This window comes from Ranitomeya imitator, chromosome 1 (assembly GCF_032444005.1).
Source record: "Ranitomeya imitator isolate aRanImi1 chromosome 1, aRanImi1.pri, whole genome shotgun sequence".
In the NCBI taxonomy this organism is placed as follows: domain Eukaryota; kingdom Metazoa; phylum Chordata; class Amphibia; order Anura; family Dendrobatidae; genus Ranitomeya; species Ranitomeya imitator.
In genome coordinates, this window is record NC_091282.1 from 170780786 (window position 1) to 170924964 (window position 144179).

The 144179-nt window shown below is 44.4% G+C and overlaps 1 long non-coding RNA gene across 1 annotated transcript; it reads left to right on the forward strand.

Moving 5' to 3' along the window:
• The first annotated feature begins 223 nt into the window (after positions 1-223).
• On the forward strand, positions 224-77463 carry LOC138665086 (uncharacterized). Its single transcript, XR_011318425.1, has 3 exons — positions 224-374; positions 64168-64261; positions 77280-77463. It is a non-coding gene; the product is annotated as an uncharacterized lncRNA (long non-coding RNA).
• Positions 77464-144179: the final 66716 nt, after the last annotated feature.

Below are 144179 nucleotides of genomic sequence, written 5' to 3' on the forward strand. Positions count from 1 at the left end.
CTGTATGTCATGGACACTCTATAGGGGGCTTCCCTTACTCCAGAGAGCTGGTGTGGACCCTGCAGATGAGTGTGCAGGCACAGACCCCCTTATAGCTAACACCTCAGCCTAGAAACCTGTACAAGTGTGGGCTTCCCTTACCCAAGATGGCCACCACTGCTCCATGTGCTTAGTGCGCAGGTGCAGACCGTCTCCAGTCAGATGACCAGGGCTGACATCAGCAACCAAGTAACACCTCTCCCCTCCCGGAGAACTCCATGGAGTCAGCGTGTCTACACTGGTCTGGTTTATTACACGCAGATAAAGCATGCGTTTTCTTGATCAGAGAACTGCTGATCCTTGTGCTTCCACAGTATCACTGAGTCCCAAGTATGGTGAGTCATTAGCTTACAATGATCGGAACGTGCAGATGGGATAATTGGCACCAAGTGTGGATACAATGGATTTCTGAGGCTACCTATGTAATAGTCACATTGCAGACACTTGTTATAAACATTATACACATGCAGCGATGCGGTGTATGATAGATTGGGATTTATGACTTTGTCGTTCATAACCGTGTGTGTCTGTGTATATATATATATATATATATATATATATATATATATATATATATACACACACATATACAGTACATATTGCTTGGGAAAGTCGCAGTTAAGCAGGGCTGAGCTGTCACAGATGGCTGATGAGAGATCCACGTTCTTTTTTCACTATGATTGGAAGTGCAGCTTTGCTTTTTCTTTTTTGCTGTTTGCGGCGTGGCCTGATGAAGCTGCTATGATAATGCTGCCCGCTAGCACAGCGCAGTCACAGTCATCATCACTGTCCCCATTGGGGCTCACAATCTAAATTCCCTATCAGTATGTCTTTGGAGTGAAGCATCTTTATTTATTTATTTTTAGTCTCTGACATCTCTGTGCCGCGTCTAATAATTTGATACATATTTTATGTGTGTGTAGTACTTTCTTTCGAGTCCTGGATGAAACTCACCCATTCAAGTCTATGGGTGCATAAAATAAAAAAAGGTTCCGAGACGGAACAACCAAGTCACGTCCAATTTCAAGTAGCAACCTAAGAAACTGTATTTGATCATGTATATTTTTTTGTTCCAATAGAGAAACCCCTTCAGCCGTGTTTCCAGGTAAAAAAATAGAACTTTATTCCAATGATCAATGTAATCCAAATGTAAGGGTATGTGCACACGATGCAGATTTAGTGCAGAACTGCAGCAGATTTTTCTGCAGCAGAAACGCTGCAGAACTGCACTGTGATTTACAGTACAATGTAAATCAATGTGAAAAAAAAAAGCTGTGCACATGGTGCAGAAAAATCTGCGCAGAAACGCTGCAGATTTCAAAGAAGTGCATGTCACTTCTTTTGTGCAGTTCTACAGCGTTTCTGCACCCCTCCATTATAGAAATCCATTGGTAAAATCTGCACAAAAAACGCACCTGCGGATTCTGCCAGGAGATACAGATTTAGTGCAGATTTTATGCAGAAAATTCTGCACCAAATCTGCATCGTGTGCACACAGTATGTGCACACGTTGCAGATTTGACTCTGGAATTTTCTGTGCAGATTCTGAATTTCTTGGCAGAAAACACAGGTCAGAATCTGCACCTTTTTTTGGTCTGTGCACACGTTGCAGATTTCTTCCTTTTTTTTTACCCCTGCAGATTTCTATTATGGAATGGGTGCAGAAACGCAGCAGTTCTGCACAAAAGAATTGACATGGTCCTTTTTTGAATCTGCTGCGTTTTCTGTGCAGAATTTTCTGCACCATTAGCACAGCATTTTTATTTTGCCATTGATTTACATTGTACTGTTAATCACTTGCAGATCTGCAGCGTTTCTGCGCGGAAAAAAAAGCTGCAGTTCTGCAGGAAATCTGCAACGTGTGCACATACCATAAAGGTACCGTCACACTGAACGATATCGCTAGCGATCCGTGACGTTGCAACGTCCTGGCTAGCGATATCGTTCAGTTTGACACGCAGCAGCGATCAGGATCCTGCTGTGCCATCGTTGGTTGTGCGTGACGCCGATTCAGCGATGTCTTCACTGGTAACCAGGGTAAACATCGGGTTGCTAAGCGCAGGGCCGCGCTTAGTAACCCGATGTTTACCCTGGTTACCAGCGTAAACGTAAAAAAAAAAAAAACACTACATACTTACCTTCCGCTGTCTGTCCTCCGGCGCTGTGCTTCTTTGCACTGTCAGCGCCGGCCAGCCAGAAAGCAGAGCACAGTGGTGACGTCAAACAGCGATGCTGCAGCGATCGGGATTGTTGTCTGGATCGCTGCAGCGTCGCTAAATGTGACAGTACCTTAACATATGAGTGTCGGGCTGTAATCATGGACGGACTGAGACACGCAGGGTCTGGATGCACCTGAGGATGTCCAGTTACATCGGATTTGTGTTCTGTTTTATCACCTGGGACCAGGTATGGACTGGGGCTGAAATTCTGTCCTGGCATTTGAAATCACACAGGCCCATGTTGTCCCCGTCCCCATGAACCAGATGGGTTATATTACTAATATTACCCTGGATGGAGGAAAGGGAGATTTTCTACAAGACCAATATTTTTACTTGATGCCCGTGGCCTGCTGGGGTAAGTGACGGAGTCAGCAACTTTGTGCTCCATCACAACTTTTAACAGTATAGTAACATAGTAACATAGTTAGTAAGGCCGAAAAAAGACATTTGTCCATCCAGTTCAGCCTATATTCCATCATAATAAATACCCAGATCTACGTCCTTCTACAGAACCTAATAATTGTATGATACAATATTGTTCTGCTCCAGGAAGACATCCAGGCCTCTCTTGAACCCCTCGACTGAGTTCGCCATCACCACCTCCTCAGGCAAGCAATTCCAGATTCTCACTGCCCTAACAGTAAAGAATCCTCTTCTATGTTGGTGGAAAAACCTTCTCTCCTCCAGACGCAAAGAATGCCCCCTTGTGCCCGTCACCTTCCTTGGTATAAACAGATCCTCAGCGAGATATTTGTATTGTCCCCTTATATACTTATACATGGTTATTAGATCGCCCCTCAGTCGTCTTTTTTCTAGACTAAATAATCCTAATTTCGCTAATCTATCTGGGTATTGTAGTTCTCCCATCCCCTTTATTAATTTTGTTGCCCTCCTTTGTACTCTCTCTAGTTCCATTATATCCTTCCTGAGCACCGGTGCCCAAAACTGGACACAGTACTCCATGTGCGGTCTAACTAGGGATTTGTACAGAGGCAGTATAATGCTCTCATCATGTGTATCCAGACCTCTTTTAATGCACCCCATGATCCTGTTTGCCTTGGCAGCTGCTGCCTGGCACTGGCTGCTCCAGGTAAGTTTATCATTAACTAGGATCCCCAAGTCCTTCTCCCTGTCAGATTTACCCAGTGGTTTCCCGTTCAGTGTGTAATGGTGATATTGATTCCCTCTTCCCATGTGTATAACCTTACATTTATCATTGTTAAACCTCATCTGCCACCTTTCAGCCCAAGTTTCCAACTTATCCAGATCCATCTGTAGCAGAATACTATCTTCTCTTGTATTAACTGCTTTACATAGTTTGTAACATCTGCAAATATCGATATTTTACTGTGTAAACCTTCTACCAGATCATTAATGAATATGTTGAAGAGAACAGGTCCCAATACTGACCCCTGCGGTACCCCACTGGTCACAGCGACCCAGTTAGAGACTATACCATTTATAACCACCCTCTGCTTTCTATCACTAAGCCAGTTACTAACCCATTTACACACATTTTCCCCCAGACCAAGCATTCTCATTTTGTGTACCAACCTCTTGTGCGGCACGGTATCAAACGCTTTGGAAAAATCGAGATATACCACGTCCAATGACTCACCGTGGTCCAGCCTATAGCTTACCTCTTCATAAAAACTGATTAGATTGGTTTGACAGGAGCGATTTCTCATAAACCCATGCTGATATGGAGTTAAACAGTTATTCTCATTGAGATAATCCAGAATAACATCCCTCAGAAACCCTTCAAATATTTTACCAACAATAGAGGTTAGACTTACTGGCCTATAATTTCCAGGTTCACTTTTAGAGCCCTTTTTGAATATTGGCACCACATTTGCTATGCGCCAGTCCTGCGGAACAGACCCTGTCGCTATAGAGTCACTAAAAATAAGAAATAATGGTTTATCTATTACATTACTTAGTTCTCTTAGTACTCGTGGGTGTATGCCATCCGGACCCGGAGATTTATCTATTTTAATCTTATTTAGCCGGTTTCGCACCTCTTCTTGGGTTAGATTGGTGACCCTTAATATAGGGTTTTCATTGTTTCTTGGGATTTCACCTAGCATTTCATTTTCCACCGTGAATACCGTGGAGAAGAAGGTGTTTAATATGTTAGCTTTTTCCTCGTCATCTACAACCATTCTTTCCTCACTATTTTTTAAGGGGCCTACATTTTCAGTTTTTATTCTTTTACTATTGATATAGTTGAAGAACAGTTTGGGATTAGTTTTACTCTCCTTAGCAATGTGCTTCTCTGTTTCCTTTTTGGCAGCTTTAATTAGTTTTTTAGATAAAGTATTTTTCTCCCTATAGTTTTTTAGAGCTTCAATGGTGCCATCCTGCTTTAGTAGTGCAAATGCTTTCTTTTTACTGTTAATTGCCTGTCTTACTTCTTTGTTTAGCCACATTGGGTTTTTCCTATTTCTAGTCCTTTTATTCCCAAAAGGTATAAACCGCTTACACTGCCTATTTAGGATGTTCTTAAACATTTCCCATTTATTATCTGTATTCTCATTTCTGAGGATATTGTCCCAGTCTACCAGATTAAGGGCATCTCTAAGCTGGTCAAACTTTGCCTTCCTAAAGTTCAATGTTTTTGTGACTCCCTGACAAGTCCACCTAGTGAAAGACAGGTGAAACTGCACAATATTGTGGTCGCTATTTCCTAAATGCCCAACCACCTGCAGATTTGTTATTCTGTCAGGTCTATTAGATAGTATTAGGTCTAAAAGTGCTGCTCCTCTGGTTGGATTCTGCACCAATTGTGAAAGATAATTTTTCTTGGTTATTAGCAGAAACCTGTGTATGAGTGTCTTGAGAACACCGATTCTGTTAACAATGTAGCAGACAAGACAGCCCATGGCCAGACAGGCCCTTCTGGCATTTGCCAGAATTGCCAGATGGCCAGTCCGGCCCTGCCTGGGACCATGGCTGGAAGAGTGTTTCTACTGGATCTGAGCAGTGCCAAGAAGGAGTCGTCTCCTTCCGTGCCGAGGGTTTTGGGCGAGCTGCTTTCTTTCTGCTATTCCATTTTTTTTTTTTTTTTGCTGATGATGTATGAAAACGGATAGCAAATGGATGTCACACGGATGTAAAAAACGTACATACTGATGAAAATAGGATGGAAGTGAGAAAAAAATGATCAGAGTTTTCTGGATGAAACGCAAACAATTTCTCATACCTTTGTCTGCATTGGCCCTTGTTCTGCGTTGTCTCCCAGGATATGTCTTCTGCAGGCCCCCGTATACTGAAATGTTATACACCCTAATGTGCAGCACCTCTACACCTACATATTGGGACCGCTGGGTATCTGCCCTGGTCTGCACCTACCTCTACTCCTATGTGATGGGGATGTGACATGTAAATCAGCTCTCCTCCAAAAAGGAGAAAGCATTCACCTAAAGCCACCTACCGGGGGCCTCCTGTTAGCTGATATCCCATGACCCATTATGGGGCCTTGAAACATGATCTGTTGTTCTAGCCAGAGTCTCGGAGAGAAGACCGTGCTCATCCAGTTTTCTTCCCCTAGTCTGTGCAGGACATTTCCCTGGATGGCTGGGAGAGAAGCCATTGGTGTAGCTTTCAGGTTTAGGGCTTCCTCCCACTTGCGATAAAATCAGATGAATGCAATCCAACTAAAAGTCAGTTTGCATTTGTGCCAATTTAATCCTATGTTTCTATTCTCAATGGCGGTTTTTTTTTTTTTCCTGCTCCGGTCAGATCGCGATCGGATGGAAAAAAAATGCAGCATGCTGCGACTGCATGCAAAATTCAGACTGCACACACCTACATAAGTCTATGGGTGCATGTGTGTAGGGCTATCACCCTAGTGCAGTGCGATTCCCACTGACACTGGCAGCAGAGGAGATGGAAAAATTACTTTCTCCGTCTCCCCTGCATATGTGCTCCTATTCTCTGATGCGAGAAGATCGGAGCACAGAGCACTGAACCTCGCCTCCCGCTCGCAGGAGAGCAGGAGCCGAGGGTCATTAGCATATCGCATCCGATGTGATACGCTAATGTGACTCACGCCATATGTTAGTGCTGTTGTGGGAATGCCAAGAAGACGCAATACTTTGATGCACAACCACTTACCCACCGCAGAGATCCCTGTTAAACCGGTGCTGTATGGCGACCCTGACCACAACACATCCCCTACCAGAGATCACAGTATGCCGCTGCTACATTGCAACCTGATAATTGCCATGACAGCTACATACAAGTGGCTCCTAACTCAAGGTCACTGCGGAGGTCCTAATGACATCTAAGGCTCCCATGGACATTAGACTAATGTAGCCAAATCCGTTGATACAGATGGGTCCTTCCGACACTTTGTGTATGGGGCGCCAACCCACTGATTGTTGGTGGAGATGTTGCTTGGGCATATTTGATTTCATACTTCCAATTTCAGTGTTCTCCTGGAGATAGACCGTCAGTCGGTGGCTTTCTCGTGGAGAACCCTACGAGCACGCCTGTGTATGGGAGAGTCTGCTGAGATTGCTGTCCGCTGAACAATCCGCCAAAGTATCATTCAGCCAGCAGTCACGTAATGTGTATGGCGGCCTTTACACATACAGGTCTCGGGCCAGCTGATAGTGTCATCTCATCACAAATCCCCTAAGGCTAAGTTCACACTTTGCCGATTCCACTGTAGATTTTTCCGCAGTGGAATTCCAAAATCCGCAGTGAAAACCCGTTGCGGTTTTTACTGCGGATTCTTATGCACATTTTCATCTGCAGTTTCCTATTGGAGCAGGTGAAAATCCGCAGAAAAGAAGTGACATGCTGTGGAATGTAATCCGCAGCGTTTCCGCGCGTTTTTTTCTGCAGCATGTGCACAGCGTTTTTTGTGTCCCATAGGTTTACATTGTACTGTAAACTCATGGGAAACTGCTGCGGATCCGCAACGGTCAAATCCGCTGCGGATCCGCAACGGTCAAATCCGCTGCGGATCCGCAGCAAAATCCGCAAAGTGTGAATATAGCCTTATATTCCCTATAACGGAGGCTTTTTCAGATGTCTGTTTACATATTACAGTCATTGTGTTTAGCAGATCAGATCAATTTTCTGACAGATTTCATTCAAATCAAACGTGTATTTCCGTACACCAATATTGGCTTGTTTGGCAGAAATTGATCAGAAATCTATGTATACATGCATTATAAATGAACATGAACGTGTAGTATTTGTCAACCTAACTGTGCAATAATGTAATAATTCTTTTTGCAATCATAATTCATTTTGTAACTCAGGTTAATATTATTATTTTTTTTTTTTTCAACCTGCATGAATTCCTCAGTCTGCGATCACACATTCAGTATTTGGTGAGTATTTTACCTCAGTATTTGTAAACCAGGAGTGGAACAATCAGAGGAAAAGTATAATAGAAATGTGTGCACTGCGTCTTCATTTTTCACCCACTTCATATTTTGTCTTACAAATACTGAGGTAAAATCTCACCAAATACTGAAGGTGTGCACGTGGCCTTACACGTACGTGCGTCTGAATGTGGAACGTCTCCCTCTTTTAGGCTGCAGTGACACACTAGTAAGTTTTCTGTCTGGACGTGCTCCATTGTGTACGTGCTGACTGTATGCAGTGCAGCTGTGTCCATGGCTGGTGTCGTCTGCTGCTCCTCACTTCCTTCCCTATCAGTTTGGTCATGTCACAGGTCTCCCAAGCGTCATCACAAATAATGGTGGGAGTTCCTCTGTGTCGGTGGATCCTCCCTGTTCCATTTCCAGTTAGGAGGAACTGAGGAGTAGAAGGTGTTGTGAATTCTGTGGCAGAGCTCCCTCCTGTGGTCACAAGTGGTACTTCGGCTGATTCTCTCTGTGAGCTTCCGTTGGTGGAGGAAAGTGGTACTGCGGCTTCTGAGTTTCCTTCCTCAGGTGATGTGGTGAAGTCGTTAGGTGCTGCTCTATTTAACTCCACCTAGTGCTTTGATCCTGGCCTCCAGTCAATGTTCTAGTATTGGACCTGTTTCCTCCTGGATCGTTCCTGTGGCCTGCTGCTCTGCATAGCTAAGTTCTGCTTTACTATTTTGTTTGCTTTTTTTTTTCTGTCCAGCTTGTCTATTTGTTGTTCCCTGCTTGCTGGAAGCTCTGAGACGCAGAGGGTGTACCTCCATGCCGTTAGTTCGGTACGGAGGGTCTTTTTGCCCCCTTTGCGTGGTTTTTGTAGGGTTTTGTGTTGACCGTAAAGTTACCTTTCCTATCCTCGCTCTGTTCAGAAAGTCGGGCCTCACTTTGCTAAATCTATTTCATCTCTACGTTTGTCTTTTCATCTTAACTCACAGTCATTATATGTGGGGGCTGCCTTTTCCTTTGGGGTATTTCTCTGAGGCAAGGTAGGCTTATTTTCTATCTTCAGGCTAGCTAGTTTTTCAGGCTGTGCCGAGTTGCATAGGGAGCGTTAGGCGCAATCCACGGCTGCTCTAGTGTGGTTGGAGAGGATTAGGGATTGCGGTCAGCAGAGTTCCCACGTCTCAGAGCTCCTTCTATGTTTTTGGGTTATTGTCAGGTCACTGTATGTGCTCTGACCTCTATGTCCATTGTGGTATTGAATTACCTTATCACAACAAGAAGGATCAGAGGTGAGTGCTTTGTATTAGACGTGTTGTCTTCCATACGTCATATTGCTTCTTTCATGGTTGCGTTGTGTTCTCTAACATCTATGTAAGCTCCTGCGACACTGCTATAAAATCTGTTATTTATCAGTGCTAAAACACTTAAAGGGGGTTTCCACTTTTAGAAAAGTGGTCCCCAAGTGATCAGATACTTGTACAAAGCAGCTCCCCTCCTCTGCTCAATTCTCTATGCCTGCCTGCAGTCGTGCCATCATGTCTACAGTGCACATCACCACTGCAGCCAATCACTGAATTTTAGCTATTTGTGCCTCCTACTTCATCAGAGCCACTCAGTGACTGGCTGCAGTGGTGTGTGGTGTAATCGTGATGTCACTCCTTCAGCCAAAACAGCAGAGGGGAGTAGTCACCATCTGTATTTTTTATTTTACTAGTATCCATTTGTTTGGATATCACATTTCCGGCTGCCGTCACACTAGCAGTATTTGGTCAGTATTTTACATCAGTATTTGTAAGACAAAACCAGGAGTGGAACAAAGAGAAGGAAAAGTATAATAGCAACATATGCACCACTTCTGCATTTATCACCCACTCCTGGTTTTGGCTACAAATACTGATGACCAAATACTGCAGGTGTGACGCATCCTAAAGGTTACAAATCTCCTTTAACAACTTTAGAAATTAAAACAACAATTAATCAATTCCAATTATTCAATAATTCCAACCAACTATTGTGAGAAGCTTGAGGAAAGATATTCCAATCGTTTGACCCAAGTCATTCAGTTTAACGGCAATGGTACCAAATACTAATGAAATGTATGTAAACTTTGGACTTTGCAGTAAGTAATAAAAATGCCTTTATTCTCTTTCATTATTGTGGCATTTGGCAAATATTAATTATGGTAATCCTAATTGACCTAAAACAGGAAAGGTTTATTCTGATTTCATGTCAGATATTGAAAAAAACTTGCATATGTGTCTTTTTATATAGTGTATGTAAACTTCTGGCTTCAACTGTATATATTTTGTTGAACCTACAAATTCTCTTTTTTCCCCATGAAATGCATATTTTACATAATAGCATGTGTAAGACCGGTCAGATGTGAAGAAGGGCATGTGTCTGGTTTATTGTAGTCATCAATATTAAAGGGAACCTGTCACCCCAAAAATCGCGGGTGAGGTAATCCCACCGGCATCAGGGGCTTATCTGCAGCATTCTGTAATGCTGTAGATAAGCCCCCGATGTTGCCTGAAAAGGGAGAAAAAGACGTTATATTATACTCACCCAGGGGCGGTTCCGCTGCTGGTCAGGTCGGATGGGCGTCTCCGGTCCGCTGCGGCGCCTCCTATCTTCTTTCCATGACGTCCTCTTCTGATCTTCAGCCACGGCTCCGGCGCAAGCGTACTTTGCTCTGCCCTCTTGAGGGCAGACAAAGTACTGCAGTGCGCAGGCGCCGGGCCTCTGACTTTTCCGGCGCCTGCGCACTGCAGTACTATCCTCTGCCCTCAAGAGGGCAGAGCAAAGTACGCCTGCGCCGGAGCCGTGGCTGAAGATCAGAAGAGGACGTCATGGAAAGAAGATAGGAGGCGCCGCAGCGGACCAGAGACGCCCATCCGACCTGACCAGCAGCGGGACCGCCCCTGGGTGAGTATAATATAACGTCTTTTTCTCCCTTTTCAGGATACATCGGGGGCTTATCTACAGCATTACAGAATGCTGCAGATAAGCCCCTGATGCCGGTGGGATTACCTCACCCACGATTTTCGGGGTGACAGGTTCCCTTTAAAGACATTCACAATGAACTGTGCAACGTTTCACAAACTTCTCCCCATGAACAATATTGATAAATCTGCCCTGATTCATACCTGCTGTTATGGGGAGATCATTCAGAGAAGATGTTGGCAATGTCCTATTGAACTGTTATGGGTTTTAATTATATTTTTTCACTAGAGGTCTGCTCTATACAGGATAATCTCACTTTGATGATTATGTTGTGTAATGAAGCTGTTTTCTGTTTCTGTCAAATTCATTAGGATATATGACTCAGTCATTCACTTACATTTAGATCAATGGGCAGAGGAAGATTTAATAAACCACTGCGCAATACGCTGCAGAAAAGCATATTCTTGGTGGTTTACATGGAATTGTATTGCAAATAGGTGTTGCTGATCACAATCAAAGAAATATTAAATAAGCATTATTCTATGTCAAGTTCTTGCATATAAAGACCTCGATAAACATGACTTAGCAATGACTATAAATGAATTTGGAGAACAGAAAAATACCTCTTCTGCCAGCGTAAAATGTGTGGCTATAGTATAATAAATGTCATTTACCTATACAGCACATCAGTCTTCCAGTGTATGTTTAATATGAGTCCGTTCTCCAGTCCCATAGGTTTAAAAAGGAAATTTTATTAATGAAACCTCCTAAAGGAGAAGTTGCAAAGGACAAAGTTCCTGAAATGTCACTCACAGACTAATGTAAGAATTATTTTTTTTTTATATTATACATATTGATCAGCCGCTTTGTAGAAATGAAAGTTCCTTTTTCTGTGACTTTCCTCTGGAATAGCAAAAGGCCCTAAACATAAATATAAGAAATACTCCCCCGTCCATCACCATCAATGTTACGGGACTACATCGGCCATTACTGGCCTTTATGGTGCTGCTCCATTCATAAGAAGAATTAGTCCACATGGATTGGAATTGGATGAGAATTTAGCCATTTTTTCTGTTTAGAAATTCACCCATGAAATGGATTTTCCAATTCACATCATGCTGTTTCCGTTTCCAGTTGAGCAAAGGGTTGTTTCAAATTTTTTCTTTAGATTTTAATGGGGAAAAAATCCACAATCAATTCCCCAAGTAATGTTGTGTTGGAGATTTTGTCACGAATTAACTGTGGACAAAGTGCCATAATCTTTTAAAATTGTTTGCTTTAATAGTTAAAGAGGTTGTCCAAGTTTATCATGAACGTCTACAGTCACCTTATGTGACTGCAAACTTGTAAATCCTCACACTGCACGCAGTTCGCGCTCAGAGGATTCCCCGCTGTTGGCGGCGAGACCAAGCGCAGACGGGCAGACTAGACATGCCTTGCTTAATGCCAGTCTATTGAGTGAGGCTGTGCATGTCTTCTTGGAATGTGGCCAGAAGTATGCATATCACGTACTCACAATCACATGACTGCTCAGTCTCGATGCCAACATTGGAGAATCTTCACATTGCGCACTGTACACAATGTGAGGATTCACAAGTGACTGTTGACTTTTGTGATAAACCTGGACAAACCCTTTAACATGTGCCTGAACTTTTAAAAATCTTTTGACATTTTATAGGGATATGTCAGGAGCTTTAAGTGGTTGGAATTTGGGTGCTGAGATTGCCTCTAGCATTTGGAGCAAAGAGGCAGAACTCCTCAGCCAATACTGAGGACAGACTGAACACAAGATCTATAAACCCGTCTTCAGTACAGCTACTGGTGTGCATCTCAGCACCTGGACCCCCACTTATGGCATGCCTCAATGACTTGTCAAAAATGTTGTAAAAGTTGTACAAATGCAGTTACACTTTGTCTCATGGAGACAACTTTTTTTTAGATTGAAGCCAAGCAAACGATAAGATGATTTCTATGGGTTCAGCTTTATCTAATACATGCAACTACACCAATATTATCAATCCTAAATAATTAGAACAAAAAAGCTTATCTAAACCAACACTTAAAAAATAGGCTTTTTATAAAAGGCTAAAAGCATCTTTATTGCAGTATATTAAAAAATAAGACAAAACCATCATATAAGTATGTAACAACAGAGGAATACAAATGTAGGAAAAAGCAATGGGTCTACACGGGGGACAAGTCTTGTACAATACACTGATAGGTCTATTTAGAGTCTGTTATATTATATAAATACCTTACAATGAAAGTGTCATATTAGTGCAAAATGTCATGACATCTAATGGGCTAAATGATAAGAAGCCCATATAATATTAGGTTTCTTAATTCATACCACACAGTAAAGACATAATGTCATATTGGTACATGTAATGAGCGATATAGTAAGAAGCTCATGTAGTAATAGGCTTAATCAATGTAAAAATACCCTGATCGTTTTGTACAATTACATCTTACACCCATATAGGTAATATAGGACTGAAATATGGCACACATGAACATATGGATGTTACCTAAAGGAGAATGCTGCAAGGAACAGTGAGGCTGTAAGTCTGTCTGCGTTCCCCTCACACCCAACCAGTGCAATGTTTAGGTAACATCCACATTTATATGAACTTGAGTTGCATACCTTAGGGGATGGGTGCATGAGCGGAGAGGCAGCCTCTTTGGGGGGTCCTCATTCAGTGTGGTACCAGTGCAGAGCGTTTTTGACTGCACTCGCATACTGATACCATTGGACTTACGTGCGCTATATGTGGGGATATTGCATTTAATGTCAGCGGTGTGGTTTACTATATAGCAGCCTTTCAGAAGTGTATTGCACCTCCAGTGTAAAGCGTTATATATTTTTTTATTGCTATGGTTACCACTGCCATTTCTGTCCACACTTTTATCGTCTGATATTTCTCCAGATCTACATCAGCTAGCGTCACCTTCCTCCCCCTCTCCAACCTTTTTGATCTATATATTAATTTGCTGTGCATCACTCCCCTCTTTTTTGGAGACTTTGTTCTCTGTCTTTTCAATTGTTTTTATATATTGATATTTAATAACCTGACTCCTTGTTTTATTATTCGAGTTAGAATTGTTGGACCATCATTGATAATGTATAATGCACTCCCCGTAGGCCTATATATAGTATAATGCACTCCTTATAGGCCTCTACATATAGTAGAATACACTCCCCATAGACCTATATTTAGTATAATGCACTCCTTATAGGCCTCTAGATATAGTACAATGCACTCCCCATAGGCCTTTATAGAGTATAATGCACTCCACATACAGTAGGCCTCTATAGAGTATAATGCAGTCCCCATAGGCCTCTATACAGTATAATGCACTCCCCATCTGCCTCTATAGAGTATAATGCAGTCCCCATAGGCCTCCATGCAATATAGTGTACTCCCCATCTGCCTATATATAGTATAATGCACTCCCCAAATGCCTACGTATAGTATAATGCACTATAATGAACTATCGCTTTGTACATATGTACGTATATTTATATAAATATTTATATATGTTTCTATATTTATTTAGACTGAATATATATGTATGTGCAGCGCCCCAGAGATCTGGTCGTTGCAGTATGACACTCTGCCACTAAGGGGAGTGGCGGTACCTCTGATGGCACTGAAGGAATTCTCCTGACCAGGTATCACCAGAACACATTACACTTCACACTCCGGCCACTAGGGGGAGCAAAAGGCTTTATTTATTGGGCCACTCCTCACACTGGTAAAACTAGGGGCTGGGGAGGAAGTTAGTCAGAAGCTGACTGGGTTGGATTCAGGCAACATCCCGTGGCAGGGGGTGTTGCAGGGAGAAGACACAGGGGGGTCCCTGTCAGGCGTGGGAACCTGGCAGGTGCCTAGCGAACAGAACAGAACGTTACGGAGCCGCGTCTGCACCTCCTGCGGCAGCATCCTAAGAAAGAGATAAGAAGGGAAGGATATTGTGGAACAGTGTAAACGAGATCAAGCACAAAGGAGAGCCAGTAAGGGTCGTGCCGTGAGACCGAGGCAACATCTTACTGAGGCATGTAGCCGGTGGCCGGAACACCGCGGGAGTAACTGACTTCAGGCCTTACTTCGAACTCCGCAGGATAGTTAATTATAGGTTGGCTGTCTACCTTAAATTTCCTAAGAAGGCATAGGGGGCAACATTGGGAGAGGGGCGTCTCTAGGGTTCCGGAAGACCTCCAAGCCTTCCCGTCATACGGGTGCGTCCTAGCCAAAACATATCTGGGGGACGAGAAAATAGTAACATCTGGAACTAAAGAGAGAGAGAGAGAGCTGTAGAGAACGACGAACGAGAACAGCAGTTGTGAGGACTATCCCGAATGCTCAGCAGGGTAGGACTACAACACACAGGCGCTAGTGGTAGGCGACGATTTCCATCTGTAAAGGAAACTCTGGAAGTGCCCATCGGACCGGCCAGTCTCAGAGAGCCCTGTTAAACGTGCTCTGGATTGAGGATCCTGAAGTCTTCAGTAAAGAGGTAAAGAGACTGCAACCTTGTGTCCTCGTTATTGACTGTACCTCACACCATCACCATCTACCCTACTGGGAAGCCCTGGGGATATACTTCACCTGTGGGAAGGTATACCATCCAGCTGCCATTCCATCACCCCAGCGGACCCCACAGCAGCATCGGTCACCCTGATCGAACACCACAGGTGGCGTCACGAACCCCTGACAGACTGTACCACCTTTATTGGACGCCCCTTAGCAGGGTCGCGGACCGGGTCTAGCCACCGTGACAGCCTCAGAACCGAACCAGAGAGGCCCGGTACCGAAACGCGTGGCCCTGTGTCTGGGGGCGATCCATATGTATTATAATTCCTTTTGGACACTTACTATTATTATAGCCCCCTATGCACCTGATATATATTATGCCACTTTGAAGCCACACCTGCCTTTCCTGTATTTGTTTTTCTTTTTCCCCATTTATAATATTTCATGTGTTTTAAAATCTAGGTTTTTTATTGTGTTAAAAATAAAATGTAACATTTTTTAACCAATCTTAAAAAGTGTCAGCTTTGGTGACAGTTATAGATATTGCTTTTTATTGGTATCTATTATTGAGTTCACTTATTGGTGTTGATGTACATATGTACATGTACAGACTAGGACTAGGGAGCAGTATATTCTCCATGCTCGGCCATACAGGCTACATGTATATGTGTTTAATTCTGCTACACAAAATACACATCATGACATTTGCAGAAATTGTTGAATTCTACATACAATTTAGATTACAAAGTAACACAATAATCTGAAGCACATTTTATGCATTTTCTGAATGCTTTATTTATCCCTTTGTTAATTTATGCTGCAGTTCACTGTAGGTGTCATACTCAGAGGTTGCACATTTACACAATTGATGGTTCCCTTACACAATTGAATGGGGCTAGCAACGTCCCAGCTAAATTTATTAAACTGGGGCCTGGTTGCCTTGTTGTTACCTCGTCATTAATAGTTTGTGAACCGATTGTCCGTAGATTTAGTATTTTCTCTTGAGTTTGAGTTGATACGCTTGCAGTCTCCGTTGCTGTCTGCTCAGTTTGGATCGCAGTATCGTTGAGATCGCTCTTTCTTGGCACTGATGGCATTGAAAAATGGTGGAAATTTTGGAAGGGATGAGCTGCTTCAAGATCTAGCCTTTTTAAGTTTCGTTTCTCATAATATTCATGAGTAGTTGATCCATGACACAGCAAATATAGGTGTAAACATATATAATATCCCAACACTGATGCTATTGAGAAACAAAGGATGCCATCGATGAAAGATATAATAAGAATCCCAATAGCAAGTGTTTCAGGAAAAATAAGCCAGCTGCTGGTAGATGAGTCCACCTTCACCCATGGCTCGTGGCAGTAGATGGAGAACACAAACAGAGAGATGATGGCCAGGCATGTTGTGCCTAAGAAAGCGGTCACAATGGAATTATAGTAAAACCAAATATTTCTGCCTCCTAGACAGGTATTAAAAATTCGGGAATGGTGATCGAAGTTAAAGACATCTTTTCCACAAATGTTACAAAATCGAATCTTCTCTTTATAAAATGTCACAGGTATTATGTGGCAGTGAATCTTCTTTGGTTTAGTTTCCTTGGCCTCCTTTACACTGACTGCCTCCTTAGGATCTACACAAGAGGAGTCAGTAGAAATTGTAAGGGTATGGAAAACAAAATGTAGAGCGAATAAGATGCCTAGAATTCCGCTACAGGCAGATTGCCAGGTGCATGGCAGTATGGGAAGAATAAAGCCAAAAGCCGTGATACCCAAATATAAGTATAGAACCCAACTGGCAATTTGGAAGGGATGCCATGGCCACTGTAGTCCGTCCTCACGCTTTCTGCGTTGGTGATCCACTTTTGAAGTTGGCATTACTTATGTGTCAATATTTCTTTGAATTTGCTGAAGAAAACCGCATCCTTGCACTTCTCACATAAAGCTTGGCTCTAAAACACGTCTGTCTTGTATAGATGAAACAGAATGTCTGGGAACTGTCACACGACTAATAGCACATCCTATTGTGAGGTCACAGGATTCTAATGGAACCTTCCGACCTGTATATGGCACCATAGTGCAGCCACTATTAGTCTGTAATGGGATGGTGTATATAGATCTACTGTATATTCCTCACTAGATACAACTATCTAGTACACTAAAATGCAAACCTTATTACATCGGTCCTACATACACCTCTATGCAGGAGCTCCCATAACATTTAGTTTCAATAACTTTTTATTTTCAATAACATAGCAATTGAACAACAGATTCCCTTACAAGGGAGTTCAATAAGCTTAAATTTAAACAAAGAGGAAAAACCATACATATATTAACTCAAATTCGAAAATACAGATATGACGAGACAAGAACATGGGGGACATAAAAGAGGGAAAATGGGGAAGGAAATGAGATTCTGCACTTTACTTTATGGTAAGCTGCAGTACATTTACAAGTCAGGACTATTCTTTGCTCCGTTTTGAGTTTCGCCTCCCACCTCCCCGCACCCCACCCAACGTAGGCTCAACCCCAGTGTCATCAGAATCTCTCACAGGATAATGAAGTCTCAAATAGATAAAGTCAAGGTTTGTTCAAGATTCAAGTTCGTGTTAAGATCCATCCACGGTTTCCAAATTTGGTAGAAGGCCTCCCACAAATCTTCCCTAGTTGCATGTATACGTTCATATAAGAGGATTGTATTCATTTTATCTCTAACTGATTGGACAGAGAGAAATGGCGACCTCCTGTTGGTAGCTATATGTAGCTTAGCGGCCATAAGCAGCTGGCCTATCAACCTGTGGAATTTGTTAGAAAAGCCTGGGTACTTGGCTCCCAAAAGGAATGTGGCCGGATCAAGTTGTATTGCCCCGCCATACATTTTTTCAATTATTAATCCTACTTCCCGCCACATAGTTGAGGCTATCGGACATTCCCACCAAATATGCTTCATATCTCCCACTGCGCCACATCCTCTAAAGCATTTATCTGAAATGTTGGGGTATATAGTGTGGAGTTTACTTGGGACTTGGTATGTTCTGTGTAGGACTTTAATGGATGTTTCTGCCAGGGATGCTTGATGACTATCCCTGGAAACTGTGTCACAGCATCGCCTCCAATTTTCCAAAGTTAATTGAATACCCAGGTCTTCCTCCCACTGTTTCATATAATGTAATTTTTCGACTCCATGTGCCGCATTGAGAGATTTGTATAGCAGAGAAATAGTTCCCCTTCCCAGTGGGTCGTCCATACACCTCTGTTCAAAGCCAGTCGCGTGAAAAGGGATTTTATGTTGTAGAAACTGTTCCGCAAAATGGAAAACCTGATAGATACGAAAGGTTTCGTTAATGGATGGATTGTATTTACGGAGGAATTCTTGTCTAGATAAAATTATATTAAAGGGTGAGCAGAGGTGTTTTAGAGTGGTAATTCCATTAACTTTCCACCAAGCAAAAGAACGTGGGTCAAGTCCTGGTGGGAACATGGGGTTACAGAAGAGGGGGGTCAGTGGGGAGGACTTAGATTGGAGATCAAATTTAAACCTTTCCTTCCTCCAAAGGATCAGGGAATGTGCTGTGAAAGGTGCTGTAATGTGTAAGCCTTTTGGTAGTTTTTGTGTGGACCACATAAGGCCAGGCAAGGAAAACGGAAGTAAGAAGGACGATTCCAGGCCAACCCATCTCGGAGCATGGTTGGCAGCGCAGGCATTAGTCAATTGGGCCAACTGAGCCAACTTGTAATACAGTGTGAAGTTGGGCATGGAAAGCCCCCCTAACCTTCTGTGTATGAACATTGTTCTTTGACGGATTCTGGGTTTTTTTCCCTGCCAAATAAATTTTGAAATCATAGAGTGAATCTCGTGTAAAGTCTTATGGGGCAACGGAATGGGGAGAGAGCGGAATAAGTACAGAAATCTGGGCAGGGAGACCATTTTAATTGAATGCAATCTGCCCAACCAGGTCAACTTCATGGCAGACCATCTAGTTAAGTCAGCTCGGAGGTTTTTTATTAACGGGAGATAGTTCCACTTGAATAAGGTCGACCTATGAGAGGTGAGATTGACTCCGAGGTAAGTTATATAATGTTCATTTTTTGTAAATTTAAACTGGGAAATAATATTTGTTTGCATGTCCATAGTGGTGTTAAGAAATAGAGCTTCGGATTTGTCAACATTAATTTTGAGTCCTGAGATCGACTCAAATCTACGTAGGACTGAAAACAAATTTGGGAGAGTGGTAAGTGGACTGGACAAAGTCAGCAATAAATCATCCGCAAATAAGCTTGCCTTATATTGTGCGCCAAGTCCTACAGGCCCAAGTATGTTCGGGTTAAGCCTTATTGCCTCAGCTAGTGGCTCCATGGCCATGGCAAACAGGGCTGGAGAAAGTGGGCAGCCCTGCCTCGTCCCCCTTTGTATGTTGATAGGAGTAGGTCTAGTTGACGGGAGTTTCAAATAAGCTGTAGGGCTGTCATACAGTAGTTGGAGGCATGAAATAAGGGTGCGAGGGATGCCAAATCTGGATAGGACTTCAAATAGGTAGGGCCATGAGACCGAGTCGAAAGCTTTCTCTATGTCTAAAGCTAATAGTAGCAGGGGTTGTTTGTGGAAGTTTGCCGAATGTATAATATTTAGATTTCTCCTAATATTGTCGGGGCCTTGTCTATTAGGTATGAACCCCACTTGGTCATGGTGAATAAGGGTAGGTAATAATTTGTTGAGTCTAGTAGTAATGATGGATGTAAAGAGTTTGAGGTCAACATTTAACAACGATATAGGTCTATAATTCTTGGGAAGGAGATGGTCCTTCTTTGGTTTTGGGATTATCGTCACATGGGCAATATAGAATTCAGGGGGCATCTGGGTGCCATTTAGTAGAGCATTACAGTAATTTTTAATGTGTGGTGTGAGGATGTTTGTAAATTTCTTGTAATATAGTGCCGTGAGGCCGTCGGGTCCGGGGGCTTTGTTTTTCTTTAGGTTTTTAATTACTGCAGAGATTTCGTCTTCAGATATTGGCGTATGGAGTTGATCTACAGTGGAGATGGGAATTTTAGGTATTTTTAATTCATCTAGGAAAGAGGATAGGGATTGTGGTGAGGATATCTGTGGGGAGGTATATAGTTTCTGATAGTAGTCTCGGAATGTTTCGTATACTATATCCGGGTGTGCGGAAATTCTGCCTTTGGAATCTTTGATGGAGGTGACATTATTTAAGAATTCTTTGCTTCTGAGCCTACGTGCCAACATGCCAGATGGTTTATTTGCGTATTTATAAAAAGTTGACTTAGTCCATGTTAACGCTCTCTCTGTTTTATTTGTAAGAATAGTATCTAATTGTAGCTTAGTATCTCTGATTTGCTTAATCAAAAAGAGGGAAGTGGTGGCTTGGTTAGCAAGTTCAAGTTTCATAAGTTTGGTCTCTAAGCGTGTTTGTAATTCAGATCTTTGTTTCTTTTTATTGGATGCAATTTTGATTAGTGAGCCGGTAATGAATTTTTTGTGTGCCATCCACACTAGTCCAGGGGAAGTGTCGTCAGTGGAATTGGTCTGGAAGTATAGTCCCAACTCTTCTTTAATTTTTGAGAGAGCAGTGGGGTCAGAGAGTAAGGATTCGTTCAGTCTCCATTTGAATAATTTAGAGGTGGTGACATTGAGTTTAAATGTTGATAGGACAACATCGTGATCAGACCATGATGATGGAATATGACGAGAGAATAGGACCGATGGGATCGTTCTTGCTGTAGTTAGGTGTAGGTCTATTCGCGAATAGGACTGATGTACAGGTGAGAAGTATGTGTAACCCTTTACAGGACCATTTAATTCCCTCCACACATCGACCAGGCAGTTTTCTTTCATTAGATGTTGGATTTTCTTTTTGTCAGCCTTTGTTATGTCCGAGCGCTTCTGAGCGCTGCTATCTAATTTAGGATTAATGGTAAAGTTAAAGTCGCCGCACCAGATAAGGTGGTCATACGTAAGAGTGACTAGTTTTGATGTAATTAGCTGAAAGACCGACCTTTGGGAAGCTGCGGGTAAATAGCTATTAACAATGCAAATTGTCTGGTTTCGTGATGTTCCAAGAGTAATGAGAAATCTGCCCTCAAGGTCCGAATGTGTGCTGATGAGTTGAAATGGGAAGTTATTTCTAATGAAAGTGGCAACACCTCTCGTTTTTTTATCCCAGCTCGACATATAGTGTTGTAAATAATTGGCATCAAAATGTTTAGGGTGGGAAGAGGTGGAAAAATGGGTCTCCTGGAGACAGATAATGTCCGGTACGTGTTTCGAGTAATCAAGAAAGGCTTTCTTACGTTTTATGGGCGAGTTGAATCCTCGGACATTATGAGAAATAACATTACACATTTTTCAGTGAATATTTACCGCTGAAGAATGAGGAGGCCCGAGCGGGGTCCAGATCTGTGTCCTCGATTAGCGGTTGTTGAGTGCAGTGATAATCTCTGTGGGAAAACAATAGGAAGAAAACAGACTGGGGGGAGACAAAGACAAACATAGCAATTAATATTAACAAACAGATATCAAATCCGAAAAATATGGCGATCTGGTTTACCATATTAGGTGGAGTACCAGGTGTCGCCAAGTTTAGGCAGCATGTTGTAAACCCGACATTTAGGCCCTTGATAGAAAGATAGGTGCAAAGAGGAGGGAAGAGAGAAAGAGTGAAGGGGAAAAAAAAAAAAGGGGGGGGGGAGGAAGGAAGGGAGGGGAAAAAAAGGGGGGAGAAGGAAAGGGGGGAAGGAAGAGGGGAGGGGAGGAATGGAGGGAGGGGAGGGAGGAAGGGAGAGGGGGGGAAAGGTGGGGGGAGGAAGGGAGAGGGGGGATGGGATAGGGAAGGAGGAAGGGGGGAAGGGGAAAGGGGGGGAAGGAGAAGGAGAGGGGGGGAAGGGGGGAACTGCAGAATGGGAATTGTTGGGGAGAGAAGGGAGAGCAGGGGGGAATCAGAGAGCGGTAGGGTAGGGAAGAAATAGGGTTGATTAAAGATGTAGGAATCTGATGGACCTCTTGCGTTAAAGCCAGAATAGTTTATCTATGTAAACGATCAGTATACAATTACTAATTCTGGAGGGCTAAAAGGAGAGACGGCAAGGAACTATCATCCCCTTCCCCCCAACTCCAGGAGCATTCAGGGTGAACAATAACAACCCACTTCGCCTCCCAGGAAACAAGGCAGATGATCTTGTAAGTTAGACACATCAAACGATCCGTGCGTTTTGGCTCCTCGTTCTGGGGGTGTTCTGCCATTCTTTTGATGGTCTTGGTTTTCTCTGTGGCATGGCTGAAGTCTCTATGGAGATCGGGATCCCAGCTTTAATCATGGCCTGTTTCCCTTCTTCTAGTGTACGGCAAGTGTATAGTTGAGAGTTGTATGTAAAGATGAGGGCGAAGGGGAAGCTCCATCTGTATTTAATCTGTGCCGTCTGCAAAGCTGTTGTTACTGGTTTGAGGGATCTCCTCCTGGCGAGTGTGGTTGACGCGATATCCGCACTGATATGTACTGAAGATGGCAGTCCCGGCAGATCAGGATTATCTCGTGCAGCATTCAGGATTAGATCTCGTGCCTCCTCATAGTGTAGTTTTAGGATCACATCCCTGGGCACATCATTATTGCGCGGCCTGCCCAGGGCTCTATGGATTCTGGTGATATGCAGCATAGACTGTTCTGTGTCAGGGAGTAGCGCAGTGAAAAGAGCGGTAGCAGTGTCTTTGAGTGCTACAATATTTTCGGGGAGTCCCCTGATCCACAGATTACCCCGACGTGATCTGTTCTCATAATCTTCGCATCGGAGTTCTAGCTCTGCGACACGCTCTGCATGTAGTTTGAGGGTTTCATGATCTTCTTCTAAGGCGTCTGCAGTGGCATCCATCTTTTCCTCCAGGGCCACCGTACGCTGCATAATGTCCTGTATCTGGGAGGAGATCTTCTGCATAGCTGAGGTAAGTTCTGACCGGAAAGTCTCTTGTAAGGACTTGGTAAGAGCTGCGGTAGAGACCGTTGTCTCCATGTGGGGACCGGTCTCGACCTGGTCTATAATATCTCCCGCGCTCCCTGCAGAGGCCGAGAGGAAAGAAGTCGTAGTAGCCATCTTGGAGGTGCCGCCGTTCTGAAAAAGATCCGCGATGTTACGGCCCGGTGGTTGTGCCGTGCCTCCTTTCTTAGGCATCGCCAGGAAGAGGGTCACCTGAGAGTGTAGTGAGTCCAATTGTGGTGCGTTTGGCGTAGCTCAGGTGCTAGTTAGGGCCTAAATAGGTAGGTCGGGTAGCGGAGATCAGCGAGACATGACTGTCACCGCCGAAGACCGCACATGCCGCTCCCATAACATTTAGAATAAGTGAATGCAATTATATAATATGCAGCTATTGTTTTTGCAGTCCCCCATAAATATTCAGTGAGGCTGAGGTCAGGTGAGATCCATAACATTCAGGACTCACTGGAAAGCTTGGACCCGTGTCTTAGGTTATTATCCTGTTGCAGTATGAGTCCTTTGTCATCAGGTTCAGGTCAATTGGCCCCAGATCTCCAATTCAGGAATGCAAAAATACCCATAGACTTGAGAATTCCCACCATCATATTTTGGTCTTCTGTAATATTAATCTTTCTACTTCTGCCATAATTGTCAGCATTATTAAGTAGGACTTTTGTTTTTTCATCGATTCACTGTGAAATGTTCATATGACTAAGCTCATGCCATAGATCTCACCTTGGTAGGTTCTGCGGAAGGGACTAATCATTCCATAAGGGTGAAATTTGGCTCTGCCCTCATCACAAGGTGAGCGGGACTGTTGAGGTCATTTCTACCAATATCACACGGTCCACGTGCATGAGCAGCACGTATCGCCTACATGGCCGAATCATTGATTAATTATATAATTTAAAGGTATCAAATCATATTATCAACTAATTAGATAACTGACTTGTCCAGAATGTCCATGTGTCAAATCAGCTAAATTAAACAGTCCCAGCATTGTGAGTGACATTTTATGAAATCTCATCGACTACAGGTGAGTCGAACCCTCATCGATCTGGTACTGATAACCTATCCTGTGATTGGGTCATCCAATACCAATGTTGGAACAACCCCTTTAAGAAAATCTGACAATTCTTGTCACAATATGCAAGTGTGAGTAGTTAAGTAAAGCAAAAAACTTTTTTGTTTTTAATTAAAGTTTAATTGAAAAAAAAAAGTCTCATATGCACACTATGGGCCTGATTCGTCAAGACCGGAGTTGTAAACATCAATCTTTAGGAGGCGATGTGCTGAAGTCTGACGCTCCTGATTCATGAAGAGGTGGACGTGTGGCCTTCACTTCAGAGTGTGTTTCACCACAAATCCTACTCCAGTCCCTACTAGAGTAAGATTTGTGGTGTAGTGAACACCGCCTCTCATCCTGATGTTTGACAAGCAGTGGTCGCCGCGCCAGTCTTGCACCAACTCTGCCAACTTTATCAGAGCTGGGCAAAAATGGCGAGAAAACACCAAAATTCGCAAAATATTAGCACAGTTTTAAGTTAGGCCAAAATTATGCAACTCTTCAAAGCTTCTCATGCCAGAATATTGGAGTAAAAGCTTTCATGATTCGGGCCCTGTATATATATATATATATATATATATATATATATATATATATATATATATATACAACAACCATAATCCTCTATGGGGTATACCAGGCAGAGGATAAGAAGTGAAAAGAACAAGAGTAAACATTAAAATAACTATTTATTGGTACAAAAAAATAAAAAACAAAGGGGACACAAAAAGACATAAATGGGACCTCTAAGTGGTAAAGGGAGAGAAGAGCCAATCAAATAAATAAGGGATGTTACAAAATGGTATATATGCCGCATGAAATGGATCCCCCTCCAAGGCAGAGTATAAATATTCTGTAGAATACAAGTGTGGCTGTAAAAAAATATAGCTGACTGAAGTGACAGGTAAAATAAACCGCCTTACAGAGCTATCATATACATAGTGTGTATAGTGAAAGAAACCCAAAGAGCTGAGCGGTGGTGAGGGGTATTTCCAGAGTACAGAGAGCCGCTGGTGCTTGACAAGCTACTCAAGAGGCTAATGCAGAAATCCCTATTAGTAACAGCATCAGTGGTTGGAAAAGGTAGATGGCAATAAATAAGGTGGATATTATTACCTGTGCAGAGCCGCGGAGGAGATAGGGGCAGTGCCCTGGGATCAAGCAGGCATATAGCGGTATGTGGCTGTGCTCTCCCGACGCCCGACGAGCGCCGTTTCGCAAGGATGCTTCTTCCGGGGGCGGGTACAGGAGTTCGGGGAAGATGGGTGTTTTTATGAGCGGTGGAGCGTGCTGATAGGAGGAAAAGAGCATAGAGGCGGGGCTGTCTAAGCCAATGTGAGCGCTGGCATCAGGAGACGCCCCCTGTTGCTAAGAGGACCTCCGGAAATGCGCTCCTGTGGCACGCAGTGGAACGCACTGCGGTCACATGCTGGAGCGCTTCCGGAGGTCAGAGGGGGCTCTGTATCTCCCGACGCATGCGCATCTAGGCGACAGACGAAAACCACAGCGCCGGAGCACAAGCAGGAAAAGGTAGAGGAGGATGCAAACGCCCATAAAGAGGCGGGCGGCGCCATATACTATGATGCGATGAGTCCGGTCACTCATGGGGATGAGTGAGTGGCATAATACGTAGGAGGGAAATCACAAAAGGAGAGAGGAGGAGGGTCCTGGCCAAAGGGAAGAGAGAGAGAAAAATAAATAAACAGAGAAGAGAAAATAGAGGGCGTATGCAGAAGAGTGGCTTAATGGATGGGAATTACCGATGTGCCGTATCTCTGCCTAGGAATACACCTACTGTATAAGGGCGAAAATCTCACAAGTGGAGAACTAAACAGGGGGGGGGGGGATAGGAGAGTGGGGAGGTGAGGGTTATTATTCTTAAGAGCTAGACGCATCTGTTCTGACGATCAGGCCTTTGAACAGCAATCAGTAGATCTGACACAAAGATTTCTCAATAGAGGCTATAGCAAACGCTCTATCAGGAAAGGCTATAGAAGGGCCAAAAGAACGCCCAGGGAACATCTCCTCTACTCCTTACCCAACAAACGCAAAGAGAATTCCACCAACCAAATTAGGTTTATCTCTACCTTCAATAACCAGTGGGAGGACATGAAAATGATTTTCAAAAAACACTGGAAAATCCTCATTGTGGACCCAACCATACAAAAAATCCTTCCCCCTACACCGTCTCTTGTAGCCAAAAGGAGCCGCAACCTGAGGGATCTATTAGTGCATAGTCACTACAATCCCACTTCCCTTAAATCCAACTCTGCACCAAAAGGCTTTTTTCCATGCGGTACCTGCAAAGTGTGTCAGAACACAAAAAAATCCTTTTCCTTTTCCAACTCTGATAAATCAAGGACTTTTGAAATTAGGGAACATCTAACCTGTTCGTCCCAGGGGATTATATACCACGCTACGTGTCCCTGTGATTTGATATACGTGGGCTTAACATCTCGGGAATTTAAAATACGTATCCGCGAGCATGTCCGTGACATTGAAAAGGCTAAAAACATTGAAGATTTCTCTGTCCTAAAAACCCTGCAACGTCATTTTAAAACTCACCACAACTCTAACCCCAAGGGTTTAATTTTCAAAGCCATAGCTCAAGTTAAATTAGGTATAAGAGGTGGTGACCTGGGCAGATCCCTTGCCCAGTTGGAGAGCAAGTGGATATATCGCCTAGGCACCATCACACCCCATGGCCTAAATGAAAGCTTTGGTTTCAATTCCTTTTTGTAATAATCATCATGTAACTGTAGTCTTTAAACAGGTTGTTTTCTTTAGATGTTTTTAGGTGTTTTTAGGTGTCTTTTATGCATGTATTTTATTATATGGGCCCTTCTTCTTTTATTCCCCTCTCCCTTCCCCTTCCCTCCCCCTCCTCTTCTTCCCCCCCCCTTCCCTTACCCTCGCCTCTTTTCCTTCCCTAATTACCGTCTTCCCCTATACACATATTAATCTCTTATTATCTCACCATTCAAGGTTCCCATACTTACCGTTACTACTTTTGGGCTTGATACTCGGGATTGGCTCTTCGGATGGTGGGGCTGCCAGGCAGGACAATTCGGTTGCACATGCGCCAATGGAGGCTTCTAATTGGAGAAGAGGAGAAGAAAAGATGTTGAGTGAAGCACGAGCAAGGAGAGAGAAAACAAGGGAGAAAATATGGACTTTTGCATTTGCACCTTTTCTAATGATATTCCCCTTCCCTCCCCTCCTTCCCCCCCCCCCCTGTTTTCTTCCCCCTCCCTCTCTCCCCTTTTTTATCATTTTATGAATATTTTTCCATTTATGACATCACATTGTAGCACTTAAGCACTTTCTGAGGTATCCTGTACCTTTTTAGATTACTTCCCAGGGACCAACTTCGATCCGCAACATCTCGTACCTCTTTCCCAGTACCTTTATTACCTTTGTGGCCGCTATTAATTTTACTACTTATTTTAATATTTATTATCATCCGTCATACTGTTATGTGCTTCCCCTTTCCTCCCCCTTCCTATTTTTAAATGTTATTCCATTATTAATTCTATTCGCAGCACTTCAGCACTTTCTGATATATTCTATACACTTTGAATTTTGATATTCCTTTGTAAGGACAAATTCTTGCCCTTAATGCCTTTGAACTCTTTATTGTATCCTCTCCACCTTTGAGACTATTAATTATTTCAAATATCACTACATATTCATTAATTCTCTTACCGATATGCTTCTTCTGCACTTTAGCACTGCACTCCACTTTACCTCTTATTATTTTATTATATTCCATTAGTCTTCTATCCCGGGTTACTAATGTCAGTATTGTTTTACCCATTACCCTTACTTTATCTTCTATTTCTGATGGTGCGTCTCATCCTCCCCTTTGCGCTAAATGTAGCCTCAAATGCCCCTGTGATCCCTGCCATGGGACTTCTTTAAGTCTATTCCCCTCCCCACACCTTCCCTTGGTTACTGCGGCTACTATGATTACAGTCCCTATCACTTTGACAAATATCATCCCCCTCCTTCCCCTCGGTAATAACCCTCACCTCCCCACTCTCCTATCCCCCCCCCCCCCCCCCTGTTTAGTTCTCCACTTGTGAGATTTTCGCCTTTATAGGTGTATTCCTAGGCAGAAATATGGCACATCGGTAATTCCCATCCATTAAGCCACTCTTCTGCATACGCCCTCTATTTTCTCTTCTCTGTTTATTTATTTTTCTCTCTCTCTTCACTTTGGCCAGGGCCCTCCTCCCCTCTCCTTTTGTGATTTCCCTCCTACGTATTATGCCACTCACTCATCCCCATGAGTAACATAGTAACATAGTAACATAGTAACATAGTTAGTAAGGCCGAAAAAAGACATTTGTCCATCCAGTTCAGCCTATATTCCATCATAATAAATCCCCAGATCTACGTCCTTCTACAGAACCTAATAATTGTATGATACAATATTGTTCTGCTCCAGGAAGACATCCAGGCCTCTCTTGAACCCCTCGACTGAGTTCGCCATCACCACCTGCTCAGGCAAGCAATTCCAGATTCTCACTGCCCTAACAGTAAAGAATCCTCTTCTATGTTGGTGGAAAAACCTTCTCTCCTCCAGACGCAAAGAATGCCCCCTTGTGCCCGTCACCTTCCTTGGTATAAACAGATCCTCAGCGAGATATTTGTATTGTCCCCTTATATACTTATACATGGTTATTAGATCGCCCCTCAGTCGTCTTTTTTCTAGACTAAATAATCCTAATTTCGCTAATCTATCTGGGTATTGTAGTTCTCCCATCCCCTTTATTAATTTTGTTGCCCTCCTTTGTACTCTCTCTAGTTCCATTATATCCTTCCTGAGCACCGGTGCCCAAAACTGGACACAGTACTCCATGTGCGGTCTAACTAGGGATTTGTACAGAGGCAGTATAATGCTCTCATCATGTGTATCCAGACCTCTTTTAATGCACCCCATGATCCTGTTTGCCTTGGCAGCTGCTGCCTGGCACTGGCTGCTCCAGGTAAGTTTATCATTAACTAGGATCCCCAAGTCCTTCTCCCTGTCAGATTTACCCAGTGGTTTCCCGTTCAGTGTGTAATGGTGATATTGATTCCCTCTTCCCATGTGTATAACCTTACATTTATCATTGTTAAACCTCATCTGCCACCTTTCAGCCCAAGTTTCCAACTTATCCAGATCCATCTGTAGCAGAATACTATCTTCTCTTGTATTAACTGCTTTACATAGTTTTGTATCATCTGCAAATATCGATATTTTACTGTGTAAACCTTCTACCAGATCATTAATGAATATGTTGAAGAGAACAGGTCCCAATACTGACCCCTGCGGTACCCCACTGGTCACAGCGACCCAGTTAGAGACTATACCATTTATAACCACCCTCTGCTGACCGGACTCATCGCATCATAGTATATGGCGCCGCCCGCCCCTTTATGGGCGTCTGCATCCTCCTCTACCTTTTCCTGCTTGTGCTCCGGCGCTGTGGTTTTCGTCTGTCGCCTAGATGCGCATGCGTCGGGAGATACAGAGCCCCCTCTGACCTCCGGAAGCGCTCCAGCATGTGACCGCAGTGCGTTCCATTGCGTGCCACAGGAGCGCATTTCCGGAGGTCCCCTTAGCAACAGGGGGCGTCTCCTGATGCCGGTGCTCACATTGGCTTAGACAGCCCCACCTCTATGCTCTTTTCCTCCTATCAGCACGCTCCACCGCTCATAAAAACACCCATCTTCCCCGAACTCCTGTACCCGCCCCCGGAAGAAGCATCCTTGCGAAACGGCGCTCGTCGGGCGTCGGGAGAGCACAGCCACATACCGCTATATGCCTGCTTGATCCCAGGGCACTGCCCCTATCTCCTCCGCGGCTCTGCACAGGTAATAATATCCACCTTATTTATTGCCATCTACCTTTTCCAACCACTGATGCTGTTACTAATAGGGATTTCTGCATTAGCCTCTTGAGTAGCTTGTCAAGCACCAGCGGCTCTCTGTACTCTGGAAATACCCCTCACCACCGCTCAGCTCTTTGGGTTTCTTTCACTATACACACTATGTATATGATAGCTCTGTAAGGCGGTTTATTTTACCTGTCACTTCAGTCAGGTATATTTTTTTACAGCCACACTTGTATTCTACAGAATATTTATACTCTGCCTTGGAGGGGGATCCATTTCATGCGGCATATATACCATTTTGTAACATCCCTTATTTGATTGGCTCTTCTCTCCCTTTACCACTTGGAGGTCCCATTTATGTCTTTTTGTGTCCCCTTTGTTTTTTATTTTTTTGTACCAATAAATAGTTATTTTAATGTTTACTCTTGTTCTTTTCACTTCTTAAGGTACCGTCACACTTAGCGACGCTGCAGCGATACCGACAACGATCCGGATCGCTGCAGCGTCGCTGTTTGGTCGCTGGAGACTTGTCACACAGACCGCTCTCCAGCGACGAACGATGCTAGTAACCAGGGTAAACATCGGGTAACTAAGCGCAGGGCCGCGCTTAGTAACCCGATGTTTACCCTGGTTACCATCCTAAAAGTTAAAAAAAAAAACAAACACTGCATACTTACCTACAGCCGTCTGTCCTCCAGCGCTGTGCTCTGCTCTCCTCCTGTACTGGCTGTGAGCACAGCGGCCGGAAAGCAGAGCAGAAGACCAATTAACCAAATCAGCACCCTTCTTGGTCAAATCGGTCAATGGTTTGGCAATGCTAGAAAAATTACAGATGAAGCGACGATAAAAATTAGCAAAGCCCAGGAACTTTTGCAGACTTTTCAGAGATGTCGGCTGAATCCAATCCTGGATGGCTTGGACCTTAACAGGATCCATCTCGATAGTAGAAGGGGTAAAGATGAACCCCAAAAATGAAACTTTCTGCACACCGAAGAGACACTTAGATCCCTTCACAAACAAAGAATTAGCACGCAGGACCTGAAAAACCATTCTGACCTGCTTCACATGAGACTCCCAATCATCTGAGAAGATCAAAATGTCATCCAAGTAAACAATCAGGAATTTATCCAGATACTCACGGAAGATGTCATGCATAAAAGACTGAAACACAGATGGAGCATTGGCAAGTCCGAACGGCATCACTAGATACTCAAAATGACCCTCGGGCGTATTGAATGCAGTTTTCCATTCATCTCCTTGCTTGATTCTCACCAGATTATACGCACCACGAAGATCTATCTTAGTGAACCAACTAGCCCCCTTAATCCGAGCAAACAAGTCAGATAACAATGGCAAGGGATACTGAAATTTAACAGTGATCTTATTAAGAAGGCGGTAATCAATACACGGTCTCAGCGAACCATCCTTCTTGGCTACAAAGAAGAACCCTGCTCCCAGTGGTGATGATGATGGGCGACTATGTCCCTTCTCCAGGGATTCCTTAACATAACTGCGCATAGCGGCGTGTTCGGGCACGGATAAATTAAATAATCGACCTTTAGGGAATTTACTACCAGGAATCAAATTGATAGCACAATCACAATCCCTATGCGGAGGTAGGGCATCGGACTTGGGCTCTTCAAATACATCCTGATAATCAAACAAGAACTCTGGGACCTCAGAAGGGGTGGATGACGAAATCGACAAAAATGGAACATCACCATGTACCCCCTGACAACCCCAGCTGGATACCGACATGGAATTCCAATCCAATACTGGATTATGGGTTTGTAGCCATGGCAACCCCAACACGACTACATCATGCAGATTATGTAGCACCAGAAAGCGAATAACTTCCTGATGTGCAGGAGCCATGCACATGGTCAGCTGGGCCCAGTACTGAGGTTTATTCTTGGCCAAAGGTGTAGCATCAATTCCTCTCAATGGAATAGGACACCGCAAAGGCTCCAAGAAAAACCCACAACGTTTAGCATAATCCAAATCCATCAGATTCAGGGCAGCGCCTGAATCCACAAACGCCATGACAGAAAACGACGACAAAGAGCATATCAAGGTAATGGACAGAAGGAATTTGGACTGTACAGTACCAATGACGGCAGACCTAGCGGACCGCTTAGTGCGCTTAGGACAATCAGAAATAGCATGAGTGGAATCACCACAGTAGAAACACAGCCCATTCAGACGTCTGTATTCCTGCCGTTCAACTCTGGTCATAGTCCTATCGCACTGCATAGGCTCAGGTTTAACCTCAGGCAATACCGCCAAATGGTGCACAGATTTACGCTCGCGCAAGCGTCGACCGATTTGAATGGCCAAAGACAAAGACTCATTCAAACCAGCAGGCATAGGAAAACCCACCATGACATCCTTAAGAGCCTCAGAGAGACCCTTTCTGAACAAAGCTGCCAGCGCAGATTCATTCCACTGAGTGAGTACTGACCATTTCCTAAATTTCTGACAATACACTTCTATATCATCCTGACCCTGGCACAAAGCCAGCAAATTTCTCTCAGCCTGATCCACTGAATTAGGCTCATCGTACAGCAATCCGAGCGCCAGGAAAAACGCATCGACACTACTCAATGCAGGGTCTCCTGGCGCAAGAGAAAATGCCCAGTCTTGAGGGTCGCCGCGCAAAAAAGAAATAATAATCAAAACCTGTTGAATAGGATTACCAGAAGAATGAGGTTTCAAGGCCAGAAATAGCTTACAATTATTTTTGAAACTTAGAAACTTTGTTCTATCTCCAAAAAACAAATCAGGAATAGGAATTCTTGGTTCTAACATAGATTTCCGATCAATAGCATCTTGAATCTTCTGTACATTTAAAACGAGATTATCCATTGAAGAGCACAGACGCTGAATATCCATGTCCACACCTGTGTCCAGAATCACCCAAATGTCTAGAGGAAAAAAAAAAAAGAACACAGAGCAGAGAAAAAAAAAAAATGATGTCAGAACTTTTTCTTTCCCTCTATTGAGAATCATTAGATGGCTCCTTGTACTGTTATGCCTGCTAATGCAAGGTGTAATGAAGGCAATCCAGAGACACAGTGTGCCTAGCAATCAGAGCGCACACAGTGATCTGACAAATACCCAAAAACAAAGAACGAGCTCTGAGACGTGGAAACTCTGTAGACTGCACACCTACCTATCCTAAACACAACTAAAAGCGGCTGTGGATTGCGCCTAGCAACTACCTATGCAACTCGGCACAGCCTAAGAAACTAGCTAGCCTGAAGATAGAAAAATAGGCCTGACTTGCCCCAGAGAAATACCCCAAAGGAAAAGGCAGCCCCCCACATATAATGTCTGTGAGTAAGATGAAAAGACAAAACGTAGGGATGAAATAGATTCAGCAAAGTGGGGCCCGATAATCTTAGACAGAGCGAGGATAGTAAAGCGAACTTTGCAGTCTACAAAAAACCCTAAAGCAAAAACCACGCAAAGGGGGCAAAAAAGAGCCACCGTGCCGAACTAACGGCACGGCGGTACACCCTTTGCTTCTCAGAGCTACCAGCAAAACAAAAGACAAGCTGGACAGAAAAAAAGCAACAAAATAGCAAAAAAGCACTTAGCTATACAGAGCAGCAGGACACAGGAACAAGCAGTAGAAGCTCAGATCCAACACTGGAACATTGACAAGGAGCAGGGATAGCAGCATCAGGCGGAGTTAAGTAACGAAGCAGTTAACGAGCTCACCAGAACACCTGAGGGAAGAAGCTCAGAAGCTGCAGTACCACTTGTGACCACAGGAGTGAATTCAGCCACAGAATTCACAACATGCATCTATTTGAAGAATAAACTCTTTCTTAAAATTTGGGGCCATCAGAACGGGTTGCTTACACAGAGCCTCTTTCATTTCTTGGAAGGCTGACTGTCTCTTCGGACCATTTAACCATTACTGATTTCGTCCCCTTTAGCAGATCAGTCAGAGGCGCAGCCACCGTGGCGAAGTTTGGGATGAACCTCCTGTAATATCCCACGATCCCCAGAAAGGCTTTAACTTGCTTTTTGGAGAGTGGCTTTGGCCATGTTTGAATTGCCTCCACTTTACTGATTTGGGGTTTTATTTCTCCACGACCCATTATATATCCTAGGTACTTAGCTTCTTCCTTACCCAAGGCACACTTCTTTGGGTTTATTGTAAACCCCGCCTCTCTTAGAGCATCAAACACCGTTTGGACTTTTTCCAGATGACTCTCCCAGTCCGGCCTAAAGATGATGATATCATCCAGGTACGCAGCAGCGTATGGCTTATGGGGTGCAAGGACTATGTATGGAAGGTGTTTCCATACAGATGACGCCCCATTGCAGACAATTTGAAAACTTGGGAATCATTTGAGCGGCCATACGCGCCAATATCCACCGCTATAAATTTGTATTCCGCATCTGCAATGGCCAACAGCACAATGGAGAAGTATTTTTTATAGTTGAAATATTCCTAGCCAGAACCAGCCGGTTTCACGATGCGGATATGTTTCCCGTTCACTGCGCCCACGTAATTGGGAAACTGATACACTTGCTGGAATTTCTCGGCTACTTCCAACCAACTCTCCATTGTGGGATGTGGTATAAATTCACCGTGCAAAGAGTCCCACAGTGCACGGCAGATGTGCTTGACAATTCTGGAGATGGTGGAAATCCCAAGTCTGAACTGGAAATGCAGTGAGAGCAGGAATTCTCCAGTTGCATGAAATCTGTGGATAAAAGCAAGGCAAAAATTGCTACAAAATACCAGCAATAACATTATAGTTAGAAGTCAGCTTTAACAGTAGGAGATACAATAAAAATTATTCCTAAAAAGATCACTAAAAACTATTCGAAAAAAAAACACCAGCAACATTAACCCCTTCACCCCAAAGCCTGTTTTTACCTAAGTGACAGGGCCAATTTTTACAATTCTGACTACTGTCACTTTATGAGGTCATAACTCTGAAACGCTTCAACGGATCCTGGTGATTCTGACATTGTTTTCTCGTGACATATTGTACTTTATGATCGTGGTAAAACTTCTTCGATATGATTTGCATTTATTTGTGAAAAAAACAAAAATTTGTCGGAAATGATGAAAATTTAGCAATTTTCAAAATTTAGTTTTTATGCCCTTAAATTAGAGAGTTATATCACATAATATAGTTAATAAACAACATTTCCCACATGTCTGCTTTACATCAGCACAATTTTGGAAACATAATTTTTTTTTGTTAGGGAGTTATAAGGGTTAAAAGTTGACCAGCGATTTCTCATTTTTGCAACAAAATTTGCAAAACCATTTTTTTTACGGACCACCTCACACTTGAAGTGGCTTTGAGGGGTCTATATGACAGAAAATGCCCAAAAGTGACACCATTCTAAAAACTGCACCCCTCAAGGTACTCAAAACCACATTCAAAAGGTTTATTAACCCTTCAGGTGCTTCACAGGAATTTTTTGAATGTTTAAAAAAAATTGAACATTTAACTTTTTTTCACAAAATTTTTACTTCAGGCCCAGATTGTTTCATTTTACCAAGGGTAACAAGAGAAATTGGACCACAAACGTCATTGTACAATTTGTCCTGAGTATGCCGATACCCCATATGTGGGGGTAAACCACTGTTTGGGCACATGGCAGAGTTCGGAAGGGAAGGAGCACCATTTGACTTTTCAATGCAAGATTTGCTGGAATTGAGATCGGAGCCCATGTCACGATTGGAGAGCCCCTGACGTGCCTAAACAGTGGAAACCCCCATAAGTGACACAATTTTGGAAAGTAGACCCTCTAAAGAACTAATCTAGATGTGTGGTGAGCACTTTGAACCTCCAAGTGCTTCACAGAAGTTTATAATGTAGAGCCGTAAAAAAAAATTCATATTAATTTTCACAAAAAATGATCTTTTTGCCCCCAATTTTTTTCCCCAAGGGTAACAGGATAAATTGGACCCCAAAAGTTGTTGTGCAATTTGTCCTGAGTACGCTGATACTCCATATATGGGGATAAACCACTGTTTGAGCGCATGGCAGAGCTCGGAAGGGAAGGAGCGCCATTTGACTTTTCAATGCAAAATTGGCTGGAATTGAGATCGGAACCCATGTCGCATTTGGAGAGCCCCTGACGTGCCTTAACAGTGGAAACCCCCAACAAGTGACCCCATTTTGGAAAGAAGACCCCCTAAGGAACTTATCTAGATGTGTGGTGAGCACTTTTAACCCCCAATTGTTTCACTAAAGTTTAGAATGTAGCGGTGTGAAAATGAAAAAATAATTTTTTCTTTCCACAAAATGATGTTTTAGCCCGCAATTTTTTTTCTCCAAGGGTAACAGGAGAAATTGGACCACAAAAGTTATTGTCCAATTTGTCCTGAGTAAGCTGATACCCCATATGTGTGGGGGAACCACCGTTTGGGCGCACAGGAGAACTCGGAAGGGAAGGAGCACTGTTTTAGTTTTTCAAAGCAGAATTGGCTGGAATTGAGATCGGACGCCATGTCACGTTTGGAGAGCCCCTGATGTCCCGAAACAGTGGAAACTCCCCAATTCTAACTGAAACCCTAATCCAAACACACCCCTAACCCTAATCCCAACGGTAACCCTAACCCCAACCCTAACCCTAGCCCCAACCCCAACCCTAACCCTAGCCCTAACCCTAGTCCTAACCCTAGCCCTAACCCTAATGGGAAAATGGAAATAAATACATTTTTTTACATTTTATTATTTTTCCCTAATTAAGGGGGTGATGAAGGGGGGTTTGATCTACTTTTATAGCGTTTTTTTGGCGGATATTTTGGGTTGGCAGCTGTCACACACTAAAAGACGCTTTTTATTGCAAAAAATAGTTTTTGCATCACCACATTTTGAGAGCTATAATTTATCCATGTTTTGGCCCACAGAGTCATGTGAGATCTTGTTTTTTGCGGGACGAGTTGACGTTTTTATTGGTACCATTTTCGGGCAGATGACATTTTTTGATCGCTTTTTATTCCGATTTTTGTGAGGCGGAATGAACAAAAACCAGCAATTCCTGAAATTCTTTTAGGGGTGGCGTTTATACCGTTCCACGTGTGGTAAAATTGATAAAGCAGCTTTATTCTTCAGGTCAGTACGATTACAGCGATACTTCATTTATGTAATTTTTTTTATGTTTTGGCACTTTTACACAATAAAAACAATTTTATATAAAAAAAATAATTGTTTTTGCATCGCTTTATTCTGAGAGCTATAACTTTTTTATTTTTCTGCTGATGATGCTGTATGGTGGCTTTTTTTTTGCGGGACAAGACGTTTTCAGCAGTACCATGGTTATTTATATCCGTCTTTTGATCGCGTGTTATTCCACTTTTTGTTCGCCTGTATGATAATAAAGCAATGTTTTTTGCCTTTTTTTTTTTTTTTGCGGTGTTCACTGAAGGGGTTAAGTAGTGGGATAGTTTTATACAGCGGGTCGTTACGGACGCGGCGATACCAAATATGTGTACTTTTATTGTTTTTTTTAATTTACATAAATGGATTTACTGGGAAATGTTTTTTTTTTCTTTATTTGGGGATTTTTTTAATTTTTTTTTTATACATTCTATTTTTTTTTTTTACTTTCTACCATTGTCCCAGGGTGGGACATCACTGTATTAGATCAGATCGTTGATCTGACAGGCAAGTTTAGGTGGCTTTCCGGCACCTGCTCTCAGCAACTCTCAGCCGGCACCGGCTAGCCAGGTCATTTCATGACCCGGAAGGAGTCCCGCGGCCATCTTGGATCCGGGGACTCCTTCCGGATCACTGGAGCAACGCGATCTCATTGCGTTTCTCCGGTGGGAGGGCGCAGGGAGCCCCCGTCCCTGCGCGATCCCCCTCTATGCCGCTGTCACTACTGACAGCGGCATCAGAGGGGTTAAATGCCCGCGATCGGCGCTACCGCCGATCGTGGGCATTGCTGCGGGGGTGTCAGCTGTCATATACAGCTGACACCCGCACCCGATCATCGCGGCGCTCAGCGCGAGACCGCGGCGATCGGTGCGCCGTACTAGTACTGCTGCTGGCACAAATGCAGTGCCGGCAGCGCAATACTAGTACGGCGCATGTCGCGAAGGGGTTAAAATGTGCGTAACAGGATGAGATACAATAAAAATGGCTTACTGAAGAGTGACCATCAGACGCTCCGCCGTTGAAATGGAGAATCGGCAATACGTATCACTCCTTCGGATAAGATGTCCAATTCAGTCGACCAATAGATCAAAGTTCTCCGCTTTCATCCGCACATATGAGAAAAATTTCTCTGGGTTTCCTCGTAGCTCTATGTTCAGTGAAGAAATCACCCCACGTGTCATTCTCTGTGCAGTGATGGGGTGGATCCACAAACGCCGTCGGCACAGACGCATTATGCATTGTCTCTCTCGCTCCTTCTCCAGAACAATTGTTTTCAAGCGATTTACCTCCACAGTGAAATCCACGTTGATCTTTACAATATTCGCAATAACGACATCCATCTTGCTCTCAAAACACTTACTCCTCTACAACCTGTCACAGATGAGCTGTAGGAACACTGTATATACAGTTAAGTCTATATATATTTGGACAGACAACATTTTTCTAATTTTGGTTACAGACGTTACCACAATGAATTTTAAACAAAACAATTCAGATGCAGTTGAAGTTCAGACTTTCAGCTTTCATTTGAGGGTATCCACATTAAAATTGGACGAAGGGTTTAGGAGTTTCAGCTCCTTAACATGTGCCACCCTGTTTTTAAAGGGACCAAAAGTGATTGGACAAATGACTCCAAGGCCATTTCATGGACAGGTGCGGGCAATCCCTTCGTTATGTCATTCTCAATTAAGCAGATAAAAGGCCTGGAGTTGATTTGAGGTGTGGTGCTTGCATTTGGAAGGTTTTGCTGTGAAGTAAACATGCGGTCAAAGGAGCTCTCCATGCAGGTGATACAAGCCATCCTTAAGCTGTGAAAACAGAAAAAAACCACTGGTTCTCTTCTGCAGATCTAGCAGTCCTCTGAATGCCGAGTCCTGAATAACTCCACTTACACCAGTTATAGGCAGGTTTCTGTGTACACTGTGCATAGGCAGAAAACTGTCAATCCGTGGTGGTGGGGAGTTATACAAAACTCATGAATATGAAGGACTTCAAGGCAGCAGGATTACTAGTTCTCTAGTCAGAATCTCCTGCTGATAAAATAATGACTTTATTATTTTTATTTATTCTATTAAAACTACAGGAAGCAGCCTACTAAGTGATACATCACTGGAATCAGGGTCTCTGACTCTACATCATGTTGCTCTCCGATTAGGTAGCAAAGAGCTAGTGACAGATTCACTTCAAATAAGAGTCATAACTGGAATGAATGAATAAATAAATACTGTAGATGAAATTACCCCTTTGTCTTTGTCTTTTGAGCTTTTTAAGTCTACCTGTACATTTAGTGGTAGTGCTCCACACAGCAAAACCACACACAAATACTGCAAATTGCAGTTGTGTTTTGCCTGGCTTTTCACCATGTGGTTAGTACGAAGTGTTTCATCTGTACAACCCATGGGTCTAAAGACGTGGTGATTTGAAATAAAAGTGTCGTTTTTCTGCGTGTTTTGGGCACTTGGCACATTACTGCTATGTACAGGTACGCTTGTAGAAGTAATTTATACAATTTGATACAGATTTTTTCAGATTGTAAAAATCCCATGATATTTATAGCAAAGTGTCAGATACGATCACCGTGTGCCTTATTACAGCTGTCCCGAGGGCCGACTGTACCTGTAAATGTCCCCATGAGATACAGAACATATGATTTAGTAATGTTAGCTCATTAGCGGAAGATACCTGAATATCCTTATAGAAGAGGAAATGTGATAATAGATTACGGCTACTTTCACACTGGCGTTGTTTTCAATACGTCGCAATGCGTGGTTTAGGGGAAAAAACGCATCCTGCAAAGTTGTTTGCAGGATGCGTTTTTGCCCCTTAGATTAACATTAGCGACGCATTGACACACGTCGCAACCGTCGTGCGACGGTTGCGCCGTGTTGTGGCGGACCGCAGGGAGCAAAAAACGTTACATGTAACGTTTTTTGCTGCCGACGGACCGCTTTTTCCGACCGCGCATGCGTGGACGGAACTCCGCCCCCACCTTCCCGCACCTCACAATGGGGCAGCGGATGCAGTGAAAATCTGCATCCGCTGCACCCGTTGTGCGGCGCAAACAACGCTAGCGTCGTTGCGTCTGCACGTCGCATCGCATGACGCTAATGTGAAAGTAGCCTAAATCAGAAATTCTGCAATAAAGCTTTTCATTACAATACATACACCAAGTTAAAACCATAAACCCAAACATATAATCTATCTATACATGTACGAGTTTATTTCCTATCGCTTACATAGTATTACAATATTCTGCAGTCCTAAAAATGACAATTTCTGTCTCTGTTCAAGACATGTAACAGCACCATAGATGATAATGGGCATACAAAAAAACAGATACAACACGTACGTACAACACAAATGTCTGAATGAGGCCCTAGTCCAGAGGCGTAGCTAAGGGTTCAGCTCAGGAGGGGGGGGGGGGGCGAAAAATCTGAGTGGGCCCCTAACCGGTAACCCTGATTACAACTCAGGTGGCGCATTCTAGTCGTGGGTATTGGGGAAGATCAGCAGATGACAGAGCTGTAACTGACAAAAATCTCTATGCAATGGCCAAAACTGATATTACCACCACATGGTGACCATATACTGGTAGATACCAGTACTGCAGAATGTACAAGAGTTTACAATACAGTTACAGATAATAACTTACAGGTGACGTTTTTTCTGATAGTCGTTCACTTTGACATCTTACTCAGACCGACATGACAACTTCTCCAGCCAGTACTTGTATGCACAGATTAGAACAGACACATCTGACTTCTCACATTTCCAGCACCATCTCCATCTATCCCCAAACTGAACAAATGCCTCGACGTGCTGTCACCCCAATACTGAGCCGCTGCTGCCGTATGTGTCCCTATTACTGCCCCTGATACCCCAATACTGAGCCACTGCGGCCGTATGTCCCTATTACTGCACCTGATACCCCCATACTGAGCCACTGCTGCCATATGTGTCCCTATTACTGCACCTGACACCCCAATACTGAGCTGCTGCTGCCGTATGTGTCCCTATTACTGCACCTGATACCCCAATACTGAGCCACTGATGCCATATGTGTCCCTATTACTGCACCTGATACCCAAATACTGAGCTGCTGCTGCCGTATGTGTCCCTATTACTGCACCTGATGCCCCAATACTGAGCCACTACTGCCGTATGTGTCCCTATTACTGCACCTGATACCCCAATACTGAGCCGCTGCTGCCGTATGTGTCCCTATTACTGCACCTGATACCCCAATACTGAGCCACTGCTGCCGTATGTGTCCCTATTACTGCCCCTGATACCCCAATACTGAGCCGCTGCTGCCGTATGTGTCCCTATTACTGCATCTGATACCCAAATACTGAGCCACTGCTGCCGTATGTGTCCCTATTACTGCACCTGATACCCCAATACTGAGCCTCTGCTGTATGTGACCCAATTACTGCACCTGATACCCCAATACTGAGCCTCTGCTGCCGTATGTGTCCCTATTACTGCACCGGATACCCCAATACTGAGCCACTGCTGCCGTATGTCCCTATTACTGCACCTGATACCCCAATACTGAGCTGCTGCCGTATGTGACCCTATTACTGCCCCTGATGCCCCAATACTGAGCCTCTGCCGTATGTGTCCCTATTACTGCACCTGATACCCCAATACTGAGCCGCTGCTGTATGTGACCCTATTACTGCACCTGATACCCCAATACTGAGCCGCTGCTGCCGTATGTGTCCCTATTACTGCACCTGATACCCCAATACTGAGCCTCTGCTGCCGTATGTGTCCCTATTACTGCACCTGATACCCCAATACTGAGCCACTGCTGCCATATGTGTCCCTATTACTGCCCCTGATACCCCAATACTGAGCCTGTGCTGCCGTATGTGTCCCTATTACTGCACCTGATACCCCAATACTGAGCCTCTGCTGCCGTATGTGTCCCTATTACTACACCTGATACCCCAATACTGAGCCGCTGCTGCCGTATGTGTCCCTATTACTGCACCTGATACCCCAATACTGAGCCACTGCTGCTGCCGTATGTGTCCCTATTACTGCACCTGATACCCCAATACTGAGCCGCTGCTGTATGTGACCCTATTACTGCATCTGATACCCCAATACTGAGCCTCTGCTGCCGTATGTGTCCCTATTACTGCACCTGATACCCCAATACTGAGCCTCTGCTGCCGTATGTGTCCCTATTACTGCACCTGATGCCCCAATACTGAGCCTCTGCCGTATGTGTCCCTATTACTGCACCTGATACCCCAATACTGAGCCGCTGCTGTATGTGACCCTATTACTGCACCTGATACCCCAATATTGAGCCGCTGCTGCCGTATGTGTCCCTATTACTGCACCTGATACCCCAATACTGAGCCTCTGCTGCCGTATGTGTCCCTATTACTGCACCTGATACCCCAACACTGAGCCACTGCTGCCATATGTGTCCCTATTACTGCCCCTGATACCCCAATACTGAGCCTGTGCTGCCGTATGTGTCCCTATTACTGCACCTGATACCCCAATACTGAGCCTCTGCTGCCGTATGTGTCCCTATTACTGCACCTGATACCCCAATACTGAGCTTCTGCTGCCGTATGTGTCCCTATTACTGCACCTGATACCCCAATACTGAGCCTCTGCTGCCGTATGTGTCCCTATTACTACACCTGATACCCCAATACTGAGCCGCTGCTGCCGTATGTGTCCCTATTACTGCACCTGATACCCCAATACTGAGCCACTGCTGCTGCCGTATGTGTCCCTATTACTGCACCTGATACCCCAATACTGAGCCGCTGCTGTATGTGACCTATTACTGCACCTGATACCCCAATACTGAGCCGCTGCTGCCGTATGTGTCCCTATTACTGCACCTGATACCCCAATACTGAGCCTCTGCTGCCGTATGTGTCCCTATTACTGCACCTGATACCCCAATACTGAGCCTGTGCTGCCGTATGTGTCCCTATTACTGCACCTGATACCCCAATACTGAGCCTCTGCTGCCGTATGTGTCCCTATTACTGCACCTGAGACCCCAATACTGAGCCGCTGCTGCCGTATGTGTCCCTATTACTGCACCTGATAACCCAATACTGAGCCGCTGCTGCCGTATGTGTCCCTATTACTGCCCCTGATACCCCAATACTGAGCCGCTGCTGCCGTTTGTGTCCCTATTACTGCACCTGATAACCCAATACTGAGCCGCTGCTGCCGTATGTGTCCCTATTACTGCCCCTGATAACCCAATACTGAGCCGCTGCTGCCGTATGTGTCCCTATTACTGCCCCTGATACCCCAATACTGAGCCTCTGCTGCCGTATGTGTCCCTATTACTGCACCTGAGACCCCAATACTGAGCCGCTGTTGCCGTATGTGTCCCTATTACTGCACCTGATAACCCAATACTGAGCCGCTGCTGCCGTATGTGTCCCTATTACTACACCTGATACCCCAATACTGAGCCGCTGCTGTATGTGACCCTATTACTGCACCTGATACCCCAATACTGAGCCTCTGCTGCCGTATGTGTCCCTATTACTGCACGCGATGCCCCAATACTGAGCCTCTGCCGTATGTGTCCCTATTACTGCACCTGATACCCAAATACTGAGCCGCTGCTGTATGTGACCCTATTACTGCACCTGATACCCCAATACTGAGCCTCTGCTGCCGTATGTGTCCCTATTACTGCACCTGATACCCCAATACTGAGCCTCTGCTGCCGTATGTGTCCCTATTACTGCACCTGATACCCCAATACTGAGCCTCTGCTGCCGTATGTGTCCCTATTACTGCACCTGATACCCCAATACTGAGCCTCTGCTGCCGTATGTGTCCCTATTACTGCACCTGATATCCAAATACTGAGCCGTTGCTGCCGTATGTGTCCCTATTACTGCACCTGATACCCAAATACTGAGCCACTGCTGCCATATGTGTCCCTATTACTGCACCGGATACCCCAATACTAAGCCGCTGCTGCCGTATGTGTCCCTATTACTGCACCTGATACCCAAATACTGAGCCACTGCTGCCGTATGTGTCCCTATTACTGCACCTGATACCCCAATACTGAGCCGCTGCTGTATGTGACCCTATTACTGCACCTGATACCCCAATACTGAGCCTCTGCTGCCGTATGTGTCCCTATTACTGCACCTGATACCCCAATACTGAGCCTCTGCTGCCGTATGTTGTGTCCCTATTACTGCACCTGATACCCCAATACTGAGCCTCTGCTGCCGTATGTGTCCCTATTACTGCACCTGATACCCCAATACTGAGCCTCTGCTGCCGTATGTGTCCCTATTACTGCACCTGATACCCCAATACTGAGCCTCTGCTACCGTATGTGTTCCTATTACTGCACCTGATACCCCAATACTGAGCCTCTGCTGCCGTATGTGTCCCTATTACTGCACCTGATACCCCAATACTGAGCCTCTGCTGCCGTATGTGTCCCTATTACTGCACCTGATGCCCCAATACTGAGCCTCTGCCGTATGTGTCCCTATTACTGCACCTGATACCCCAATACTGAGCCGCTGCTGTATGTGACCCTATTACTGCACCTGATACCCCAATACTGAGCCTCTGTTGCCGTATGTGTCCCTATTACTGCACCTGATACCCCAATACTGAGCCTCTGCTGCCGTATGTGTCCCTATTACTGCACCTGATACCCCAATACTGAGCCTCTGCTGCCGTATGTGTCCCTATTACTGCACCTGCTGTGTGGTACAAGCGCTGGGATCCTCTTTCTGCCTCATACTAATGCCACCACTGTGCCCTATACATAGAAGGTCTCTTTTGTGCCCTCACAGTAGCTCCCACACTGTATATAGACCCCAGCTTATGACAGCCCCCTCAGTAACTACCTCACTTTATATAGGCCCTGATACTTTATGATGGCCCCCACAGTAGCCTTTAAACTGTACTGTATAATGGCCCTCGCATTAGCTCCAAAAAGGATCTCGGTAGAACCAAAATGTCGCTGAGCCCCAATAGGCTATTACAACACTTTTTTTTAATTTTGTCAATGGTGTTCCGTTTTCATTTTTTTGCAGCTATACATTTTTACAGTTATCTATACACAGTATATATATGAAGGGAAAGGGACATATTGTAATCTGTGCTGCCCTGCAGCCGGGGTCACATCTGTCAGTGCAGGGCATGATATTGACTACTCATGTCAGTCTCTATCTGGGGCAAAAAGAGATTTATGGCGGCTGCATTGAAGTCTTTAACATAGGGTGATGCTCCAGTGATTTCAATTGACAGATACCAATCTGTTTAGTTCAACTAGCCACTATAAAACTACTGTGCTTCAGATAGAAAGACCCCAAACACAAGATAATACATCATCCAGGACTTGTCAGAAGGTGATCAGCTTCCCACCCCCTCCTCACTGCACAGACCACCCCGTCCGTCCGGGTGCAGGCAGAAGCCTGAGCTCCTACTTACAGCACCAGAGTCCTGCACTGTGAGGTCTCTCCTGCAGACACAGCGTGCAATGTGGGGGTGTCTGCAGTTTGACCCCTGCAGCAGAGGTACAGTTCCGGCCAGCAATCAGCATCCCGCTCTATAGAACAGACAGACAGCTGTAGTGCAGGGAGATCGTGTCTACAGTGCAGCTTACATCGGCGTGCTGTGCACACCAATATAGCTAGCATTGGGAGTAGCTCCAGGGGGGCCCCTGCAAGCAGTGGGCCCGGGGCGACCGCACCCTCTGCCCCCCTGGTAGCTACGCTACTGCCCTAGTCTCTAACATCTATGTAAGCTCCTGCGACACTGCTATAAAATCTGTTATTTATCAGTCCTAAAACACTTAAAGGGGGTTTCCACTTTTAGAAAAGTGGTCCCCAAGTCATCATATACTTGTACAAAGCAGCTCCCCTCCTCTGCTCCATTCTCTATGCCTGCCTGCACTCGTGCCATCATGTCTACAGTGCACATCACCACTGCAGCCAATCACTGAATTTTGGCTACTTGTGCCTCCTGTTGTGAATTCTGTGGCTGAATTCACTCCTGTGGTCACAAGTGGTACTGCAGCTTCTGAGCTTCCTCCCTCAGGTGTTCTGGTGAGCTCGTTGGCTGCTGTGTTATTTAACTCCACCTGATTCTGTCTTCCTTGCTCCTTGTCAATGTTCCAGTGTTGGATCTGAGCTTCTGGATCTTTCCTGTGGCCTGCTGCTCTGCTTAGATAAGTGCTTCTTTGCTTTTGTTGCTATTTTTTCTGTCCAGCTTGTCTATATTTTTGCTGGTAGCTCTGAGACGCAAAGGGTGTACCGCCGTGCCGTTAGTTCGGCACGGTGGGTCTTTTTGCCCCCTTTGCGTGGTTTTTTGCTTTAGGGTTTTTTGTAGACTGCAAAGTTCTCTTTGCTATCCTCGCTCTATCTAGAATATCGGGCCTCACTTTGCTGAATCTATTTCATCCCTACGTTTTGTCTTTTCATCTTACTCACAGTCATTATATGTGGGGGGCTGCCTTTTCCTTTGGGGTATTTCTCTGAGGAAAGCCAGGCTTGTATTTCTATCTTCAGGCTAGTCAGTTCCTCAGGCTGTGCCGAGTTGCATAGGTAGTGTCAGGCGCAATCCACAGCTGCCTTTAGTTGTGTTTAGGATAGGTTCAGGTATTGCGGTCTACAGAGATTCCACGTCTCAGAGCTCGTTCTATTGTTTTTGGGTCATTGTCAGATCACTGTATGTGCTCTAATTGCTGGCACACTGTGTCACTGGATTGCCTCCATAACAGCCTCCTACTTCATCAGAGCCACTCAGTGACTGGCTGCAGTGGTGTGTGGTGTAATCGTGATGTCACTCCTTCAGCCAAAACAGCAGAGGGGAGTAGTCACCATCTGTATTTTTTATTTGACTAGTATCCATTTGTTTGGATATCACATTTCCGGCTGCCGTCACACTAGCAGTATTTGGTCAGTATTTTACATCAGTATTTGTAAGACAAAACCAGGAGTGGAACAAAGAGAAGGAAAAGTATAATAGCAACATATGCACCACTTCTGCATTTATCACCCACTCCTGGTTTTGGCTACAAATACTGATGACCAAATACTGCAGGTGTGACGCATCCTAAAGGTTACAAATCTCCTTTTACAACTTTAGAAATTAAAACAACAATTAATCAAGTAGTTTTTGAATCAATACTTTGAAAAAATCATAACGTTAGGCAGAATATGGGACATCAATAAAAAAAGAAGCAGGAAGGATGAGTACAGGTTAGCAAGCTTCAGATTGATGTTTCATGGAATTATATTCCTATATAAAACATACATAAATATACAGTAATTTTTTTTTTTAAATAGTCACAAATAGAAAATTGTCTGAGCATTGTCAGGGTTATCTGAGGTAACTGTAACCAAGAGCTGCACAAATTCATATGATGCTGGAGGAAGCTAGCAGGAGCCATATTTTAGCATATAAAAAGAACCTGACAGCTGATTCAGAGACTGCCTGTTATTGCAGCCATCAATGTTCACACACTCTGAAATGCTGAGATAGTGGAAGGGACCTGTCAATCATGGGAAGTGGGCGGGGAGAAGCTGCCAGGGACCTGCCTCTTGGACTAGTCATCCTACTCACCTTGTCCCTGCCCAGTTTTCTCTGAAACACCACAGCATAGCAGAGTGAACATAAAAGACTGTGATAACGCAGCCCGCCTCTGATTCATGCTGCACATGGTTCAGGTAGGATGAATCTGCTGTCAGTTTCCCTTCAAACTGTGGCTGTAAAAGGCGAAGCAGGGGAATTTGAGCTTTTTATCTGAAGAACAAGTCCTCCGACCATTATTAAGAGAAAAATGTCTGTCTAAAAACATATTCTGTGGTCCCACACACTGAGATGACCCAGCCACTATAACATCATGACAGCATCGTGTCCGAGAAAATAACTGCAGGAAACTCAGGGGTTGGACTCCAGAAGAAAGAGGTAAAGTTATTTTCTGGGATGAAACCCCTTCCAACTGGGACATCTGTAGGAACGAGTCAGCAGAAAAGAGAAGGTGAGCCTGTGTTATGCCAATAGTAAAAACATCTAGAAACCTTTCATGTTTTGGGGCTTTCATCCTTGGGAGGGGCTCACTCCAAATTTTGCCTAAGAATTCTGCCATGAATAAAGAATGGTAAATATCCTCCTAAAACAACTTCTACCAATGATCGAGAAGCAATTTGGTAATGGATATTGTTTTTATCCTGAGTCACAGGGCAAAAGTGATATCTCAGTGGCTCGGTGAACAAAACATTGACATTTTTGGAACCTCCCCAGATTCTATTGAAAACCTGTGAAAATCCTCTGAAAGCTGGAGGAGTGACTGCTCCAGTAAGGAGGGAAATAGGAGAGCAGGGCAGGCCAGACAGGTGCTGGTAGTGGGCGACTCAATTATTAGGGGAACAGATAGGGCAATCTGTCACAAAGACAGGGATCGTCGAACGGTGTGCTGCCCACCTGGCGCTCGAGTCCGACACATCGCTGATCGGGTGGACAGATTATTGGGAGGGGCTGGTGAGGACCCAGCGGTCATGGTGCAGATTGGCACTAATGACAAAGTTAGATTTAGGTGGAAGGTCCTTAACCCCTTCACCCCTGGAGCTTTTTCCGCTTTTTCATTTTCGTTTTTTGCTCCCCTCCTTCCCAGAGCCATAACTTTTTTGTTTTTCTGTCAATATGGCCATGTGAGGGATTATTTTTTGCGGGACGAGATGTACTTTTGAAAGATACCATTGATTTTACCATGCCATGTAACAGAAAACGGGAAAAAAATTCCAAGTGTGATGAAATTGCAAAAAAAGTGCAATCTCACACTTGTTTTTTGTTTGGCTTTTTTGCTAGGTTCACTAAATGCTAAAACTAACCTGCTATTATGATTCTCCAGGTCATTACGAGTTCATAGACACCAAACATGTCTAGGTTATTTTTTTATCTAAGTGGTGAAAAAAAATTCCAAATTTTGCTAAAAAAAAAAAAAAAAAAAAAGCGCAATTTTCCGATACCCGTAGCGCCTCCAATTTTCGTGATCTGGGGTCAGGTGAGGGCTTATTTTTTGCGTGCTGAGCTGGCGTTTTTAATTATACCATTTTGGTATACATACGTTCTTTTGATCACCCGTTATTGCTAAAATATGCAATTTCGTGGCGACCAAAAAAACGCAATTTTGGCATTTTGATTTTTTTTCTCGCTACGTCATTTAGCGGTCAGGTTAATCCTTTGTTTTTATTGATAGATCGGGCGATTCTGAACGCGGTGATACCAAATATGTGTATGTTTGATTTTTTTTTTTAATTGTTTTATTTTGATTGGGGCGAAAGGGGGGTGATTTGAACTTTTATATATTTTTTATTTTTTTATATTTTTAATCACTTTTTTTTTTTAAATTTTGGCATGCTTCAATAGCCTCCATAGGAGGCTAGAAGCATGCATAACTCGATCGGCTCTGCTACATAGAGGTGAAGTACAGATCACCTCTATGTAGCAGAAATGCAGGGTTGCTTTGAACGCCGACCACAGGGTGGCGCTCAAAGCAATCGGCCATCAACAACCATAGAGGTCTCAAGGAGACCTCTGGTTGTTATGGCGATGCACTGCTGACCCCCAATCATGTGACGGGGGTCCGCAGTGCGAGCATCTCCGGCCGCGCGGCCGGGAGCGCTAGTTAAATGCCGCTGTCAGCGCTTGACGGCGGCATTTAACTAGTTAATGGGCGCGGGCGGTTCGCGATTCCGCTCGCGCTCATTGGGCGCACATGTCAGCTGTACAAAACAGCTGACATGTCGCGGCTTTGAGGTGGGCTCACCGCCGGAGCCCACCTCAAAGCAGGGGATCTGCCAGCTGACGTACTATTCCGTCAGCTGGCAGAAAGGGGTTAAAGATGATTTCAGGGAATTAGGCTGCAAGCTGAAAGCAAGGACCTCCAACGTGGTATTTTCCGAAATACTGCCGGTACCACGTGCCACGCCAGAGAGGCAACGGGAGATTAGGGAGGTTAATAAGTGGCTCAAGAATTGGTGTAGGAATGAGGGGTTTGGGTTCCTGCAGAACTGGGCCGACTTCTCAGTTGGCTACAGGCTCTACGCTAGGGACGGGCTGCACCTCAATGGGGAGGGTGCAGCTGTGCTGGGGGAGAGAATGGCTAGAAGGTTGGAGGAGTGTTTAAACTAGGAATTGGGGGGGGAGGGTATTCATTTTATAGGAGGGGAAGATAGTGCAGACAAAGACCTGGGCACAAATAAGGAAGTTGGGGGTGGCGGTGGCAGGGGGGTGGGGTCAGAACAGTTAATAATTTAAGAAATAGAAGTACAGAGAGGAACATAAAGTGCATGTATACTAATGCCAGAAGCCTTCGCCAAAAAAATGGACGAATTAGAACTAATGTTGTTGGAGCATAATTATGACATGGTGGGATATCTGAAACGTGGCTGGATGAGAGCCATGACTGGGCTGTTAACTTGCAGGGCTATAGCCTGTTCAGAAATGACCGTACAGATAAGCGAGGGGGAGGGGTGTGTCTATATGTAAAATCGTCCTTAAAACCCATCCTGCGCGATAATATAGGTGAATTTAATGAAAATGTAGAATCCCTGTGGGTGGAGATAAGGGGAGGGGGAAAAAATAATAAATTACTGATAGGGGTTTGTTATAAATCTCCAAAAATAATGGAAGCAATGGAGAATATCCTCGTAAAGCAAATAGATGAAGCTGCGACTCAAGGAGAAGTCATTATTATGGGGGACTTCAACTACCCTGAAATAGATTGGGGAACAGAAACCTGCAGTTCCAGCAAAGGTAATTGGTTTTTGACAACTATGAGAGACAATTACCTTTCACAACTGGTTCAGGACCCAACAAGAAAGGGGGCACTGCTAGACCTAATATTAACCAACAGGCCAGACCGCATAGCAAATATAAGTGTTGGGGGTCACTTGGGAAATAGCGATCACAAAATAATAAGTTTTCATGTATCCTTTAAAAAGATGTGTAGTAGAGGGGTTACAAGGACACTAAACTTCAGGAGGGCAAATTTCCAACGGATGAGAGAGGATCTTGGTGCAATTAACTGGGACGATATCCTGAGACACAAAAATACACAAAGAAAATGGGAGACGTTTATTAGCATCCTGGATAGGACCTGTGCACAGTATATACCGTATGGGAATAAACATACTAGAAATAGGAGGAAACCAATATGGCTAAATAGAGCTGTAAGGGGCGCAATAAGTGACAGAAAGAAAGCTTTTAGAGAATTAAAGGAAGTAGGTAGTGAGGAGGCACTAAATAAATACAAAAAATTAAATAAATTCTGTAAAAAGCAAATCAAGGCAGCAAAGATTGAGACAGAGAGACTCATTGCCATAGAGAGTAAAAATAATCCTAAAATATTCTTTAACTACATAAATAGTAAGAAACTAAAAAATGATAGTGTTGGCCCCCTTAAAAATAGTCTGGGTGAGATGGTGGATGAGGAAAAAGCTATTATGCTCAATGACTTTTTTTCATCAGTATTTACACAAGAAAATCCCATGGCAGACAAAATGTCTAGTGATAAAAATTCCCAATTAAATGTCACCTGCTTAACCCAGCAGGAAGTGCGGCGGCGTCTAAAAATCACTAAAATTGACAAATCTCTGGGCCCGGATGGGATACACCCTCGAGTACTGCAGGAATTAAGTACAGTCATTGATAGACCATTATTTTTAATCTTTAAAGACTCCATAATAACAGGGTCTGTGCCACAGGACTGGCGTATAGCAAATGTGGTGCCAATATTCAAAAAGGGAACAAAAACTGAACTCGGAAATTATAGGCCAGTAAACTTAACCTCTACTGTGGGTAAAATCCTGGAGGGCATTCTAAGGGACGCTATACTGGAGTATCTGAAGAGGAATAACCTCATGACCCAGTATCAGCACGGGTTTACTAGGGACCGTTCATGTCAGACTAATTTGATCAGTTTCTATGAAGAGGTAAGTTCCGGATTGGACCAAGGGAACCCAGTGGATGTAGTGTATATGGACTTTTCAAAAGCTTTTGATACGGTGCCACACAAAAGGTTGATACATAAAATGAGAATAATGGGGATAGGGGAAAATATGTGCAAGTGGGTTGAGAGCTGGCTCAGGGATAGGAAACAAAGGGTGGTTATTAATGGAGCACACTCGGACTGGGTAGCGGTTAGCAGTGGGGTACCACAGGGGTCAGTATTGGGCCTTCTTCTTTTTAACATATTTATTAATGACCTTGTAGGGGGCATTCAGAGTAGAATTTCAATATTTGCAGATGACACTAAACTCTGCAGGGTAATCAGTACAGAGGAGGACAATTTTATATTACAGGATGATTTATGTAAACTAGAAGCTTGGGCTGATAAATGGCAAATGAGCTTTAATGGGGATAAATGTAAGGTCATGCACTTGGGTAGAAGTAATAAGATGTATAATTATGTGCTTAATTCTAAAACTCTGGGCAAAACCGTCAATGAAAAAGACCTGGGTGTATGGGTGGATGACAAACTCATATTCAGGGGCCAGTGTCAGGCAGCTGCTACAAAGGCAAATAAAATAATGGGATGCATTAAAAGAGGCATGGATGCTCATGAGGAGAATATAATTTTACCTCTATACAAGTCACTAGTTCGACCACACTTAGAATACTGTGCACAGTTCTGGTCTCCGGTGTTTAAGAAAGACATAGCTGAACTGGAGCGGGTGCAGAGAAGAGCGACCAAGGTTATTAGAGGACTGGGGGGTCTGCAATACCAAGATAGGTTATTACACTTGGGGCTATTTAGTTTGGAAGAACGAAGACTAAGGGGTGATCTTATTTTAATGTATAAATATATGAGGGGACAGTACAAAGACCTTTCTGATGATCTTTTTAATCATAGATCTGAAACAGGGACAAGGGGGCATCCTCCGCGTTTGGAGGAAAAAAGGTTTAAGCATAATAACAGACGCGGATTCTTTATTGTAAGAGCAGTGAGACTATGGAACTCTCTGCCGTATGATGTTGTAATGAGTGATTCATTACTTAAATTTAAGAGGGGACTGGATACCTTTCTGGAAAAGTATAATGTTACAGGGTATATACACTAGATTCCTTGATAGGGCGTTGATTCAGGGAACTAGTCTGATTGCCGTATGTGGAGTCGGGAAGGAATTTTTGTCCCCAATGTGGAGCTTACTCTTTGCCACATGGTTTTTTTTTGCCTTCCTCTGGATCAACATGTTAGGGCATGTTAGGTTAGGCTATGGGTTGAACTAGATGGACTTAGAGTCTTCCTTCAACCTTAATAACTATGTAACTATGTAACAATCCTCAAAAAAGTGGATAGACAAAGAAAATCACAGAAATTGTGATAAACTCCATTTTGATACAGGAAAGATATATATCTTTGTACCGTCAGTCAGTAGATGGAGAATATTTAGAATTGAGAGTCCTCAGTGGTTGATACCTTCTCAGTTAGCCACTAAAAGGAATCAGCCACTGAGGACTCGCACTCCTGATAAACTCCAAGCACCGATAAGACAGGAATGGGCGGTCATCAGTCAGGATTTGTCCCACAAGCTGATATCCAGCAGCCAGGGCAAATTGCAGAAGTCTTGAAAAATAGGTTTTTGCATAAACTTGATGTATTTGTCAGTAACCAACATTTTTTGGTTCAAAGATTTCTTGAAATAGTTTATTTAAAAAAACACCTCAATAATAGTAAAAAAAAAAAAAAACATCAATCCCGAGAATGTGGCTCTAGTGTCTCCTGTAGCAATGGAGCAATGGTCAAGCATGCACATCACTGCTCTGTTCATTCTCCATGGGAATGGAGGAGCTGAACGCTGTTTTAGTCTCATAGACAATGAATGTGCCTTGTCTTGGTGGGCCAATGCTTTAAGGCCACAGTCCAAGTCCAAATATTCCTTTGAATGACAGCTGTAGCTGCTCACCAGTAATGGAAAATCAGTCACTACAAAGCCTATGTGGGTTATTTTAACATTGTAAGGGTGAGGCCACATATCGCGGCTGTTCAGTGATCAAAGTGTGGTCGTGATACTGTTATACCTTAAATTGTTTTTTAGATTGCTAATGACAGTGCATATTCATTGTGGTGAAAATGCCACAAGGATGGTTTCCAGTATGTCACGGCTGCTGTTTGTGGCCTTAACCCAAAGGTTATAATATGCAACCAGCTAGTCGGAAGACAGGCCATTCAGCTCAGTGCATAGACATGGGAATAAATGTCTTAACTTCTACAGTAAACAGTATACAGCTGTAAATAATCCACAAGCTGACATACAGGGATAGTGGGGTATTGTATACAGCTCTGGGAAAAAGAAAGGGCGACACCGGGAAGACAAGAAAACGGATGGACAGAGAAGAGTGAGAGCAGAGAAGTGAACAAATTCAAAAGTATAATCTACTTAAGTATATTCCCCAGAACAAAGTTCATTTTGATCAACATTTTAATCAATAAATCATATAATAATAATAATTTCTACAATTGGATGTGTATAAATAAAATGTTCCTGCGCTGAGATAATCTTATAAATCTGCCCCTGCTGTGTACTGTGTAATGTCTGTATCTGACCGTGCAGGAACATGGTCTGATCATACCACATCTCCTGGGCAGGGGAGGACTGACGTTGGCGTGCCCGTAACTTGGGGTGCAAGGTCGTGACATCATGCACTATGGTAGGGAACTCAAAGTCAGCTACCAGCTCCTAAGCCGGCTTTAGAAGATGGCCCTACGAGGGAGAAGGTGAAAAGTATCTTTTTTTAATGCATTGGATAACAGAACAGGGCCAAGTATACCAGGCTGGGGCATAGTATACCAGGAAATGGATCAAGATGGGGCACATTACACAAGGATGGGGAACAGTATAGCAAGAGGGGACTATGATGGAGAACATTACACCAGGAAGGGGGCCAGGATGTGAAAAACTATACCAGGAAAAGAAACCAGAATGGTGGGTACTATACCAGAAAGGGGGCTGTTGTGAATTCTGTGGCTGAATTCACTCCTGTGGTCACAAGTGGTACTGCAGCTTCTGGGCTTCCTTCCTCAGGTGTTCTGGTGAGCTCATTAGCTGCTTCGTTACTTAACTCCACCTGATGCTGCTATCCTGGCTCCTTGTCAATGTTCCAGTGTTGGATCTGAGCTTCTCCTGATTGTTCCTGTGACCTGCTGCTCTGTATAGCTAAGTGCTTTTTTGCTATTTTGTTGCTTTTTTTCTGTCCAGCTTGTCTTTTGTTTTGCTGGTAGCTCTGAGAAGCAAAGGGTGTACCGCCGTGCCGTTAGTTCGGCACGGTGGGTCTTTTTTGCCCCCTTTGCGTGGTTTTTGCTTTAGGGTTTTTTGTAGACTGCAAAGTTCGCTTTACTATCCTCGCTCTGTCTAAGATTATCGGGCCCCACTTTGCTGAATCTATTTCATCCCTACGTTTTGTCTTTTCATCTTACTCACAGTCATTATATGTGGGGGGCTGCCTTTTCCTTTGGGGTATTTCTCTGGGGGCAAGTCAGGCCTATTTTTCTGTCTTCAGGCTAGCTAGTTTCTTAGGTTGTGCCGAGTTGCATAGGTAGTTGCTAGGCGCAATCCACAGCCGCTTTTAGTTGTGTTTAGGATAGGATCAGGTGTGCAGTCTACAGAGTTTCCACGTCTCAGAGCTCGTTCTTTGTTTTTGGGTATTTGTCAGATCACTGTGTGCCCTCTGATTGCTAGGCACACTGTGTCTCTGGATTGCCTTCATTACACCTTTCATTAGCAGACATAACAGGGGGCCAGGATAGAGCACATTATATCAGCATGGAGTTCATTATACCAGGAAGGGTCCCAATATGGGGGACATTATCCCAGGCTGGGGCACATTTTTGTTATTCACATCACCCTATCTTTATTACATAGAGTCCTCTCTGACCAGGAGACAGGTCTATTAGCGGCCTTCATCAGAAATGAAACTTTGACATCTTCCATCAGCCGTCATTTCATTATACATCTAACAACAGATGACAGTATGTAATAAAGAAGAGGGTGCTATAAATAACAAAAATAACAAGAAAATCCAATATGTAAGGGATGATGCTGTAGATAACAAGAGAGGGCATTATGTAATAGGGGGCATCAATATTATTAACTAGATGGTGGCCCGATTCTAACGCATCGGGTATTCTAGAATATGCATGTCCACGTAGTATATTGCCCAGCCCACGTAGTATATTGCCCAACCACGTAGTATATTGCCAGCAACGCAGTATATTGCCCAGTCACGTAGTATATTGCCCAGCCACGTAGTATATTGCACAGCCCACATAGTATATTGCACAGTCACGTAGTATATTGCCCAGTCACGTATATTGCCCAGCACGTAGTATATTGCACAGCCACGTAGTATATTGCCCAGCCTCGTAGTATATTGCACAGCCACGTAGTATATTGCCCAGTCACGTAGTATATCGCCCAGTTACGTAGTATATTGCCCAGTAACGTAATATATTGCCCAGCCACGTAGTATATTGCACAGCCACGTAGTATATTGCCCAGTCACGTAGTATATTGCCCAGTTACGTAGTATATTGCCCAGTCACGTATATTGCCCAGCCACGTAGTATATTGCCCAGCCACGTAGTATATTGCACAGCCACGTATTATATTGCCCAGTCACGTAGTATATTGCCCAGTTACGTAGTATATTGCCCAGTCATGTAATATATTGCCCATCCACGTAGTATATTGCACAGCCACATAGTATATTGCCCAGTCACGAAGTATGTTGCCCAGTTACGTAGTATATTGCCCAGTTACGTAGTATATTGCCCAGTCACGTAGTATATTGCCCAGTCACGTAGAATATTGCACAGCCACGTAGTATATTGCCCAGCCTCGTAGTATATTGCACAGCCACGTAGTATATTGCCCAGTCACGTAGTATATTGCCCAGTCACGTAGTATATTGCCCAGTCACGTAGTATATTGCCCAGTCACGTAGTATATTGCCCAGTCACGTAGTATATTGCCCAGTCACGTAGTATATTGCCCAGTCACGTAGTATATTGCCCAGTCACGTAGTATATTGCCCAGTCACGTAGTATATTGCCCAGTCACGTAGTATATTGCCCAGTCACGTAGTATATTGCCCAGTCACGTAGTATATTGCCCAGTCACATAGTATATTGCCCAGTCACGTAGTATATTGTGCAGTCACGTAGTATATTGCCCAGCCACGTAGTATATTGCCCAGTCACGTAGTATATTGCCCAGTTACGTAGTATATTGCCCAGTTACGTAGTATATTGCCCAGTCAAATAGTATATTGCCCAGCGACGTAGTATATTGCCCAGTCACGTAGTATATTGCCCAGCCACGTAGTATATTGCCCAGTCACGTAGTATATTGCCCAGTTACGTAGTATATTGCCCAGTTACGTAGTATATTGCCCAGTCACATAGTATATTGCCCAGCGACGTAGTATTCAGCACAGAGCCACGTAGTATATTGCGCAGTCACGTAGTATATTTCCCAGTCACGTAGTATATTGCCCATTCAAGTAGTATATTACCCAGTCAAGTAGTATATTACCCAGTCACGTAGTATATTACCCAGTCACGTAGTATATTACCCAGTCACGTAGTATATTGCCCAGTCACGTAGTATATTGCCCAGCGACGTAGTATATTGCCCAGCGACGGAATATATTGCCCAGTCACGTAGTATATTGGCCAGTCACGTAGTATATTGCCCAGTCACGTAGTATATTGCCCAGTCACGTAGTATATTGCCCAGTCACGTAGTATATTGGCCAGTCACGTAGTATATTTCCCAGTCACGTAGTATATTGCGCAGTCACGTAGTATATTTCCCAGTCACGTAGTATATTGCCCAGTCAAGTAGTATATTGCCCAGTCACGTAGTATATTGCCCAGTCACGTAGTATATTGCCCAGCGACGTAGTATATTGCCCAGCGACAGAATATATTGCCCAGTCACGTAGTATATTGGCCAGTCACGTAGTATATTGCCCAACACGTAGGTATATAACACTGCCCACGCAGTATTTGGCAGTGTGTGCACCATATCCCTATTAAAAAAAAAAAAATTAAAATAAAAAATAGTTATATACTCACCCCTGGGATCCAGCGAAGCTGTGTGATGCGGCCGACATCTTCCGTTCCCAGGATGCATTGCGAAATTACCCAGATGACTTAGCAGTCTCGCGAGTCTTCTGGGTAAGTTCGCAATGCATCTCTGGGAACGGAAGATGACGGCCGGCGTTACCGCTGGCATTAACCCTGTATGAGCGGTGACCGGAGGGAGTATGGAGCGGGCGCTGACTGCAGGGAGTATGGAGTGGGGAGTATGGAGCGGGCGCCAGGGACACTGACTGTGGGGAGTATGGAGTGGGCGCCGGGGACACTGACTGCGGGGAGTATGGAGCGGGCGCCGGGGACACTGACTGCGGGGAGTATGGAGCGGGCGCCGGGCACTGTAACTCCAGGGGAGTAGGGGAGGGACTAATCGGACTGTGCCCGTCGCTAATTGGTCGTGGCAGCCATGACAGGCCGCTGGTGAGACCAATCAGCGACTTGGATTCCATGACAGACAGAGGCTGCGACCAATGAATATCCGTGACAGAAAGGACAGACAGACAGAAAGACGGAAGTGACCCTTAGACAATTATATATACAGATGAAAAGAGACTGTTGTTATATATACAAGTGCTTCTCACTAAATTAGAATATCATCAAAAAGTAAATTTATTTCAGTTCTTCAATACAAAAAATGAAACATATATTATATAGAGTCATTGCAAACACAGTGATCTATTTCAAATGTTTATTTCTGTTAATGTTGATGATTATGGATTACATTACAGCCAAAGGAAACCCAAAAGTCATTATATCAGTAAATTAAAATACTTTATAACACCAGCTTGAAAAATGATTTTAAAATCCGAAATGTTGGCCTACTGAAATGTGAAGAAATGGAGAATCCAGCTCAACGAGGTAGTGAAAAAACCTGTTCTTTATTCACTAGAAAATGTTCTCATTAGAGGATAAAACATCAGCGTAGAGAGTGAATAAAATGCGATATCAACGCGTTTCTCCCTTAATCATGATATCCAGCATATTACAGTATATACTCGAGTATAAGCCGAGATTTTCAGCCCAAATTTTTGGGCTGAAAGTGCCCCTCTCGGCTTATACTCGAGTCAAGGTGGGCGGCAGGTGAGGGCGGTGAGGCATACTTACCTGCTTCCAGCGATCCTGGCGCTCCCCCTGCCGTCCCACGGTCTTCTGTGCTGCAGCTCTTCCCCTCTTCAGCGGTCACGTGGGACCGCTCATTAGAGAAATGAATAGGTGGCTCCACCTCCCATAGGGGTGGAGCCGCCTATTCATTTCTCTAATCAGCGGTGCCAGTGACCGCTGATAGAGGAAGAAGCTGCGGCACCGAAGACAGCTGTCCGGGGGAAGGGAAGGAGCCGGACGTCGGGACCAGGTAAGTATCGCATATTTACCTGTCCCCGTTCCAGCCGCCGGGCGCAGCTCCATCTTCCTGGCGCCGCTCCATCTTCCTGGCGCCGCTCCATCTTCCCGGCGTCGCTCCGCTCTGACTGTTCAGGTCAGAGGGCGCGATGACGCATATAGTGTGCGCGGCGCCCTCTGCTTGATCAGTCAGTGCGCAGAGACGCCGGGACCGGACGCTGGGAGCTGCAAGCAAGAGAGGTGAGTATGGCATTTTTTTTTTATTGCAGCGGCAGAAGCGGCACAGATTTATGTGGAGCATCTATGGGGAAATATGAACGGTGCAGAGCATATATGGCAGAGCTATGGGGCAATATGAACGGTGCAGAGCACTATATGGCACAGCTATGGGGAAATATGAACGGTGCAGAGCACTATATGGCACATCTATGGGGCAGTATGAGCGGTGCAGAGCACTATATGGCACATCTATGGGACAGTATGAACAGTGCAGAGCACTATATGGCACAGCTATGGGGCAATAATGAACGGTGCAGAGCACTATATAGCACAGCTATGGGGAATAATGAACGGTGCAGAGCACTATATGGCACAGCTATGGGGCAGTATGAACGGTGCAGAGCACTATATGGCACAGCTATGGGGCAATAATGAACGGTGCAGAGCACTATATGGCACAGCTATGGTGCAATAATGAACAGTGCAGAGCACTATATGGCACAGCTATGGGGAAATAATGAACATGCAGAGCACTATATGGCACAGCTATGGGGAATAATGAATGGTGCAGAGCACTATATGGCACAGCTATGGGGAAATAATGAACGGTGCAGAGCACTATATAGCACAGCTATGGGGCAATAATGAACGGTGCAGAGCACTATATGGCACATCTATGGGGCAATAATGAACGGTGCAGGGCACTATATGGCACAGCTATGGGGAAATAATGAATGGTGCAGAGCACTATATGGCACAGCTATGGGGAAATAATGAACGGTGCAAAGCATTATATGGCACAGCTATGGGGAAATAATGAACGGTGCAGAGCACTATATGGCACAGCTATGGGGCAGTATGAACGGTGCAGAGCACTATATGGCACAGCTATGGGCAATAATGAACGGTGCAGAGCACTATATGGCACAGCTATGGGGAAATAATGAACGGTGCAGAGCACTATATGGCACAGCTATGGGGAAATAATGAACGGTGCAGAGCATTATATGGCACAGCTATGGGGAAATAATGAACGGTGCAGAGCACTATATGGCACAGCTATGGGGAAATAATGAACGGTGCAGAGCACTATATGGCACAGCTATGGGAAATAATGAACGGTGCAGAACGCTATATGGCACAGCTATGGGGAAATAATGAACATGCAGAGCACTATATGGCACAGCTATGGGGAAATAATGAACGGTGCAGAGCACTATATGGCACAGCTATGGGGAAATAATGAACATGCAGAGCACTATATGGCACAGCTATGGGGCAATAATGAACATGCAGAGCACTATATGGCACAGCTATGGGGAAATAATGATCTATTTTTATTTTTGAAATTCACCGGTAAATGCTGCATTTCCACCCTAGGCTTATACTCGAGTCAATAAGTTTTCCCAGTTTTTTGTGGCAAAATTAGGGGGGTCGGCTTATACTCGGGTCGGCTTATACTCGAGTATATACAGTACTTGCGTAACACTTTTATGCTAAGATCCGGTGAACACACTGGTATGATGATTAATTAGCATGATTGCTAATCAAAGTGAAAACATGTGAGGTGAATACAGATTAAAAACAAATACTTTGGCTAAGTGGAAATACAATGTGATCGGGATTTTATCACAATATTTAACAATTCTTGAATCCAAAATCTTACTGAAAAATTATAGCAACAAAATCGTCTAAAATAAATAAGATTTCATTCAACATAGTTATTTTATGGACACAGTATTTTATCACAATATTTAACAATTCTGGAATCTACTGAAATGTACAGTGGGTACAGAAAGTTTTCAGACCCTTTACATTTTTCACTCTTTGTTTCATTGGAGCCATTTGGTAAATTCAAAAAAGTTAATTTTTTTCTCATTACTCTCATTAAATGTACTCTCTGTACCCCATCTTGACTGAAAAAAACCAGAAAAGTAGTAATTTTTGTAAATTTATTAAAAAAGAAAAACTGAAATATCACATGGTCATAAGTATTCAGACCCGTTTGAGTATTGAGTAGAAGCCCCTTTTGAGCTAGTACAGCCATGAGCCTTCTTGGGAATGATGCAACAAGTCTTTCACACCTGGATTTGGGGATCCTCTGCCATTCTTCCTTGCAGATCCTCTCCAGTTCCGTCAGGTTGGATGGTGAACGTTGGTGGACAGCCATTTTCAGGTCTCACCAGAGATGCTCAATTGGGTTTAGGTCAAGGATTTGTTATTTTAGCTTTGTGCTTAGGGTCATTGTCTTGCTGGAAGGTGAACCTTTGGCCAAGTCTGAGGTCCAGATCACTCTGGTAGAGGTTTTCATTCAGGATATCTCTGTTGTTGGCCGCATTCGTGTTTCCTTCGCTGACAACCAGTCGTCCTGTCCCTGCAGCTGAAAAACACCCCCATAGCATGATACTGCCACCACCATGTTTCACTGCTGGGATTGTATTGGGTAGGTGATGAGCAGTGCCTGGTTTTCTCCAAACATACCGCTTAGAATTATCACCAAAATGGTGTATCTTCATCTCATCAGACCAGAGAATCCTATTTCTCATAGTCTGGGAGTCCATCATGTGTTTTTTAGCAAATGCTATGCGGGCTTTCATATGTGTTGCACTGAGGAGAGGCTTCCGTCAGGCCACTTTGCCAGAAAGGCCCTACTGGTGGAGGACTGCAGTGATAATTGACTTTGTGGAACTTTCTCCCTAATGCATCTCTGGAGCTGAGCCACAGTGATCTTGGGGTTCTCCTTTACCTATCTTACCAAGGCTCTTCTCCCACGATTGCTCTGTGGCGCTGGGCCTCTCTGACCTTTCCCAGCACCTGCGCACTGCAGTACTTTGCTCTGCTCTCAACAGGGCAGATAAGTACGCCTGCGCAGGAGCGCGATTCCGGGGAGCCCGTGTGTATGATGCTGGAATGCATCATCCACATGAAGCAAGCTCGAGGACAGGGATTGTAGGAAGATGAGAGGTGCTGGACCAAGAAAAGCGACACCCCCTTGGACGGGACTGCTCTGCTGGTGAGTATAATAATTTTTCGTCTCTTACAGGTTGGATCGGGGGCTTATATGCAGCATGATAGAATGCTTTATATAAACCCTGAAAGGGGGTGGCCATAACTCGTATCAGCCAAACCTGGTGACAGGTTCCCTTTAAGGATAACAAAGTCAATGTTTTGGAGTGGCCATCACAAAGCCCTGATCTCAATCCTATTGAAAATTATGGGCAAAGCTGAAAAGGCAGGTGTGAGCAAGGCGACCTACAAACCTGGATCAGTTACACCAGTTTTGTCAGGAGGAATAGGCCCAAATTCCAACCAACTATTGCGAGAAGCTTGAGGAAAGATATTCCAATCGTTTGACCCAAGTCATTCAGTTTAACGGCAATGGTACCAAATACTAATGAAATGTATGTAAACTTTGGACTTTGCAGTAAGTAATAAAAATGCCTTTATTCTCTTTCATTATTGTGGCATTTGGCAAATATTAATTATGGTAATCCTAATTGACCTAAAACAGGAAAGGTTTATTCTGATTTCATGTCAGATATTGAAAAAAACTTGCATATGTGTCTTTTTATATAGTGTATGTAAACTTCTGGCTTCAACTGTATATATTTTGTTGAACCTACAAATTCTCTTTTTTTCCCCATGAAATGCATATTTTACATAATAGCATGTGTAAGACCGGGCAGATGTGAAGAAGGGCATGTGTCTGGTTTATTGTAGTCATCAATATTAGAGACATTCACAATGAACTGTGCAACGTTTCACAAACTTCTCCCCATGAACAATATTGATAAATCTGCCCCGCTTCATACCTGCTGTTATGGGGACATCATCCAGTGAAGATGTTGGCAATGTCCTATTGAACTGTTATGGGTTTTAATTATATTTTTTCACTAGAGGTCTGCTCTATACAGGATAATCTCACTTTGATGATTATGTTGTGTAATGAAGCTGTTTTCTGTTTCTGTCAAATTCATTAGGATATATGACTCAGTCATTCACTTACATTTAGATGAATGGGCAGAGGAAGATTTAATAAACCACTGCGCAATACGCTGCAGAAAAGCATATTCTTGGTGGTTTACATGGAATTGTATTGCAAATAGGTGTTGCTGATCACAATCAAAGAAATATTAAATAAGCATTATTCTATGTCAAGTTCTTGCATATAAAGACCTCGATAAACATGACTTAGCAATGACTATAAATGAATTTGGAGAACAGAAAAATACCTCTTCTGCCAGCGTAAAATGTGTGGCTATAGTATAATAAATGTCATATACCTATACAGCACATCAGTCTTCCAGTGTATGTTTAATATGAGTCCGTTCTCCAGTCCCATAGGTTTGAAAAGGAAATTTTATTAATGAAACCTCCTAAAGGAGAAGTTGCAAAGGACAAAGTTCCTGAAGTGTCACTCACAGACTAATGTAAGAATTATTTTTTTTTTATATTATGCATATTGATCAGCCGCTTTGTAGAAATGAAAGTTCCTTTTTCTGTGACTTTCCTCTGGAATAGCAAAAGGCCCTAAACATAAATATAAGAAACACTCCCCCGTCCATCACCGTCAATGTTACGGGACTGCGTCGCCATTACTGGCCTTTATGGTGCTGCTCCATTCATAAGAAGAATTAGTCCACATGGATTGGAATTGGATGAGAATTTAGACATTTTTTCTGTTTAGAAATTCACCCATTAAATGGATTTTCCAATTCACTTCATGCTGTTTCCGTTTCCAGTTGAGCAAAGGGTTGTTTCAAATTTTTTCTTTAGATTTTAATGGGGAAAAAATCCACAATCAATTCCCCAAGTAATGTTGTGTTGGAGATTTTGTCACGAATTAACTGTGGACAAAGTGCCATAATCTTTTAAAATTGTTTGCTTTAATAGTTAAAGAGGTTGTCCAATGTCCAAGTTTATCACGAACGTCTACAGTCACCTTATGTGACTGCAAACTTGTAAATCCTCACACTGCACACAGTTTGCGCTCAGAGGATTCCCCGGTGCTGGCGGCGAGACCAAGCGCAGACGGGCAGACTAGACGTGCCTTGCTTAATGCCAGTCTATTGAGTGAGGCTGTGCATGTCTTCTTGGAATGTGGCCAGAAGTATGCATATCACGTACTCACAATCACATGACTTCTCAGTCTCGATGCCAACATTGGAGAATCTTCACATTGCGCACTGTACACAATGTGAGGATTCACAAGTGACTGTTGACTTTTGTGATAAACCTGGACAAACCCTTTAACATGTGCCTGAACTTTTAAAAATCTTTTGACATTTTATAGGGATATGTGTTGTGAATTCTGTGGCTGAATTCACTCCTGTGGTCACAAGTGGTACTGCAGCTTCTGAGCTTCCTCCCTCAGGTGTTCTGGTGAGCTCGTTAGCTGCTTCGTCACTTAACTCCACCTGATGCTGCTATCCTTGCTCCTTGTCAATGTTCCAGTGTTGGATCTGAGCTCCTCCTGATTGTTCCTGTGACCTGCTGCTCTGTATAGCTAAGTGCTTTTTTGCTATTTTGTTGCTTTTTTTCTGTCCAGCTTGTCTTTTGTTTTGCTGGAAGCTCAGAGACGCAAAGGGTGTACCGCTGTGCCGTTAGTTCGGCACGGTGGGTCTTTTTTGCCCCCTTTGCGTGGTTTTTGCTTTAGGGTTTTTTGTAGACTGCAAAGTTCGCTTTACTATCCTCGCTCTGTCTAAGAATATCGGGCCCCACTTTGCTGAATCTATTTCATCCCTACGTTTTGTCTTTTCATCTTACTCACAGTCATTATATGTGGGGGGCTGCCTTTTCCTTTGGGGTATTTCTCTGGGGCAAGTCAGGCCTATTTTTCTATCTTCAGGCTAGCTAGTTTCTTAGGCTGTGCCGAGTTGCATAGGTAGTTGTTAGGCGCAATCCACAGCCGCTTTTAGTTGTGTTTAGGATAGGATCAGGTGTGCAGTCTACAGAGTTTCCACGTCTCAGAGCTCGTTTTTTTGTTTTTGGGTATTTGTCAGATCACTGTGTGCGCTCTGATCGCTAGGCACACTGTGTCTCTGGATTGCCTTCATAACACCTTTCATTAGCACACATAACAGTACAAGGAGCCAAACTAATGATTCTCAATAGAGGGAAAGAAAAAGTTCTGACATCATATTTTTTTTTTTTTTCTGCTCTGTGTTCACTTTTTTTTTCCCCCTAGACATTTGGGTGATTCTGGACACAGGTGTGGACATGGATCTTCAGGGTCTGTGCTCTTCAGTGGATAATCTCGTTATAAATGTACAAAAGATTCAAGATACTATTGATCAGAAATCTATGTTAGAACCAAGAATTCCTATTCCTGATTTGTTTTTTGGAGATAGAACTAAGTTTTTAAGTTTCAAAAATAATTGTAAGCTATTTCTGGCCTTGAAACCTCATTCTTCTGGTAATCCTATTCAACAGGTTTTGATTATTATTTCTTTTTTGCGCGGCGACCCTCAAGACTGGGCATTTTCTCTTGCGCCAGGAGACCCTGCATTGAGTAGTGTCGATGCGTTTTTCCTGGCGCTCGGATTACTGTACGATGAGCCTAATTCAGTGGATCAGGCTGAGAAAAATTTGCTGGCTTTGTGCCAGGGTCAGGATGATATAGAAGTATATTGTCAGAAATTTAGGAAATGGTCAGTACTCACTCAGTGGAATGAATCTGCGCTGGCAGCTTTGTTCAGAAAGGGTCTCTCTGAGGCTCTTAAGGATGTCATGGTGGGATTTCCTATGCCTGCTGGTTTGAATGAGTCTTTGTCTTTGGCCATTCAGATCGGTCGACGCTTGCGCGAGCGTAAATCTGTGCACCATTTGGCGGTATTGTCTGAGGTTAAACCTGAGCCTATGCAGTGCGATAGGACTATGACCAGAGTTGAACGGCAGGAATACAGACGTCTGAATGGGCTGTGTTTCTACTGTGGTGATTCCACTCATGCTATTTCTGATTGTCCTAAGCGCACTAAGCGGTCCGCTAGGTCTGCCATCATTGGTACTGTACAGTCCAAATTCCTTCTGTCCATTACCTTGATATGCTCTTTGTCGTCGTTTTCTGTCATGGCGTTTGTGGATTGAGGCGCTGCCCTGAATCTGATGGATTTGGATTATGCTAAACGTTGTGGGTTTTTCTTGGAGCCTTTGCGGTGTCCTATTCCATTGAGAGGAATTGATGCTACACCTTTGGCCAAGAATAAACCTCAGTACTGGGCCCAGCTGACCATGTGCATGGCTCCTGCACATCAGGAAGTTATTCGCTTTCTGGTGTTGCATAATCTGCATGATGTGGTCGTGTTGGGGTTGCCATGGCTACAAACCCATAATCCAGTATTGGATTGGAATTCCATGTCGGTATCCAGCTGGGGTTGTCAGGGGGTACATGGTGATGTTCCATTTTTGTCGATTTCGTCATCCACCCCTTCTGAGGTCCCAGAGTTCTTGTCTGATTATCAGGATGTATTTGAAGAGCCCATGTCCGATGCCCTACCTCCGCATAGGGATTGTGATTGTGCTATCAATTTGATTCCTGGTAGTAAATTCCCTAAAGGTCGATTATTTAATTTATCCGTGCCCGAACACGCCGCTATGCGCAGTTATGTAAAGGAATCCCTGGAGAAGGGACATATTCGCCCATCGTCATCACGACTGGGAGCAGGGTTCTTCTTTGTAGCTAAGAAGGATGGTTCGCTGAGACCGTGTATTGATTACCGCCTTCTTAATAAGATCACTGTTAAATTTCAGTATCCCTTGCCATTGTTATCTGACTTGTTTGCTCGGATTAAGGGGGCTAGTTGGTTCACTAAGATAGATCTTCGTGGTGCGTATAATCTGGTGAGAATCAGGCAAGGAGATGAATGGAAAACTGCATTCAATACGCCCGAGGGTCATTTTGAGTATCTAGTGATGCCATTCGGACTTGCCAATGCTCCATCTGTGTTTCAGTCTTTTATGCATGACATCTTCCGTGAGTATCTGGATAAATTCCTGATTGTTTACTTGGATGACATTTTGATCTTCTCAGATGATTGGGAGTCTCATGTGAAGCAGGTCAGAATGGTTTTTCAGGTCCTGCGTGCTAATTCTTTGTTTGTGAAGGGATCAAAGTGTCTCTTCGGTGTGCAGAAAGTTTCATTTTTGGGGTTCATCTTTTCCCCTTCTACTATCGAGATGGATCCAGTTAAGGTCCAAGCCATCCAGGATTGGATTCAGCCGACATCTCTGAAAAGTCTGCAAAAGTTCCTGGGCTTTGCTAATTTTTATCATCGCTTCATCTGTAATTTTTCTAGCATTGCCAAACCATTGACCGATTTGACCAAGAAGGGTGCTGATTTGGTTAATTGGTCTTCTGCTGCTGTGGAAGCTTTTCAGGAGTTGAAGCGTCGTTTTTGTTCTGCCCCTGTGTTGTGTCTGCCAGATGTTTCTCTTCCGTTCCAGGTCGAGGTTGATGCTTCTGAGATTGGAGCAGGGGCGGTTTTGTCACAGAGAGGTTCTGATTGCTCAGTGTTGAAACCATGTGCTTTCTTTTCTAGGAAGTTTTCGCCCGCTGAGCGTAATTATGATGTGGGCAACCGAGAGTTGCTGGCCATGAAGTGGGCATTCGAGGAGTGGCATCACTGGCTTGAAGGAGCTAAGCATCGCGTGGTGGTATTGACTGATCATAAGAACTTGACTTATCTCGAGTCTGCCAAGCGCTTGAATCCTAGACAGGCCCGTTGGTCGTTATTTTTTGCCCGCTTCGACTTTGTGATTTCGTACCTTCCGGGCTCTAAAAATGTGAAGGCGGATGCTCTGTCTAGGAGTTTTGTGCCCGACTCTCCGGGTTTATCTGAGCCAGCGGGTATCCTCAAGGAAGGAGTCATTGTGTCTGCCATCTCCCCTGATTTGCGGCGGGTGCTGCAAAAATTTCAGGCGAATAAACCTGATCGTTGTCCAGCGGAGAAACTGTTCGTCCCTGATAGGTGGACTAATAAACTTATCTCTGAACTTCATTGTTCGGTGTTGGCTGGTCATCCTGGAATCTTTGGTACCAGAGAGTTAGTGGCTAGGTCCTTCTGGTGGCCATCTCTGTCACGGGATGTACGTACTTTTGTGCAGTCCTGTGGGATTTGTGCTAGGGCTAAGCCCTGCTGTTCTCGTGCCAGTGGGTTGCTTTTGCCCTTGCCGGTCCCAAAGAGGCCTTGGACACATATTTCGATGGATTTCATTTCTGACCTTCCCGTTTCTCAAAAGATGTCAGTCATTTGGGTGGTCTGTGATCGCTTTTCTAAAATGGTCCATCTGGTGCCCTTGGCTAAATTGCCTTCCTCCTCTGATTTGGTACCTTTGTTCTTTCAGCATGTGGTTCGGTTGCATGGCATTCCTGAGAATATTGTTTCTGACAGAGGTTCCCAGTTTGTTTCAAGGTTTTGGCGAGCCTTTTGTGGTAGGATGGGCATTGACCTATCCTTTTCCTCGGCTTTCCATCCTCAGACTAATGGCCAGACCGAACGAACCAATCAGACCTTGGAAACATATCTGAGATGTTTTGTTTCTGCAGACAAGGATGATTGGGTGTCCTTTTTGCCGTTGGCTGAGTTCGCCCTTAATAATCGGGCCAGCTCGGCTACCTTGGTTTCTCCATTTTTTTGCAATTCTGGGTTCCATCCTCGTTTCTCTTCAGGACAGGTTGAGTCTTCGGACTGTCCTGGTGTGGATTCTGTGGTGGACAGGTTGCAGCAGATCTGGACTCAGGTAGTGGACAATTTGACCTTGTCCCAGGAGAAGGCTCAACTTTTCGCTAATCGCAGACGCCGTGTGGGTCCCCGACTTCGTGTTGGGGATCTGGTTTGGTTATCTTCTCGTCATATTCCTATGAAGGTTTCCTCTCCTAAATTTAAACCTCGTTTTATTGGTCCGTATAGGATTTCTGAGGTTCTCAATCCTGTGTCTTTTCGTCTGACCCTCCCAGACTCCTTTTCCATACATAATGTATTCCATAGGTCGTTGTTGCGGAGATACGTGGCACCTATGGTTCCATCTGTTGAGCCTCCTGCCCCGGTTTTGGTGGAGGGGGAATTGGAGTATATTGTGGAGAAGATTTTGGATTCTCGTGTTTCTAGACGGAAACTCCAGTATCTGGTTAAATGGAAGGGTTATGCTCAGGAAGATAATTCCTGGGTTTTTGCCTCTGATGTTCATGCTCCCGATCTTGTTCGTGCCTTTCATGCGGCTCATCCTGGTCGGCCTGGGGCCTCTGGTGAGGGTTCGGTGACCCCTCCTCAAGGGGGGGGTACTGTTGTGAATTCTGTGGCTGAATTCACTCCTGTGGTCACAAGTGGTACTGCAGCTTCTGAGCTTCCTCCCTCAGGTGTTCTGGTGAGCTCGTTAGCTGCTTCGTTACTTAACTCCACCTGATGCTGCTATCCTTGCTCCTTGTCAATGTTCCAGTGTTGGATCTGAGCTTCTCCTGATTGTTCCTGTGACCTGCTGCTCTGTATAGCTAAGTGCTTTTTTGCTATTTTGTTGCTTTTTTTCTGTCCAGCTTGTCTTTTGTTTTGCTGGAAGCTCAGAGACGCAAAGGGTGTACCGCCGTGCCGTTAGTTCGGCACGGTGGGTCTTTTTTGCCCCCTTTGCGTGGTTTTTGCTTTAGGGTTTTTTGTAGACTGCAAAGTTCGCTTTACTATCCTCGCTCTGTCTAAGAATATCGGGCCCCACTTTGCTGAATCTATTTCATCCCTACGTTTTGTCTTTTCATCTTACTCACAGACATTATATGTGGGGGGCTGCCTTTTCCTTTGGGGTATTTCTCTGGGGCAAGTCAGGCCTATTTTTCTATCTTCAGGCTAGCTAGTTTCTTAGGCTGTGCCGAGTTGCATAGGTAGTTGTTAGGCGCAATCCACAGCCGCTTTTAGTTGTGTTTAGGATAGGATCAGGTGTGCAGTCTACAGAGTTTCCACGTCTCAGAGCTCGTTCTTTTGTTTTTGGGTATTTGTCTGATCACTGTGTGCGCTCTGATCGCTAGGCACACTGTGTCTCTGGATTGCCTTCATAACACCTTTCATTAGCACACATAACAGATATGTCAGGAGCTTTAAGTGGTTGGAATTTGGGTGCTGAGATTGCCTCTAGCATTTGGAGGGAAGAGGCAGAACTCCTCAGCCAATACTGAGGACAGACTGAACACAAGATTTATAAACCCGTCCAGCGTCGGACTGGAGTACCTTGGGCCCACCAGAGAAAATCATTCTTGGGGCCCACTATGTAGCTACATAGAAATAGATACAAGACCACATATTGTGCGGTAAAAAACGCTAATATCAGGGTATAATATAAGGTAGTTCACGTCTTAATAATGTAGCAAGGGTTGTGGTAGCCGCCTCACAGAATATAATGTAGCCCCCTCATAAAATATAATGCGGTCCCCTCTCATAGAATATAATGCAGCACCCCACAAAATATAATGCAACCCCTTAAGGTATGACAGTCCCCACCATAGAATATAATGTAGCACCCCCATAGGGTATAATGCAGCCCCCCTCATATAGTATAATGCAACCCACCACAGAATATAATGTAGTCCCCTGAGAGAATGCAGTTCCACCACAGAATATAATGCAGCCCCCCCATAGAGTATACTGTAGCCCCCTCATAGTATGATGTAGCCTCTCATAATATAATGTAGTCCCGAGAGAATAATGCAGCCCCACAACAGAATATAATGCAGCCCCCCATAGAGTATACTGTAACCTCTCATATAGTATGATGTAGCGCCCCATAATATAATGTAGTACCCTGAGTATAATGCAGTCCCCCCACAGAATATTATGTAGCCCCCAAGGGCCGTATTTAGAGTTTCTGCTGCCCTAGGCACTTTTAGTGCTGCCTCCCCCTTTGGTGAGTATGACACTATCGGCAGTGACTTTGGCAAGAATCGCTGATGTGAAAGTCGCCTTTTGCAGCAGATCAGGCAGATTTTCTGCATCTGCCGCGTAACGGATCACTTACAGCAACACTGCGTTTGGATTCATTCATTCCCTATGGGATTTGCGGCACTTGCCGTGATCTGGCAAATGTGGTACCATACCTCCCAACTTTTGAAGAAGGGAAGGAGGTATAAAGTTTGCGGCGCGCGTAGTGCGCCGCAGCAAATTTTAGGCCACGCCTCTGACCACACACATTTCACAACTAGTCACACCCATATCCATGTCCCAACCACAGCCATTTAGCACTGCTGATCACACTGTTTTATGTACAATAATTATAAACAAAAAAAATATGGCCACACATAATAGCCCCACATGATGCTCAATACTGTATAATGGCCACACACGATGCTCCATACTGTATAATGGCCACACATGATGCTCAATACTGTATAACGGCCACACATGATGCTCAATACTGTATAATGGCCACACATGATGCTCAATACTGTATAATGGCCACAAATGATGCTCCATACTGTATAATGGCCACAAATGATGCTCCATACTGTATAACGGCCACACATGATGCTCCATACTGTATAATGTCCATTGGCCACACATGATGCTCCATACTGCATAACGGCCACACATGATGCTCAATACTGTATAATGGCCACACATGATGCTCCATACTGTATAATGGCCGCACATGATTCTCCATACTGTATAATAGCCACACATGATGCTCCATACTGTATAATGGCCACACATGATGCTTCATACTGTATAATGGCCACACATGATGCTCCATACTGTATGATGACCACACATGCTTCATACTGTATAATGGCCACACATGTTGCTCCATACTGTATAATGACCGCACATGATGCTCCATACTGTATAATGGCCACACATGATGCTCCATACTGTATAATGGCCACACATGATGCTCAATACTGTATAATGGCCACACATGATGCTCAATACTGTATAATGGCCACACACAGTTCTCCATACTGTATGATCCCACATGATGCTCAATACTGTATAATGACCCCCCCTCCTCTATGCATGGCTCATATTCCCCCCCCCAGAATGCATGGCTCATATTCTACCCCCCCTGAATGCATGGCTCATATTCCCCCCTCTATGCTTGGCTCATATTCCCCCCCCTGAATGCATGGATCTTATCCCCCCCCTGTATGCATGGCTTATCTCTCCACCCCCCGCTCCCATCTTGCATGGCGCGCCGGCTTATGTCCTCCTTCAGACCCTCCATGTGTGTGACAGCACCCCCTTCTTCCTCACAGACCCCCCCATGTGTGTGACAGCACCCCTCCTTCCCCACAGACCCCCCATGTGTGTGACAGCACCCCCTCCCTCCCCACAGACCCCCACATGACAGCACCCCCTCCCTCCCCACAGACCCCCACGTGACAGCACCCACTCCTTCCCCACAGACCCCCACGTGACAGCACCCCCTCCTTCCCCACAGACCCCCACGTGACAGCACCCCCTCCTTCCCCACAGACCCCCACGTGACAGCACCCCCTCCCTCCCCACAGACCCCAACGTGACAGCACCCCCTCCCTCCCTCCCCACAGACCCCCACGTGACAGCACCCCCTCCTTCCCCACAGACCCCCACGTGACAGTACCCCCTCTTTCCCCAAAGACCCCCACGTGACAGCACCCCCTCCCTCCCCAGAACCCCACGTGACAGCATCCCCTCACCCACATTCAAAAGTCACCCTGCTCTCTGTACAGCCCCCATGTAAGAACGTCCGCTTATCTGTGCCCCCACAACCCTCAGATCAGCCCCATGGAGTACTCCTGTGTACAGAGCCCCCACCATTGCGCCGCTCCTCAGCCTCTCTCCACAGCACAGGAGGTCTCCTGCTGCTATCAGCGCTGCACTGGAGGACGCCCCGCCCCCGTCCCTCATACTCACCTTACCTGACCCGTCCCTCAGGCTCACCTCTCCTAGCCCCATACACCGCGCGGCCACGTCGACGTGGCTCCAGGCTCTGTCCCGACTTCTGGCGCAGCATCTTCTTCCTGCTTGAGCTGTCATGTGATACCGCTAATTAAGGTCATGAATATGCGCATATTCATGACCTTAATGAGCGGTACCACGTGACCGCTTATTCAGGAGGAGGTGAGCTGCAGACGCCGAGACCAGCTATCGCTGGAGCAGGGTGAGTATCGTCTTCAAGGAGGGAGGGTGGGAGGGAGGCGCTGGGGGGCCCTGGAGCAGTGGGGGCCCTGGAGCAGTGGGGGCCCACACAGCGGGTGTCAGTGCCTGGGCCCACCGGAGAATCCTCCGGTTCTCCGGTGGGCCAGTCCGAGCCTGAACCCGTCTTCAGTATAGCTACTGGTGTGCATCTCAGCACCTGGACCCCCACTTATGGCATGCCTCAATGACTTGTCAAAAATGTTGTAAAAGTTGTACAAATGCAGTTACACTTTGTCTCATGGAGACAACTTTTTTTTAGATTGAAGCCAAGCAAACGATAAGATGATTTCTATGAGTTCAGCTTTATCTAATACATGCAATTACACCAATATTATCAATCCTAAATAATTAGGACAAAAAAGCGTATCTAAACCAACACTTAAAAAATAGGCTTTTTATAAAAGGCTAAAAGCATCTTTATTGCAGTATATTAAAAAATAAGGCAAAACCATCATATAAGTATGTAAAAACAGAGGAATACAAATGTAGGAGAAAGCAATGGGTATAAACGGGGACAAGTCTTGTACAATACACTGATAGGTCTATTTAGAGTCAGTGGCGTAGGAAGGGGGATGTGGGGGGGGCGGGCCGCCCCAGGCGGCACAATGCGGGGGGCGGCCGGCGCTGCAGGAGGAGAAAGAAGGAAAAAAAAAAAAAAAAGACGCCCCTTTAAATCTTCGGGCGGCGCCGTCCGCCGCCACGACCAGGCTCCCCCCACCCCTGGGCCCCCGCCCCCCGCTCTAATACTCACCTCTCCTGGTTCCTGCGGCGCCGGCAGCTGCAGCGTCCTCTGACTCTGCGACGTCTCAGAGCAGAGGGCGCGATGACGTCACTACTGTGCGCGCCGCTCAGCCTCTCTGTCCTGAGCGTCGCAGAGCCGGAGAGACGCTGACTGCACCGGACCTGCGCTAAGAACGGGAGAGGTGAGGATTTTACTTTTTTTTTTTTTTTTTCTTTATGTCTGACTCTGTCTGGGGGCAATGCTGGACACACTGGGGCAATACTGGAGACCATGGGGCAGATTGCTGGATACACTGGGGCAATACTGGAGACCATGGGGCAGAATGCTGGACACACTGGGGCAATACTGGAGACCATGGGGCAGATTGCTGGACACACTGGGGCAATACTGGAGACCATGGGGCAGAATGCTGGACACACTGGGGCAATACAGGAGACTATGGGGCAGATTGCCGGACACACTGGGGCAATACTGGAGACCATGGGGCAGAATGCTGGACACACTGGGGCAATACTGGAGACCATGGGGCAGAATGCTGGACACACTGGGGCAATACAGGAGACTATGGGGCAGATTGCTGGACACACTGAATGCTGGAGACCATGGGGCAGATTTCAGGACACATCGAGGCAATGCTGGAGACCCTGGGGCAGACTTCTGGACATACTGGGGCAATACTGGAGACCATGGGGCAGATTGCTGGACACACCGGGGCAATACTGGAGACCATGGGGCAGATTGCTGGACACACTGGGGCAATACTGGAGACCATGGGGCAGATTGCTGGACACACTGGGGCAATACTGGAGACCATGGGGCAGAATGCTGGACACACTGGGGCAATACTGGAGACCATGGGGCAGAATGCTGGACACACTGGGGCAATACTGGAGACCATGGGGCAGAATGCTGGACACACTGGGGCAATACTGGAGACCATGGGGCAGATTGCTGGACACACTGGGGCAATACTGGAGACCCTGGGGCAGATTTCTGGACACATTGAGGCAATGCTGGAGACCCTTGGGCAGACTTCTGGACACACTGGGGCAATGCTGGACACTGGGGCAGATTGCTGGACACACTGGGGGTAATATGCTGGACACACTGGGGCAGACTGCTGGACACACTGGGGCAATGCTGGACACTGGGGCAGATTGCTGGACACACTGGGGGCAGTGCTGGACATACTGGGGCAGATTGCTGGACACACTGGGGGTAATATGCTGGACACACTGGGGCAGATTGCTGGACAACATGGGGGTAATATGCTGGACACACTGGGGCAGATTGCTGGACACACTGGGGGCAGGACTTGAGGCATGGGCAGAATGTAGATACGGGGCATGATTGGAGACATGGGGCAGGATTGGATCATGGGGCAGGACGGATACGATGGAGGCTGGTGGGGCAGGATGGGGAGATCATATGGGGTAGAATGGATACTCATGAGGGCAGGATGCGAGAACATATGGCTGGAGCCAGGAATGAGATAAACGGGGCCAGGGTGGGGAATAGTATTACCATAGGGGCAAATTAAGGGATATTATTACTGCAGTGATGTATTTATTTTATTTTTTGAGTATACTGTTTTAAATGGGGGGCAGGCCTGTTACTGTGCAGAGTGACACTATATCACCTTTTTTCCTTCATGTGATGTAATGTAGAAGTTGTGAAAAATTAAGTAATGTGTTCTGCAAGCGGAGCTCGAGATAACTGTGTTATTTCCTGCAGAAACGAGTCCTGGCTGGAAGGAATGATGGCGGTCTGTGCTGGATGAAAGATGAAGGACTTCACCTAGAGACGTCACTGGTGAGTCAGTGTTACCTATACACTGACACTATACACTGTATACTATATAGAGGTCCTGTGTATAATGTCACCAGTGATCTCTGTATTACCTCTACACAGACACTGCATACTAAGTACAGATCTCCTTTGAATACTGGCACTTATGGTGATAGTATTGTGTTTTGTTTTTTTTATTACTGATCAGTATTGTAGTATTCAGTCACTATGTGGTGGTAATATGTGGTCTGGAAATGGTGTTGTGGTATTTGTCCCTTGTATGTAGTATTATTCGGTCACTATGTGGCCTGGTCATGATGTGGTGGTATTAAGTCACAGGTTTGGCATGTGGGGGTGACACCATTAGGCCCAGTTTAAGTTCTACAAAACAGGAAAACCATTTTTGGTAACCTTTGTGTGTATTGAGCCGGGGGAGGGAGGGGGGGGGGGGGGGGGGGGCGCCAAACTCGGGAACAGCCCCGGGCGGCAAAAGCTCTAGCTACGCCTCTGTTTAGAGTCTGTTAGATATTATATAAATACCTTACAATGAAAGTGTCATATTAGTGCAAAATGTCATGACATCTAATGGGCTAAATGATAAGAAGCCCATATAATAATAGGCTTCTTAATTCATACCACACAGTAAAGACATAATGTCATATTGGTACATGTAATGAGCGATACAGTAAGAAGCTCATGTAGTAATAGGCTTAATCAATGTAAAAAAATCCTGATCGTTTTGTACAATTACACCTTACACCCATATAGGTAATATAGGACTGAAATATGGCACACATGAACATATGGATGTTACCTAAAGGAGAATGCTGCAAGGAACAGTGAGGCTGTAAGTCTGTCTGCGTTCCCCTCACACCCAACCAGTGCAATGTTTAGGTAACATCCACATTTATATGAACTTGAGTTGCATACCTTAGGGGATGGGTGCATGAGCGGAGAGGCAGCCTCTTTGGGGGGTCCTCATTCAGTGTGGTACCAGTGCAGAGCGTTTTTGACTGCACTCGCATACTGATACCATTGGACTTACGTGCGCTATATGTGGGGATATTGCATTTAATGTCAGCGGTGTGGTTTACTATATAGCAGCCTTTCAGAAGAGTATTGCACCTCCAGTGTAAAGCATTATATATTTTTTTATTGCTATGGTTACCACTGCCATTTCTGTCCACACTTTTATCGTCTGATATTTCTCCAGATCTACATCAGCTAGCGTCACCTTCCTCCCCCTCTCCAACCTTTTTGATCTATATATTAATTTGCTGTGCATCACTCCCCTCTTTTTTGGAGACTTTGTTCTCTGTCTTTTCAATTGTTTTTATATATTGATATTTAATAACCTGACTCCTTGTTTTATTATTCGAGTTAGAATTGTTGGACCATCATTGATAAAGTATAATGCACTCCCCGTAGGCCTATATATAGTATAATGCACTCCTTATAGACCTCTACATATAGTATAATACACTCCCCATAGACCTATATTTAGTATAATGCACTCCTTATAGGCCTCTAGATATAGTACAATGCACTCCCCATAGGCCTTTATAGAGTATAATGCACTCCACATACAGTAGGCCTCTATAGAGTATAATGCAGTCCCCATAGGCCTCTATACAGTATAATGCACTCCCCATCTGCCTCTGTATAGTATAATGCTCTCCCCATAGGCCTCCATGCAATATAGTGCACTCCCCATCTGCCTATATATAGTATAATGCACTCCCCAAATGCCTACTTATAGTATAATGCACTATAATGAACTATCGCTTTGTACATATGTACGTATATTTATATAAATATTTATATATGTTTCTATATTTATTTAGACTGAATATATATGTATGTGCAGCGCCCCAGAGATCTGGTCGTTGCAGTATGACACTCTGCCACTAAGGGGAGTGGCGGTACGTCTGATGGCACTGAAGGAATTCTCCTGACCAGGTATCACCAGAACACATTACACTTCACACTCCGGCCACTAGGGGGAGCAAAAGGCTTTATTTATTGGGCCACTCCTCACACTGGTAAAACTAGGGGCTGGGGAGGAAGTTAGTCAGAAGCTGACTGGGTTGGATTCAGGCAACATCCCGTGGCAGGGGGTGTTGCAGGGAGAAGACACATGGGGGGTCCCTGTCAGGTGTGGGAACCTGGCAGGTGCCTAGCGAACAGAACAGAACGTTACGGAGCCGCGCCTGCACCTCCTGCGGCGGCATCCTAAGAAAGAGATAAGAAGGGAAGGATATTGTGGAACAGTGTAAACGAGATCAAGCACAAAGGAGAGCCAGTAAGAGTCGTGCCGTGAGACCGAGGCAACATCTTACTGAGGCATGTAGCCGGTGGCCGGAACACCGCGGGAGTAACTGACTTCAGGCCTTACTTCGAACTCCGCAGGATAGTTAATTATAGGTTGGCTGTCTACCTTAAATTTCCTAAGAAGGCATAGGGGGCAACATTGGGAGAGGGGCGTCTCTAGGGTCCCGGAAGACCTCCAAGCCTTCCCGTCATACGTTGTGCGTCCTAGCCAAAACATACCTGGGGGACGAGAAACTAGTAACATCTGGAACTAAAGAGAGAGAGAGCTGTAGAGAGCGACGAACGAGAACAGCAGTTGTGAGGACTATCCCGAATGCTCAGCAGGGTAGGACTACAACACACAGGCGCTAGTGGTAGGCAACGATTTCCATCTGTGAAGGAAACTCTGGAAGTGCCCATCGGACCGGCCAGTCTCAGAGAGCCCTGTTAAACGTGCTCTGGATTGAGGATCCTGAAGTCTTCAGTAAAGAGGTAAAGAGACTGCAACCTTGTGTCCTCGTTATTGACTGTACCTCACACCATCACCATCTACCTTACTGGGAAGCCCTGGGGACATACTTCACCTGTGGGAAGGTACACCATCCAGCTGCCATTCCATCACCCCAGCAGACCCCACAGCAGCGTCGGTCACCCTGACCGAAGACCACAGGTGGCGTCACAAACCCCTGACAGACTGTACCACCTTTATTGGACGCCCCTTAGCAGGGTCGTGGACCGGGTCTAGCCACCGTGACAGCCTCAGAACCGAACCAGAGAGGCCCGGTACCGAAACGCGTGGCCCTGTGTCTGGGGGCGATCCATATGTATTATAATTCCTTTTGGACACTTACTATTATTATAACCCCCTATGCACCTGATATATATTATGCCACTTTGAAGCCACACCTGCCTTTCCTGTATTTGTTTTTCTTTTTCCCCATTTATAATATTTCATGTGTTTTAATATCTAGGTTTTTTATTGTGTTAAAAATAAAATGTAACATTTTGTAACCAATCTTAAAAAGTGTCAGCTTTGGTGACAGTTATAGATATTGCTTTTTATTGGTATCTATTATTGAGTTCACTTATTGGTGTTGATGTACATATGTACATGTACAGATTAGGACTAGGGAGCAGTATAATCTCCATGCACGGCCATACAGGCTACATGTATATGTGTTTAATTCTGCTACACAAAATACACATCATGACATTTGCAGAAATTGTTGAATTCTACATACAATTTAGATTACAAAGTAACACAATAATCTGAAGCACATTTTATGCATTTTCTGAATGCTTTATTTATCCCTTTGTTAATTTATGCTGCAGTTCACTGTAGGTGTCATACTCAGAGGTTGCACATTTATACAATTGATGGTTTCCTTACACAATTGAATGGGGCTAGCAACGTCCCAGCTAAATTTATTAAACTGGGGCCTGGTTGCCTTGTTGTTACCTCGTCATTAATAGTTTGTGTATCGATTGTCCGTAGATTTAGTATTTTCTCTTGAGTTTGAGTTGCTACACTTGCAGTCTCCGTTGCTGTCTGCTCAGTTTGGATCGCAGTATCGTTGAGATCGCTCTTTCTTGGCACTGATGGCATTGAAAAATGGTGGAAATTTTGGAACGGATGAGCTGCTTCAAGATCTAGCCTTTTTAAGTCTCGTTTCTCATAATATTCATGAGTAATTGATCCATGACACAGCAAATATAGGTGTAAACATATATAATATCCTAACACTAGTGCTATTGAGAAACAAAGGATGCCATCGATGAAAGATATAATAAGAATCCCAATAGCAAGTGTTTCAGGAAAAATAAGCCAGCTGCTGGTAGATGAGTCCATCTTCACCCATGGCTTGTGGCAGTAGATGGAGAACACAAACAGAGAGATGATGGCCAGGCATGTTGTGCCTAAGAAAGCGGTCACAATGGAATTATAGTAAAACCAAATATTTCTGCCTCCTAGACAGGTATTAAAAATTCGGGAATGGTGATCGAAGTTAAAGACATCTTTTCCACAAATTTTACAAAATCGAATCTTCTCTTTATCAAATGTCACAGGTATTATGTGGCAGTGAATCTTCTTTGGTTTAGTTTCCTTGGCCTCCTTTACACTGACTGCCTCCTTAGGATCTACACAAGAGGAGTCAGTAGAAATTGTAAGGGTATGGAAAACAAAATGTAGAGCGAATAAGATGCCTAGAATTCCGTTACAGGCAGATTGCCAGGCGCATGGCAGTATGGGAAGAATAAATCCAAAAGCCGTGATACCCAAATATAAGTATAGAACCCAACTGGCAATTTGGAAGGGATGCCATGGCCACTGTAGTCCGTCCTCACGCTTTCTGCGTTGGTGATCCACTTTTGAAGTTGGCATTACTTATGTGTCAATATTTCTTTGAATTTGCTGAAGAAAACGGCATCCTTGCACTTCTCACATAAAGCTTGGCTCTAAAACACGTCTGTCTTGTATAGATGAAACAGAATGTCTGGGAACTGTCCCACAACTAATAGCACATCCTATTGTGAGGTCACAGGATTCTAATGGAACCTTCCGACCTGTATATGGCACCATAGTGCAGCCACTATTAGTCTGTAATGGGAGGGTGTATATAGATCTACTGTATATTCCTCACTAGATACAACTATCTAGTACACTAAAATGCAAACCTTATTACATCGGTCCTACATACACCTCTATGCAGGAGCTCCCATAACATTTAGAATAAGTGAATAGAATTATATAATATGCAGCTATTGTTTTTGCAGTCCCCCATAAATATTCAGTGAGGCTGAGGTCAGGTGAGATCCATAACATTCAGGACTCACTGGAAAGCTTGGACCCGTGTCTTAGGTTATTATCCTGTTGCAGTATGAGTCCTTTATGTCATCAGGTTCAGGTCAATTGGCCCCAGATCTCCAATTCAGGAATGCAAAAATACCCATAGACTTGAGAATTCCCACCATCATATTTTGGTCTTCTGTAATATTAATCTTTCTAGTTCTGCCATAATTGTCAGCATTATTAAGTAGGACTTTTGTTTTTTCATCGATTCACTGTGAAATGTTCATATGACTAAGCTCATGCCATAGATCTCACCTTGGTAGGTTCTGCGGAAGGGACTAATCATTCCATAAGTGTGAAATTTGGCTCTGCCCTCATCACAAGGTGAGTGGGACTGGTGATGTCATTTCTACCAATATCACACGGGCCACGTGCATGAGCAGCAGGTATCGCCTACATGGCCGAATCACTGATTAATTATATAATTTAAAGGTATCAAATCATATTATCAACTAATTAGATAACTGACTTGTCCAGAATGTCCATGTGTCAAATCAGCTAAATTAAACAGTCCCAGCATTGTGAGTGACATTTTATGGAATATCATCGACTACAGGTGAGTCGAACCCTCATCGATCTGCTACTGATAACCTATCCTGTGATTGGGTCATCCAATACCAATGTTGGAACAACCCCTTTAAGAAAATCTGACAATTCTTGTCACAATATGCAAGTGTGAGTAGTTAAGTAAAGCAAAAAACTTTTTTGTTTTTAATTAAAGTTTAATTGAAAAAAAAAAAGGTCTCATATGCACACTATGGGCCTGATTCGTCAAGACCGGAGTTGTAAACATCAATCTTTAGGAGGCGATGTGCTGAAGTCCGACGCTCCTGATTCATGAAGAGGTGGACGTGTGGCCTTCACTTCAGAGTGTGTTTCACCACAAATCCTACTCCAGTCCCTACTAGAGTAAGATTTGTGTTGTAGTGAACACCGCCTCTCATCCTGATGTTTTACAAGCAGTGGTCGCCGCGCCAGTCTTGCACCAACTCTGCCAACTTTATCAGAGTTGGGCAAAAATGGCGAGAAAACACCAAAATTCGCAAAATATTAGCACAGTTTTAAGTTAGGCCAAAATTATGCAACTCTTCAAAGCTTCTCATGCCAGAATATTGGAGTAAAAGCTTTCATGAATCGGGCCCTGTATATATATATATACAGTATATATATATATATATGTATATATATATATATATATATATTGTAGGGGTTACACTCGCTCAGGTGCGACGGCTGACACTCAGGAGGCACGTTCCATTAAAAGTTCAGAGGGTTTATTGCTTCATAAACCACATAGCAGATAACAGAAATCAAATAGCCTTTAGCTCAGGAACAGAAAATACAAGTGTCCAGTCCTTCAGGCTCAGTCCTGGAGCGTTAAAACACTCTGGAGGGTTTCACCTCCACCCACATCTGCTGTGTTAAACATTAGCCTTTCTTTTATAGGTCTAACCACACCTAGGAACCCATCACATGATTAGACATGTGGTTATGACATCACCACAGGTCCTGAAACACACATAGATAGGCAGGGTTATGATACAGCGACAAGCCAACTATGTGACACATATCTCCCGTCGACTATACAACCTTTAGCCACGCTACATACTTCCCCCCTATGCCTAAAGCCGTGGGGCTTGGCACTTTCTACCACTAGACAAGGGATTCTTGATAGGGCATCAGCATTACCGTGCAGCTTCCCGGCCCTATGTTCCACATGGAAATTGAAGTCCTGCAGGGCTAAGAACCAACGGGTGACCCTAGCATTTCTTCCCTTCGTTTCCCTCATCCATCTAAGTGGGGCATGGTCGGATATCAGTCTAAATTTACGTCCCAGCAGATAGTACCGTAACGTGTCCACCGCCCACTTTATGGCCAAACACTCCTTCTCTACGACTGAGTAATTCTTTTCAGACGAGGATAGTTTCCTACTCAGATAGAGAACAGGATGCTCCTCTCCATGTAGCTCTTGGGAAAGGACTACTCCTACCCCAACATCTGACGCATCTATTTGAAGAATAAACTCTTTCTTAAAATTTGGGGCCATCAGAACGGGTTGCTTACACAGAGCCTCTTTCATTTCTTGGAAGGCTGACTGTCTCTTCGGACCATTTAACCATTACTGATTTCGTCCCCTTTAGCAGATCAGTCAGAGGCGCAGCCACCGTGGCGAAGTTTGGGATGAACCTCCTGTAATATCCCACAATCCCCAGAAAGGCTTTAACTTGCTTTTTGGAGAGTGGCTTTGGCCATGTTTGAATTGCCTCCACTTTACTGATTTGGGGTTTTATTTCTCCACGACCCATTATATATCCTAGGTACTTAGCTTCTTCCTTACCCAAGGCACACTTCGTTGGGTTTATTGTAAACCCCGCCTCTCTTAGAGCATCAAACACCGTTTGGACTTTTTCCAGATGACTCTCCCAGTCCGGCCTAAAGATGATGATATCATCCAGGTACGCAGCAGCGTATGGCTTATGGGGTGCAAGGACTATGTATGGAAGGTGTTTCCATACAGATGACGCCCCATTGCAGACAATTTGAAAACTTGGGAATCATTTGAGCGGCCATACGCGCCAATATCCACCGCTATAAATTTGTATTCCGCATCGGCAATGGCCAACAGCACAATGGAGAAGTATTTTTTATAGTTGAAATATTCCTAGCCAGAACCAGCCGGTTTCACGATGCGGATATGTTTCCCGTTCACTGCGCCCACGTAATTGGGAAACTGACACACTTGCTGGAATTTCTCGGCTACTTCCAACCAACTCTCCATTGTGGGATGTGGTATAAATTCACCGTGCAAAGAGTCCCACAGTGCACGGCAGATGTGCTTGACAATTCTGGAGATGGTGGAAATCCCGAGTCTGAACTGGAAATGCAGTGAGAGCAGGAATTCTCCAGTTGCATGAAATCTGTGAATAAAAGCAAGGCAAAAATTGCTACAAAATACCAGCAATAACATGATAGTTAGAAGTCAGCTTTGACAGTAGGAGATACAATAAAAATTATTCCTAAAAAGATCACTAAAAACTATTCTAAAAAAAAACACCAGCAACAACATTAACCCCTTTACCCCAAAGCCTGTTTTCACCTAAGTGACAGGGCCAATTTTTACAATTCTGACTACTGTCACTTTATGAGGTCATAACTCTGAAACACTTCAACGGATCCTGGTGATTCTGACATTGTTTTCTCGTGACATATTGTACTTTATGATAGTGGTAAAACTTCTTCGATATGATTTGCATTTATTTGTGAAAAAAACAAAAATTTGTCGGAAATTATGAAAATTTAGCAATTTTCAAAATTTAGTTTTATGCCCTTAAATTAGAGAGTTATATCACATAATATAGTTAATAAACAACATTTCCCACATGTCTGCTTTACATCAGCACAATTTTTGAAACATAATTTTTTTTTGTTAGGGAGTTATAAGGGTTAAAAGTTGACCAGCGATTTCTCATTTTTGCAACAAAATTTGCAAAACCATTTTTTTTACGGACCACCTCACACTTGAAGTGACTTTGAGGGGTCTATATGACAGAAAATGCCCAAAAGTGACACCATTCTAAAAACTGCACCCCTCAAGGTACTCAAAACCACATTCAAAAAGTTTATTAACCCTTCAGGTGCTTCACAGGAATTTTTTGAATGTTTAAAAAAAATTGAACATTTAACTTTTTTTCACAAAATTTTTACTTCAGGCCCAGATTGTTTCATTTTACCAAGGGTAACAAGAGAAATTGGACCACAAACGTCATTGTACAATTTGTCCTGAGTACGCCGATACCCCATACGTGGGGGTAAACCACTGTTTGGGCACATGGCAGAGCTCAGAAGGGAAGGAGCACCATTTGACTTTTCAATGCAAAATTGGCTGGAATTGAGATCGGAACTCGTGTCGCATTTGGAGAGCCCCTGACGTGCCTTAACAGTGGAAACCCCCAACAAATGACCCCATTTTGGAATGAAGACCCCCTAAGGAACTTATCTAGATGTGTGGTGAGCACTTTTAACCCCCAATTGTTTCACTAAAGTTTAGAATGTAGCGGTGTGAAAATTAAAAAAATAATTTTTTCTTTCCACAAAATGATGTTTTAGCCCGCAATTTTTTTTCTCCAAGCGTAACAGGAGAAATTGGACCACAAAAGTTATTGTCCAATTTGTCCTGAGTAAGCTGATACCCCATATGTGGGGGGGAACCACCGTTTGAGTGCATGGCAGAGCTCGGAAGGGAAGGAGCGCCGTTTGAAATGCAGACTTAGATGGATTAGTCTGCAGGTGTCATGTTGCATTTGCAGAGCCCCTGATGTACCTAAACAGTAGAAACCCCCACAAGTGACCCCATATTGGAAACTAGACCCCCCAAGGAATTTATCTAGATGTGTTGTGAGAGCTTTGAACCAACAAGTGTTTCGCTACAGTTTATAACGCAGAGCCGTGAAATTAAAAAATATTTTTTTTCCACGAAAATTATATTTTAGCCCCCATGTTTTTATTTTCCCAAGGGTAACAGGACAAATTAGACCCCAAAAGTTGTTGTCCAACTTGTCCTGAGAACGCTGATACCTCATATGTTGGGGGGAATGTTATGAACTGGTGGTTCAGAAGCACAATGGACCTGATGGTTAAGAGCACACAAAGTGACCTGATAGTTACTAATAACATAGGACGAGCTCTGAGACGTGGGAACTCTGCTGACCGCAATCCCTAATCCTATCACACCACACTAGAGGTAGCCGTGGAGTGCTCCTGACCAGACCTAGGCGCCTCGGTCACAGCCTGAGAAACTACAGTCATGGCCAGAAGTTTTGAGAATGACACCAAAATTATATTTTCACATGATCTGCTGCCCTCTGGTTTTTATTAGTGTTTGTCTGATGTTTATATCACATACAGAAATATAATTGCAATCATATTATGAGTACCAATAGGTTATATTGACAGTTAGAATGAGTTAATGCAGCAAGTCAATATTTGCAGTGTTGACCCTTCTTCTTCAAGACCTCTGCAATTCTCCCTGGCATGCTCTCAATCAACTTCTGGACCAAATCCTGACTGATAGCAGTCCATTGTTGCATAATCAATGCTTGCATTTTGCCAGAATTTGTTGGTTTTTGTTTGTCCACCCATCTCTTGATGATTGACCACAAGTTCTCAATGGGATTAAGATCTGGGGAGTTTCCAGGCCATGGACCCAAAAGCTCTATGTTTTGTTCCATGAGCCATTTAGTTATCACCTTTGCTTTATGGCAAGGTGCTCCATCATGCTGGAAAAGGCATTGTTGGGCGCCAAACTGCTCTTGGACATTTGGGAGAAGTTGCTCTTGGAGGACATTCTGGTACCATTCTTTATTCATGGCTGTGTTTTTAGGCAAGACTGTGAGTGAACCGATTCCCTTGACTGAGAAGCAACCCCACACATGAATGGTTTCAGGATGTTTTACAGTTGGCATGAGACAAGACTGGTGGTAGCGCTCACCTCTTCTTCTCCGAATAAGCTGTTTTCCAGATGTCCCAAACAATCGAAAAGGGGATACATCAGAGAAAATGACTTTTCCCCAGTCCTCAGCAGTCCACTCCCTGTACCTTTTGCAGAATATCAGTCGGTCCCTGATGTTTTTTCTGGAAAGAAGTGGCTTCTTTGCTGCCCTCCTTGAAACCAGGCCTTGCTCAAAGAGTCTCCGCCTCACAGTGCGTGCAGAAGCAGGTCGTGACATCATGCACTATGGTAGGGAACTCAAAGTCAGCTACCAGCTCCTAAGCCGGCTTTAGAAGATGGCCCTACGAGGGAGAAGGTGAAAAGTATCTTTTTTTAATGCATTGGATAACAGAACAGGGCCAAGTATACCAGGCTGGGGCATAGTATACCAGGAAATGGATCAAGATGGGGCACATTACACAAGGATGGGGAACAGTATAGCAAGAGGGGACTATGATGGAGAACATTACACCAGGAAGGGGGCCAGGATGCGAAAAACTATACCAGGAAGGGAAGCCAGAATGGTGGATAGTGGATACTATACCAGAAAGGGGGCCAGGATAGAGCACATTATATCAGCATGGAGTTCATTATACCAGGAAGGGGTCCAAAATGGGGGACATTATCCCAGGCTGGGGCACATTTTTGTTATTCACATCACCCTATCTTTATTACATAGAGTCCTCTCTGACCAGGAGACAGGTCTATTAGCGGCCTTCATCAGAAATGAAACTTTGACATCTTCCATCAGCCGTCATTTCATTATACATCTAACAACAGATGACAGTATGTAATAAAGAAGAGGGTGCTATAAATAACAAAAATAACAAGAAAATCCAATATGTAAGGGATGATGCTGTAGATAACAAGAGAGGGCATTATGTAATAGGGGGCATCAATATTATTAACTAACTAACCAACTAACCAACAAGACTGGGGGGCTTGCCCAGGTAAGCACGCAGGGGGGCATACAGGTACTGAATCTGTCTACACATGTTCTCTCTAGGGATCAGATCGATGTTCTTAGTAGGGGTCTTACATTCTCTCCCACTAACTCGTTTGATTATTTTTCCGCAGTAAAAGACCTTCACTTGTTTTCCCAGAAGTTAATTCTCAAAAAACTACATACGAGCAGGAGTCCTATTGCTGATATGAGTGATATTGAAAGGAATACTCTCCGGGATTTGGAGGATTTGCTTGAGGAGCAGGATGCCCTTGATCCAAGTAAGTTCCCCCCTTCCGCCCGTCCCAGATCTGCCAGGTTCCCCCCCCTTGTCCTTATCTCCTGCGGTTGAGATTTTTACTAAATTGGTCAGCGAGGACCTTAAAAAACTGTCCTCGCGTCGAATGTATGACAACCTTACCGCTAGGCAGCGTGTGGCCATCAAACAACTTCAATCATGGAAAGATGTAGTATTTAAACCAGCGGACAAGGGGGGGAACGTGGTGATCTGGCCGTGCGTGAAGTATGAACGGGAAGCCTTTCGGCAACTTAGGGATCCTCACACTTACCTCAAGCTCTCCTCCAACCCTACAGAGTCTTTCTTACGGGAATTACAAAATATCCTCATTGATGCATTGGAGGGTAATATCATTACCAAGCAGGTGTTTGACGGATTAATGGTCAGGTCCCCTAGAGTCCCGACTCTGTATCTATTGCCCAAGGTACACAAGGATGCCCTTGACCCCCCAGGGCGTCCTATAGTGTCTGGTATGGATGGTATGTGTAACCCCATATGCCAATTTGTTGACTATTATCTCAAACCTTTGGTGGAGACCTTACCTTCTTACATTAAGGACACTTCGGACGTCCTGGCGAGGGTCGACGGCATCCTTGTGGACCATGATACGATTCCTGTTACAGCCGACGTCGAGAGTTTATATACGTGCATTGATCACTCCCATGGATTGGATGCTGTTCGCCACTTTTTGAGTGCCTCCGATCTGGACGGCCCTCTATGTGAGCTAATCCTCGAGCTGGTGGAATACATCTTGACCCACAACTTTTTTATTTTTAAGGACAATTTTTATCTACAGAAACGCGGCACAGCCATGGGCGCGGCGTGTGCGCCCTCGTACGCCAACCTGTTCCTGGGCGCCTGGGAGAGGGAGATCTTTGGCGACGAGGGCCCACCGTCCGCTGCCCATGTGCTGTGCTGGCATCGTTATATCGATGACATTCTGTTCCTTTGGGGTGGGTCTGTCCACCAGCTCGAGGATTTCATGAGGCCTTAATGATAACATACTGAATATACGTTTGACCTATGTCTTTAGTACTGTGATGGTTGACTTCCTTGACGTCCGTCTGGAAATTGATTAAGAACGGCGCATCCAGACTGACGTCTTTAGGAAACCGACCTCGGTCAACTCTTTGCTACATGCCACCTCTGCTCACCATCCAGCCACCGTGAGGGCCGTCCCAGTCGGACAGTTTCTCAGAATGCGGCGTATCTGTTCCTCTGAAACAAAATTCGAACAACAGGCCGGTGACCTTAAACAGAGATTTAGGGCCCGTGGTTACAGCCATAGGTCCATCAAAGCCGGCTATGATCGAGCGAGGACTACTCCACGGAGTGATCTTTTGCACGGTACCTCTCGACGTCGGCAGGAAGATAAGGGCGGATTAATAAGATACATCACCTATAATCACGAGTGGGAGAACATGCGCTCTATTTTTGCTAAACATTGGCCTGTGTTACATACTGAGCCCTCCCTGCGTGCTGTCCTGGGGAATTTTCCTTTAATGACCCCTAAAAGGTGTAAGAGCCTGAATGATATGAACATTCCAAATTAGACATCGCATAACTTGTAATACCACTAATGTCATCTATTAGGCGACTTGCCCATGCCCAAAAATATATGTCGGGCTTACCACTCGTGAACTTAGGGTTCGGGTACGTGAGCATGTGCGGGACATTGGCGCGGCCAGGACAGCGCCCACTTTAGCAGACTTGAAAACAATTCCACGCCACTTTAGGCAGTACCATAATTGTAATGACAAGCTACTTTCTGTCAGGGGGATTGACGCCCTTCACCTTGGTATTAGAGGTGGTGACTATAAGAAACGACTCGCACAGATTGAGTCGAAGTGGATCGTTCTGCTTGAAACCTTGACGCCCAGGGGCCTCAATGAATCCTTGAGCTTCGCCCCCTATCTCTAGCGTAGCTTTACATGAGTCCCTGTTGAGTCCTATCTCTGTCCATCTGGATTTTTTGTTTTTATTTCTTTTATTGTATTTCATTGATTTTAACTTTTTGTCATTTTTTCCATAGTAATATATTTTGCATACGGCTCTTTTCTGATCCCGGCTCGTGTGGAGTGAATGCTCCATATAATCTTTGCCATCCGTTGAATATTTATGTGAGACCGCACAGTGCTTATCTCCCGGCAACTTTGAAGACATCATGGACAATGTACACAGGCACACACCCACATTTAATATATGTTTATGTATATCATGTTTGTGTAAATGATGCTGTCCATATATTATTTTTGCCTTTATATATATATCTATATTGGTGTCTCCCATGTGGGTCTCTGTGCCTTATGTGTCATTATTTCCCCCCCCCCCTTAACATAGGCGATATATAGGTTCTGTAACTGATGCACGGTTATATGGTGTGCCAGGGTTTGTTGGCAGTATGATACTATATATTTTTGATACCATTATAGATATAGATTGACTTTGGACATACTGTTTGCACACTGTGGATAGATGTTATGGTGTCCTTTTACTATTTTTTGTACACCGTTCTTTGTATGTCTTCCATTGGTAGTCAGGGGTTACACTCATTCCCCACTCACCCATTTAGGCGGCTGTGCGCATCGCGCTGTCTGTGAGCGGCTCCGGTGTGTGGGCGGAGCGTCTTGGTGCCTTGTGCGCAATCGCCGGGTCTTTTCCCGGGGCTTGCGCCCTCGGCCTGAGGCCCTGCCCCCGCTCCGGACTCGCTCTCCGCAGTGCGCATGCGCCGCTGTGGCCGCGTGGATTGGCTATTACCGCACACATGACCGGGGTCGGAGGGGGTTATCAGCAGGTCCTGCATTGGTGGACAGGCATCCCCTTGAGAAAGCGGCGCTTTGGAGCCGCGAAACGCGCGTCGGGGCGCTTTTCTTTTCCGGCGGGACCCTTCTCCTGCACCCCTTGTAGGTAAGCTTGGCCACAGTACCTGTTACCTTACTGTGTACTATATATTATTCTTGGTGTAGTGTCACTGGCTGCCATGATGTTTGTAGGTAGGCTTAGCCACAGTGCCTGTCACCTCACCACGTACTACGTATTACCTCTGGTTTAGTGCCACTATTTGCCCTAATACTGATTCAGATACATGTGTGTCGAGGCTTCCTAGTATTTTTTATGTGGGGTCTTTTTTTGCCCCCTGACTACTATCTTTACATGTAACATGGGTATTGCAGGGGACGGTTCTCCCCCCCGTGCTTGACTGGATTGCACTTTATATGGAATTGTTCCTGTATTTTATCTTTTTGTACTTAATAAAGATATTTGTTTATAAGAAAATACCCAGATTGTATGCTCCTCTTTTTCTCCTATTGATAAATATTATTAACTAGATGGTGGCCCGATTCTAACGCATCGGGTATTCTAGAATATGCATGTCCACGTAGTATATTGCCCAGCCACGTAGTATATTGCCCAACCACGTAGTATATTGCCCAGCAACGTAGTATATTGCCCAGTCGCGTAGTATATTGCCCAGTCACGTAGTATATTGCCCAGCCACGTAGTATATTGCACAGCCCACGTAGTATATTGCCCAGTCACGTAGTATATTGCCCAGCCTCGTAGTATATTGCACAGCCACGTAGTATATTGCCCAGCCTCGTAGTATATTGCACAGCCACGTAGTATATTGCCCAGTCACGTAGTATATCGCCCAGTTACGTAGTATATTGCCCAGTCACGTAATATATTGCCCAGCCACGTAGTATATTGCACAGCCACGTAGTATATTGCCCAGTCACGTAGTATATTGCCAGTTACATAGTATATTGCCCAGTCACGTATATTGCCCAGCCACGTAGTATATTGCCCAGCCACGTAGTATATTGCACAGCCACGTATTATATTGCCCAGTCACGTAGTATATTGCCCAGTTACGTAGTATATTGCCCAGTCATGTAATATATTGCCCAGCCACGTAGTATATTGCACAGCCACATAGTATATTGCCCAGTCACGAAGTATATTGCCCAGTTACGTAGTATATTGCCCAGTTACGTAGTATATTGCCCAGTCACGTAGTATATTGCCCAGTTACGTAGTATATTGCCCAGCCACGTAGTATATTGCCCAGTCACATAGTATATTGCCCAGTCACGTAGTATATTGCCCAGTCACGTAGTATACTGCCCAGTCACGTAGTATATTGTGCAGTCACGTAGTATATTGCCCAGCCACGTAGTATATTGCACAGCCACGTAGTATATTGCCCAGTCATGTAGTATATTGCCCAGTCACGTAGTATATTGCCCAGCGACGTAGTATATTGCCCAGTCACATAGTATATTGCCCAGCGACGTAGTATTCAGCACAGAGCCACGTAGTATATTGCGCAGTCACGTAGTATATTTCCCAGTCACGTAGTATATTGCCCAGTCAAGTAGTATATTGCCCAGTCACGTAGTATATTGCCCAGTGACGTAGTATATTGCCCAGCGACGGAATATATTGCCCAGTCACGTAGTATATTGTGCAGTCACGTAGTATATTGCCCAACACGTAGGTATATAACACTGTCCACGCAGTATTTAGCAGTGTGTGCACCATATCCCTATAAAAAAAAAAAATTAAAATAAAAAATAGTTATATACTCACCCCTGGGATCCAGCGAAGCTGTGTGATGTGGCCGCCATCTTCCGTTCCCAGGATGCATTGCGAAATTACCCAGATGACTTAGCAGTCTCGCGAGTCTTCTGGGTAAGTTCGCAATGCATCTCTGGGAACGGAAGATGACGGCCGGCGTTACCGCTGGCATTAACCCTGTATGAGCGGTGACCGGAGGGAGTATGGAGCGGGGAGTATGGAGCGGGCGCCAGGGACACTGACTGTGGGGAGTATGGAGTGGGCGCCGGGGACACTGACTGCGGGGACACTGACTGCGGGGAGTATGGAGCGGACGCCGGGGACACTGACTGCGGGGAGTATGGAGCGGGCGCCGGGCACTGTAACTCCAGGGGAGTAGGGGAGGGACTAATCGGACTGTGCCCGTCGCTAATTGGTCGTGGCAGCCATGACAGGCCGCTGGTGAGACCAATCAGCGACTTGGATTCCATGACAGACAGCGGCTGCGACCAATGAATATCCGTGACAGAAAGGACAGACAGAAAGACGGAAGTGACCCTTAGACAATTATATATATAGATGAAAAGAGACTGTTGTTATATATACATGTGCTTCTCACTAAATTAGAATATCATCAAAAAGTAAATTTATTTCAGTTCTTCAATACAAAAAATGAAACATATATTATATACAGTCATTGCAAACACAGTGATCTATTTCAAGTGTTTATTTCTGTTAATGTTGATGATTATGGATTACATTACAGCCAAAGAAAACCCAAAAGTCATTATATCAGTAAATTAAAATACTTTATAACACCAGCTTGAAAAATGATTTTAAAAAATCCGAAATGTTGGCCTACTGAAATGTGAAGAAATGGAGAATCCAGCTCAACGAGGTAGTGAAAAAACCTGTTCTTTATTCACTAGAAAATGTTCTCAACAGAGGATAAAACATCAGCGTAGAGAGTGAATAAAATGCAATATCAACGCGTTTCTCCCTTAATCATGATATCCAACATATTACCGTATATACTCGAGTATAAGCCGAGATTTTCAGCCCAAATTTTTGGGCTGAAAGTGCCCCTCTCAGCTTATACTCGAGTCAAGGTGGGCGGAGGGTGAGGGCGCTGAGGCATACTTACCTGCTTCCAGCGATCCTGGCGCTCCCCCTGCCGTCCCACCGTCTTCTGTGCTGCAGCTCTTCCCCTCTTCAGCGGTCACGTGGGACCGCTCATTAGAGAAATGAATAGGTGGCTCCACCTCCCATAGGGGTGGAGCCGCCTATTCATTCCTCTAATCAGCGGTGCCAGTGACCGCTGATAGAGGAAGAAGCTGCGGCACCGAAGACAGCTGTCCGGGGGAAGGGACCGGACGCCGGGACCAGGTAAGTATCGCATATTTACCTGTCCCCGTTCCAGCAGCCGGGCGCCACTCCATCTTCCTGGCGCCGCTCCATCTTCCCGGCATCGCTCCGCTCTGACTGTTCAGGTCAGAGGGCGCGATGACGCATATAGTGTGAGCGGCACCCTCTGCCTGATGAGTCAGTGCGCAGAGACGCCGGGACCGGACGCTGGGAGCTGCAAGCAAGAGAGGTGAGTATGGCATTTTTTTTTTATTGCAGCGGCAGAAGCGGCACAGATTTATGTGGAGCATCTATGGGGAAATATGAACGGTGCAGAGCATATATGGCAGAGCTATGGGGCAGTATGAACGGTGCAGAGCACTATATGGCAGAGCTATGGGGCAATATGAACGGTGCAGAGCACTATATGGCACAGCTATGGGGAAATATGAACGGTGCAGAGCACTATATGGCACATCTATGGGGCAAAGAAGAACTGCACTTGGATGGCACAAGAGTAACGCATTACACAGCCTATGGACTTCACAACTACTGACAACTAGGTGTCACGTGAGCTATGGGTATAAAGGTGCTCTGCATATAAAGCAATAAGATATATATAGTCCAAGAAAGCAGAAAAATATGCGGCACTCACCCAGAAGAAGCTATATTCACGTGCTCTTTATTGGAACAAAAATTGTGTGCATACATCCATTTAGGACATCAGGTGGAACGGAGGGTGCGGTGATGGAGGCTGGACGACGGCCGTTTCGCAACTGAATGTGCTTGATGTGGACCCGTTGAAGCACATTCAGTTGCGAAACGGCCGTCGTCCAGCCTCCATCACCGCACCCTCCGTCCCACCTGATGTCCTAAATGGATGTATGCACACAATTTTTGTTCCAATAAAGAGCACGTGAATATAGCTTCTTCTGGGTGAGTGCCGCATATTTTTCTGCTTTCTTGGACTACATCTATGGGGCAGTATGAACGGTGCAGAGCACTATATGGCACAGCTATGGTGCAATAATGAACGGTGCAGAGCACTATATGGCACAGCTATGGGGCAATAATGAACGGTGCAGAGCACTATATAGCACAGCTATGGGGAATAATGAACGGTGCAGAGCACTATATGGCAGAGCTATGGGGCAGTATGAACGGTGCAGAGCACTATATGGCACAGCTATGGGGAAACAATGTACGGTGCAGAGCACTATATAGCACAGCTATGGGGCAATAATGAACGGTGCAGAGCACTATATGGCACAGCTATGGGGCAATAATGAACGGTGCAGAGCACTATATGGCATATCTATGGGGCAATAATGAACGGTGCAGAGCACTATATGGCACAGCTATGGGGAAATAATGAACGGTGCAGAGCACTATATGGCACAGCTATGGGGTAATAATGAATGGTGCAGAGCACTATATGGCACAGCTATGTGGAAATATAAACGGTGCAGAGCACTATATGGCACATCTATGGGGCAATAATGAACGGTGCAGAGCACTATACGGCACAGCTATGGGGAAATAATGAACGGTGCAGAGCACTATATGGCAGAGCTATGGGGCAGTATGAACGGTGCAGAGCACTATATGGCACAGCTATGGGGAAACAATGTACGGTGCAGAGCACTATATAGCACAGCTATGGGGCAATAATGAACGGTGCAGAGCACTATATGGCACAGCTATGGGGCAATAATGAACGGTGCAGAGCACTATATGGCATATCTATGGGGCAATAATGAACGGTGCAGAGCACTATATGGCACAGCTATGGGGAAATAATGAACGGTGCAGAGCACTATATGGCACAGCTATGGGGTAATAATGAACGGTGCAGAGCACTATATGGCACAGCTATGGGGAAATAATGAACGGTGCAGAGCACTATATGGCACAGCTATGGGGAAATAATGAACGGTGCAGAGCACTATATGGCACAGCTATGGGGAAATAATGAACGGTGCAGAGCACTATATGGCACAGCTATGGGGAAATAATGAACGGTGCAGAGCACTATATGGCACAGCTATGGGAAATAATGAACGGTGCAGAGCGCTATATGGCACAGCTATGGGGAAATAATGAACATGCAGAGCACTATATGGCACAGCTATGGGGAAATAATGAACGGTGCAGAGCACTATATGGCACAGCTATGGGGAAATAATGAACATGCAGAGCACTATATGGCACAGCTATGGGGCAATAATGAACATGCAGAGCACTATATGGCACAGCTATGGGGAAATAATGATCTATTTTTATTTTTGAAATTCACCGGTAAATGCTGCATTTCCACCCTAGGCTTATACTCGAGTCAATAAGTTTTCCCAGTTTTTTGTGGCAAAATTAGGGGGGTCGGCTTATACTCGAGTATATACGGTACTTGCGTAACACTTTTATGCTAAGATCCGGTGAACACACTGGTATGATGATTAATTAGCATGATTGCTAATCAAAGTGAAAACATGTGAGGTGAATACAGATTAAAAACAAATACTTTGGCTAAGTGGAAATACAATGTGATCGGGATTTTATCACAATATTTAACAATTCTTGAATCCAAAATCTTACTGAAAAATTATAGCAACAAAATCGTCTAAAATAAATAAGATTTCATTCAACATAGTTATTTTATGGACACAGTATTTTATCACAATATTTAACAATTCTGGAATCTACTGAAATGTACAGTGGGTACAGAAAGTTTTCAGACCCTTTACATTTTTCACTCTTTGTTTCATTGGAGCCATTTGGTAAATTCAAAAAAGTTAATTTTTTTCTCATTACTCTCATTAAATGTACTCTCTGCACCCCATCTTGACTGAAAAAAACCAGAAAAGTAGTAATTTTTGTAAATTTATTAAAAAAGAAAAACTGAAATATCACATGGTCATAAGTATTCAGACCCGTTTGAGTATTGAGTAGAAGCCCCTTTTGAGCTAGTACAGCCATGAGCCTTCTTGGGAATGATGCAACAAGTCTTTCACACCTGGATTTGGGGATCCTCTGCCATTCTTCCTTGCAGATCCTCTCCAGTTCCGTCAGGTTGGATGGTGAACGTTGGTGGACAGCCATTTTCAGGTCTCACCAGAGATGCTCAATTGGGTTTAGGTCAAGGATTTGTTATTTTAGCTTTGTGCTTAGGGTCATTGTCTTGCTGGAAGGTGAACCTTTGGCCAAGTCTGAGGTCCAGATCACTCTGGTAGAGGTTTTCATTCAGGATATCTCTGTTGTTGGCCGCATTCGTGTTTCCTTCGCTGACAACCAGTCGTCCTGTCCCTGCAGCTGAAAAACACCCCCATAGCATGATACTGCCACCACCATGTTTCACTGCTGGGATTGTATTGGGTAGGTGATGAGCAGTGCCTGGTTTTCTCCAAACATACCGCTTAGAATTATCACCAAAAAGGTGTATCTTCATCTCATCAGACCAGAGAATCCTATTTCTCATAGTCTGGGAGTCCATCATGTGTTTTTTAGCAAATGCTATGCGGGCTTTCATATGTCTTGCACTGAGGAGAGGCTTCCGTCAGGCCACTTTGCCAGAAAGGCCCTACTGGTGGAGGACTGCAGTGATAATTGACTTTGTGGAACTTTCTCCCATCTCCCTAATGCATCTCTGGAGCTGAGCCACAGTGATCTTGGGGTTCTCCTTTACCTATCTTACCAAGGCTCTTCTCCCACGATTGCTCTGTGGCGCTAGGCCTCTCTGACCTTTCCCAGCACCTGCGCACTGCAGTACTTTGCTCTGCTCTCAACAGGGCAGATAAGTACGCCTGCGCAGGAGCGCGATTCCGGGGAGCCTGTGTGGATGATGCTGAAACGCATCATCCACATGAAGCAAGCTCGAGGACAGGGATTGTAGGAAGATGAGAGGTGCTGGACCAAGAAAAGCGACACCCCCTTGGACGGGATTGCTCTGCTGGTGAGTATAATAATTTTTCGTCTCTTACAGGTTGGATCGGGGGCTTATATGTAGCATGATAGAATGCTTTATATAAACCCTGAAAGGGGGTGGCCATAACTCGTATCAGCCAAACCTGGTGACAGGTTCCCTTTAAGGACAACAAAGTCAATGTTTTGGAGTGGCCATCACAAAGGCCTGATCTCAATCCTATTGAAAATTATGGGCAAAGCTGAAAAGGCAGGTGTGAGCAAGGCGACCTACAAACCTGGATCAGTTACACCAGTTTTGTCAGGAGGAATAGGCCCAAATTCCAACCAACTATTGTGAGAAGCTTGAGGAAAGATATTCCAATCGTTTGACCCAAGTCATTCAGTTTAACGGCAATGGTACCAAATACTAATGAAATGTATGTAAACTTTGGACTTTGCAGTAAGTAATAAAAATGCCTTTATTCTCTTTCATTATTGTGGCATTTGGCAAATATTAATTATAGTAATCCTAATTGACCTAAAACAGGAAAGGTTTATTCTGATTTCATGTCAGATATTGAAAAAAACTTGCATATGTGTCTTTTTATATAGTGTATGTAAACTTCTGGCTTCAACTGTATAGATTTTGTTGAACCTACAAATTCTCTTTTTTTCCCATGAAATGCATATTTTACATAATAGCATGTGTAAGACCGGTCAGATGTGAAGAAGGGCATGTGTCTGGTTTATTGTAGTCATCAATATTAAAGACATTCACAATGAACTGTGCAACGTTTCACAAACTTCTCCCCATGAACAATATTGATAAATCTGCCCTGATTCATACCTGCTGTTATGGGGAGATCATCCAGAGAAGATGTTGGCAATGTCCTATTGAACTGTTATGGGTTTTAATTATATTTTTTCACTAGAGGTCTGCTCTATACAGGTTAATCTCACTTTGATGATTATGTTGTGTAATGAAGCTGTTTTCTGTTTCTGTCAAATTCATTAGGATATATGACTCAGTCGTTCACTTACGTTTAGATCAATGGGCAGAGGAAGATTTAATAAACCACTGCGCAATACGCTGCAGAAAAGCATATTCTTGGTGGTTTACATGGAATTGTATTGCAAATAGGTGTTGCTGATCACAATCAAAGAAATATTAAATAAGCATTATTCTATGTCAAGTTCTTGCATATAAAGACCTCGATAAACATGACTTAGCAATGACTATAAATGAATTTGGAGAACAGAAAAATACCTCTTCTGCCAGCGTAAAATGTGTGGCTATAGTATAATAAATGTCATATACCTATACAGCACATCAGTCTTCCAGTGTATGTTTAATATGAGTCCGTTCTCCAGTCCCATAGGTTTGAAAAGGAAATTTTATTAATGAAACCTCCTAAAGGAGAAGTTGCAAAGGACAAAGTTCCTGAAGTGTCACTCACAGACTAATGTAAGAATTATTTTTTTTTATATTATACATATTGATCAGCCGCTTTGTAGAAATGAAAGTTCCTTTTTCTGTGACTTTCCTCTGGAATAGCAAAAGGCCCTAAACATAAATATAAGAAATACTCCCCCGTCAATCACCATCAATGTTACGGGACTACATCGGCCATTACTGGCCTTTATGGTGCTGCTCCATTCATAAGAAGAATTAGTCCACATGGATTGGAATTGGATGAGAATTTAGACATTTTTTCTGTTTAGAAATTCACCCATGAAATGGATTTTCCAATTCACATCATGCTGTTTCTGTTTCCAGTGGAGCAAAGGGTTGTTTCAAATTTTTTCTTTAGATTTTAATGGGGAAAAAATCCACAATCAATTTCCCAAGTAATGTTGTGTTGGAGATTTTGTCACGAATTAACTGTGGACAAAGTGCCATAATCTTTTAAAATTGTTTGCTTTAATAGTTAAAGAGGTTGTCCAAGTTTATCACGAACGTCTACAGTCACCTTATGTGACTACAAACTTGTAAATCCTCACACTGCATGCAGTTCGCGCTCAGAGGATTCCCCGGTGTTGGCGGCGAGACCAAGCGCAGACGGGCAGACTAGACGTGCCTTGCTTAATGCCAGTCTATTGAGTGAGGCTGTGCATGTCTTCTTGGAATGTGGCCAGAAGTATGCACATCACGTACTCACAATCACATGACTGCTCAGTCTCGATGCCAACATTGGAGAATCTTCACATTGCGCACTGTACACAATGTGAGGATTCACAAGTGACTGTTGACTTTTGTGATAAACCTGGACAAACCCTTTAACATGTGCCTGAACTTTTAAAAATCTTTTGACATTTTATAGGGATATGTCAGGAGCTTTAAGTGGTTGGAATTTGGGTGCTGAGATTGTCTCTAGCATTTGGAGCAAAGAGGCAGAACTCCTCAGCCAATACTGAGGACAGACTGAACACAAGATCTATAAACCCGTCCAGCGTCGGACTGGAGTACCTTGGGCCCACCAGAGAAAATCATTCTTGGGGCCCACTATGTAGCTACATAGAAATAGATACAAGACCACATATTGTGCGGTAAAAAACGCTAATATCAGGGTATAATATAAGGTAGTTCACGTCTTAATAATGTAGCAAGGGTTGTGGTAGCCGCCTCACAGAATATAATGTAGCCCCCTCATAAAATATAATGCGGTCCCCTCTCATAGAATATAATGCAGCACCCCACAAAATATAATGCAACCCCTTAAGGTATGACAGTCCCCACCATAGAATATAATGTAGCACCCCCATAGGGTATAATGCAGCCCCCCTCATATAGTATAATGCAACCCACCACAGAATATAATGTAGTCCCCTGAGAGAATGCAGTTCCACCACAGAATATAATGCAGCCCCCCCATAGAGTATACTGTAGCCCCCTCATATAGTATGATGTAGCCCCTCATAATATAATGTAGTCCCGAGAGAATAATGCAGCCCCACAACAGAATATAATGCAGCCCCCCATAGAGTATACTGTAACCCCTCATATAGTATGATGTAGCGCCCCATAATATAATGTAGTACCCTGAGTATAATGCAGTCCCCCCACAGAATATAATGTAGCCCCCAAGGGCCGTATTTAGAGTTTCTGCTGCCCTAGGCACTTTTAGTGCTGCCTCCCTCTTTGGTGAGTATGACACTATCGGCAGTGACTTTGGCAAGAATCGCTGATGTGAAAGTCGCCTTTTGCAGCAGATCAGGCAGATTTTCTGCATCTGCCGCGTAACGGATCACTTACAGCAACACTGCGTTTGGATTCATTCATTCCCTATGGGATTTGCGGCACTTGCCGTGATCTGGCAAATGTGGTACCATACCTCCCAACTTTTGAAGAAGGGAAGGAGGTATAAAGTTTGCGGCGCGCGTAGTGCGCCGCGGCAAATTTTAGGCCACGCCTCTGACCACACCCATTTCACAACTAGTCACACCCATATCCATGTCCCAACCACAGCCATTTAGCACTGCTGATCACACTGTTTTATATACAATAATTATAAACAAAAAAAATATGGCTACACATAATAGCCCCACATGATGCTCAATACTGTATAATGGCCACACACGATGCTCCATACTGTATAATGGCCACACATGATGCTCAATACTGTATAACGGCCACACATGATGCTCAATACTGTATAATGGCCACACATGATGATCAATACTGTATAATGGCCACAAATGATGCTCCATACTGTATAATGGCCACACATGATGCTCCATACTGTATAATGTCCATTGGCCACACATGATGCTCCATACTGCATAACGGCCACACATGATGCTCAATACTGTATAATGGCCACACATGATGCTCCATACTGTATAATGGCCGCACATGATGCTCCATACTGTATAATGGCCACACATGATGCTCCATACTGTATAATGGCCACACATGATGCTTCATACTGTATAATGGCCACACATGATGCTCTATACTGTATGATGACCACACATGATGCTCAATACTGTATAATGGCCACACACAGTTCTCCATACTGTATGATCCCACATGATGCTCAATACTGTATAATGACCCCCCTCCTCTATGCATGGCTCATATTCCCCCCCCCCACAATGCATGGCTCATATTCTACCCCCCTGAATGCATGGCTCATATTCCCCCCTCTATGCTTGGCTCATATTCCCCCCCCTGAATGCATGGATCTTATCCCCCCCCTGTATGCATGGCTTATCTCTCCACCCCCCGCTCCCATCTTGCATGGCGCGCCGGCTTATGTCCTCCTTCAGACCCTCCATGTGTGTGACCGCACCCCCTTCTTTCCCACAGACCCCCCCCATGTGTGTGACAGCACCCCCTCCTTCCCCACAGACCCCCCATGTGTGTGACAGCACCCCCTCCCTCCCCACAGACCCCCACATGACAGCACCCCCTCCCTCCCCACAGACCCCCACGTGACAGCACCCCCTCCTTCCCCACAGACCCCCACGTGACAGCACCCCCTCCTTCCCCACAGACCCCCACGTGACAGCACCCCCTCCCTCCCTCCCCACAGACCCCCACGTGACAGCACCCCCTCCCTCCCCACAGACCCCAACGTGACAGCACCCCCTCCCTCCCTCCCCACAGACCCCCACGTGACAGCACCCCCTCCTTCCCCACAGACCCCCACGTGACAGTACCCCCTCCTTCCCCAAAGACCCCCACGTGACAGCACCCCCTCCCTCCCCAGACCCCCACGTGACAGCATCCCCTCGCCCACATTCAAAAGTCACCCTGCTCTCTGTACAGCCCCCATGTAAGAACGTCCGCTTATCTGTGCCCCCACAGCCCTCAGATCAGCCCACTGGAGTACTCCTGTGTACAGAGCCCCCACCATTGCGCAGCTCCTCAGCCTCTCTCCACAGCACAGGAGGTCTCCTGCTGCTATCAGCGCTGCACTGGAGGACGCCCCGCCCCCGTCCCTCATACTCACCTGACCTGACCCGTCCCTCAGGCTCACCTCTCCTAGCCCCATACACCGCGCGGCCACGTCGACATGGCTCCAGGCTCTGTCCCGACTTCTGGCGCAGCACCTTCTTCCTGCTTGAGCGGTCATGTGATACCGCTAATTAAGGTAATGAATATGCGCATATTCATGACCTTAATGATATTCAGGAGGAGGTGAGCTGCAGACGCCGAGACCAGCCACCGCTGGAGCAGGGTGAGTATCGTCTTCAAGGAGGGAGGGTGGGAGGGAGGCAGGGGGGCCCTGGAGCAGTGGGGGCCCTGGAACAGTGGGGGCCCACACAGCGGGTGTCAGTGCCTGGGCCCACCGGAGAATCCTCCGGTTCTCTGGTGGGCCAGTCCGAGCCTGAACCCGTCTTCAGTATAGCTACTGGACCCCCACTTATGGCATGCCTCAATGACTTGTCAAAAATGTTGTAAAAGTTGTACAAATGCAGTTACACTTTGTCTCATGGAGACAACTTTTTTTTTAGATTGAAGCCAAGCAAACGATAAGATGATTTCTATGGGTTCAGCTTTATCTAATACATGCAACTACACCAATATTATCAATCCTAAATAATTAGGACAAAAAAGCGTATCTAAACCAACACTTAAAAAATAGGCTTTTTGTAAAAGGCTAAAAGCATCTTTATTGCAGTATATTAAAAAATAAGACAAAACCATCATATAAGTATGTAAAAACAGAGGAATACAGATGTCGGAGAAAGCAATGGGTATAAACGGGGACAAGTCTTGTACAATACACTGATAGGTCTATTTAGAGTCAGTGGCGTAGGAAGGGGATGCGGGGGGGGCGGGCCGCCCCGGGCGGCACAATGCGGGGGGCGGCCGGCGCTGCAGGAGGAGAAAGAAGAAAAAAAAAAAAAAGACGCCCCTTTAAATCTTCGGGCGGCGCCGTCTGCCGCCACGACCAGGCTCTCTCCACCCCTGGGCCCCCGCCCCCCGCTCTAATACTCACCTCTCCTGGTTCCTGCGGCAGCTGCAGCATCCTCTGACTCTGCGACGTCTCAGAGCAGAGGGCGCGATGACGTCACTACTGTGCGCGCCGCTCAGCCTCTCTGTCCTGAGCGTCGCAGAGCCGGAGAGACGCTGACTGCACCGGACCTGCGCTAGGAACGGGAGCGGTGAGGATTTTACTTTTTTTTTTTTTCTTTATGTCTGACTCTGTCTGGGGGCAATGCTGGACACACTGGGGCAATACTGGAGACCATGGGGCAGATTGCTGGACACACTGGGGCAATACTGGAGACCATGGGGCAGAATGCTGGACACACTGGGGCAATACTGGAGACCATGGGGCAGAATGCTGGACACACTGCGGCAATACTGGAGACCATGGGGCAGAATGCTGGACACACTGGGGCAATACAGGAGACTATGGGGCAGATTGCCGGACACACTGGGGCAATACTGGAGACCATGGGGCAGAATGCTGGACACACTGGGGCAATACTGGAGACCATGGGGCAGAATGCTGGACACACTGGGGCAATACAGGAGACTATGGGGCAGATTGCTGGACACACTGAATACTGGAGACCGTGGGGCAGATTTCAGGACACATTGAGGCAATGCTGGAGACCCTGGGGCAGACTTCTGGACATACTGGGGCAATACTGGAGACCAAGGGGCAGATTGCTGGACACACCGGGGCAATACTGGAGACCATGGGGCAGATTGCTGGACACACTGGGGCAATACTGGAGACCATGGGGCAGATTGCTGGACACACTGGGGCAATACTGGAGACCATGGGGCAGAATGCTGGACACACTGGGGCAATACTGGAGACCATGGGGCAGAATGCTGGACACACTGGGGCAATACTGGAGACCATGGGGCAGAATGCTGGACACACTGGGGCAATACAGGAGACCATGGGGCAGATTGCTGGACACACTGGGGCAATACTGGAGACCCTGGGGCAGATTTCTGGACACATTGAGGCAATGCTGGAGACCCTTGGGCAGACTTCTGGACACACTGGAGCAATGCTGGACACTGGGGCAGATTGCTGGACACACTGGGGGTAATATGCTGGACACACTGGGGCAATGCTGGACACTGGGGGTAATATGCTGGACACACTGGGGGTAATATGCTGGACACACTGGGGCAGACTGCTGGACACACTGGGGCAATGCTGGACACTGGGGCAGATTGCTGGACACACTGGGGGCAGTGCTGGACATACTGGGGCAGATTGCTGTACACACTGGGGGTAATATGCTGGACACACTGGGGCAGATTGCTGGACAACATGGGGGTAATATGCTGGACACACTGGGGCAGATTGCTGGACACACTGGGGGCAGGACTTGAGGCATGGGCAGAATGTAGATACGGGGCATGATTGGAGACACGGGGCAGGATTGGATCATGGGGCAGGACGGATACGATGGAGGCTGGTGGCGCAGGATGGGGAGATCATATGGGGTAGAATGGATACTCATGAGGGCAGGATGCGAGAACATATGGCTGGAGCCAGGAATGAGATAAACGGGGCCAGGGTGGGGAATAGTGTTACCATAGGGGCTAATTAAGGGATATTATTACTGCAGTGATGTATTTATTTTATTTTTTGAGTATACTGTTTTAAATGGGGGGCAGGCCTGTTACTGTGCAGAGTGACACTATATCACCTTTTTTCCTTCATGTGATGTAATTTAGAAGTTGTGAAAAATTAAGTAATGTGTTCTGCAAGCGGAGCTCGAGATAACTGTGTTATTTACTGCAGAAACGAGTCCTGGCTGGAAGGAATGATGGCGGTCTGTGCTGGATGAAAGATGAAGGACTTCACCTAGAGACGTCACTGGTGAGTCAGTGTTACCTATACACTGACACTATACACTGTATACTATATAGAGGTCCTGTGTATAATGTCACCAGTGATCTCTGTATTACCTCTACACAGACACTGCATACTAAGTACAGATCTCCTGTGAATACTGGCACTTATGGTGATAGTATTGTGTTTTGTTTTTTTATTACTGATCAGTATTGTAGTATTCAGTCACTATGTGGTGGTAATATGTGGTCTGGAAATGGTGTTGTGGTATTTGTCCCTTGTATGTAGTATTATTCGGTCACTATGTGGCCTGGTCATGATGTGGTGGTATTAAGTCACAGGTTTGGCATGTGGGGGTGACACCATTAGGCCCAGTTTAAGTTCTACAAAACAGGAAAACCATTTTTGGTAACCTTTGTGTGTATTGAGCCGGGGGAGTCTGAAGTCTTCAGTAAAGAGGTAAAGAGACTGCAACCTTGTGTCCTCGTTATTGACTGTACCTCACACCATCACCATCTACCTTACTGGGAAGCCCTGGGGACATACTTCACCTGTGGGAAGGTATACCATCCAGCTGCCATTCCATCACCCCAGCGGACCCCACAGCAGCATCGGTCACCCTGACCGAACACCACAGGTGGCGTCACGAACCCCTGACAGACTGTACCACCTTTATTGGACGCCCCTTAGCAGGGTCGCGGACCGGGTCTAGCCACCGTGACAGCCTCAGAACCGAACCAGAGAGGCCCGGTACCGAAACGCGTGGCCCTGTGTCTGGGGGCGATCCATATGTATTATAATTCCTTTTGGACACTTACTATTATTATAGCCCCCTATGCACCTGATATATATTATGCCACTTTGAAGCCACACCTGCCTTTCCTGTATTTGTTTTTCTTTTTCCCCATTTATAATATTTCATGTGTTTTAATATCTAGGTTTTTTATTGTGGTAAAAATAAAATGTAACATTTTTTAACCAATCTTAAAAAGCGTCAGCTTTGGTGACAGTTATAGATATTGCTTTTTATTGGTATCTATTATTGAGTTCACTTATTGGTGTTGATGTACATATGTACATGTACAGATTAGGACTAGGGAGCAGTATAATCTCCATGCTCGGCCATACAGGCTACATGTATATGTGTTTAATTCTGCTACACAAAATACACATCATGATATTTGCAGAAATTGTTGAATTCTACATACAATTTAGATTACAAAGTAACACAATAATCTGAAGCACATTTTATGCATTTTCTGAATGCTTTATTTATCCCTTTGTTAATTTATGCTGCAGTTCACTGTAGGTGTCATACTCAGAGGTTGCACATTTACACAATTGATGGTTTCCTTACACAGTTGAATGGGGCTAGCAACGTCTCAGCTAAATTTATTAAACTGGGGCCTGGTTGCCTTGTTGTTACCTCGTCATTAATAGTTTGTGTACCGATTGTCCGTAGATTTAGTATTTTCTCTTGAGTTTGAGTTGCTACACTTGCAGTCTCCGTTGCTGTCTCCTCAGTTTGGATCGCAGTATCGTTGAGATCGCTCTTTCTTGGCACTGATGGCATTGAAAAATGGTGGAAATTTTGGAAGGGATGAGCTGCTTCAAGATCTAGCCTTTTTAAGTTTCGTTTCTCATAATATTCATGAGTAATTGATCCATGACACAGCAAATATAGGTGTAAACATACAGTGGGGCAAAAAAGTATTTAGTCAGTCAGCAATAGTGCAAGTTCCACCACTTAAAAAGATGAGAGGCGTCTGTAATTTACATCATAGGTAGACCTCAACTATGGGAGACAAAATGAGAAAAAAAAATCCAGAAAATCACATTGTCTGTTTATTTAACAATTTTTTTGCATATTATGGTGGAAAATAAGTATTTGGTCAGAAACAAAATTTCATCTCAATACTTTGTAATATATCCTTTGTTGGCAGTGACAGAGGTCAAACGTTTTCTGTAAGTCTTCACAAGGTTGCCACACACTGTTGTTGGTATGTTGGCCCATTCCTCCATGCAGATCTCCTCTAGAGCAGTGATGTTTTTGGCTTTTCGCATGGCAACACGGACTTTCAACTCCCTCCAAAGGTTTTCTATAGGGTTGAGATCTGGAGACTGGCTAGGCCACTCCAGGACCTTGAAATGCTTCTTACGAAGCCACTCCTTCGTTGCCCTGGCGGTGTGCTTTGGATCATTGTCATGTTGAAAGGCCCAGCCACGTTTCATCTTCAATGCCCTTGCTGATGGAAGGAGGTTTGCACTCAAAATCTCACGATACATGGCCCCATTCATTCTTTCATGTACCCGGATCAGTCGTCCTGGCCCCTTTGCAGAGAAACAGCCCCAAAGCATGATGTTTCCACCACCATGCTTTACAGTAGGTATGGTGTTTGATGGATGCAACTCAGTATTCTTTTTCCTCCAAACACGACAAGTTGTCTTTCTAGCAAACAGTTCCAGTTTGGTTTCATCAGACCATAGGACATTCTCCCAAAACTCCTCTGGATCATCCAAATGCTCTCTAGCAAACTTCAGACGGGCCCGGACGTATACTGGCTTAAGCAGTGGGACACGTCTGGCACTGCAGGATCTGAGTCCATGGTGGCGTAGTGTGTTACTTATGGTAGGCCTTGTTACATTGGTCCCAGCTCTCTGCAGTTCATTCACTAGGTCCCCCCGCGTGGTTCTGGGATTTTTGCTCACCGTTCTTGTGATCATTCTGACCCCACGGGGTGGGATTTTGTGTGGAGCCCCAGATCGAGGGAGATTATCAGTGGTCTTGTATGTCTTCCATTTTCTAATTATTGCTCCCACTGTTGATTTCTTCACTCCAAGCTGGTTGGCTATTGCAGATTCAGTCTTCCCAGCCTGGTGCAGGGCTACAATTTTGTTTCTGGTGTCCTTTGACAGCTCTTTGGTCTTCACCATAGTGGAGTTTGGAGTCAGACTGTTTGAGGGTGTGCACAGGTGTCTTTTTATACTGATAACAAGTTTAAACAGGTGCCATTACTACAGGTAATGAGTGGAGGAAAGAGGAGACTCTTAAAGAAGAAGTTACAGGTCTGTGAGAGCCAGAAATCTTGATTGTTTGTTTCTGACCAAATACTTATTTTCCACCATAATATGCAAAACAATTGTTAAAAAAACAGACAATGTGATTTTCTGGATTTTTTTTTCTCAGTTTGTCTCCCATAGTTGAGGTCTACCTATGATGTAAATTACAGACGCCTCTCATCTTTTTAAGTGGTGGAACTTGCACTATTGCTGACTGACTAAATACTTTTTTGCCCCACTGTATATAGTATCCTAACACTAGTGCTATTGAGAAGCAAAGGATGCCATCGATGAAAGATATAATAAGAATCCCAATAGCAAGTGTTTCAGGAAAAATAAGCCAGCTGCTGGTAGATGAGTCCATCTTCACCCATGGCTTGTGGCAGTAGATGGAGAACACAAACAGAGAGATGATGGCCAGGCATGTTGTGCCTAAGAAAGCGGTCACAATGGAATTATAGTAAAACCAAATATTTCTGCCTCCTAGACAGGTATTAAAAATTCGGGAATGGTGATCGAAGTTAAAGACATCTTTTCCACAAATGTTACAAAATCGAATCTTCTCTTTATAAAATGTCACAGGTATTATGTGGCAGTGAATCTTCTTTGGTTTAGTTTCCTTGGCCTCCTTTACACTGACTGCCTCCTTAGGATCTACACAAGAGGAGTCAGTAGAAATTGTAAGGGTATGGAAAACAAAATGTAGAGCGAATAACATGCCTAGAATTCCGTTACAGACAGATTGCCAGGTGCATGGCAGTATGGGAAGAATAAAGCCAAAAGCCGTGATACCCAAATATAAGTATAGAACCCAACTGGCAATTTGGAAGGGATGCCATGGCCACTGTAGTCCGTCCTCACGCTTTCTGCGTTGGTGATCCACTTTTGAAGTTGGCATTACTTATGTGTCAATATTTCTTTGAATTTGCTGAAGAAAACGGCATCCTTGCACTTCTCACATAAAGCTTGGCTCTAAAACATGTCTGTCTTGTATAGATGAAACAGAATGTCTGGGAACTGTCACACGACTAATAGCACATCCTATTGTGAGGTCACAGGATTCTAATGGAACCTTCCGACCTGTATATGGCACCATAGTGCAGCCACTATTAGTCTGTAATGGGATGGTGTATATAGATCTAGTATATATTCCTCACTAGATACAACTATCTAGTACACTAAAATGCAAACCTTATTACATCGGTCCTACATACACCTCTATGCAGGAGCTCCCATAACATTTAGAATAAGTGAATGCAATTATATAATATGCAGCTATTGTTTTTGCAGTCCCCCATAAATATTCAGTGAGGCTGAGGTCAGGTGAGATCCATAACATTCAGGACTCACTGGAAAGCTTGGACCCGTGTCTTAGGTTATTATCCTGTTGCAGTATGAGTCCTTTATGTCATCAGGTTCAGGTCAATTGGCCCCAGATCTCCAATTCAGGAATGCAAAAATACCCATAGACGTGAGAATTCCCACCATCATATTTTGGTCTTCTGTAATATTAATCTTTCTAGTTCTGCCATAATTGTCAGCATTATTAAGTAGGACTTTTGTTTTTTCATCGATTCACTGTGAAATGTTCATATGACTAAGCTCATGCCATAGATCTCACCTTGTTAGGTTCTGCGGAAGGGACTAATCATTCCATAAGGGTGAAATTTGGCTCTGCCCTCATCACAAGTTGAGTGGGACTGGTGATGTCATTTCTACCGATATCACACGGGCCACGTGCATGAGCAGCAGGTATCGCCTACATGGCCGAATCATTGATTAATTATATAATTTAAAGGTATCAAATCATATTATCAACTAATTAGATAACTGACTTGTCCAGAATGTCCATGTGTCAAATCAGCTAAATTAAACAGTCCCAGCATTGTGAGTGACATTTTATGAAATCTCATCGACTACAGGTGAGTCGAACCCTCATCGATCTGCTACTGATAACCTATCCTGTGATTGGGTCATCCAATACCAATGTTGGAACAACCCCTTTAAGAAAATCTGACAATTCTTGTCACAATATGCAAGTGTGAGTAGTTAAGTAAAGCAAAAAACTTTTTTGTTTTTAATTAAAGTTTAATTGAAAAAAAAGGTCTCATATGCACACTATGGGCCTGATTCGTCAAGACCGGAGTTGTAAACATCAATCTTTAGGAGGCGATGTGCTGAAGTCCGACGCTCCTGATTCATGAAGAGGTGGACGTGTGGCCTTCACTTCAGAGTGTGTTTCACCACAAATCCTACTCCAGTCCCTACTAGAGTAAGATTTGTGGTGTAGTGAACACCGCCTCTCATCCTGATGTTTGACAAGCAGTGGTCGCCGCGCCAGTCTTGCACCAACTCTGCCAACTTTATCAGAGCTGGGCAAAAATGGCGAGAAACACCAAAATTCGCAAAATATTAGCACAGTTTTAAGTTAGGCTGCCAGAATATTGGAGTAAAAGCTTTCATGAATCGGGCCCTGTATATATATATATATATATATATATATATATATATATATATATATATATATATATTGTAGGGGTTACACTCGCTCAGGTGCGACGGCTGACACTCAGGAGGCACGTTCCATTAAAAGTTCAGAGGGTTTATTGCTTCATAAACCACATAGCAGATAACAGAAATCAAATAGCCTTTAGCTCAGGAACAGAAAATACAAGTGTCCAGTCCTTCAGGCTCAGTCCTGGAGCGTTAAAACACTCTGGAGGGTTTCACCTCCACCCACATCTGCTGTGTTAAACATTAGCCTTTCTTTTATAGGTCTAACCACACCTAGGAACCCATCACATGATTAGACATGTGGTTATGACATCACCACAGGTCCTGAAACACACATAGATAGGCAGGGTTATGATACAGCGACAAGCCACCTATGCGACACATATCTCCCGTCGACTATACAATCTTTAGCCACGCTACATACCTCCCCCCTCTGCCTAAAGCCCTGGGGCTTGGCACTTTCTACCACTAGACAAGGGATTCTTGATAGGGCATCAGCATTACCGTGCAGCTTCCCGGCCCTATGTTCCACATGGAAATTGAAGTCCTGCAGGGCTAAGAACCAACGGGTGACCCTAGCATTTCTTCCCTTCGTTTCCCTCATCCATCTAAGTGGGGCATGGTCGGATATCAGTCTAAATTTACGTCCCAGCAGATAGTACCGTAACGTGTCCACCGCCCACTTTATGGCCAAACACTCCTTCTCTACGACTGAGTAATTCTTTTCAGACAGGGATAGTTTCCTACTCAGATAGAGAACAGGATGCTCCTCTCCATTTAGCTCTTGGGAAAGGACTACTCCTACCCCAACATCTGACGCATCTATTTGAAGAATAAACTCTTTCTTAAAATTTGGGGCCATCAGAGCGGGTTGCTTACACAGAGCCTCTTTCATTTCTTGGAAGGCTGACTGTCTCTTCGGACCATTTAGCCATTACTGATTTCGTCCCCTTTAGCAGATCAGTCAGAGGCGCAGCCACCGTGGCGAAGTTTGGGATGAACCTCCTGTAATATCCCACGATCCCCAGAAAGGCTTTAACTTGCTTTTTGGAGAGTGGCTTTGGCCATGTTTGAATTGCCTCCACTTTACTGATTTGGGGTTTTATTTCTCCACGACCCATTATATATCCTAGGTACTTAGCTTCTTCCTTACCCAAGGCACACTTCTTTGGGTTTATTGTAAACCCCGCCTCTCTTAGAGCATCAAACACCGTTTGGACTTTTTCCAGATGACTCTCCCAGTCCGGCCTAAAGATGATGATATCATCCAGGTACGCAGCAGCGTATGGCTTATGGGGTGCAAGGACTATGTATGGAAGGTGTTTCCATACAGATGACGCCCCATTGCAGACAATTTGAAAACTTGGGAATCATTTGAGCGGCCATACGCGCCAATATCCACCGCTATAAATTTGTATTCCGCATCGGCAATGGCCAACAGCACAATGGAGAAGTATTTTTTGTAGTTGAAATATTCCTAGCCAGAACCAGCCGGTTTCACGATGCGGATATGTTTCCCGTTCACTGCGCCCACGTAATTGGGAAACTGACACACTTGCTGGAATTTCTCGGCTACTTCCAACCAACTCTCCATTGTGGTATGTGGTATAAATTCACCGTGCAAAGAGTCCCACAGTGCACGGCAGATGTGCTTGACAATTCTGGAGATGGTGGAAATCCCAAGTCTGAACTGGAAATGCAGTGAGAGCAGGAATTCTCCAGTTGCATGAAATCTGTGAATAAAAGCAAGGCAAAAATTGCTACAAAATACCAGCAATAACATGATAGTTAGAAGTCAGCTTTAACAGTAGGAGATACAATAAAAATTATTCCTAAAAAGATCACTAAAAACTATTCTAAAAAAACCCACCAGCAACAACATTAACCCCTTCACCCCAAAGCCTGTTTTCACCTAAGTGACAGGGCCAATTTTTACAATTCTGACTACTGTCACTTTATGAGGTCATAACTCTGACACGCTTCAACGGATCTTGGTGATTCTGACATTGTTTTCTCATGACATACTGTACTTTATGATAGTGGTAAAACTTCTTCGATATGACTTGCATTTATTTGTGAAAAAAACAAAAATTTGTCGGAAATTATGAAAATTTAGCAATTTTTAAAATTTAGTTTTTATGCCCTTAAATTAGAGAGTTATATCACATAATATAGTTAATAAACAACATTTCCCACATGTCTGCTTTACATCAGCACAATTTTGGAAACATAATTTTTTTTTGTTAGGGAGTTATAAGGGTTAAAAGTTGACCAGCAATTTCTCATTTTTGCAACACCATTTTTTTTACGGACCACCTCACACTTGAAGTGACTTTGAGGGGTCTATATGACAGAAAATGCCCAAAAGTGACACCATTCTAAAAACTGCACCCCTCAAGGTACTCAAAACCACATTCAAAAAGTTTATTAACCCTTCAGGTGCTTCACAGGAATTTTTTGAATGTTTAAAAAAAATTGAACATTTAACTTTTTTTCACAAAATTTTTACTTCAGGCCCAGATTGTTTCATTTTACCAAGGGTAACAAGAGAAATTGGACCACAAACGTCATTGTACAATTTGTCCTGAGTACGCCGATACCCCATATGTGGGGGTAAACCACTGTTTGGGAACATGGCAGAGCTCGGAAGGGAAGGAGCACCATTTGACTTTTCAATGCAAGATTTGCTGGAATTGAGATCGGAGCCCATGTTACGATTGGAGAGCCCCTGACGTGCCTAAACAGTGGAAACCCCCACAAGTGACACCATTTTGGAAAGTAGACCCTCTAAGGAACTAATCTAGATGTGTGGTAAGCACTTTGAACCTCCAAGTGTTTCACAGAAGTTTATAATGTAGAGCCGTAACAAAAATGTCATATTAATTTTCACAAAAAATGATCTTTTTGCCCCCAATATTTTTTCCCAAGGGTAACAGGATAAATTGGACCCCAAAAGTTGTTGTGCAATTTGTCCTGAGTACGCTGATACTTCATATATGGGGATAAACCACTGTTTGAGCGCATGGCAGAGCTCGGAAGGGAAGGAGCGCCATTTGACTTTTCAATGCAAAATTGGCTGGAATTGAGATCGGAACCCTTGTCGCATTTGGAGAGCCCCTGACGTGCCTTAACAGTGGAAACCCCCAACAAGTGACCCCATTTTGGAAAGAAGACCCCCTAAGGAACTTATTTAGATGTGTGGTGAGCACTTTTAACCCCCAATTGTTTCACTAAAGTTTAGAATATAGCGGTGTGAAAATTAAAAAATCATTTTTTCTTTCCACAAAATGATGTTTTAGCCCGCAATTTTTTTTCTCCAAGGGTAACAGGAGACATTGGACCACACAAGTTATTGTCCAATTTGTCCTGAGTAAGCTGATACCCCATATGTGGGGGGGAACCACCGTTTGAGTGCACGGCAGAGCTCGGACGGGAAGGAGCGCTGTTTGAAATGCAGACTTAGATGGATTGGTCTGCAGGCGTCATGTTGCATTTGCAGAGCCCCTGATGTACCTAAACAGTAGAAACCCCCCACAAGTGACCCCATATTGCAAACTAGACCCCCAAGGAACTTATCTAGATGTGTTGTGAGAACTTTGAACCAACAAGTGTTTCACTACAGTTTATAACGCAGAGCCGTGAAAATAAAAAATATTTTTTTTCCACGAAAATGATATTTTAGCCCCCACGTTTTTATTTTCCCAAGGGTAACAGGACAAATTGGACCCCAAAAGTTGTCCAACTTGTCCTGAGAACGCTGATACCCCATATGTTGGGGGGAACCACTGTTTGGGCGCACAGGAAAACTCGGAAGGGAAGGAGCACTGTTTTAGTTTTTCAAAGCAGAATTGGCTGGAATTGAGATCGGACGCCATGTCACGTTTGGAGAGCCCCTGATGTGCCGAAACAGTGGAAACTCCCCAATTCTAACTGAAACCCTAATCCAAACACACCCCTAACCCTAATCCCAACGGTAACCCTAACCCCAACCCTAACCCTAGCCCCAACCCCAACCCTAACCCTAGCCCTAACCCTAGTCCTAACCCTAGCCCTAACCCTAATGGGAAAATGGAAATAAATACTTTTTTTACATTTTTTTATTTTTCCCTAATTAAGGGGGTGATGAAGGGGGGTTTGATCTACTTTTATAGCGGTTTTTTTGGCGGATATTTAGGGTTGGCAGCTGTCACACACTAAAAGACGCTTTTTATTGCAAAAAATAGTTTTTGCATCACCACATTTTGAGAGCTATAATTTATCCATGTTTTGGCCCACAGAGTCATGTGAGATCTTGTTTTTTGCGGGACGAGATGACGTTTTTATTGGTACCATTTTCGGGCAGATGACATTTTTTGATCGCTTTTTATTCCGATTTTTGTGAGGTGGAATGAACAAAAACCAGCAATTCCTGAAATTCTTTTAGGGGGGGGCGTTTATACAGTTCCACGTGTGGTAAAATTGATAAAGCAGCTTTATTCTTCAGGTCAGTACGATTTCAGCGATACCTCATTTATGTAATTTTTTTTATGTTTTGACACTTTTACACAATAAAAACAATTTTATATAAAAAAAATAATTGTTTTTGCATCGCTTTATTCTGAGAGCTATAACTTTTTTATTTTTCTGCTGATGATGCTGTATGGTGGCTTTTTTTTTGCGGGACAAGACGTTTTCAGCGGTACCATGGTTATTTATATCCGTTGTTTTGATCGCGTGTTATTCCACTTTTTGTTCGCCTGTATGATAATAAAGCAATGTTTTTTGCCTTTTTTTTTTTTTATTTTTTTTTTGCGGTGTTCACCGAAGGGGTTAAGTAGTGGGATAGTTTTATAGAGCGGGTCGTTATGGACGCGGCGATACCAAATATGTGTACTTTTATTGTTTTTTTTTAATTTACATAAATGGATTTACTGGGAAATGTTTTTTTTTTCTTTATTTGGGGATTTTTTTAATTTTTTTTTATACATTCTATTTTTTTTTTTTTTACTTTCTACCATTGTCCCAGGGTGGGACATCACTGTATTAGATCAGATCGTTGATCTGACAGGCAAGTTTAGGTGGCTTTCCGGCACCTGCTCTCAGCAACTCTCAGCAGGCACCGGCTAGCCAGGTCATTTCATGACCCGGAAGGAGTCCCGCGGCCATCTTGGATCCGGGGACTCCTTCCGGATCACCGGAGCAACGCGATCTCATTGCGTTTCTCCGGTGGGAGAGCGCAGGGAGCCCCCGTCCCTGCATGATCCCCCTCTATGCCGCTGTCACTACTGATAGCGGCATCAGAGGGGTTAAATGCCCGCGATTGGCGCTACCGCCGATCGTGGACATTGCTGCGGGGTGTCAGCTGTCATATACAGCTGACACCCGCACCCGATCACCGCGGCGCTCAGCGCGAGACCGCGGTGATCGGTGCGCCGTACTAGTACTGCTGCTGCTGTACATTTAGTGGTAGTGCTCCACACAGCAAAACCACACACAAATACTGCAAATTACAGTTGTGTTTTGCCTGGCTTTTCACCATGTGGTTAGTACGAAGTGTTTCATCTGTACAACCCATGGGTCTAAAGACGTGGTGATTGGAAATAAAAGTGTCGTTTTTCTGCGTGTTTTGGGCACTTGGCACATTACTGCTATGTACAGGTACGCTTGCAGAAGTAATTTATACAATTTGATACAAATTTTTTCAGATTGTAAAAATCCCATGATATTTATAGCAAAGTGTCAGATACGATCACTGTGTGCCTTATTACAGCTGTCCCGAGGGCCGACTGTACCTGTAAATGTCCCCATGAGATACAGAACATATGATTTAGTAATGTTAGCTCATTAGCGGAAGATACCTGAATATCCTTATAGAAGAGGAAATGTGAGAATAGATTAAGGCTACTTTCACACTGGCGTTGTTTTCAATACGTCGCAATGCGTCGTTTAGGGGAAAAAACGCATCCTGCAAAGTTGTTTGCAGGATGCGTTTTTGCCCCTTAGATTAACATTAGCGACGCATTGACATACGTCGCAACCGTCGTGCGACGGTTGCGCCGTGTTGTGGCGGACCGCCGGGAGCAAAAAACGTTACATGTAACGTTTTTTGCTGCCGACGGACCGCTTTTTCCGACCGCGCATGCGAGGACGGAATTCCACCCCCACCTCCCCGCACCTCACAATGGGGCAGCGGATGCAATGAAAATCTGTATCCGCTGCACCCGTTGTGCGGCGCAAACAACGCTTGCGTCGTTGCGTCTGCACGTCACTAATGTGAAAGTAGCCTAAATCAGAAATTCTGCAATAAAGCTTTTAATTGCAATACATACACCAAGTTAAAACCATAAACCCAAACATATAATCTATCTATACATGTACGAGTTTATTTCCTATCGCTTACATAGTATTACAATATTCTGCAGTCCTAAAAATGACAATTTCTGTCTCTGTTCAAGACATGTAACAGCACCATAGATGATAATGGGCATACAAAAAAACAGATACAACACGTACGTACAACACAAATGTCTGAATGAGGCCCTAGTCTCTAACATCTATGTAAGCTCCTGCGACACTGCTATAAAATCTGTTATTTATCAGTCCTAAAACACTTAAAGGGGGTTTCCACTTTTAGAAAAGTGGTCCCGAAGTCATCATATACTTGTTCAAAGCAGCTCCCCTCCTCTGCTCAATTCTCTATGCCTGCCTGCAGTCGTGCCATCATGTCTACAGTGCACATCACCACTGCAACCAATCACTGAATTTTGGCTACTTGTGCCTCCTACTTCATCAGAGCCACTCAGTGACTGGCTGCAGTGGTGTGTGGTGTAATCGTGATGTCACTCCTTCAGCCAAAACAGCAGAGGGGAGTAGTCACCATCTGTATTTTTTATTTTACTAGTATCCATTTGTTTGGATATCACATTTCCGGCTGCCGTCACACTAGCAGTATTTGGTCAGTATTTTACATCAGTATTTGTAAGACAAAACCAGGAGTGGAACAAAGAGAAGGAAAAGTATAAGAGCAACATATGCACCACTTCTGCATTTATCACCCACTCCTGGTTTTGGCTACAAATACTGATGACCAAATACTGCAGGTGTGACGCATCCTAAAGGTTACAAATCTCCTTTAACAACTTTAGAAATTAAAACAACAATTAATCAAGTAGTTTTTGAATCAATACTTTGAAAAAATCATAACGTTAGGTAGAATATGGGACATCAATAAAAAAAGAAACAGGTTAGCAAGCTTCAGATTGATGTTTCATGGAATTATATTCCTATATAAAAACATACATAAATATACAGTAATTTTTTTTTTAAATAGTCACAAATAGAAAATTGTCTGAGCATTGTCCGGGTTATCTGAGGTAACTGTAACCAAGAGCTGCACAAATTCATATGATGCTGGAGGAAGCTAGCAGAAGCCATATTTTAGCATATAAAAAGAACCTGACAGCTGATTCAGAGACTGCCTGTTATTGCAGCCATCAATGTTCACACACTCTGAAATGCTGAGATAGTGGAAGGGACCTGTCCATCATGGGAAGTGGGCGGGGAGAAGCTGCCAGGGACCTGCCTCTTGGACTAGTCATCCTACTCGCCTTGTCCCTGCTGTTGTGAATTCTGTGGCTGAATTCACTCCTGTGGTCACAAGTGGTACTGCAGCTTCTGAGCTTCCTCCCTCAGGTGTTCTGGTGAGCTCGTTAACTGCTTCGTTACTTAACTCCGCCTGATGCTGCTATCCTTGCTCCTTGTCAATGTTTCAGTGTTGGATCTGAGCTTCTCCTGATTGTTCCTGTGACCTGCTGCTCTGTATAGCTAAGTGCTTTTTTGTTGTTTTGTTGTTTTTTTTCTGTCCAGCTTGTCTTTTGTTTTGCTGGAAGCTCTGAGAAGCAAAGGGTGTATCGCCGTGCCGTTAGTTCGGCACGGTGGGTCATTTTTGCCCCCTTTGCGTGGTTTTTGCTTTAGGGTTTTTTGTAGACTGCAAAGTTCGCTTTACTGTCCTCGCTCTGTCTAGAATATCGGGCCCCACTTTGCTGAATCTATTTCATCCCTACGTTTTGTCTTTTCATCTTACTCACAGTCATTATATGTGCGGGGCTTCCTTTTCCTTTGGGGTATTTCTCTGGGGCAAGTCAGGCCTATTTTTCTATCTTCAGGCTAGCTAGTTTCTTAGGCTGTGCCGAGTTGCATAGGTAGTTGTTAGGCGCAATCCACAGCCGCTTTTAGTTGTGTTTAGGATAGGATCAGGTGTGCAGTCTACAGAGTTTCCACGTCTCAGAGCTCGTTCTTTTGTTTTTGGGTATTGGTCAGATCACTGTGTGCGCTCTGATCGCTAGGCACACTGTGTCTCTGGATTGCCTTCATAACACCTTTCATTAGCAAACATAACAGTACAAGGAGCCAAACTAATGATTCTCAATAGAGGGAAAGAAAAAGTTCTGACATCATTTTTTTTTTCTGCTCTGTGTGCATTTTTTTTTTTCCCCTAGACATTTGGGTGATTCTGGACACAGGTGTGGACATGGATATTCAGGGTCTGTGCTCTTCAATGGATAATCTCGTTATAAATGTACAAAAGATTCAAGATACTATTGATCGGAAATCTATGTTAGAACCAAGAATTCCTATTCCTGATTTGTTTTTTGGAGACAGAACTAAGTTTCTAAGTTTCAAAAATAATTGTAGGCTATTTCTGGCCTTGAAACCTCATTCTTCTGGTAATTCTATTCAACAGGTTTTGATTATTATTTCTTTTTTGCGCGGCGATCCTCAAGACTGGGCATTTTCTCTTGCGCCAGGAGACCCTGCATTGAGTAGTGTCGATGCGTTTTTCCTGGCGCTCGGATTACTGTACGATGAGCCTAATTCAGTGGATCAGGCTGAGAAAAATTTGCTGGCTTTGTGCCAGGGTCAGGATGATATAGAAGTATATTGTCAGAAATTTAGGAAATGGTCAGTACTCACTCAGTGGAATGAATCTGCGCTGGCAGCTTTGTTCAGAAAGGGTCTCTCTGAGGCTCTTAAGGATGTCATGGTGGGATTTCCTATGCCTGCTGGTTTGAATGAGTCTTTGTCTTTGGCCATTCAGATCGGTCGACGCTTGCGCGAGCGTAAATCTGTGCACCATTTGGCGGTATTGCCTGAGGTTAAACCTGAGCCTATGCAGTGCGATAGGACTATGACCAGAGTTGAACGGCAGGAATACAGACGTCTGAATGGGCTGTGTTTCTACTGTGGTGATTCCACTCATGCTATTTCTGATTGTCCTAAGCGCACTAAGCGGTCCGCTAGGTCTGCCGTCATTGGTACTGTACAGTCCAAATTTCTTCTGTCCATTACCTTGATATGCTCTTTGTCGTCGTTTTCTGTCATGGCGTTTGTGGATTCTGGCGCTGCCCTGAATCTGATGGATTTGGATTATGCTAGACGTTGTGGGTTTTTCTTGGAGCCTTTGCGGTGTCCTATTCCATTGAGAGGAATTGATGCTACACCTTTGGCCAAGAATAAACCTCAGTACTGGGCCCAGCTGACCATGTGCATGGCTCCTGCACATCAGGAAGTTATTCGCTTTCTGGTGTTGCATAATCTGCATGATGTGGTCGTGTTGGGGTTGCCATGGCTTCAAACCCATAATCCAGTATTGGATTGGAATTCCATGTCGGTATCCAGCTGGGGTTGTCAGGGGGTACATGGTGATGTTCCATTTTTGTCGATTTCGTCATCCACCCCTTCTGAGGTCCCAGAGTTCTTGTCTGATTATCAGGATGTATTTGAAGAGCCCAAGTCCGATGCCCTACCTCCGCATAGGGATTGTGATTGTGCTATCAATTTGATTCCTGGTAGTAAATTCCCTAAAGGTCGATTATTTAATTTATCCATGCCCGAACACGCCGCTATGCGCACTTATGTGAAGGAATCCCTGGAGAAGGGACATATTCGCCCATCGTCATCACCACTGGGAGCAGGGTTCTTCTTTGTAGCCAAGAAGGATGGTTCGCTGAGACCGTGTATTGATTACCGCCTTCTTAATAAGATCACTGTTAAATTTCAGTATCCCTTGCCATTGTTATCTGACTTGTTTGCTCGGATTAAGGGGGCTAGTTGGTTCACTAAGATAGATCTTCGTGGTGCGTATAATCTGGTGAGAATCAGGCAAGGAGATGAATGGAAAACTGCATTCAATACGCCCGAGGGTCATTTTGAGTATCTAGTGATGCCGTTCGGACTTGCCAATGCTCCATCTGTGTTTCAGTCTTTTATGCATGACATCTTCCGTGAGTATCTGGATAAATTCCTGATTGTTTACTTGGATGACATTTTGATCTTCTCAGATGATTGGGAGTCTCATGTGAAGCAGGTCAGAATGGTTTTTCAGGTCCTGCGTGCTAACTCTTTGTTTGTGAAGGGATCAAAGTGTCTCTTCGGTGTGCAGCAAGTTTCATTTTTGGGGTTCATCTTTTCCCCTTCTACTATCGAGATGGATCCAGTTAAGGTCCAAGCCATCCAGGATTGGATTCAGCCGACATCTCTGAAAAGTCTGCAAAAGTTCCTGGGCTTTGCTAATTTTTATCGTCGCTTCATCTGTAATTTTTCTAGCATTGCCAAACCATTGACCGATTTGACCAAGAAGGGTGCTGATTTGGTTAATTGGTCTTCTGCTGCTGTGGAAGCTTTTCAGGAGTTGAAGCGTCGTTTTTGTTCTGCCCCTGTGTTGTGTCAGCCAGATGTTTCTCTTCCGTTCCAGGTCGAGGTTGATGCTTCTGAGATTGGAGCAGGGGCGGTTTTGTCACAGAGAGGTTCTGATTGCTCAGTGATGAAACCATGTGCTTTCTTTTCCAGGAAGTTTTCGCCCGCTGAGCGTAATTATGATGTGGGCAACCGAGAGTTGCTGGCCATGAAGTGGGCATTCGAGGAGTGGCGTCATTGGCTTGAAGGAGCTAAGCATCGCGTGGTGGTATTGACTGATCATAAGAACTTGACTTATCTCGAGTCTGCCAAGCGCTTGAATCCTAGACAGGCCCGTTGGTCGTTATTTTTTGCCCGCTTCGACTTTGTGATTTCGTACCTTCCGGGCTCTAAAAATGTGAAGGCGGATGCTCTGTCTAGGAGTTTTGTGCCCGACTTTCCGGGTTTATCTGAGCCAGCGGGTATCCTCAAGGAAGGAGTCATTGTGTCTGCCATCTCCCCTGATTTGCGGCGGGTGCTGCAAAAATTTCAGGCGAATAAACCTGATCGTTGTCCAGCGGAGAAACTGTTCGTCCCTGATAGGTGGACTAATAAACTTATCTCTGAACTTCATTGTTCGGTGTTGGCTGGTCATCCTGGAATCTTTGGTACCAGAGAGTTAGTGGCTAGATCCTTCTGGTGGCCATCTCTGTCACGGGATGTACGTACTTTTGTGCAGTCCTGTGGGATTTGTGCTAGGGCTAAGCCCTGCTGTTCTCGTGCCAGTGGGTTGCTTTTGCCCTTGCCGGTCCCAAAGAGGCCTTGGACACATATTTCGATGGATTTCATTTCTGACCTTCCCGTTTCTCAAAAGATGTCAGTCATTTGGGTGGTCTGTGATCGCTTTTCTAAAATGGTCCATCTGGTGCCCTTGGCTAAATTGCCTTCCTCCTCTGATTTGGTACCTTTGTTCTTTCAGCATGTGGTTCGGTTGCATGGCATTCCTGAGAATATTGTTTCTGACAGAGGTTCCCAGTTTGTTTCAAGGTTTTGGCGAGCCTTTTGTGGTAGGATGGGCATTGACCTATCCTTTTCCTCGGCTTTCCATCCTCAGACTAATGGCCAGACCGAACGAACCAATCAGACCTTGGAAACATATCTGAGATGTTTTGTTTCTGCAGACCAGGATGATTGGGTGTCCTTTTTGCCGTTGGCTGAGTTCGCCCTTAATAATCGGGCCAGCTCGGCTACCTTGGTTTCTCCATTTTTTTGCAATTCTGGGTTCCATCCTCGTTTCTCTTCAGGACAGGTTGAGTCTTCGGACTGTCCTGGTGTGGATTCTGTGGTGGACAGGTTGCAGCAGATCTGGACTCAGGTAGTGGACAATTTGACCTTGTCCCAGGAGAAGGCTCAACTGTGTGGGTCTCCGTGTGGGTCTCCGACTTCGTGTTGGGGATCTGGTTTGGTTATCTTCTCGTCATATTCCTATGAAGGTTTCCTCTCCTAAATTTAAACCTCGTTTTATTGGTCCGTATAGGATTTCTGAGATTCTCAATCCTGTGTCTTTTCGTCTGACCCTCCCAGACTCCTTTTCCATACATAATGTATTCCATAGGTCGTTGTTGCGGAGATACGTGGCACCTATGGTTCCATCTGTTGAGCCTCCTGCCCCGGTTTTGGTGGAGGGGGAATTGGAGTATATTGTGGAGAAGATTTTGGATTCTCGTGTTTCTAGACGGAAACTCCAGTATCTGGTTAAATGGAAGGGTTATGCTCAGGAAGATAATTCCTGGGTTTTTGCCTCTGATGTTCATGCTCCCGATCTTGTTCGTGCCTTTCATGCGGCTCATCCTGGTCGGCCTGGGGGCTCTGGTGAGGGTTCGGTGACCCCTCCTCAAGGGGGGGGGTACTGTTGTGAATTCTGTGGCTGAATTCACTCCTGTGGTCACAAGTGGTACTGCAGCTTCTGAGCTTCCTCCCTCAGGTGTTCTGGTGAGCTCGTTAGCTGCTTCGTTACTTAACTCCACCTGATGCTGCTACCCTTGCTCCTTGTCAATGTTCCAGTGTTGGATCTGAGCTTCTCCTGATTGTTCCTGTGACCTGCTGCTCTGTATAGCTAAGTGCTTTTTTGCTATTTTGTTGCTTTTTTTCTGTCCAGCTTGTCTTTTGTTTTGCTGGAAGCTCTGAGACGCAAAGGGTGTACCGCCGTGCCGTTAGTTCGGCACGGTGGGTCTTTTTTGCCCCCTTTGCGTGGTTTTTGCTTTAGGGTTTTTTGTAGACTGCAAAGTTCGCTTTACTGTCCTCGCTCTGTCTAAGATTATCGGGCCCCACTTTACTGAATCTATTTCATCCCTACGTTTTGTCTTTTCATCTTACTCACAGTCATTATATGTGGGGGGCTGCCTTTTCCTTTGGGGTATTTCTCTGGGGGCAAGTCAGGCCTATTTTTCTATCTTCAGGCTAGCTAGTTTCTTAGGCTTTGCCGAGTTGCATAGGTAGTTGTTAGGCGCAATCCACAGCCGCTTTTAGTTGTGTTTAGGATAGGATCAGGTGTGCAGTCTACAGAGTTTCCACTTCTCAGAGCTCGTTCTTTTGTTTTTGGGTATTTGTCAGATCACTGTGTGCGCTCTGATCGGTAGGCACACTGTGTCTCTGGATTGCCTTCATAACACCTTTCATTAGCAAACATAACACCCTGCCCAGTTTTCTCTGAAACACCACAGCATAGCAGAGTGAACATAAAAGACTGTGATAACGCAGCCCGCCTCTGATTCATGCTGCACATGGTTCAGGTAGGATGAATCTGCTGTCAGTTTCCCTTCAAACTGTGGCTGTAAAAGGCGAAGCAGGGGAATTTGAGCTTTTTATCTGAAGAACAAGTCCTCCGACCATTATTAAGAGAAAAATGTCTGTCTAAAAACATATTCTGTGGTCCCACACACTGAGATGACCCAGCCACTATAACATCATGACAGTATCGTGTCCGAGAAAATAACTGCAGGAAACTCAGGGGTTGGACTCCAGAAGAAAGAGGTAAAGTTATTTTCTGGGATGAAACCCCTTCCAACTGGGACATCTGTAGGAACGAGTCAGCAGAAAAGAGAAGGTGAGCCTGTGTTATGCCAATAGTAAAAACATCTAGAAACCTTTCATGTTTGGGGGCTTTCATCCTTGGGAGGGGCTCACTCCAAATTTTGCCTAAGAATTCTGCCATGAATAAAGAATGGTAAATATCCTCCTAAAACAACTTCTACCAATGATCGAGAAGCAATTTGGTAATGGATATTGTTTTTATCCTGAGTCACAGGGCAAAAGTGATATCTCAGTGGCTCGGTGAACAAAACATTGACATTTTTGGAACCTCCCCAGATTCTATTGAAAACCTGTGAACAATCCTCAAAAAAGTGGATAGACAAAGAAAATCACAGAAATTGTGATAAACTCCATTTTGATACAGGAAAGATATGTATCTTTGTACCGTCAGTCAGTAGATGGAGAATATTTAGAATTGAGAGTCCTCAGTGGTTGATAACTTCTCAGCCACTAAAAGGAATCAGCCACTGAGGACTCTCACTCCTGATAAACTCCAAGCACCGATAAGACAGGAATGGGCGGTCATCAGTCAGGATTTGTCCCACAAGCTGATATCCAGCAGCCAGGGCAAATTGCAGAAGTCTTGAAAAATAGGTTTTTGCATAAACTTGATGTATTTGTCAGTAACCAACATTTTTTGGTTCAAACATTTCTTGAAATAGTTTATTTAAAAAAACACCTCAATATCCACTGGGTAAATCTGACAGGGAGAAGGACTTGGGGATCCTAGTTAATGATAAACTTACCTGGAGCAGCCAGTGCCAGGCAGCAGCTGCCAAGGCAAACAGGATCATGGGGTGCATTAAAAGAGGTCTGGATACACATGATGAGAGCATTATACTGCCTCTGTACAAATCCCTAGTTAGACCGCACATGGAGTACTGTGTCCAGTTTTGGGCACCGGTGCTCAGGAAGGATATAATGGAACTAGAGAGAGTACAAAGGAGGGCAACAAAATTAATAAAGGGGATGGGAGAACTACAATACCCAGATAGATTAGCAAAATTAGGATTATTTAGTCTAGAAAAAAGACGACTGAGGGGCGATCTAATAACCATGTATAAGTATATAAGGGGACAATACAAATATCTCGCTGAGGATCTGTTTATACCAAGGAAGGTGACGGGCACAAGGGGGCATTCTTTGCGTCTGGAGGAGAGAAGGTTTTTCCACCAACATAGAAGAGGATTCTTTACTGTTAGGGCAGTGAGAATCTGGAATTGCTTGCCTGAGGAGGTGGTGATGGCGAACTCAGTCGAGGGGTTCAAGAGAGGCCTGGATGTCTTCCTGGAGCAGAACAATATTGTATCATACAATTATTAGGTTCTGTAGAAGGACGTAGATCTGGGGATTTATTATGATGGAATATAGGCTGAACTGGATGGACAAATGTCTTTTTTCGGCCTTACTAACTATGTTACTATGTTACTAATAATAGTAAAAAAAAAAAAAACATCAATCCCGAGAATGTGGCTCTAGTGTCTCCTGTAGCAATGGAGCAATGGCCAAGCATGCACATCACTGCTCTGTTCATTCTCCATGGGAATGGAGGAGCTGAACGCTGTTTTAGTCTCATAGACAATGAATGTGCCTTGTCTTGGTGGGCCAATGCTTTAAGGCCACAGTCCAAGTCCAAATATTCCTTTGAATGACAGCTGTAGCTGCTCACCAGTAATGGAAAATCAGTCACTACAAAGCCTATGTGGGTTATTTTAACATTGTAAGGGTGAGGCCACATATCGCGGCTGCTCAGTGATCAAAGTGTGGTCGTGATACTGTTATACCTTAAATTGTTTTTTAGATTGCTAATGACAGTGCATATTCATTGTGGTGAAAATGCCACAAGGATGGTTTCCAGTATGTCACGGCTGCTGTTTGTGGCCTTAACCCAAAGGTTATAATATGCAACCAGCTAGTCGGAAGACAGGCCATTCAGCTCAGTGCATAGACATGGGAATAAATGTCTTAACTTCTACAGTAAACAGTATACAGCTGTAAATAATCCACAAGCTGACATACAGGGATAGTGGGGTATTGTATACAGCTCTGGGAAAAAGAAAGGGCGACACCGGGAAGACAAGAAAACGGATGGACAGAGAAGAGTGAGAGCAGAGAAGTGAACAAATTCAAAAGTATAATCTACTTAAGTATATTCCCCAGAACAAAGTTCATTTTGATCATTTTAATCAATAAATCATATAATAATTTCTACAATTGGATGTGTATAAATAAAATGTTCCTGCGCTGAGATAATCTTATAAATCTGCCCCTGCTGTGTACTGTGTAATGTCTGTATCTGACCGTGCAGGAACATGGTCTGATCATACCACATCTCCTGGGCAGGGGAGGACTGACGTTGACGTGCCCGTAACTTGGGGTGCAAGGTCGTGACATCATGCACTATGGTAGGGAACATGGTAGGGAACTCAAAGTCAGCTACCAGCTCCTAAGCCGGCTTTAGAAGATGGCCCTACGAGGGAGAAGGTGAAAAGTATCTTTTTTTAATGCATTGGATAACAGAACAGGGCCAAGTATACCAGGCTGGGGCATAGTATACCAGGAAATGGATCAAGATGGGGCACATTACACAAGGATGGGGAACAGTATAGCAAGAGGGGACTATGATGGAGAACATTACACCAGGAAGGGGGCCAGGATGCGAAAAACTATACCAGGAAGGGAAACCAGAATGATGGATACTATACCAGAAAGGGGGCCAGGATAGAGCACATTATATCAGCATGGAGTTCATTATACCAGGAAGGGGCCCAATATGGGGGACATTATCCCAGGCTGGGGCACATTTTTGTTATTCACATCACCCTATCTTTATTACATAGAGTCCTCTCTGACCAGGAGACAGGTCTATTACCGGCCTTCATCAGAAATGAAACATCTTCCATCAGCCGTCATTTCATTATACATCTAACAACAGATGACAGTATGTAATAAAGAAGAGGGTGCTATAAATAACAAAAATAACAAGAAAATCCAATATGTAAGGGATGATGCTGTAGATAACAAGAGAGGGCATTATGTAATAGGGGGAATCAATATTATTAACTAGATGGTGGCCCGATTCTATCACATCGGGTATTCTAGAATATGCATATCCACGTAGTACATTGCCCACCCACGTAGTATATTGCCCAACCACGTAGTATATTGCCCAGCAATGTAGTATATTGCCCAGTCGCGTAGTATATTGCCCAGTCACGTAGTATATTGCCCAGTCACGTAGTATATTGCACAACCCACGTAGTATATTGCCCAGTCACGTAGTATATTGCCCAGTCACGTAGTATATTGCCCAGCCACGTAGTATATTGCACAGCCACGTAGTATATTGCCCAGTCACGTAGTGTATTGCCCAGCCACGTAGTATATTGCCCAGCCACGTAGTATATTGCACAGCCACGTAGTATATTGCCCAGTCACGTAGTATATCACCCAGTTACGTAGTATATTGCCCAGTCACGTAATATATTGCCCAGCCACGTAGTATATTGCCCAGTTACGTAGTATATTGCCCAGCCACGTAGTATATTGCACAGCCACGTAGTATATTGCCCAGTCACGTAGCATATTGCCCAGTTACGTAGTATATTGCCCAGCCACGTAGTATATTGCCCAGCCACGTAGTATATTGCACAGCCACGTATTATATTGCCCAGTCACGTAGTATATTGCCCAGTTATGTAGTATATTGCCCAGTCATGTAATATATTGCCCAGCCACGTAGTATATTGCACAGCCACATAGTATATTGCCCAGTCACGTAGTATATTGCCCAGTTACGTAGTATATTGCCCAGTCACGTAGTATATTGCCCAGTCACGTAGTATATTGCCCAGTTACGTAGTATATTGCCCAGTTACGTAGTATATTGCCCAGCCACGTAGTATACTGCCCAGTCACATAGTATATTGCCCAGTCACGAATTATATTGCCCAGTCACGTAGTATACTGCCCAGTCACGTAGTATATTGTGCAGTCACGTAGTATATTGCCCAGCCACGTCGTATATTGCACAGCCACGTAGTATACTGCCCAGTCATGTAATATATTGCCCAGTCACGTAGTATATTGCCCAGCGACGTAGTATATTGCCCAGTCACATAGTATATTGCCCAGCGACGTAGTATTCAGCACAGAGCCACGTAGTATATTGCCCAGTCAAGTAGTATATTGCGCAGTCACGTAGTATATTTCCCAGTCACGTAGTAAATTGCCCAGCGACGTAGTATATAGCCCAGCGACGGAATATATTGCCCAGTCACGTAGTATATTGGCCAGTCACGTAGTATATTGCCCAACACGTAGGTATATAACACTGCCCACGCAGTATTTAGCAGTGTGTGCACCATATCCCTATTAAAAAAAAAATTAAAATAAAAAATAGTTATATACTCACCCCTGGGATCCAGCGAAGCTGTGTGATGCGGCCGCCATCATCCGTTCCCAGGATGCATTGCGAAATTACCCAGATGACTTAGCAGTCTCGCGAGTCTTCTGGGTAAGTTCGCAATGCATCTCTGGGAACGGAAGATGACGGCCGGCGTTACCGCTGGCATTAACCCTGTATGAGCGGTGACCGGAGGGAGTATGGAGCGGGTGCTGACTGCAGGGAGTATGGAGTGGGGAGTATGGAGCGGGCGCCAGGGACACTGACTGTGGGGAGTATGGAGTGGGCGCCGGGGACACTGACTGCGGGGACACTGACTGCGGGGAGTATGGAGCGGGCGCCTGGGACACTGCGGGGAGTATGGAGCGGGCGCCGGGCACTGTGACTCCAGGGGAGTAGGGGAGGGACTAATCGGACTGTGCCAGTCGCTAATTGGTCGTGGCAGCCATGACAGGCCGCTGGTGAGACCAATCAGCGACTTGGATTCCATGACAGACAGCGGCTGCGACCAATGAATATCCGTGACAGAAAGGACAGACAGAAAGACGGAAGTGACCCTTAGACAATTATATATATAGATGAAAAGAGACTGTTATATATACAAGTGCTTCTCACTAAATTAGAATATCATCAAAAAGTAAATTTATTTCAGTTCTTCAATACAAAAAATGAAACATATATAGAGTCATTGCAAACACAGTGATCTATTTCAAATGTTTATTTCTGTTAATGTTGATGATTATGGATTACATTACAGCCAAAGAAAACCCAAAAGTCATTATATCAGTAAATTAAAATACTTTATAACACCAGCTTGAAAAATGATTTTAAAATCCGAAATGTTAGCCTACTGAAATGTGAAGAAATGGAGAATCCAGCTCAGCGAGGTAGTGAAAAAACCTGTTCTTTATTCACTAGAAAATGTTCTCATTAGAGGATAAAACATCAGCGTAGAGAGTGAATAAAATGCGATATCAACGCGTTTCTCCCTTAATCATGATATCCAACATATTACCGTATATACTCGAGTATAAGTCGAGATTTTCAGCCCAAATTTTTGGGCTGAAAGTGCCCCTCTCGGCTTATACTCGAGTCAAGGTGGGCGGCGGGTGAGGGCGCTGAGGCATACTTACCTGCTTCCAGCGATCCTGGCGCTCCCCCTGCCGTCCCACGGTCTTCTGTGCTGCAGCTCTTCCCCTCTTCAGCGGTCACGTGGGACCGCTCATTAGAGAAATGAATAGGTGGCTCCACCTCCCATAGGGGTGGAGCCGCCTATTCATTTCTCTAATCAGCGGTGCCAGTGACCGCTGATAGAGGAAGAAGCTGCGGCACCGAAGACAGCTGTCCGGGGGAAGGAGCCGGACGCCGGGACCAGGTAAGTATCGCATATTTACCTGTCCCCGTTCCAGCCGCCGGGCGCCGCTCCATCTTCCTGGCGCCGCTCCATCTTCCCGGCGTCGCTCTGCTCTGACCAGGTCAGAGGGCGCGATGACGCATATAGTGTGCGCGGCGCCCTCTGCCTGATCAGTCAGTGCCCAGAGACGCCGGGACCGGACGCTGGGAGCTGCAAGCAAGAGAGGTGAGTATGGCATTTTTTTTTTATTGCAGCGGCAGCAGCGGCACAGATTTATGTGGAGCATCTATGGGGAAATATGAACGGTGCAGAGCATATATGGCAGAGCTATGGGGCAGTATGAACGGTGCAGAGCACTATATGGCAGAGCTATGGGGCAATATGAACGGTGCAGAGCACTATATGGCACAGCTATGGGGCAATATGAACGGTGCAGAGCACTATATGGCACAGCTATGGGGAAATATGAACGGTGCAGAGCACTATATGGCACATCTATGGGGCAGTATGAACGGTGCAGAGCACTATATGGCACAGCTATGGTGCAATAATGAACGGTGCAGAGCACTATAAGGCACAGCTATGGGGAATAATGAACGATGCAGAGCACTATATGGCACAGCTATGGGGAAATAATGAACGGTGCAGAGCACTATATAGCACAGCTATGGGGCAATAATGAACGGTGCAGAGCACTATATGGCACAGCTATGGGGCAATAATGAACGGTGCAGAGCACTATACGGCACAGCTATGGGGAAATAATGAACGGTGCAGAGCACTATATGGCACAGCTATGGGGAAATAATGAACGGTGCAGAGCACTATATGGCAGAGCTATGGGGCAGTATGAACGGTGCAGAGCACTATATGGCACAGCTATGGGGAAATAATGAATGGTGCAGAGCACTATATAGCACAGCTATGGGGCAATAATGAACGGTGCAGAGCACTATATGGCACAGCTATGGGGAAATATAAATTGTGCAAGCACTATATGGCACATCTATGGGGCAATAATGAACGGTGCAGAGCACAGCACTATACGGCACAGCTATGGGGAAATAATGAACGGTGCAGAGCACTATATAGCACAGCTATAGGGCAATAATGAACGGTGCAGAGCACTATATGACACAGCTATGGGGAAACAATGAACGGTGCAGAGCACTATATAGCACAGCTATGGGGCAATAATGAACGGTGCAGAGCACTATATGGCACAGCTATGGGGCAATAATGAACGGTGCAGAGCACTATATGGCACAGCTATGGGGCAATAATGAACGGTGCATAGCACTACATGGCACAGCTATGGGGCAATAATGAACGGTGCAGAGCACTATATGGCACAGCTATGGGGAAATAATGAACGGTGCAGAGCACTATATGGCACAGCTATGGGGAAATAATGAACGTTGCAGAGCACTATATGGCACAGCTATGGGGCAATAATGAACGGTGCAGAGCACTATATGGCACAGCTATGGGGAAATAATGAACGGTGCAGAGCACTATATGGCACAGCTATGGGGAAATAATGAACGGTGCAGAGCACTATATGGCACAGCTATGGGGAAATATGAACGGTGCAGAGCACTATATGGCACATCTATGGGGCAGTATGAATGGTGCAGAGCACTATATGGCACAGCTATGGGGAATAATGAACGGTGCAGAGCACTATATGGCACAGCTATGGGGAATAATGAACGGTGCAGAGCACTATATGGCACAGCTATGGGGAAATAATGAACGGTGCAGAGCACTATATGGCACAGCTATGGGGCAATAATGAACGGTGCAGAGCACTATATGGCACAGCTATGGGGCAATAATGAACGGTGCAGAGCACTATATGGCAGAGCTATGGGGCAGTATGAACGGTGCAGAGCACTATATGGCACATCTATGGGGAAATAATGAACGGTGCAGAGCACTATATGGCAGAGCTATGGGGCAGTATGAACGGTGCAGAGCACTATATGGCACAGCTATGGGGCAGTATGCACGGTGCAGAGCACTATATGGCACAGCTATGGGGAAATAATGAATGGTGCAGAGCACTATATAGCACAGCTATGGGGCAATAATGAACGGTGCAGAGCACTATATGGCACAGCTATGGGGAAATATAAATGGTGCAAGCACTATATGGCACATCTATGGGGCAATAATGAACGGTGCAGAGCACAGCACTATACGGCACAGCTATGGGGAAATAATGAACGGTGCAGAGCACTATATAGCACAGCTATAGGGCAATAATGAACGGTGCAGAGCACTATATGACACAGCTATGGGGAAACAATGAACGGTGCAGAGCACTATATAGCACAGCTATGGGGCAATAATGAACGGTGCAGAGCACTACATGGCACAGCTATGGGGCAATAATGAACGGTGCAGAGCACTATATGGCACAGCTATGGGGAAATAATGAACGGTGCAGAGCACTATATGGCACAGCTATGGGGAAATAATGAACGGTGCAGAGCACTATATGGCACAGCTATGGGGAAATAATGAACGGTGCAGAGCACTATATGGCACAGCTATGGGGAAATAATGAACATGCAGAGCACTATATGGCACAGCTATGGGGCAGTATGAACGGTGCAGAGCACTATATGGCACAGCTATGGGGAAATAATGAACGGTGCAGAGCACTATATGGCACAGCTATGGGAAATAATGAACGTTGCAGAGCACTATATAGCACAGCTATGGGGAAATAATGAACATGCAGAGCACTATATGGCACAGCTATGGGGAAATAATGAACATGCAGAGCACTATATGGCACAGCTATAGGGAAATAATGAACGGTGCAGAGCACTATATGGCACAGCTATAGGGAAATAATGAACGGTGCAGAGCACTATATGGCACAGCTATGGGGAAATAATGAACGGTGCAGAGCACTATATGGCACAGCTATGGGGCAATAATGAACGGTGCAGAGCACTATATGGCACAGCTATGGGGAAATAATGAACATGCAGAGCACTATATGGCACAGCTATGGGGCAATAATGAACATGCAGAGCACTATATGGCACAGCTATGGGGAAATAATGATCTATTTTTATTTTTGAAATTCACCGGTAAGGCTACGTTCAGACTAGCGTTGTGCGCCGCTGCGTCGGCGACGTAACGCACAACGCACGCAAAAACACGGCAAAACGCACGCAAAAAAGCTGCGTTTTGCGACGCGTGCGTCGTTTTTTGCCGAAAATCGGACGCAAGAAAAATGCAACTTGCTGCGTTTTCTTGGTCCGACGCTTACGGCCAAAAAGACGCATGCGTCGCAAAACGCAACAAACAAAAATGCATGCGTCCCCCATGTTAAACATAGGGGCGCATGACGCGTGAGTCGCCGCTGCGTCGCCCGACGCTAATCCGACGCACACTAGCACAACGCTAGTCTGAACGTAGCCTAAATGCTGCATTTCCACCCTTGGCTTATACTCGAGTCAATAAGTTTTCCCAGTTTTTTGTGGCAAAATTAGGGGGGTCGGCTTATACTCGGGTCGGCTTATACTCGAGTATATACGGTACTTGCGTAACACTTTTATGCTAAGATCCGGTGAACACTCTGGTATGATGATTAATTAGCATGATTGCTAATCAAAGTGAAAACATGTGAGGTGAATACAGATTAAAAACAAATACTTTGGCTAAGTGGAAATACAATGTGATCGGGATTTTATCACAATATTTAACAATTCTTGAATCCAAAATCTTACTGAAAAATTATAGCAACAAAATCGTCTAAAATAAATAAGATTTCATTCAACATAGTTATTTTATGGACACAGTATTTTATCACAATATTTAACAATTCTGGAATCTACTGAAATGTACAGTGGGTACAGAAAGTTTTCAGACCCTTTACATTTTTCACTCTTTGTTTCATTGGAGCCATTTGGTAAATTCAAAAAAGTTAATTTTTTTCTCATTACTCTCATTAAAGGGACACTGTCACCTGAATTTGGAGGGAACAATCTTCAGCCATGGAGGCGGGGTTTTTGTGTGTTTGATTCACCCTTTCCTTACCCGCTGGCTGCATGCTGGCTGCAATATTGGATTGAAGTTCATTCTCTGTCCTCCATAGTACACGCCTGCGCAAGGCAAGATTGCACCTTGTGCAGGCATGTACTATGGAGGACAGAGAATGAACTTCAATCCAATATTGCAGCCAGCATGCAGCCAGCGGGTAAGGAAAGGGTGAATCAAAAACAAAAAAACCCCGCCTCCATGGCTGAAGATTGTTCCCTCCAAATTCAGGTGACAGTGTCCCCTTAAATGTACTCTCTGCACCCCATCTTGACTGAAAAAAACCAGAAAAGTCGTAATTTTTGTAAATTTATTAAAAAAGAAAAACTGAAATATCACATGGTCATAAGTATTCAGACCCGTTTGAGTATTGAGTAGAAGCCCCTTTTGAGCTAGTACAGCCATGAGCCTTCTTGGGAATGATGCAACAAGTCTTTCACGCCTGGATTTAGGGATCCTCTGCCATTCTTCCTTGCAGATCCTCTCCAGTTCCGTTAGGTTGGATCGTGAACGTTGGTGGACAGCCATTTTCAGGTCTCACCAGAGATGCTCAATTGGGTTTAGGTCAAGGATTTGTTATTTTAGCTTTGTGCTTAGGGTCATTGTCTTGCTGGAAGGTGAACCTTTGGCCAAGTCTGAGGTCCAGATCACTCTGGTAGAGGTTTTCATTCAGGATATCTCTGTTGTTGGCCGCATTCGTGTTTCCTTCACTGACAACCAGTCGTCCTGTCCCTGCAGCTGAAAAACACCCCCATAGCATGATACTGCCACCACCATGTTTCACTGTTGGGATTGTATTGGGTAGGTGATGAGCAGTGCCTGGTTTTCTCCAAACATACCGCTTAGAATTATCACCAAAAAGGTCTATCTTCATCTCATCAGACCATACAATCCTATTTCTCATAGTCTGGGAGTCCATCATGTGTTTTTTAGCACATGCTATGCGGGCTTTCATATGTCTTGCACTGAGGAGAGGCTTCCGTCAGGCCACTTTGCCAGAAAGGCCCTACTGGTGGAGGACTGCAGTGATAATTGGCTTTGTGGAACTTTCTCCCATCTCCCTAATGCATCTCTGGAGCTGAGCCACAGTGATCATGGGGTTCTCCTTTACCTATCTTACCAAGGCTCTTCTCCCACGATTGCTCTGTGGCGCTGGGCCTCTCTGACCTTTCCCAGCACCTGCGCACTGCAGTACTTTGCTCTGCTCTCAACAGGGCAGATAAGTACGCCTGCGCAGGAGCGCGATTCCGGGGAGCCCGTGTGGATGATGCTGGAACGCATCATCCACATGAAGCAAGCTCGAGGACAGGGATTGTAGGAAGATGGGAGGTGCTGGACCAAGAAAAGCGACACCCCCTTGGACGGGACTGCTCTGCTGGTGAGTATAATAATTTTTCGTCTCTTACAGGTTGGATCGGGGGCTTATATGCAGCATGATGAAATACTTTATATAAACCCTGAAAGGGGGTGGCCATAACTCGTATCAGCCAAACCTGGTGACAGGTTCCCTTTAAGGATAACAAAGTCAATGTTTTGGAGTGGCCATCACAAAGCCCTGATCTCAATCCTATTGAAAATTATGGGCAAAGCTGAAAAGGCAGGTGTGAGCAAGGCGACCTACAAACCTGGATCAGTTACACCAGTTTTGTCAGGAGGAATAGGCCCAAATTCCAACCAACTATTGTGAGAAGCTTGAGGAAAGATATTCCAATCGTTTGACCCAAGTCATTCAGTTTAACGGCAATGGTACCAAATACTAATGAAATGTATGTAAACTTTGGACTTTGCAGTAAGTAATAAAAATGCCTTTATTCTCTTTCATTATTGTGGCATTTGGCAAATATTAATTATAGTAATCCTAATTGACCTAAAACAGGAAAGGTTTATTCTGATTTCATGTCAGATATTGAAAAAAACTTGCATATGTGTCTTTTTATATAGTGTATGTAAACTTCTGGCTTCAACAGTATATATTTTGTTGAACTTACAAATTCTCTTTTTTTCCCCATGAAATGCATATTTTACATAATAGCATGTGTAAGACCGGTCAGATGTGAAGAAGGGCATGTGTCTGGTTTATTGTAGTCATCAATATTAGAGACATTCACAATGAACTGTGCAACGTTTCACAAACTTCTCCCCATGAACAATATTGATAAATCTGCCCTGATTCATACCTGCTGTTATGGGGAGATCATCCAGAGAAGATGTTGGCAATGTCCTATTGAACTGTTATGGGTTTTAATTATATTTTTTCACTAGAGGTCTGCTCTATACAGGATAATCTCACTTTGATGATTATGTTGTGTAATGAAGCTGTTTTCTGTTTCTGTCAAATTCATTAGGATATATGACTCAGTCATTCACTTACATTTAGATCAATGGGCAGAGGGAGATTTAATAAACCACTGCGCAATACGCTGCAGAAAAGCATATTCTTGGTGGTTTACATGGAATTGTATTGCAAATAGGTGTCGCTGATCACAATCAAAGAAATATTAAATAAGCATTATTCTATGTCAAGTTCTTGCATATAAAGACCTCGATAAACATGACTTAGCAATGACTATAAATGAATTTGGAGAACAGAAAAATACCTCTTCTGCCAGCGTAAAATGTGTGGCTATAGTATAATAAATGTCATATACCTATACAGCACATCAGTCTTCCAGTGTATGTTTAATATGAGTCCGTTCTCCAGTCCCATAGGTTTGAAAAGGAAATTTTATTAATGAAACCTCCTAAAGGAGAAGTTGCAAAGGACAAAGTTCCTGAAGTGTCACTCACAGACTAATGTAAGAATTATTTTTTTTTTATATTATACATATTGATCAGCCGCTTTGTAGAAATGAAAGTTCCTTTTTCTGTGACTTTCCTCTGGAATAGCAAAAGGCCCTAAACATAAATATAAGAAATACTCCCCCGTCAATCACCATCAATGTTACGGGACTACGTCGGCCATTACTGGCCTTTATGGTGCTGCTCCATTCATAAGAAGAATTAGTCCACATGGATTGGAATTGGATGAGAATTTATACATTTTTTTCTGTTTAGAAATTCACCCATGAAATGGATTTTCCAATTCACATCATGCTGTTTTCGTTTCCAGTTGAGCAAAGGGTTGTTTCAAATTTTTTCTTTAGATTTTAATGGGGAAAAAATCCACAATAAATTCCCCAAGTAATGTTGTGTTGGAGATTTTGTCACGAATTAACTGTGGACAAAGTGCCATAATCTTTTAAAATTGTTTGCTTTAATAGTTAAAGAGGTTGTCCAAGTTTATCACGAACGTCTACAGTCACCTTATGTGACTGCAAACTTGTAAATCCTCACACTGCACGCAGTTCGCGCTCAGAGGATTCTCCGGTGTTGGCGGCGAGACCAAGCGCAGACGGGCAGACTAGCCCCTTAGTGACAGAGCCAATTTGGTACTTAATGACCAGGCCAATTTTTGCAATTCTGACCACTGTCACTTTATGAGGTTATAACTCTGGAACACTTCAACAGATCCCGCTGATTCTGAGATTGTTTATTCGTGACATATTGTACTTCATGTTAGTGGTAACATTTCTTCGATATTACTTGCGATTATTTATGAAAAAAACGGAAATATGGCGAAAATTTTTAAAATTTTGCAATTTTCAAACTTTGTATTTTTATGCCCTTAAATCAGAGAGATATGTCACGAAAAATAGTTAATAAATAACATTTCCCACATGTCTACTTTACATCAGCACAATTTTGGAAACAAAATTTTTTTTTGTTAGGGAGTTATAAGGGTTAAAAGTTGACCAGCGATTTCTCATTTTTACAACACCATTTTTTTTTAGGGACCACATCACATTTGAAGTCATTTTGAGGGGTCTATATGATAGAAAATAATGAAGTGTGACACCATTCTAAAAACTATACCCCTCAAGGTTCTCAAAACCACATTCAAGAAGTTTATTAACCCTTTACGTGCTTCACAGGAACTGAAACAATGTGGAAGGAAAAAATGAACATTTAACTTTTTTTTGCAAACATCTTAATTCAGAACCATTTTTTTTATTTTCACAAGTGTAAAAACAGAAATGTAAACATAAATTTTGTTATGCAATTTCTCCTGAATACGCCAATACCCCATATGTGGGGGTAAACCACTGTTAGGGCGCACCGCAGAACTTAGAAGTGAAGGAGCGCCGTTTGACTTTTTCAATGCAGAATTGGCTGGAATTGAGATCGGACGCCATGTCACGTTTAGAGAGCCCCTGATGTGCCTAAACAGTGGAAACCCCCCACAAGTGACACCATTTTGGAAACTAGACCCCTTAAGGAACTTATCTAGATGTGTGGTGAGCACTTTGAACCCCAAGTGCTTCACAGAAGTTTATAACGTAGAGCCGTGAAAATAAAAAATCGCTTTTGTTTACACAAAAATGATCTTTTCGCCCACAAATTCTTATTTTCACAAGGGTAACAGGAGAAATTAGACCACAAAAGTTGTTGTGCGATTTCTCCTGAATACGTCGATACCCCATATGTGAGGGTAAACCACTGTTTGGGCGCACCGCAGAGCTTGGAAGTGAAGGAGCGCCGTTTTACTTTTTCAATGTAGAATTGGCTGGAATTGAGATTGGACGCCATGTCGCGTTTGGAGAGCCTCTGATGTGCGTAAACAGTGGAAACCCCACACAAGTGACCCTATTTTGGAAACTAGACCCCTTAAGGAACATATCTAGATGTGTGGTGAGCACTTTGAACCCCCATGTGCTTCACAGAAGTTTATAATGTAGAGCCGTGAAAAAAAATCGCATTTTTTCTACAAAAATTATCTTTTTGCCCACAAATTTTTATTTTCACAAGGGTAATAGGAGAAATTAGACCACAAAAGTTGTTGTGCAATTTCTCCTGAGTACGCTGATACCCAATATGTGGGGGTAAACCACTGTTAGGGCGCACCGCAGAGCTTGGAAGAGAAGGAGTGCCGTTTTACTTTTTCAATGTAGAATTGACTGGAATTGAGATTGGACGCCATGTCGCGTTTGGAGAGCCCCTGATGTGCCTAAACAGTGGAAACCCCCCACAAGTGACACCATTTTGGAAACTAGACCCCCCAAGGAACTTATCTAGATGTGTGTGAGAACTTTGAATGCCCAAGTGCTTCACAGAAGTTTAGAATGCAGAGTCGTGAAAATAAAAAAAAAAATTTTTTTCCACAAAAAAGATATTGTAGCCCCCAAGTTTTTATTTTCACAAGGGTAACAGGAGAAATTGGACTGCAATAGTTGTTGTCCAATTTATCCCGAGTACGTTGATGCGCCATATGTGGGGGTAAATCACTGTTTGGGCGCACGGCAGAGCTCGGAAGGAAAGGAGCGCCTTTTTGGAATGCAGACTTTGATAGAATGGTCTGTGGGCATTATGTTGCAATTGCAGAGCCCCTGATGTACCTAAACTGTAGTAACCCCCCACAAGTGACCCCATTTTGGAAACTAGACCCCCCAAGGAACTTATCTAGATGTGTGGTGAGAACTTTGAATGCCCAAGTGCTTCACAGAAGTTTAGAATGCAGAGTCGTGAAAATAAAAAATATTTTTTTTTTCCCACAAAAAAGATATTGTAGCCCCCAAGTTTTTATTTTCACAAGGGTAACAGGAGAAATTGGACTGCAATAGTTGTTGTCCAATTTATCCCGAGTACGCTGATGTGCCATATGTGGGGGTAAACCACTGTTTGGGCGCACGGCAGAGCTCGGAAGGGAAGGAGCGCCTTTTTGGAATGCAGACTTTGATAGAATGGTCTGTGGGCATTATGTTGCGATTGCAGAGCCCCTGATATACCTAAACTGTAGTAACCCCCCACAAGTGACCCCATTTTGGAAACTAGACCCCCCAAGGAACTTATATAGATGTGTGGTGAGAACTTTGAATGCCCAAGTGCTTCACAGAAGTTTAGAATGCAGAGTCGTGAAAATAAAAAATATTTTTTTTTTCACAAAAAAGATTTTGTAGCCCCCAAGTTTTTATTTTCACAAGGGTAACAAGAGAAATTGGACCCCAGAAGTTGTTGTCCAATTTATCCCGAGTACGCTGATGCCCCATATGTGGGAGTAACCCACTGTTTGGGCGCACGGCAGAGCTCAGAAGGGAGGGAGCACCATTTGACTTTTTGAGCGCAAAATTGGCTGTCGTGTTTGGAGACCTCCTGATGTACCTAAACAGTGGAAACCCCCCAATTCTAGCTCCAACCCTAACCCCAACACACCCCTAACCCTAATCCCAACCTGATCCATAATCCTAATCACTAACCCTAACCATAATCACAACCCTTACCCCAAAACAACCCTAATGTCAACCCCAACCATAACCCTAATCAAAACCCTAAATCCAACACACCCCTAATCCTAATCTCAACCCTAACCTCAAACCTAACCCTAATCCCAATACACCCCTAATCACAACCCTAACCTTAACCCTAATCCCAAACCTAACCCTAATCCCAAACTTAACCCTAATGCCAACCCTATCCCTAATACCAACCCTAATCCAAACCCTAACCCTAATCCCAGCTCTAACCCTAACTTTAGCCCCAACCCTAGCCCTAAGGCTACTTTCACACTTGCGTTGTTTGGCATTCCGTCGCAATCCGTCATTTTGGACAAGAAACGGATCCTGCAAATGTGCCCGCAGGATGCCTTTTTTTTGCGCATAGACTTGTATTGCCGACGGATCGTGACGGATGGCCACACGTCGCGTCCGTCGTGCACTGGGTCAGTTGTGTTTTGGCGGAGCGTCGGCACAAAAAAACGTTCAATGAAACGTTTTTTTGTACGTCGCGTCCGCCATTTCTGACCGCGCATGCGTGGCCGTAACTCCGCCCCCTCGTCCCCAGGACATAGATTGGGCAGCGGATGCGTTGAAAAACTACAGCTGCTGCCCACATTGTGCACAATTTTCACAACGTGCATCGGTATGTCGGGCCGACACATTGCGACGGCCCCGTACCGATGTAAGTGTGAAAGAAGCCTAACCCTAAATTTAGCCCCAACCCTAACCCTAAATTTAGCCCCAACCCTAACCCTAAATTTAGCCCCAACCCTAGCCCTAACCCTAGCCCTACCCCTAACCCTACCCCTAACCCTACCCCTAACTCTACCCCTAACCCTACCCCTAACCCTACCCCTAACCCTACCCCTAATTTTAGCCCCAACTGCTGTTCTCCTGCCGGCCGGCAGATGGAGACAGATGGCGGGCGCACTGGGCATGCGTCCGCCATGTTCTTCTGCCGGCGGCCAGGAGGAGCAGCAAGAGGATCCAGGGACCTAGGTGAGTATGCTAGGGTCCCCGAACCCCCCTATTTCTCTGTCCTCTGATGTGCGATCACATCAGAGGACAGAGAATTACACTTTACTTTTTTTTTTTTTTTTTGCGGTCGCAGGTAAACAGTTAATTACCGGTGATCGCAAAACAGGGGTCGGTAATACCGACCCCGATCATGCTCTTTGGGGTCTTGGCTACCCCCGGCAGCCGAGACCCCAAAGATTCTACCGGTGCCGGCCGGCGGGCGCACTGCGCATGCGCCCGCCATTTTGAAGATGGCGGCGCCCACCGGGAGACACGAGGAGCATCGGGGGAGCTAGGTGAGTATTGGGGGGCCACCTGGGACCCCTTTTCTCTGTCCTCCGATGTGCGATCACATCGGAGGACAAAGAAATTAAAAAGAGATCGCTTTTTTTTTTTTTTTTTGCGATCGCCGGTAAACTGTTAATTACCGGCGATCGCAAATGCGGGGTGGGTTAAAAACCCCCCGAATCATGTTCTCTGGGGTCTCGGCTACCCTCGGCAGCCGAGACCCCGGAGAAAATCGGCCTCTGGGGGGGTTAATTAACGGCGCTGTGGTTTAAGTACCCTTAGCGGCCGCCGTTAAAAGGCGTATTGGCGGTCGCTAAGGGGTTAAATGTGCCTTGCTTAATGCCAGTCTATTGAGTGAGGCTGTGCATGTCTTCTTGGAATGTGGCCAGAAGTATGCATATCACGTACTCACAATCACATGACTGCTCAGTCTCGATGCCAACATTGGAGAATCTTCACATTGCGCACTGTACACAATGTGAGGATTCACAAGTGACTGTTGACTTTTGTGATAAACCTGGACAAACCCTTTAACATGTGCTTGAACTTTTAAAAATCTTTTGACATTTTATAGGGATATGTCAGGAGCTTTAAGTGGTTGGAATTTGGGTGCTGAGATTGCCTCTAGCATTTGGAGCAAAGAGGCAGAACTCCTCAGCCAATACTGAGGACAGACCGAACACAAGATCTATAAACCCGTCTTCAGTATAGCTACTGGTGTGCATCTCAGCACCTGGACCCCCACTTATGGCATGCCTCAATGACTTGTCAAAAATGTTGTAAAAGTTGTACAAATGCAGTTACACTTTGTTTCACGGAGACAACTTTTTTTTAGATTGAAGCCAAGCAAACGATAAGATGATTTCTATGGGTTCAGCTTTATCTAATACATGCAACTACACCAATATTATCAATCCTAAATAATTAGGACAAAAAAGCGTATCTAAACCAACACTTAAAAAATAGGCTTTTTATAAAAGGCTAAAAGCATCTTTATTGCAGTATATTAAAAAATAAGACAAAACCATCATATAAGTATGTAAAAACAGAGAAATACAAATGTCGGAGAAAGCAATGGGTATAAACGGGGACAAGTCTTGTACAATACACTGATAGGTCTATTTAGAGTCTGTTAGATAATATATAAATACCTTACAATGAAAGTGTCATATTAGTGCAAAATGTCATGACATCTAATGGGCTAAATGATAAGAAGCCCATATATTATTAGGCTTCTTAATTCATACCACACAGTAAAGACATAATGTCATATTGGTACATGTAATGAGCGATATAGTAAGAAGCTCATGTAGTAATAGGCTTAATCAATGTAAAAAAATCCTGATCGTTTTGTACAATTACATCTTACACCCATATAGGTAATATAGGACTGAAATATGGCACACATGAACATATGGATGTTACCTAAAGGAGAATGCTGCAAGGAA